Source organism: Chiloscyllium plagiosum, unplaced genomic scaffold, assembly GCF_037043375.1.
Source record: "Chiloscyllium plagiosum isolate Xiang-an unplaced genomic scaffold, Cpla_swu_hap1 HiC_scaffold_4, whole genome shotgun sequence".
NCBI lineage: Eukaryota > Metazoa > Chordata > Chondrichthyes > Orectolobiformes > Hemiscylliidae > Chiloscyllium > Chiloscyllium plagiosum.
In genome coordinates, this window is record NW_028270142.1 from 101,401,739 (window position 1) to 101,545,917 (window position 144,179).

The 144,179-nt window shown below is 41.6% G+C and overlaps 2 protein-coding genes across 4 annotated transcripts in view; one reads left to right on the forward strand and one right to left on the reverse strand.

Annotated features, from left to right (window-relative positions):
• Positions 1–6,118: 6,118 nt before the first annotated feature.
• On the reverse strand, positions 6,119–93,314 carry pip4p2 (phosphatidylinositol-4,5-bisphosphate 4-phosphatase 2). Its single transcript, XM_043688103.2, has 7 exons — positions 93,190–93,314; positions 64,879–65,027; positions 55,420–55,526; positions 52,702–52,825; positions 46,040–46,092; positions 23,371–23,461; positions 6,119–7,165 (listed from the first exon to the last, which is right to left on the reverse strand). Exons 1-7 carry the CDS (start codon positions 93,293–93,295, stop codon positions 7,022–7,024), a joined length of 774 nt encoding a protein of 257 aa, XP_043544038.1. The 5' UTR covers positions 93,296–93,314; the 3' UTR covers positions 6,119–7,021.
• Positions 93,315–139,228: 45,914 nt separating this feature from the next.
• Positions 139,229–144,179, forward strand: part of otud6b (OTU deubiquitinase 6B) — a 23,875-nt gene continuing 18,924 nt past the window's right edge. Inside the window, exons 1-2 of one of the 3 annotated variants that reach the window (XM_043688102.2) lie at positions 139,238–139,382; positions 142,377–142,539. Coding sequence is in view for 2 of the 3 variants with exons in the window: in XM_043688100.2 (XP_043544035.2) it covers positions 139,313–139,382 (70 nt within the window). In the remaining variant the exon portion in view is untranslated. The other 2 variants (XM_043688100.2, XM_043688101.2) reach the window with 2 other exon arrangements.

The following is a 144,179-nucleotide window of genomic DNA, read 5'->3' on the forward strand; positions in this document are numbered from 1 at the left end:
TGGACAGAGCATTCACAATGAAATAGACAGATTAGCAATGCAAATAGATAAAAACAATTATGATATAGTTACATTCATAGATAATGGCTGCAGGGTGGCCAAGGATGGGAATCAAGCATCCAGGCTATTCATTATTTAGGAAGGAGAGAGAAAAAGATGAATGATGATTTTATTGTCACATGCATTTTACAGTGAGAAAAACAATAAGTTACATTGAAAGGTTTCTCCACTGTCACCACTATCCACTGCCATTTTTAATAGTTTTAAGAATAAGAAAAAAGGGAAAGGAAGTGGGTAGCACTGTTATTAAATGATAAATCAGTTCAATATTGAGGGAGGATATTGGCTGATAAAATTATGTAGAATCTGTCTAAGTGGAGATACAAAACACCAAGGAACATATGTTGGGGATTGTCCATAGACTCCCAAAAGGTACTGGAAATGTAAGGGAAGACATTAAACAAGAAATTCCGTGAGGGTGCAACTATAACCACAGATAACTTTAACTTACATATTTGGACAAACCAAATTAACAATGTGTAGAGGAATTATTGCTGGAGCATGTACATTATATTTTTTACACCAGTACACTGAGTAAGAAACCAGACAACAGGCTATTCTAAACTGACCACTTTGCAGTGAGAAAGCATTCATCAACAATCTTTTGGGGGGAAACAACAATAGGAAGTTATAATTCGTAATTAACATGGAGCATGAAGTAGTCAAATCAAACCTGGATCCTGAATGTAAATAAAGGGAACCATCGGGATATGAGATGCAAATTGGCAAGGGTGAATTGGGAAATCTTATCAGAAGTACTAACGGTTAGTTTTAAAAAGCATAAGAGAAGAAACTGAGAATTATAGACCAGTTGGTCTGACTTCAGTATTGGCAGTAACATCCAGGTGACAGGCAGTGACCAGTGAGCACAGACAAGAGTCAGTGCTTGGTACCCAGCTATTCACAATAAATGTAAAATCATTTGGATGAGGGAACCTAATGCAACATTTCTAAATTTGCTGATGACACAAAACTGGGCAGGATTGAGAGTTGTGAGGGGGATGTAAGGAGATTTCAGGTGATTTAGCCCAGCTGAGTGATGCGCAAAAAGGCAGAAGCAGGAAATTGTGGCTAAATATGAATTTGAGCACTTCATTGTGAAAAACAAGCAGAGTATTTATTAAATAGTGAAAGTTGGTAAATGTAGATGTACAAAGGTATCTGGGTGTACTTGTACACCAGTCAAAGTAAACAGGCAGATGCAGCAGGCAATGGAAGGCAGATGGCATATTAGCCTTGATAGCAAGAGGATCAGCGTTCAGAAATAGGAAAATCTTATTGTAGTTATACAGGGCCTTGGTGTGACTAAATGTTAAGTACTGTATAAAATACATATTTGCTATGGAGGAAGTGCAACAGAAGCTCATTAGACTGAATCACAGGCAAGATTGTCCTCTGAGGAGAGACTGGCTTACTGGACAATATTCACTCAAGTTCAGAAGGATGAGCGGGATCTGATTGAAAACTCTCGCAGAACTAGTCAGAATTGATGCAGGGAGAATGTTTTTCCTGGTTGCAGAACCTAGAACCAGGGGTCAGTCTCAGGATAATGCTTTTAGCATGCCTACCTTCATTGCTCAGATCTTAGTATCGGAGTTGAGACATCATGATGAGGTTGGTGAAGTGTGTGCAGTTCCAGTCTCTCTGCTTTGGGAAGGACATTATAAAATTGGAGAGGCTCAGAAAAGATTTACCAGGATGTTGCCAAAAATAGAGGGTTTGAGTTAGGAGGACAGGCGAGATAGGCTGGGACTGCTTTCACTGGAGCAGAAGAGTTTGAACAGTAACCTTACAGAGGTTTATAAAATCATGATGGACATAGATAAGGTCAGTAGCAAGGGTCTTTTCCCTAGTGTTGGGGTGTGGGGGGGTTGAGATTAGATTCCCGACGGTTTGGAAACAGGCACTTCGGCCCAACAAGTCCACACTGACCCTCCGAACAGCAACCCACCCATTCCCATACATTTACCCATGACTAATCCTAACACTATGGACAATTTAGCATGGCCAATTCACCTGACCTGCACGTCTTTTGACTGTGGGAGGAAACTAGAGCACCCAGAGGAAACCCACGCACACACAGGCAGAATGTGCAAACTCCACACAAACAGTTACAGGGGGGGGGTCAGGACTGGCAGTTAAACATCCAAGAGTTTTCAACTTATCGAAAAGACAGGGAGGTGGGCAGAGGGGGCGGGGTTGCCTTGTTAGTTAAGAACAAAATTAAATCTATGGTGCTGAATGACATAGCGTCGGATAATGTGGAGTCTGTGTGGGTGGAATTGAGGAACCACAAAGGCAAAAAAACCATAATGGGAATTATGTACAGACCTCCTAACAGTGGTCAGGACCAGAGGCGCAACATGTACCGGGAAATAGAGAAGGCATATCAGAAAGGCAAGGTCACAGTGATCATGGGAGACTTCAATATGCAGGTGGACTGGGTAAATAATGTTGCCAGTGGATCCAAAGAAAGGGAATTCATGGAATGCTTACGGGATGGCTTTTTGGAACAGCTTGTCATGGAGCCCACAAGGGAGCAGGCTATTCCGGACCTAGTACTATGTAATGAACCAGACTTTATAAAAAATCTTAAAGTAAGGGAACACTTAGGAAGCAGCGATCATAATATGGTAGAGTTCAGTCTGCAGTTTGAAAGAGAGAAGGCAAAATCGGTTGTAATGGTGTTACAGTTAAATAAAGGTAATTATGAGGGCATGAGAGAGGAACTGATGAAAATAGACTGGAAGCAGAGCTTAGCAAGGAAGACAGTAGAGCAAAAATGGCAGGAGTTTGTGGGTAAAATTGAGGACACTGTACAGAGGTTCATCCCCAAGAAGAGAAAGATTATCCGGGGAGGGATTAGACAGCCATGGCTGACAAAGGAAGTCAGGAAATCTATCAAAGAAAAAGAGAGAGCCTATGAAGAGGCCAAGAGCACTGGGAAATCAGAAGATTGGGAAGGCTACAAAAACAAACAGAGGATAACAAAGAGAGAAATAAGGAAGGAGAGGATCAAATATGAAGGTAGGCTAGCCAGTAATATTAGAAATGATAGTAAAAGTTTCTTTCAAAACATAAGAAACAAACGACAGGCAAGAGTAGACATTGGGCCACTTCAAACTGATGCTGGAAGCCTAGTGATGGGAGATAAGGAAATAGCAGGAGAACTTAATAAGTACTTTGCGTCAGTCTTCACAGTGGAAGACATGAGTAATATCCCAACAATTAAAGGGAGTCAGGGGGCTGAGTTGAGTATGGTTGCCATTACAAAAGAAAAAGTGCTAGAAAAGCTAAAAGGTCTTAAAATTGATAAATCTCCTGGCCCTGATGGGTTACATCCTAGGGTTCTGAGGGAGGTGGCTGAGGAAATAGCGGAGGCGTTGGTTGAGATCTTTCAAAAGTCACTGGAGTCAGGGAAAGTCCCAGATGATTGGAAGATCGCTGTTATAACCCCCTTGTTCAAGAAAGGATCAAGGCAAAAGATGGAAAATTATAGGCCAATTAGCCTAACATCGGTTGTTGGTAAAATTCTAGAATCCATCAGTAAGGATGAGGTTTTGAAATTCTTGGAAGAGCAGGGTCGGATTAGAACAAGTCAACATGGATTTAGTAAGGGGAGGTCGTGCCTGACAAACCTGTTGGAGCTCTTTGAAGAGGTGACAAGTAGGTTAGACTGGGGAAACCCAGTGGATGTGGTCTACCTAGACTTCCAAAAGGCCTTTGATAAGGTGCCACACGGGAGGCTGCTGAGCAAGGCGAGGGCCCATGGTATTCGAGGTGAGCTACTGGTATGGATTGAGGATTGGCTGTCTGACAGAAGGCAGAGAGTTGGGAATTCTTTTTCAGAATGGCAGCCGGTGACAAGCGGTGTCCCGCAGGGTTCAGTGTTGGGGCCGCAGCTGTTCACATTATATATTAATGCTCTGGATGAAAGGACTGGGGGCATTCTAGCGAAGTTTGCCGATGATACAAAGTTAGGTGGACAGGCAGGTAGTACTGAGGAAGTGGGGAGGCTGCAGAAGGATCTAGACAGTTTGGAGGAGTGGTCCAGGAAATGGTTGATGGAATTCAATGTGAGAAAATGCGAGGTCTTGCACTTTGGGAAAAAGAATAGAAGCATGGATTACTTTCTAAATGGTGAGAAAATTTGTAAAGCCAAAGTACAGAGGGATCTGGGAGTGCTAGTTGAGGATTCTCTAAACGTAAACATGCAGGTTGAGTCCGTGATTAAGAAAGCGAATGCAATGTTGTCAATTATCTCAAGAGGGTTGGAATATAAAAGCACTGTTGTGCTACTGAGACTTTATAAAGCTCTGGTTAGGCCCCATTTGGAGTACTGTGTCCAGTTTTGGTCCCCACACCTCAGGAAGGACATACTGGCACTGGAGCGTGTCCAGCGGAGATTCACACGGATGATCCCTGGAATGATAGGTCTAACATACGAGGAACTGCTGAGGATCCTGGGATTGTATTCATTGGACTTTAGAAGATTAAGGGGATATCTAATAGAAACTTACAAGTTAATACATGGCTTGGAGAGGGTGGACGCTAGGAAATTGTTTCCGTTAGGCGAGGAGACTAGGACCCGTGGACACAGCCTTAGAATTAGAGGGGGTAAATTCAGAACAGAAATGCAGAGACATTTCTTCAGCCAGAGAGTGGTGGGCCTGTGGAATTCATTGCCACAGAGTGCAGTGGAGGCTGGGACACTAAATGTCTTCAAGGCAGAAATTGATAAATTCTTGATGTCACAAGGAATTAAGGGCTACGGGGAGAATGCGGGTAAGTTGAGTTGAAATGCCCATCAGCCATGATTGAATGGCGGAGTGGACTCGATGGGCCAAATGGCCTTACTTCCGCTCCTATGTCTTATGGTCTTACCCGAGCCGGGAATCGAACTCGGGTCCCTGGCGCTGTGAGGCAGCAGTGCTAACCACTGAGCCACCGTTCAAAGCTAGGGGGCATTTTCTTTTTTAAGATGGGAGGAGAAACTTTTAAAAAGAGCATGAGGGCCAACTTCTTTTTTAAAAAACACAAAGAGTGATTTGTGTGTGGAACGAACTGCCAGAGGAAGCAGTGGATGTAGGTATAGTTACAACATTTAAAAGACATTTGGATAAGTCCATGAGTATGAACTGCTTGGAGAGATAGGAGTCAAATACAGACATGGAACTAGTTTAGTTTAGAAATATGGTCAGCGTGGACTGTTTGGACTAAAGGATGTGTTTCCATGTTTATGACTCTATATGAAGTAAGCCACTTAGCACTGAGATGAGGAAACATTTCTCAACTCAAAGAGTAGTGACCATGAGAATTTGCAAACACAGAAAGCTGTGGATACCAAGAGATTGAATATATTCAAGAAAGAGATTGATTTTGTTTTTAAAGTTATATTTTAATTTTAAAATCAAGGGGTATGGGTATAAATTGGGAACATGGTCTTGAGATAGAGGACCAGCTATGATCATACTGAATGGTGGCACAGGCGTAAAGGGCCAAATGGTCTACTCCTGCTGTAGTTTTTATCTTTGAAAGAATCCGCACGTGGAGTCTTATCGTGGGAAAAGCTGTGGCACAGTGCCTACCATTTAGTTCTGGCTAAGTAGGAACTCTTGCTCTTACAGCTGTGAGTTACAGATCAAAGGTGTACCAGTTTGACACCATTACAACATAGCTTCCAAGGCCATATAATGATACACTTTCTGTAGCCATCAAATCCTAGGGTGGGATTTGAATGCAGGACTCCTGATCAGAGGTAGGAACCCTCTTCCTGCACCACAACACTTCCATTTTTGTGATATACTGGTTAGACAGGGGGAGTGTGCAAGGTTGCATCCATCTTTGTCGCTCCTGGAGTAATTAAATTTCTCTGACATTGAAACTTTGTTCTTCTGTTCTGCCTACACAAGTGTATAACTTCACTTTTATCCACATTTTCCATCTACCAATTCTTTTGCCTGCTTAATGTGTATTCATTTGCAGTTTTAAAGTAAACGCTTGTCTCTTATCATTGAAACTATGTACACTTTTCAGTCATAACATCATAACACTGTAGTGAACAAATGTTTATTTTATTTATAGAGTAATTTTTATCACATTATTAAAAAAAAGACTGCATCCAGTTCAGCAAAAGCAAAGTTGTTAATAGATTGGTGGTTAATTTGGTACAAATTTTGACATCACATTCAACAATTGAGGTTTGTGTTTCTTCTTAAATTACATAATCCTATTACAATATTAGCAAAAACTAACTTCTGATGTTTCCCCAAATAGATGTCTGTCAAATGGTTATATTATAGATTGTTACACAATAAGATTAATATGATCCAATATGTAAAGCATCACTTACTGTTTTCACTATAATGCTTTGACAATCTCATTACAGGCATTTTAAAAAGCTTTATACTCTAAAAAGCAAATACTTAAAATTATGGAAGTATTCAAAATATTACATACAGAACTTATTTTTATTTCTCAACTATGATGCAGTTTTGTCCAGAATGTTCAGAACTACAGGAGCAATTTAAGCATCAAGCCTGTGTAGAAGTGCTTTGAAATGTACAAAGCCAAACTGTTTATTATGATGCTTCTCTGTTGCAGTTTGAAAGATTAAGAGTGGCATCAGTAAACATTAAAAATATCACTGTCACCAGAAAAACCAAAAGCCGTTAAAAGATTTGTTTTAACAAATTTCAACAAAAGTATAACAAAGACAAATTGAGGTGTATACTACAAACAAATTAAATTCAGTATGTATTTTAAAAACATAGCAAGCTGGATGCAACAAACTGTCTACTTGCTAAAATCATAGTGCAATATGCACATGTTCTAACACCATTGCCCTCTTTAGGCCTAGTAAGTTTATGAAGTAGATATACACGAACTCAAAATGTCCATTTGCTTGGAATTAAAGATTTTGTAGACTATTGTATCGTTTGTAATGAGTCATCTGATTGGTCTATGCAAAGGTGTGCTCAGGATAGCTAACTTTTATGGCTCCCCAATAACAAGCTCGGATTAGACAGATCAAACCTAGGAGATAAGCAAAAATCCAGGAAACGTACGTTGCAGTATAACGCCTGGCAAATTCTTGGGTCCCAACCTTTTAAAAAATAAACACAATAGTTAGATCTTCTACAATTACATTGTATTTTCAAGACCAATTCAAGATTCAAGTCAACACAGATGTTAATTATTTATTCTGTTAATTGTCTAGCTAAGAGTCACCATTCAGGATACAAAATGAGCAAACTGCTGAACTGTTCATACCCTTCATAAATTGACAAATTTACTTATAATAGAGAAACACAAGCAAATATCAAATATGAAGGATACAAGATACAGCTGTATAAGAAGATTTTCCAAGCTTAGTTCAGACATTTAAAAAAACACATCTAAACCGCTTCCCAAACCTACTCTCACAAAACCAAACACACAGCAACTGCTTTTGGCAAACAGATTTGAAAGAATTATGGTAAAATTAGGAGCCAAAAAGACAATTTCAATTGGAAGCAAGGACAAATAGCAGATATTATATGAAAACTTGTCATCTTTCCTAACAAAGAAAACACTACCCAGGGCATAGAAAGAGGTGGTAATTCAAACAGTAGAGGGATTTACAAGTGAAAAGGTGGTCAAGGATAAACTGCCTTTATTTAAAGGTGATTAAGCATCAAATGAGATAGATGCAAGCACAGATATGGAGGAAAGTGAGAGGAAATCGTATGGACACTGGCTGTAATTTTCCACACTTCCTTAAACTCAGGGATGGCGTTGAGACAACTGGAGGATTGCAAATGATGCATAGTTCAAAAATCTTCAGATTAGAATTAGAAACAAACCCTTTGGCCTCAAGTCCACATCGATCCTCCGAAGAGTAATCCACCCCTATGCTATACTTACCCTTGACTGATGCACCTAACCTACACATCCCTTAACACTATGGGCAATTTAGCATGGCCAATTCACCTAACTTGCACATCTTTGGATTGTGGGAGGACATGGAGAGAATGCGCAAACTCTACACAGATAGTCGCCAGAGGCTGAAATCGAACCCAGGTCCCTGGGTTTCAGTCAACATAACTTCAGTGGTGGGAAATTTTAAGAAACAATGAATTGGGATAAAATTAACAGTCACATGGATAAAAGCAGGTTGATTAAAGAAAGCCATTGTGGGCATACGTTTATGCATTCTTAGGACGTGAGTTGTGCCAGTGGTTAGCTGCCTTTTTGAACTACTGCAGCCCGTTTGATGTTGATAGACTTACAATGCTGTCTGGAAGGGGGTTACAAGAGTTTGATGCAGCAACGCTGAAGGAATTATGAATTTGCAAGCCAGCATGGTGAATGGCTTGGAAGGGAATTTGCAGGTGGTAATGTTCCCATGTATCTGCTGCCCATGTCCTTCTGTATGGTCGTGGACATCGGCTTGGATGGTGTTGTCTAAGAGGCCTTGGTGATTTGCTGCAATTCATCCTAGACAGTACATTGGTGGAGGACAAACTGGGGGTTGGTTTAGCTCAGTTGGCTGGACGATTAGTTTGCAAAGCAGTCTGATGTCTGGGTTCAATTTCTCCCACCAGCTGAGGTTACCATGAAGGTCTCTCCTTCTTAATCTCTCCCCTCACCTGAAGTATGGTGGCCCTCAAGTTAAATCACCTCAAATGAGAGTAGCTCTATGGTCTGGCAAGACTATGGTGACACATATGTTTGTATATATGGTGCTAAACAATACTTTGCCCTGGATAGGGTCAAGCTTTTTTGAATGATGTTGGAGCTGCACTCATCCAAGCAAGTGGTAAGTACTCTATCTAACTCCTGACTTATGCATTATAGATGATGAACAAGCTTTGGGAGTCAAGAAGTGAGTTGCATGCTGCAGGATTCCGAGCATCTGAGCTGCTCCCGTATGACAGTATTTGTACGGATTGTTCAGTTTCTAGTTAATAGTAATTACCAAGATGTTGGTAATAGGGGATTCATAGTGGCAATGCCACTGAATGTCCAGGGATTATTGCTAGAATCTTTGTTGAAGATGGTCATTGCAGGGCACTTACAGGGAGCAAATGTTACTTGCTACTTGTCAGTCCAAATCTAGATATTGTACAGGTCTTTTGGATATGGATTGCTTCAATGTGCAAGGAGTGGCAAAAGGTATTGAACATCACGTGGACACCCCTACATCTCACTTTATGATGAAGGAAAGGTAATTCATGAAGAAGCTGAAGATGATTAGACATACAACACTGCCTGCTCGGACGTCCTACCTCCAAAATCACCACCATCTTGCTTTTGCCGGGTTTGACTCAAACCTATGGAGAGATTTCCCGATTCTCATTGTTTGCAGTTTTGATATAGCTGCTCGATACCACACTTGGTAAAATGTGGTCTTGATGTCAAGGGCTGTCACACATCTCAAATCTGGAAATCTGTTCTTTTGTCCATTTTTGAAACAAGGTTGTAATGACATTAGGAGCTGATGAACTTGAACAAATCCGGGCTATTCCTGAGAAATGCTGCATGAGGATGACATTTTTCATCACTTTACTGATGATTCAGAGTAGACTGATGGGACAGTAATTGATAGAGTTGGATTTGTCCTACTTTGTGAGCACAGGACTTATCTGGGCAATTTGCCACATTGTCCAGTAGATATCAGTGGTGTAGATACACTGGAACCGCTTGGCTAGGGGCATGCAAAGTTCTAGATTACACACATTCAGTACTATAATGTTATTAGCCTTGGCAGCATCTAATGTCTTCATACATTTCTTGATATCAAGTGGACTGGATGGAATTGGCTGAAGACTGGCATCTGCAATTCTGGTGACTACTGGCAGAGGTGGAGATGGATCATCCACTCAGGATTCTAGCTGAAGATTGTTGCAAATGCAAGGACAGTCACTCTCACTTCACACCTGGAATTCATGCTTGAACAAAGGCTGTAATGAGGTCAGGAGCTGAGTGGACCTGGCAGAAACCAAACTGAGCAGATTATTGCTAAGGGAGTGCTACTTAATAGGATTTTTGAGGATGTCTATCACTTCGCTTGATCATCAGTAGACCAATGGGGGTAATAAATAGCTGGATTGGCTTTGTCCTGCTGTTGATGTACATAACATACTTGAGCATTTTTCCACTGTTGCAGCTAACTGATTGTATTCAAGTTACTTGGAGGTTTCTTTTTCCAAAAGAGATTAGAGAGGGTTGGTGAGGATCATTTTGAGGATATGACTTCCAAAAGACAATTGATTCAACGTTGCACACGGGCAGACCTCCAGCAAATTTATAGTCTATGGTAACAGGAAATAAATGGGAATGGTCATTTGTTACTTTTCAGGCTGGACAAAGGTTTGAAGCAAAACTCGCAAGGTATCAGTATTAGAAGCCTTTGTTTTCCTGGTATATGCAAACAATGGTGAAGACCTTGGTGAACAGGGCATAGTTCCAAAATTTGCAAATGATACAAAACCTGGAAGCATTTTAAACTGTGAGGACAGTACACTTTAAGTGGACAGACAGATTGGTGGAATGGGTATACAAATGCAAGTGAAGTTCAGTGTGGACAAATGTGAAGTGATTAATTTTGGTAGGAAGAATATGTACAGACAATACAAAGTGTACAATTTAAAAAGGGGTTACAGGAGCAGAAGGACCTGCGTGTGGATGTGCAAAGGTTATCCAATACGACAGGAAATGTGGAGAGAGTGATTCATAAACCTTATAGCATCCATAATAAAATTATGACCACTTGCGAAAGCATCAAGATGAGAAGACACAGATTTAAAGTATTTGAAAAAGCAAGCAAAGACAAAATGAGGAAAGTCTCAACAATACAAGGAGTGGTTAAGGTCTGGAATACATTGCCTGAGTGTGTGGTGGAAGCAGGCTCAATCAGGGCATTCAAAACAGATCAAGACTATTCGCTAAAAAAGCAACAAATGTGCGAGGTTAGAGAGAAAGGAGCACAGAGATGTTGGGCCAAATGTCAGTGTAATAATACTGCAATAATCTCACTCTGACATTCCTATTCCGTGTGCCACATTGTTCTGTTAATTCCTTATCCGCTCTAAGAGCATTAGTTGCATGCGTGCTCGTTTGGGTGGGCAGGCGGGTGAAGAGGAGGGTGGAAAGGAGGAAGAGGAAGGTAGGGAGCACTGGTGATGGTGATGGTGCTGGGCTGGTGCCCTCACTGGTCACTTTAAGGGCCAATAGCTCAAGCAGTATCAGAGCTCTGCAGTGATGCAATCGAGACTGGAAGCAGGTTCACAAAAGGAGGTCTGATAGAGACAGGTTGCTTGGGTCAGAGGGTCCTTTAGGCACTTTCGGAAAGCTGTGGTCGCAAAGGGTTATATAGTATAGGCCTTTAGGAATATGGGTAATACCTACTCAAAAGAGCCCAAATGGGCAATCTCCCCTGAAGATAGCAACCCCATTTTTATCTGCTACATCAAACAAAAGAAAAATGGAATGATGGCTCCCATCCATGCTAACTGTTTTATTGTTATGCTCTTAAGATCAATTGACCCTTAATTACGTATGTTCCTTGGGCTGCCTCTGTATTCTAGAGGTAAGGTTTGGATGGATGGGAAGGTAATGGCTAGTCACCTGCTTACATGTCCCCTACCAAAAAACACACCCAGCAGAGCCATGTAATATCTCAGTACATTCAGTATCCTCACTGCCAAATCAGTAGCTTTTCACAAGGAGCTCTGTTCCATGCCTTTTGTAAGTTTAAGTGCATCACGGTTTAGTCGCTTTCCACAGATGACTGGAGATCACTTCCTTTTACAACAACTACGCTGCATCAGTGCTGTAAAACTACTTGTACATGTAGATATTAAGCTTACCATTCTTAAGCATCTGAGCTAGAATAAAACAAAGAAATGAAGATGCTGGAGACCCGAAATAAAAACAGAAATTGCTGGCAAAACTCAGCAGGTTTGGCAGTTTCTAAGAGGAGTTAACATTTCAAATCAAATGACTCTTCTGCCATTCTGAAGAGTTACCAGACTCGGGACACCAGCAATTTTGGTTTTTGAAACAATACATACCAATGAGAGAGGCTCGTGGCTTACTCATTACAGATCAAATTACAAAATATCGCATTAACAAAAAATGCAAATGTTTAAAAACAGTCTCTTCAGCAATGAAAGACATCAAAAATAGAAATGAAAGCATCCGCTATAATTTCAGGAAAGCTATTAAGATAATGGTTTTATTGGCAGGATAAAATACCAAACATGGATGTAATGTGGCTATGAAAAGCACTGCTCAGACCTTTATTCAGCAGTGTTGTGTATCAGTTTAGTCACTTGATCACAGGAAATATTGTACTGCCCTTGAGACTGCAGAGATGATGATTATATGATTCTTTCTCACTCACTCAATCTCCACACCCTGACACAGCTGCACACTGTTCCGCATTCTTAAGCCAATTTCTTATCCCTAACAAGTTACAAGCTCTGAAACAATCTCTAATGAGAAACATTTGAGAGTGTTGATAATATTTTTCTTTGAAAATATGTGTCAGAGAGAGTCATAGAGATGTACAGCATGGAAACAGAGCCTTCGGTCCAACTCATCCATGCCAACCAGATATCCCAATCTAATCTAGTCCCATTTGCCCGCAATTGGTCCATATCGCTCTAAGCCCTTTCTATTCATATACCCATCGAGATGTCTTTCAAATGCTGTAATTATACCAGCCTTCACCACTTCGTCTGGCAGTTTATTCCACACACGTACCACCCTTTGCATGAAACGTTGTCCCTTAGGTCTCTTTTATATTTTTCCCCTCTCACCCTAAACCTATGCCCTCTAGTCTGGACTCCCCCAACCTAGGGAAAAGACCTTGTCTATTTACCTTATCCATGCCCCTCATGATTATATAAACCTCTACAAGGTCACCCCCTCAGCCTCCAACGCTACAGGGAAAACAACCCCAGCCTGTTCAGCCTTTCCCTATAGCTCAAATCCTCCAACCCTGGCAACATGCTTGTAAATCTTTTCTGAACCCTTTCAAATTTCACAAGATCCTTCCAATAGAAGGGAAACCAGATTTGTACACAATATTCCAAAGTGGCCTAACCAATGTCCTGTACAGCTGCACCATGAGATTTGATGATGATATAATTGAGGTTTTCATGAGTACAAAAGAAACCAACAACTTTGCTATTTCTGCTTATATTTCTTACGTTCTTATGACAAGATCACCAGATAACTAAAGTGCATAGTGAATTTTCAGTAAATTACAAATTAAGTTAGAAGTACTAAGAGGAGCGATGCTAAAAAGAAAACTGATGAAAGCACACAGCCCTTTCATAATATATTCCATCGACTTTCTTTCCACTGACTTCAGATACCACCAAAGAGAAAGTCATCTCCAATTTAATGCTCTCAAACTGGTGATTCTTAATGATAAAGAATATCACTATAATTGTTAATTTTTTAATGAAAAAGGCACATATCTGTGGGCATTACAATGTGAATCAGCAAGTAGCAACTCTTTTGGTCAGTAGATAGTCCAATATGGGAAGCCATGCTCCAGGTTTTCTGTATGTTCTGTAGTAAGGAAACTCCAACAAAGCAGTCTCTTGCAGCTCAATTATAAAGAAGCCAGCTATTTGTTGTAAATAAGGTTATCCAGATGTCAAGAAAATGTGTTTCAAAGTGTTTCAATGCAGAGACTGATCTGCATATAAAAGTGGTTTGGTAGTACTCCTTCAAACCAAAAGCACATTTATAAGAAAGCTTTTCTAAGTCCTAGTAGCAAACATTATCAATGATGCATGCTGCTGCATATCAAAGATGGTCATTGATCAAGACGGTTCCTTCCAATTGCAAATATGTTGGCTGTAATATTGGATAAGGGAAATATATCCTTTTACCCATGCTTGATGCAGACATTAGGACCTTGTAAATGCTTGTAACTTGTAGCAATACTTCTAACTTAATTGTTTCTCATTCAGTTTGATTCCATAGCATTTTTGATATAAGCATCACAAATATTAAATGAATATCCATACAATGTTTTCAACTATTAATGCTTCTAATTGCTCAGGACATTTCAAGTAAATCAATCATCTTCTTGCTCAATACTTTTTTTTAAACATTCTATCTATCATCATAGCGATTGGTTCCAAATTAGATTCTAGAGCAACCATGACTGATTAAATGGACTGAGGAACCAATACCGCTCATTCATTTATAAACAAGCTTCAGAAATCTTGGTCAAGTGAAAATATTTCACATAATTTAGCATTTGTAGAGATCCAAGCATTGCAGTAAAGGTAAATAACCAGATCTAAAGCCCTTCCAAACTCTTTCCACACTAACAGCTCCCACCTCGCTCCCCGCACTGCCACTCCATCACTAACTATATTGCCAATCCAAATATCCTCTCTGCTCCAAGCTGAACCAAATATTGAATCCACAGACTGATTCCAAAGATAATGAAGCTTTTTGTCATCTTAATCTCTGGGGATGAGATTTGTGCTAGGAAACCAATATCTGAATAACCTCAGGACATCTTCAGTTACAGGCATCATAAATGTGCAAAAAACATAGCCCACAACCAAGAAGTCCAACCAATCCTAAAGAAGAGATAGGACCTATAACCTAACTGAAAGGTAAATAGGGAAAGGGAAATTATATATCTAATCAAGTAAGACAGGGAGAGTAATTGACAAGAAATGTAAGCAGCCTAAATATAAACCAAAAGGGAAAGGCAGCAGAGGAAAAAATAAAGTAAGGAACAGCATTATGACAAGCAAATAAAGTTTGTAGAACAGGATTCTTAAAAAAAGTGGTTAAATGTGAAGTGAGAGGAAATCAAAATGAGTTAAAGTGCCTGTACAGCAATGTACAATGCCCATAATACACTAGGAGGCACTGGTGCATTGGGAAGAACCATAGATTATAGTATGAATTACTGAGACAGTGACAGAAAATCAGAACTGAGACAGAAACATGACAAGATACAACATATCGAGCAAAGATAAATAGGGAAGTGGAACAGCAGCATCTATTAGGGATAAAACAATGACAGTAGGAAAAATGCCATCAGCAGGAGAAATACAAAACCCAAATGGAGATTAAAAAAAAAAGATTAATCACAACAAAGTGCAGACAACCAACAGCAGCTGGGAAGTTAAGGTCGAAATATGCTAATGTTTTGGGGAATTGAGTCAAGAACATTGAATAATCAACTTTGGGCATTTCAACTACTCTGATATTCATTCAAAAGTATTAGGGAAAAGGCATAAAATGATTGTAGGGATTTCAATGTGTTTAACTTTTTTTAAATGTAATATAAAAAGCCTAAAAACATGGAATTTATTATTGGGATTTTGATTGGTGAACAAACCAGAGTGGCAAGAAGAATTATAAGGTAGGGGAACAGTTAAACAACAGGGGCCATAACACAATATGCTTGAAGATATTACATGATAAAAATCAAGCTAATAGATCAGGGAAAAAAAACTGAGCTTGAGAGATTGGGAAAAAATCTTGGGAAAATAAAAAAAAAGTCAACAATACTGGTGAACAATACAAGACACCATGAAATGTTCAACAGAGTGCAGAAAAATAAATACCCTCAAAGGAAAGAAAAAAAATAAACAAACACCAACATTGCACCACATGTCCATGTTCACAGAGAGACTTACAGCAATACGCAATGTCATGGAGGAGAATTTTAAAACCTTCACAAGAATAAATTAAAGAATGGGCAGAAAACATGCCACAATGAGAACAATTCAAGCAAGAAATGAAGTAGTGGAATTATCACCACTCCAAGGTGAACCTCTGAAAGCAAAATAGCTATAAAAGGTAGTTATAGCAGGGTTATCAAAATTACTTACAAATACTCCTGATAAAATGACATAAATACAATGCTGTTCCTTACTTTATTTTTTTCCTCTGCTGTTTTTCCCTTTTGGTTTATATTTAGGCTGCTTACATTTCTTGTCAATTACTCTCCCTGTCTTACTTGATTAGATATATAATTTCCATTTCCCTATTTACCTTTCAGTTAGGCTATGGGTCCTATCTCTTGTTTAGGATTGGTTGGACTTCCTGATTTGTGGGCAAAAGATCAGCAAGGCGGCCTTTGTGTGGAGCCGCAGAAAATGGGAGAGATACTGTTGGAATATTGTGTGCAATTCTAGTCTCATTTCTATTGGAAAGATGTTGTGAAACTTGAAAGGCTTCAGAAAAGATTTACAGGATGTTGCCAGTGTTGGAGGATTTGAGCTATCGGGAGAGCTGAACAGGCTGGGGCTGTTTTCCCTGGAGGGTTGGACGCTGAGGGATAACTTTATAGAGGTTTACAACATCACGAGGGGCATGGATTGGATAAATAGACAAAGTCTTTTCCCTGGGATCGGGGAGTCCAGAACTACAGGGCATGGGTTTAGGGTGAGAGGGGAAAGATATAAAAGAGACTTACGGGGCAACTGTTTCACACAGAGGGTGATACGTGTATGGAATGAGCTGCCAAAGGAAGTGGTGGAGGCTGGTACAATTGCAACATTTAAGAGGCATTTGGATGGGTATATGACTCTATGATTACCATTTGTAAAAAAATCTTCAGATGGCCTTATTCAAGCAATTTTTTTTGTGAGAGGGTAAAGAGGCGTAGCAGCAGCAGGAGGAGGATGGTCGATATTGGTTCTGTAGATGCAAGTTCAAGGTACTGTGCTTAATGATAAACCTTTGATTGGTCTGTCAACCAGATCTAGGTGTGCGCAAGCGTGTGCATGTGTTCAGGAGTACTCAGCATTGAAACATCCTCTTAATTGGTTCCAGGGCCAGTGACGACATCTTTGTGTCTGGACAGTACAGCAGAAACATTCAACCTGTGAATTGTTTCTCAGAAAACACCTCATTCTCCATTTGGAGAATGCAGAAGGGAAGATCGTTTGAGACAGCTGGTTACTCTTTCTCAGCAAACATTTTTACTGATAGGAAATAAGAAAAATAAAAACATCTTCAGAATACTGAAATGGTTACTCCTCAACCTGTTAATGAAAGGTCGAGAATCAGTGTGTCCACATCCTCAAACTCAGAGTCAAAAAGAACCAGAGACATATTGAAGGTTGGAAGAACTGTGCTTTGCCGATTTCTTTTGGTCCTACCTCACCAATTGTCCCGTCCATGTGTATGTTTGAATGTGTATAGGAATATGTTTTCAAAAGTAAAATTTAAGTTGCAGAGGTGTACAAGTTCCTGCCAGTTTAAAAACAATTGGTTAGCAATAAATGGCCGTTTTGTTTTTAAAGAACTGAAACTTGAGTGTTTTCTTTTAACCTGGTTCATCAGTCGGGTAAATGGGGACTTGGAGGTTTGATTAAATCTTTTCATATTTGTACCAACCCAGGGAAAGATTTTTCATGCCATAATTCACTCTCTCTCTTCAGAACGTTCTCCAGCCACTCAGCAAAAGCTTAGACCCAAACACCAGGAGACAACATTCCATCTGAGTGTCAGGCCTGTAGCTGCAGAAAGCTGATCTGTTTCTCTTATGATAGAATTCTCCCACCACTGTGCTGTCGCACTCTCGATCCTTGATTTGTCCTTCAGATCAAATGCAGCTCATGGAGCCATAGACCTGGATGCTGCTGCGTTCCAAAAGAAACCATTTCCCCAGATGTATCCAAAACAGATAATCTGTTAGAGGGGTGATGGCTCTGGGAAACTCTGCATTACCTGCCTGGTGCTTTTACTTCATCTAGTGGTTACCAATTCCTTTTGCCTGTGTACTCTTGACTCGCAGTGTCACCACCGTGGGCTTTTGAGAATGGCCCACACAGGGTCCAGGTGATACTCCAATTCCAGAATGTGGATTTAATAACAGGTCCATTGAGCATATTGTAATTACCTGTTGCATTATTCATAGTCAGTTGGCAAAATAATAAATAATTAGAGAGTCATCGAGTCATAGAGATCAACAGCATGGAAACAGAACCTTCGGTCCAACTTGTCCATGCCGACCAGATATCCCAACCCAATCTAGCCCCACCTGCTAGCACCTGGCCTATATCCCTCCAAACCCTTCCTATTCATATACCCACCTAAATGCCTCTTAAATGTTGTAATTGTACCAGCCTCCACCACATCCTCTGGCAGCTCATTCCATACACATACCACCCTCTGCATGAAAGAGTTGCCCCTTAGGTCTCTTTTATATCTTTCCCCTCTCTCCCTAAACCTATGCCCTCTAGTTCTGGACTCCCCCACCCCAGGGAAAGGACTTTGTCTATTTATCCTATCCATGCCCCTCATAATTTTGTAAACCTCTATAAGGTCACCCCTCAGCCTCCAACGCTCCAGGGAAAACAGCCCCAGTCTGTTCAGCCTCTCCCTGTAGCTCAAATCCTCCAACCCTGGCAACATCCTTGTAAATCTTTTCTGAACCCTTTCAACTTTCACAACATCTTTCCAATAGGAAGGAGACCAGAAATGCACGCAATATTCCAACAGTGGCTTAACCAATGTCCTGTACAGCCATAACATGACTCCCAACTCCTGTACTCAATACTCTGACCAATAAAGGAAAGCATACCAGACGCCTTCTTCACTATCCTATCTACCTGCGACTCCACTTTCAAGGAGCTATGAACCTGCACTCCAAGGTCTCTTTGTTCAGCAACACTCCCTAGGACCTTGCTTTTCTTTTTAACAGGGACATCACCTTGAACAGTGAGCCATATGATAATTGCATTAAATATAAAACAGGGAACAAATCAAATCAAACTCAAAATAATTAAAATCCTTGGTCCAGCTGAATTATACTGTGCATTTTAAAAGTCTATAAGGGAAAGAGATTTGGCAGAGGAAATTCTACATTTCTTTAATGTGTTAGAAAAAGGTATGTTGGAAGAGAACTGGTGCAGCTAATTTAATTCTTACACTTAACAAGGTGGAAAGAACGCGCCCAAAGAATTATAGATCAGTGAACTTGATATTGGTGCTATGAAAGCTAATGGATTCCTTACTGAAGGAGAGATCAAACATAAAATCTATGAAATAACACACAATAATGAATAATTAACCAGGACTTTAAAAGTGAATAATCTTGGTTGGTCAACATTACTAAATTATTTTGAGGAAACAACAGAATAGCACTGCTACCTCACAGCACCAGGGGCCCGGGTTTGATTCCACTCTCAGGCTGCCGTCTGTGTGGATTTTGCACGTTCTCCCAGTGTCTGTGTTTCCGCTGGGTGCTCCGGTTTCCTCCCACAATCCAAAAGATGTGCAAGTTGCTGGATTGGCCATGCTAAATTGCTCATTCTGTTCAGGAATGTGCAGGATAGTTGCATTAGCCATGGGAAATGTAGGGTTACAGGGACAGGGAAAGGGTAGAGAGATGGATCTGGGTGGGATGCTCTTTGGCAGGTCGGTGTGGACTTCTTGGGTTGAATGGCCTGTTTCCACACTGTAGGGATTCTACAGAAAAGTCTATGGACTGACCTCCAACAACCACAACAATCTTCCTTTCAGCAAGGTTCAGAAAAATTTTCACTTGAATATCATTGACTCCAGCTTTGTACAAATTCCTCGAGGCCAGATTCAGTTAAATGCTACTTTGATGTAATGGGCAGTCACTCCACCTCACTTCTGGAGTCTAGTTATTTTGTTTAAGCTTGGACCAAGACTGTAATGAGATCAGGAGCTGAATAGCCCTGGCAGAATTCAAACTGCGAGTTAGTGAGATTTGTTTCCTTTACAAGTATCATTTAATAGCAATATCAACGACCTCTTCCATTACTGTGCTGATGATCAAGAGTAGACTGATGGGATGACAAGTGGTTGGGTTGGGTTGGGTTTGTCTTGCTTCTAATGAACACAGCATTACTGGATAATTTTCCACATTGTCACGTAGATGTCATTGTTGTAGTATTCATGAACATCAACGCCAGGCAATAACCATCTCCACAAAGAGACAATCTAACTACTGCCCTTTGACATTTAGTGGGGTATTCATCACCGAGTGCCCACTACCAGCATCCTGGGCTTACCATTGACCAGAAACTCAAGTGGATTCACAAAATAAATACAGATTTGAAAGGCTCTTATGGCACAGTGATAGTGTCCCTATCTCTAAACCAGAAGGCATTGGTCCAAGTCCCACCTGCTCCCAAGATGTGTCATAATAGGCCTGAGTAGGTTCATTGAATATATCTAAATACAGATTCGACAATAGCGGTCCAGAGGCTAGGAATCCGTCAGCTGGTAATTCACCTTCTGACTTCTGAAAACCATGGAAATATGAAATACTCTCCACTTGCCTAGATGAATGATGCTCCAACAACACAAGATGCTTGACACCATCCAGGATAAAACAGCTCATTAGATTGGCAGCACATCCACAAACATCCACTCCCTCCATCAGGAGTTGCAACAGTACGTACTACCTACAAAACATTCTGCAGAAATTCATAGAGCCTTACACAGCACCTTCCAAACCCATGATCACTACCATCTAGAAGAACAAGCACAACTATATGGGAACACCAACACCTATAAATCTACTCCCCTTCCAGACTTGGAAATATATTTCCATTCCTTCAGTACCATCAGGTCAAAATCCTGGAATTCCATTTGTAATATCATTGAGAGTCTACTTTCGGTGCACAGATTGCAGAAGGTCAAGAAAGTAGCTCACCACCACCTTCTCAAGGGCATCTTGGGATGGAAAATGAAATACTGGTTCAGCCAGCAACCCATGTGTGAATTACAAAAAAAACCGTATTGGAATAGCTCAGTTGGATGCACAGCAAGTTTCGGAGCACACGTCTTCAGCACTATTGCCGGAATGTTGTCATGGTCCATAGCCTTTGCAGTATCAAGTGCTGTCAGCTGAGTTTTGCTATCACATGGTGTGAATCAAATTGGCTGAAGACTGGTACATGTGATACTGGAAATTTCAGAAAAAAAGCCAAGATGGTTTGTTGACCTTTGGCCGAAAATGGATGCAAATGCTTCAGCTTTGTATTTTACACTCATCTTCTGGAGATTGTCGTTAAGGACAAGAATATTTGTGGAGCCTTCTCCTTAGAAGAGTTGTTTAATTGTCCACCTCCATTCATGACAGCAAAGCTTATTTGATCCATTCGCAAAGGATAACAACACTGCCTACTGCATGTTGCTTTTGTTATTTGACATACAAGTAGTACTTTGTTGTAGCTTCAGCAAGTTGTTACCTCCTTTTCAGGGGGTTTGGTGCTATTTCTGGGACATGCACTGTTGGTTGAACCAAATCAGTAATGGTAGCGTGAAGGAAGGCTGGGCAACTATGTTACATATTCTGTTTGGGCAGGTTCGGAAAGTGCCAATGGTTATTGCAAGAGCACCGGCTGAGCTGGAACCCAGCCAGCTATTCATAATGGAACAGCTATCACAACAAGAACTTTCTGCTTAAATGACAGGTCCATTATCCATTTCAAAGCACAGGCCTTGTTAATAAACAACTAGCTGTCTTTCTTTACAAGAAAATCCCAACTAATCGATATTAAAAACATGACAATAGCAAACCTTTAAAACTTCTCTTTTCACATTTAACTTGATGGCGCTTTTTCCATTACTTAACTAATGTATTACATCTGAATAACAATACTACTGGCCAACTTAAGGGTCGATTCACCTTTGCAAGATGGATTCCTGTGATGAATTATAGACTAAACAGGTTATCGTGATGGCAGCAGTTTGTAAAAGGATTCCTCATAGACAGTGAAAGAAAGCCTCTGAACATCAAATGAGCATGAGCAGATTAGTCAACTTGATTTTACCAATTATATCCTAGGAAGTCAAGTGTGTCTACCATTCCTCCTCCAATTGACAGGTTAGTGTTTTGGTCAGCACCATGAACAATCACATGGCTTGAGAGATGAAAGTCACTGTAAAGGTTATGAGCTAGAATTCCTCTACATGAAGGCAGGTTGGGCCAGCAAAGATAGACACACCAGTTTCTTCAGCCTGAAGATTTCCACAGCAGAGCAAATAGCATGATTTTAAGGATGGTTGAGTGATTATTGCCAGACTGTCTCTACCCAGTTCTGAGGACTCCCAAAAATCCACATTTTGCTTCATCCCCATTCTCTTTAATTCACCATATAAGTGGTTAAGAGACAGTCACACGATGCTTCCATCCTCCCAGGGACAGGGTATGAAGATCCAAGACTTTATTTTTCCATGCCTCTATTCTGCGTGTCATAAATGTTGGGCTGCTTCGTAGAGACACATTTGTGGCATTGCTGAAGTAGTTTTTGCTTTTCATCTTTGACTATGCATAGCAATGATACCCATAGCAAATCGCCATAAGTACAAAAAAATGTGAGCCTATGAGGGTGCACATTAAAATGCCACACCACATAGCGACAGTTGAAGGTGTCAGAATATTGTACTTACCTTAGAGAATGTTCCCAACTGCTCAGCAGATTTTCCTTCTCCTGACACTCCCATCCTGACAAGCCTACTTCTACACAGCTTCTAAAATCCTGCATCATCAGATGAAGATGTGTAGCAGAAGACCCCATTTCATTCCTCCCTCTCTATTTAAAGTGTTGGACCAATCTCTGTATGCTTGTAGTAGCATTTTACACATTTTACATATTCCTGACCCACTACAAACATATATTGCACATGTGCAGGAAAATCAGAATCCCTTCAACAAACAAACATGGCCAATTGCACGCCAAAACTGATTCTGTATCCAGGTGAAAGTTCAGCCCTTGGCCTTTCTGTAAAAGTCCCATTAAAAAGTTACGTGCTGCTCAATGACCTAAGTTGAGTTTTAACAATATATTGTGTTCATACTTATTGCTAAATAACTGTACTTGCCATGAAAGAGCAAACTAGTATCTACTAAAGGGAATTTTCTCCATAATGATAAAACATCAAATATATACAACTTTTTGATATTGCATTCAAACTTAATCTCCTGTACATGTCTCGATCATCTACTTTACTATCCATAAAATTTTAAACTTAAAAGTGAAAGGATTCTCAAAGTTTCATTTCATGGCTTGTTGCCTGTGCAATTAAATCAATATGATTGGCTGCTTGATGGCAGTACTGCTACTGGATGACTGGAATACGCAGTGGCTTGGTATCAGGAACAAATTACCTTTGGGAAAAGATAGTCTGCTTCACCGAGATCTCTAAATCTTTGTAAGTTGATTTCTTTGAGAACAACTGAAAGCACCCTGCATTTTACACTCAGGGTGAAGCAATCTAATGCATAAAAGCTTCCAGAATCAACACTTTTTACACAAGCTCTTCAATAAATTAAATTCTACTTACAGTTAAACCAACTCCAATGAAAACACATATCATTCCAACAGTAACATATGCACAGCAACGCCTTCGAGGCAATGCACTGCCAACAGATGATCTAAAAGGAAACCAAAATAAAGAGCAGATTATGTTGTATCTGCAGTGCTAACCCAGCAGAAAGTTATCACCATGTTGTGGCGGTGAAGTAAAGAAAGAGGAACAATTTGAATACATAATGACTCCTTTTTATAAAATTACAATTCTAACAGTTGAGGTGCCCATTGATAATGCACAGTCAATACACAGTATAGCCCAAATGGCATTTAACAATGTTGTCTTCTGTGAGGATATAACACCATTTAATAGAGTGAATGGTAATTCTTCCTTCCTGGCATCATTACACTGTTGTTGATAATTAAGGACGTACTCAAAGATCACAGTCAGTCAATCTTATAATCAATTGCCAAATGGCACATTAACTCAAGCATGATAGTCACTCAACTTCTCTTTCAAGTGCTTGACCTTTGTAATGAACATAGGTATGTCAACAACACTACAAGTTCAAATTGTAATGCATCACCATCCCACCTAGACTAAATTTTAAATGAAACTGTCAATCCATGCAATTTTGTCTTGGCACGAACACATTATCCAATTTAGCTTCTATTTCTCCAATATTGAGCACAAAACAGAGCCTTAAATCACATACATAACAATACTAAGCTAAGTGCTCTGTTTCACTGTGAAGTAATGCATACAATCTCTAACATGATGAAATTAACATTTCATAATTAGATTCGATTCCCTACAATATGGAAACAGGCCCTTCGGCCGAACAAGTCCACACAACCCTCTGAAGAGTAGCCTACCCAAATCCTTTCCCCCACCTTACATTTACCCCTGACTAATGCACCTAACACTATGGGCAATTTAGCACTGCCAATTCACCTAACCTCCACACCTTTGGATTGTGGGAGGAAACCGGAGCAAACCCACACGGACATGGGGAGAATGTGCAAACTCCACACAGACAGTCACCCAAGGTAGGAATTAAACCTGGATTCCTGGCGCTGCAAGGCAGCAGTGCTAACCACTGAGCCACCGTGACACAACGGTAGTGCAGAGACGAATAGGCTGCAACTCTCTTTCACAAAAAGCACGCAAACAGTCTTTGAATTTTTTTTTTAAAAAGGTAGACGAGATAGATTTTTGAAAATCTAGAAGATGAAAGATTTATAGAAGGTTGGAGTTGATATTACAATTAGATCAGCCATTATTTTACTGAATGTCAAAGCAACTTTGAGGAGCTAAATAGCCTACTCTTGATCCGAATCTGTATGTTCTTATGTTCACTCCCAAGTAGACAGTGATGAATTGCCTTCTTGAACCATTGCAGTGCATTTGAAGTTAATGCACTTATTTAGCTGTTAGGGAGTGTGTTGCAGGATAATTCTGAAACAGACATTATTCTGAACAGAATGCACAGTAAATAATTTCTCTTACACGTTGTAACATAGTTAACCACAACCACTCACATTTGATGGCTGGCAAATATGAAAGTGCTGCTGGCTTCAATGGATGCAAAGAGATGCAACTTCCATCATTTCAGGTTGCTCTTCTCAGAAGAGCAAGCAACTTATTTGGTAATTAGGTACAATGCTGCATCCCACACCTCTGACCATGAAAGACATAGGTAAACAGAGATTGATAACTGCACAGTTATCTAAACCATGCTCACCCTCAGCTCTTTGTGATATGCATACATAGCCTTGTACTGCTACAATCTGTTACCTGCAACTGGTTTCACATTTACTGCATTGGCAATCACAGCCTTTACACACTAATTATTGTTTGATGATACAAAGCTTGAATATTGTTGAAGAGAGAGAAATATATTGTCAAAGCATTTCCAACCATTGCACTTATCAGGTCAAACACAAAAATGCATAATACAGCGGAAAGAGTGTTACCAGGTTGATTGATTTTTTTATTCACAAGATAACCCATTGCTGACTGGACTAGCACTTACTGCACATCTCTACATCCATTACCCTGGAGAAGACAGTGGTGATGAGCTGCCTTCTTGAAGAACTACAGTCCTAAGTTGTAGGTACACCCACAATGCCATTAGGGAAGGAGTTCTAGATTTTAACCCAGTGACAGTGAAGGAACAACACCACACAGGATGGTGTACCTTGTGCTTCTCCCGTGTATCTGTTGCACTTGTACTTCGTGACGATGCTGCTCCTTTAACAAGATTATGCTGTTCTTGCCTTTGTTTTCCCCAGAGACTTCAAAAGAGCAGTGATTCTGAAAGGTCTGGGTTTAACTATTTGAGAATGTATTCAAGGCTTTAAAAAACACTTGTACAATGAAAGGGGAGTGGCCAGTTCTCCCAGTTCAGCTTTTCTCTGGTTTGATTTGGTTTTGGCAGGCTGGCTGTTCACTGAAAGCAGGCAGTCAGTTGTGAAGCTGCTGGACCCAAAGAAGCAGGTCCATGCTGATCCTCCCCATCTCTCTGACATCTCTCTTCCTGTTTGAATCTGTGTTGAATTTTTTCCTTTTTTTGGAAAGGGGTATTTAAGGGGATTATTGCAAGTATTACGTTGGGATAATCTGTGGGGTTTTTGGATAGGTTAAGTTACTTTATATTCTTTTGTTTGTGTTTCATTCAGTAATCTTGTAAATAAATTGTTTTATTTAAAACTAACTGGTACAGTTGAGGACAGAAGCGAGTCAAACAGTCAGTGCAGGCATGGACAAGGTAGGACTAATAAATTAAACTGCATTTGTTTCAATGCAAGGGGCCCAACAGGGAAGGCAGATGAACTCAAGGCATGGTTAAGAACGTGGAACTGGGAGAAATAGCAATTACAGAAACATAGCTCAGGGATGAGTGCATTGGCGCCACCTCGTGCTCCCGCGAGGAGGTTGAGCAATTCATCAACTTCACTAACACCCTGACCTTAAATTTACCTGGACCATCTCTGACACCTCCCTCCCCTTCCTGGACCTCCCCATCTCCATTAATGACGACCGACTTGACACCGACATTTTTTTTTTTTTTTTTTACAAACCCACCGACTCCCACAGCTACCTGGATTACACCTCTTCCCACCCTACCTCCTGCAGAAATGCCATTCCATATTCCCAATTCCTCCACCTCCACCGTATCTGCTCCCGGGAGGACCAGTTCCACCACAGAACACACCACATGGCCTCCTTCTTTAGAGACCGCAATTTCCCTTCCCACGTGGTTAAAGATGCCCTCCAACGCATCTCGTCCACATCCCGCACCTCCACCCTCAGACCACACCCCTCCAACCGTAACAAGGACAGAATGCCCCTAGTGCTCACCTTCCACCCTACCAACCTTCGCATAAACCAAATCATCCGCCGACATTTCCACTACCTCCAAACAGACCCCAGCACCAGGGATATATTTCCCTGCTCACCCCTTTCCGCCTTCCACAAAGACCGTTCCCTCCGTGACTACCTGGTTAGATCCACGCCCCCCCACAACCCATCCTCCCATCCTGGCACCTTCCCCTGCCACCGCAGGAATTGCAAAGCCTGTGCCCACACCTCCTCCCTCACCTCCACCCAAGGCCCTAAAGGAGCCTTCCACATCCAAAGTTTTACCTGCACATCCACCAATATCATTTATTGTATCCATTGCTGTCTCCTCTACATTGGGGAGACTGGACGCCTCCTAGCTGAGCGCTTTAGGGAACATCTCCGGGACATCCACACCAATCAACCACACCGCCCTGCGGCCCAACATTTCAACTCCCCTTCCCACTCTGCCGAGGACATGGAGGTCCTGGGCCTCCTTCACCGCTGCTCCCTCACCACCAGATGCCTGGAGGAAGAACGCCTCATCGTCCGCCTCGGAACACTTCAACCCCAGGGCATCAATGTGGACTTCAACAGTTTCCTCATTTCCCCTTACCCCACCTCACCCCAGTTCCAAACTTCCAGCTCAGCACTGTCCCCATGACTTGTCCTACCTGCCTATCTTCTTTCCCACCTATCTATTCCACCCTCCCCCCCGACCTATCACCTTCATCCCCTCCCCCACTCACCTATTGTACTCTATGCTACTTTCTCCCCACCCCCACCCTCCTCTCATTTATCTCTCCACCCTTCAGGCTCTCTGCCTGTATTCCTGATGAAGGGCTTTTGCCCGAAACGTCGATTTGACTGCTCCTCGGATGCTGCCTGAACTGCTGTGCTCTTCCAGCACCACTAATCCAGAACCATGGCTCAGGGATGGACAGGACTGGCAGCTTAATGTTGCAGGATACAAATGCTACAGGAAGGATAGAAAGGGAAACAAGAGAGGAGATGGAGTGGCGTTTTTGATGAGGGATAGCATTACAGCTGTACTGAGGGAGGATATTCCCAGAAATACATCCAGGGAAGTTATTTGGGTGGAACTAAGAAATAAGAAAGGATGATAACCTTATTGGGATTGTATCATAGATCCCCTAATAGTCAGAGGGAAATTGAGAAACAAACTTGTAAGGAGATCTCGGCTATCTGTAAGAATAATAGGGTGGATATGGTAAGGGATTTTAACTTTCCAAACATAGACTGGGTCTGCCATAGTGTTTAGATGGAGAGGAATTTGTTAAGTGTGTACAAGACAATTTTCTGATTCAGTATGTGGATGTACCTACTAGAGAAAGTGCAAAACTTGACCTACTCTTGGGAAATAAGGCAGGGCAGGTGACTAAGGTGTCAGTGGTGGAGTACTTTGGGGCCAGCGACCATAATTCTATTAGATTTAAAATAGTGATGGAAAAGGATAGGCCAGATCTAAAAGTTGAAGTTCTAAATTGAAGAAAGGTATTAGGCAAGAACTTTCAAAAGCTGACTGAGGGCAGATGTTCGCTGGTAAAGGGACGGCTGGAAAATGGGAAATGAGATAACGAGAATCCAGAGAAAGTATATTCCTGTCAGGATGAAAGGAAAGGCTGGTAGGTATAGGGAATGCTGGATGACTAAAGAAATTGAGGGTTTGGTTAAGGTAAAGAAGGAAGCATATGCCAGGTATAGACAGGATAGATCGAGTGAATCCTTAGAAGAGTGTAAAGGCAGTAGGAGTATACTGAAGAGGGAAATCAGGAGGGCAAAAAGGGGACATGAAGTAGCTTTGGCAAATAGAATTAAAGAGAATCCAAAGGGTTTTTACAAATATATTAAGGACAAAAAGATAACCAGGGCGAGAACAGGGCCCCTCAAAAATCAGCAAGGCAGCCTTTGTGTGGAGCCTCAGAAAATGGGGGAGATACTAAACGAGTATTTTGCATCAGTATTTATTGTGAAAAGGATATGAAAGATATAGAATGTAGGGAAATAGATGGTGACACCTTGCAAAATGTCCATATTACAGAGGAGGAAGTGCTGGATGTCTTGAAACGTATGAAGGTGGATGAAGGTGGATAAAGGTGGATGTGGGGGCAGCACGGTGGCTCAGTGGTTAGCACTGCTGCCTAACAGCGCCAGGGACCCAGGTTCGATTCCAGCCTTGGGCAACTGTCTGTGTGGAGTTTACACATTCTCCCAGTGTCTGCGTGGGTTTCCTCCAGGTGCTCTGGTTTCCTCCTAAAGTCCAAAGATGTGCAGGTTAGGTGAATTGGCCATGCTAAATTGCCCGTAGTGTTAGGTGTATTAGTCAGGGGTGAATGTGAGGGAATGGGTCTGCGTGGGTTGCTCTTTGGAGGGTCAGTGCGGACTTGTTGGGCCGAAGGGCCTGTATCCACACTGCAGGGAATTTAATCTAATCTAATCTAATCTTATCCCCAGAACCTGATCAGGTGTACCCAAGAACTCTGTGGGAAGCTAGAGAAGTGATTGCTGGGCCTCTTGCTGAGATATTTGTATCATTGATAGTCACAGGTGAGGTGCTGGAAGCCTGGAGGTTGGCAAACGGTGACACTGTTTAAGAAGGGTGCTAAGGACAAGCCAGGGAACTATAGACCAATCAGCCTGACGTCGGTGGTGGGCAAGTTGTTGGAGGGAATCCTGAGGGACATGATGTACATGTATTTGGAAAGCCAAGGATTGATTTGGGATAGTCCACATGGCTTTGCGCATGGGAAATCATGTCTCACAAACTTGATTGAGTTTTTTGAAAATGTAACAAAGAGGATTGATGAGGGTAAAGCAGTAGATGTGATCTACATGGAGCTCAGTAAGGCGTTCGACAAGGTTCCCCATGGAAGACTGGTTAGCAAGGTTAGATCTCACGGAATACAGGGAGAACTAACCATTTGGATACAGAACTGACTCAAAGGTAGAAGACAGAGGGTGGTGGTGGAGGGTTGTTTTTCAGACTGGAGGCTTGACCAGTGCAGTGCCACAAGGATCGGTGCTGGGCCCTCTACTTTTTGTCATTTACATAAATGATTTGGATGCAAACATAAGAGGTACAGCTTGTAAGTTTGCAGATAACACCAAAATTGGAGGTGTAGGGGACAGCGAAGAAAGTTACCTCCTATTACAACGGGATCTTGATCAGATAGGCCAATGGGCTGAGAAGTGGCAGAAGGAATTTAATTCAGATAAATGCGAGGTGCTGCATTTTGGGACAACAAATCTTCTCAGGACTTATACACTTAATGGTAAGGTCCTAGGGAGTGTTGCTGAGCAATGTGACCTTGGGAGTGCAGGTTCATAGCTCCTTGAAAGTGGTATTGCAGGTAGATAGGATAGTGAAGGTGGTGTTTGGTATGCTTTCCTTTATTGGTCAGAGTATTGAGTACAGGTGTTGGGAGGTCATGTTGCGGCTGTACAGGACATTTGTTAGGCCACTGTTGGAATATTGCATTCAATTCTGGTCTCCTTCCTATTGGAAAGATGTTGTGAAAGTTGAAAGGGTTCAGAAAAGATTTATAAGGATGCTGCCAGGGTTCGAGGATTTGAGCTATACGGAGAGGCTGAACAGGCTGAGGCTGTTTTTCTGGAGCGCTGGAGGCTGAGGCGTGACTTTATAGAGATTTACAAAATTAAGAGGAGCATGGATAGGATAAATAGACAAAGACTTTTCCCTGGGGTCAGGGAGTCCAGAACTGGAGGGCATAGGTTTAGGGAGAGAGGGAAAAGATATAAAAGAGATCTAAGGAGCAATTTTTTTCCACACAGAGGGTGGTACGTATATGGAATGAGCTGCCAGAGGAGGCTGGTACAATTGCAACATTTAAAAGGCATTTGGATGGGTATATGAATAGGGGAGGGTTTGGAGGGATATGGGCCGGGTGCTGGTAGGTGGGACTAGATTGGGTTGGGATATCTGGTTGGCATGGACAGGTTGGACCGAAGGGTCAGTTTCTATGCTGTATATCTCTATGACTCTGTAACTCTAAGTGTTTGGGCCAGCTGCAACACTCCTGGGATATCCACATTACACCTGCTTAAAACAACCAACAAAATTAAGGTCTGGGCTACTTTCTTGGAATGTTTTGAGGGGGTCTGGCCTGGTCCATAAAGGTTTGGAAATGAAAGCATTTGTGCGTTCAGTTTGCTGACAGCTACAATGACTTATCCACCCTCTGTCAGTCCATGTTGCCTAAAACGTTCACCTCAACCCTTAAATGTGGATGCTTCCTTTGGGCTGGAGGGACACAGTTTGGAGAAATAGTTATTCATTCCTCTATGAGAGCCTCTGATAGAGATGCTACAATCAATGGCACTTGCTCATTTTGACAACTACTGAGCAGGGAATCAAACTTCACATAGTGTGATCCAGTTCTTGTTCCAAAGCCCTTCAATAAACTCCTGGAAAAAAATAATCTTGCTCATTCTAGGAGTCTGCTTTGAAGTTCTCAGTCTGTGGCAGCTATACTGAATGACTAAAAGAGGGCACTAACTGGTATCTCCTCCAAAATGTTCTACACCAATGTCATTGCTTAGTCCAGGTTACTTTGCAGGATCAAGTGGGCTGAGCTTGTCATTGTTGTTTCCAGTGCCTTAGGGTCAATGCCAGGTAGTCCATCAAATTTTGGGACTTTTTAGGAGACATTTTAGTGATTAAGCAAACTAAATGGTCTGCTTGGCCAATTCAGAGAGCGGTTAAGAGTCAATTACATGGTTGTGAAGTCACATGAAGGCTAAACCAGAAAAGGATGACTGATTTTCTTCTCTGAATGACACTTGTGAGCCAGACGGCTTTTCTTTATGACAATGGTTATTAAATTAATTCCAGATTTTTAATGCATATTTCACGATATACCGGGATTTGAACCTGGGTCCTCAGAACATAACTTGGGTATCTAGATTACTAGTCCAGCCACAATATGCCATTGTGCTTCCCTCCCTGACAAACATGTTGGAAGCTTTTGAGGATGTTGTATTAATGGAAGTAATAAATGGAAGACAGTGAAACATGCTATGTCTGGATCTCACAAAGGTTAGAAAGAGACAACAGATCGGAGGTAATGTGTTGACATGGATTAAGGATTGACCAACAAGCAGAAAACAAAGAATAGGAATAATAGGTCAGAGGACCTCCTCGTAGGTCTGCTCCTGGGCCTGGCCAAACTGGTCAGAAACAGTCCAGGCAGCAGCAAGTGGAGGGGGTCGTTAGGGCTGATTGCCTGTCCCTCTTCCGCGGTTATGTCAGGGCCTGGGTATCCCTGGAGAAGGAGTACGTAGTGTCCACCAACACCCTCGAGATTTTCAGGGAAAGATGGGCACCGCAGGGAATGGAATCAAAATCAAATCTATTTTGATTTAATCCCTGCCCTCCCCTTCACTGTTTGATCAAGCAGCATTGCCCTTTGATGAGATGGGCACTGCTTGTCACTGGCCACTCGTGTTTTTCCTTTCTTCCTGGTGTGGAATATAAATAAAGATTTACACATTTGTTGTTTTTCCACTGTGTCTGACACGTGCACACACGCAACATGGGTGCTGGGGAAAAATGAGCACTCCTGTTGTCAGGCGGTAGTGTGGGAATATAAAACAAATAGAAAAAAAACAAAAAAAAATAGGAATAAAAGGATCATTCTTATGAAGGCAGGCATCTCAATTGGTCACAATCTACATCAATTGAGTACCACGAGAGTCAGGGGTTCCCGTCCCATCTGATGGAGAGCTGTGCAAATACCATCACTGAAAAGGTTGATTCAAAAATATCTAGATTTGGGGATCAAATGTAATATTTTTAAGTTTTCAAATGACACAAAGTGGAAATGTGCATTCTGAGGAAGATATTAAGCAGCTTAAAGTAGATCTCATCAGAGTTAGTGATTGAGTAAAAATGTGGTAGATAAAATGTAATGTCGAAAAATGCAAAATTATTCACTTTAATAGGAAGAACAGATGCATAGAGTCTTTCATAAATGAGGATACTGTAAAACATAAATTTACGAAGGGGCCTGGGCATCCAAGTCAATAAATGACTGAAGGCCAGTGTACAGATGCAGCTAGCAATTATCAAGGTCAGTGGTATGTTCATCTTTATTGCAAGAGGATTCCAATACAGCAGTATCAAAGATTACTTCCAAATATGTGCAGATGACATAAAGCTATTCAATTTAGATAGGCTCAGTAACTTAGCAAGAACATGGCAGATGGAATGTACTGTGGAGGCGATCCACTCCAGTAAGAAGAACAGATATGCAGATAATTTATTAAATAGTGAGAGGTTGAAAAGTGTAGTGTACAAAGAGATTTGGGTATTGTTATCAATAGGTCACTGAAGGCAAACGTGCAGGTGCAGCAAGCTATGAGCAAAACTAATGGAATGCCAGTTTTTATTGCAAGTGAAGGGAGCAGTTAAGTATCGCTTTAACTGTATGGAGCCTGGTTAGACCACATTTAGAATAGACAATAGGTGCAGGAGTAGGCCATTCTGCCCTTCTAGCCTGCACCACCATTCAATATGATCATGGCTAATCATCCTTAATCAATATCCTGTTCCTGCCTTATCTCCATAACCCTTGATTCCACTATCCTTGAGAGCTCTATCCAACTCTTTCTTAAATGAATCCAGAGACTGGGCCTCCACTGCCCTCTGGGGCAGTGCATTCCACACAGCCACTACTCTCTAGGTGAAGAAGTTTCTCCTCATCTCTGTCCTAAAGGGTCTACCCCGTATTTTTAAGCTGTGTCCTCTGGTTCGGCACTCACCCATCAGCGGAAACATGTTTCCTGCCTTCAGAGTGTCCAATCCTTTAATAATCTTATACGTCTCAATCAGATCCCCTCTCAGTCTTCTAAACTCAAGGGTATACAAGCCGTCGCTCCAGTCTTTCAGCGTAAGGAAGTCCCACCATTCCAGGAATTGACCTCATGAACCAACGCTGCACTCCCTCAATAGCCAGAATGTCTTTCCTCAAATTTGGAGACCAGAACTGCACACAATCCTCCAGGTGTGGTCTCACCAGGGCCCTGTACAGCTGCAGAAGAACCTCTTTGCTTCTATACTCAATCCCTCTTGTTATGAAGGCCAGCATGCTATTAGCCTTCTTCACTACCTGCTGTACCTTCATGCTTACCTTCATTGACTGGTGTACAAGAACACCCAGATCTCTTTGTACCGTCCCTTTACCTAGTAGTGTGCAGTTTGGCCTCCTTACCTCCGGAAATATAGTATTGCCATAATGGAAATGCAATAAAGGTTCACCTGTCTTGTTGCTAGGATGGCAGGACTATATCTAATAAGCTGTCATTAGGCAAACTGGACTTTTGAGTTTTGAACAATGAAAAGTGATCTCATTGAAACCTACAAAATACTTAAAGGGATAAAAATAGTAGAGGAAGCAACGTTTTCCCTAGTCAGCATGGCAAAGACTAGGTATATTTTCAAAATAATGGAGATGCTATTTCAGACCAAGATGAGGAAAACTCTTTTTCGTCAGTGGGTAGTGAATCTTTGGAATTCTCTGCCCTAGAGAGCTGTAGAAACTTAGTCTTTAAGTATATTAAATTAAAAAGATGACAGATGTTTGATTATCAATGGTATAAAGGGTTATGGGGTTTAAGTGGGTGGAAGTCAGAGAAGTGCTCAATCAACCACGATTGTATTAAATGGCAGAGTGGGCTCAACGGCCTACTGCTGTTCCTGCAAATCTTGGTTGGATCACACCTGGAGTAGTATACAGAGCTTTGGTCACTTTACCTTGTGGCAAACATTACTGACACAGAGGGAGTGCAATGAAGGTCCATGGATTAGCTCTCAGGATCGGTGACTTTTTTTACTCAGTGGGTTGTGACTCATAGGTATTCTCTAACCACCAAGGTTCTGAAACTTCAGTAATCTAGCATATTTAATGACGGATTTTAAAATATCAAATGATGTGTAAAGGAATAGGAGGATAGCGTGGAAAAAGACAATGAAGTGCATGTTCAATTATGATCACATTCAATGCTAGAGCAACCTCTATTGGAGGAGTAGGTCATTCACCTTATGCTTCTGGCAAGAGGGGACAAATACATAATTTCCAAGCTGTAACTTGAGTAGTGAAGTGTCACAGAGATGAATGCTCAGGCTCTCAACTATTTTTAAAATCGGAAATGGCTGCTAAATTTCTGATAATGCAAAGATAGGTAGGACAGTAAGTTGTGAAGAGGAAACAATATCTTGCCTGACTAAGTCAGGATTTGGCAGATGGGGTGCAAGTGGGAAATGTGAACCAGGCCGCTTTAAAGGAAGAATAAAAATACTTCATAAAATTTACCCAGAGAGATAACACAACTCTGTGATATAGAGGGATCTGGGTGTCCCAGTACATGAGTTACACATTTAAAGTGAAAGCACAGTAAGTAATTAAGAAGTCCAATCTATTGCAAGAGGAGGGAAATAAGTATGATGTTTTGGTATAGTTGTACAGGACCGTAGTGAGACCACATGTAGAGTGGTGTGTATAGTTTTGGTCTCCTTAATTAAGAGATATAACTGCATTAGCAGTTTAGATAAGGTACACTTGTTTGATTCTGGGATGAAAGGGTTATCTTATAAGGAAAGGTTGGATGCGTTGGGTCTGTATTCATTAGAGTTTAGAAATATTAGAGGTGATCTTACTGAAACATACAAGATCTTGAGAAGACTAAGTAGGGTGGATGTTGACAATGTTTCTCCTAATCGGAAGGACTAGAACCAGGGGACACAGATTAAAAACAGTTTCCCATTTAAGATGAAGATGAATAGTTTATTTTCCTCTCTCTGTCTGAGTTACAAAACCGTAGAAAGAATCAGAGGAAGGCTCACTAATATTTTTTTTTAAGGCTGGAAGAAAGATTCTTGATTGACAAAGGGGACAAAAGGAAAATGAGTTATGCAAGAAAGCAGAAGTTACAAACAAATCAGGTATTTGGGGCTAAATAGCCCTTCCCACTCTTAATGTCTTTGTTTGTGTTTTATTTTAAATTCTACACCAACATTTATTAGCCATGGCTAATAGCTCTCAAGAAAGGTGGTACTGAGTTGCCTTCTTGTACCATTACAGTATTTGGAGTGTAGAGTGCTGTTTGGAAGCCCCAAGTTTTGACTCTGGACAATACTGGGGAACCTCGATTATCCAAACAAGATGGGCAGGCACTATTTCGTTCGGATAATCAATAATTCGGTTAATCAATTAAATACCTTTCCTCCGGGGCTCGGAGTTTTTAAAAGTCTGCTTCCAGTTCAGGAGACTACAACAGCACACAGCGCGCGCACCTCCCCCCCACCCCCCCCACCCCCCAACACCACCCCACCACTCCCAACCCCATCCAACTCCGCCACCTGCCCCTCCCCGCCCAACACCACCCCAACCCTATCCAACAGCGCCCCCTGACCCCAACACTGTCCCCAACACCGCCCCCTGCCCCAACCTCATCCAACACCACCCCTGACCCCAACACTGTTCCCCCAACCCTAACTCTGTCCCTAACCCCATCCAATACCACCCCCAGACCCCAACACTGCCCCCTGTCCCAACCCCATCCAACACCGCCCCCCTGACCCCAACACCGCCCCCGCCCCAACCCCATCCAACATCGCCCCCTGACCCCAACACCGCCCCCGCCCCAACCCCATCCAACACGGCCCCCGCCCCAACCCCATCCAACACTGTCCCCCCGACCCCAACACCGCCCCCGTCCCCAACCCCATCCAACACCGACCCCTGACCCCACCGCACACGTCCCCAACCCCATCCAACACCGCCCCCGACCCCACCCGCCCCCAACCCCATCCAACACTGCCCGAGCCCAAACCCATCCAACACCGCCACCTGACACGTGCACCCCTCGTCTGCCCCCCCACTCCGCGCAGCCACCCCACGCGTACACACACATACACCCCCACCCCCGTCCACCCCTGCCCCCTCTCCGGGGCAGCTGGACTGTACACCAGCATCAAGACTGCTGCTGCTGCCTTTGTCGGGTAGGTCTCCAAGTAGCGTGCGCATGCGTGCACACAGCCACAGCCACACACACAACATTTTACTGCAACGTTTTGACAGTTTGCCCTGTACAGGACAATGTTGGAGAAATTATCTGGGGAAGAGGGGGGGTTTTAGGGTGCACCCTTCTATAAAACTTCAGGGTAAGTGTGGGAAGAGAGAGAGGGCGGGAGGTCAGTCATTTGGAGACAGTGCCTGTTTAATCACTGTAAACAAGAGATGCGATCACTGTTGGAAACATGTCTTTGATGTAATGTTTCTATTGGGAACTCGAGATCTCCTTCAGATAGTCCGATTTTCGGATAACTGATATTCGGATAATCGAAGTTCCTCTGTAAAGGCATGGTGATTAGTTCCAAGTAAGAATGGCATGTAATGTCATCTCTCTGCCACTCTGTCTTTCTCAGCAGTAGAGGTCATGGATTTGGAAAGTACTATTGAAGTAGGCCTGGTGAGCTGCTTCATTGCCTTTTGTAGACTGTTACCATCATCTGTTTATGGTGAAAAGTTCACAAATTGATAATTAACAGTTTTTTTTAAGAAAGCAAAATGTATTTGAAAATCCTGTTTTTTAAAGTTTGCTTTAAGTTTAAAGCCTACCTTTACTCCTATTAATAATTAGTGTAATCTAAACATATTTAAGACAAATACAGAAAGCAAAATTGCTGGAGAAACTCAGGAAACTGTGGAGAGAGAGAGAGCAGAGTTCTGAAGAAGGGTCACCAGATTCAAAATGTTAATTCTGCTTTCTCTCCACAGATGCTACCCAGTTTCTCCAGCAATTTCTGATGTTGTTCCAGATTTCCAGCATCTGTAGATCTGTGTTATACATTTAAAACTAAGTTTATTTGTGTTTCCCCCTCTCGAGACTTTGACATTTCTTCGATACAATTAGCTGCTTGGATAACTTGATGGCATCACTCCAGTTCCACAGCTGAACTCCTGGTTTAAAAAAAAGACTGCAATTTGCTGCAGAACCACTGTACAGAGATGGAAATTATATACTCAGAGAGATTACAAGGATGAGTGGCAAAGCAAAAATATCTCAGATTTATTTGCTTTGCCAACGACTGTACACTTGAACTGAATAACATCAAATGCTTTGGCATAACATTTTTGAGAGCACATTCCCAGTTTGTTTACATTTGTCCAGATTTGTCCTTGATTAAGAGTTACAGAACTTTTTTGTCTTACTACTGGGTGGCAAATTGGCCCCATTTATCGTTAAAAACATTTATTACACATTTGTTGCTCTCCAGACTTCAAGTACTACCTCCCTTTTCAATAAACCCTTGAATACTGCTGTCAGGCAGTCCTGCCAGGAAGTATTTGTACAGGAGGTAGAAATTTGGTGCAGCAGCAGGATATAAATGTAGTTAGCAAAGATGACAGCCAGAAAGAATAAATGAATAATATTAATTCAGGGAGCTGCAGGTGTACTTTCTCCTTACAGACACACAACAGAATGATTTTGTGGAAGGAGTTGGCAGTGTGCCACTTCCTTACTTTGCAACATAGGAGCTCATTCACTAACCTTATCAGAAGAACCAAGTATATTGCCTGGAATTCTTCCTAGCAGGTTTTTAAATGCACAGCCATTTATTATCCTTTCAAGTATCTGAAAAGTCAAAGTAAGATCTGACAGTGAAGAACAGAATGCCATTGAAATCCTCATCTTCCCAAACCTGTTGCCCAAGGTCTCTGGGGTTTCCTTCTAAATGGAATCTGTTTTGCCAATGATAACCATCTTGGAGAATCAAAGATACAGGTTAGGCATCACAGCATGCTCCTAATCTGTTCTCACTAATCAACAAACTTCAATCAATCAAATTACAGCACAATGTGAAACAACTAAAAGCACCAGGAACACTTACACACATCCCATCCGCAACTGCGAGATAACATGACGAGACTGCAACCACCTTCTGGCATGCCATTTTATGAAGATGTGGGTGTAATATACCTTTAAGACAGTAAAAGCTAGCAGTGACAGCACCTAGTGTTCTCAATAAGATACAATGCAACATGTGCTCCAGCTACTGGGGTAGCTGGTTGCCTGGAAACGACAGAACTTGATTGGAGTTTGGTATTTTTTCGGGGTATCATTTAAACTGATTGCCTTAATTCGAATCTGTTTTGTCATAGAGTCATAGAGATGTACAGCATGGACACAGACCCTTCGGTCCAACCTGTCCATGCCAACCAAATATGCCAACCCAATCTAGTCCCACCTGCGAACATCCGGCTGATATCTCTCCAAACCCTTCCTATTCATATACGCATCCAAATGTCTTTTAGATGTTGCAATTGAACCAGCCTCCTCCACTTCCTCTGGCAGCTCATTCCATACACATACCACCCTCTGTGTGAAAGAGTTGCCCCTTAGGTCTCTTTTATATCTTTCCCCTCTCACCCTAAACCTATGCCCTCTAGTTCTGGACTCCCCGATCCCAGGGAAAAGACTTTGTCTATTTACCCTATCCATGCCCCTCATAATTTTGTAAACCTCTATAAGGTCACCCCTCAGCCTCCGAAGCTCCAGGGAGAACAGCCCCAGCCTGTTCAGCCTCTCCCTGTAGCTCAAATCCTCCAACATCCTTGTAAATCTTTTCTGAACTCTTTCAAGTTTCACAACATCTTTCCTATAAGAAGGAGACCAGAACTGCATAGAAAAATAGATTTTAAAAAAACCAAGAAGCTGTCCCAAAAATCTGAAGCCTTCTGTCTTACACTAACCCTAGGAGCACTCCTAAAAAGAATGACGCCCTTCAACAGGAATTTAGAGAGTTAGATTGTAAATGAAAGAGGAAGACCACCAAGGAATGTAATCTCTGGATTACTTCTAGTGCTACGTGCTGCAAAGTTGAGAGATAGGAATGGAGGTGCTGGTGTCGGACTGGGGTGGGCAAAGGTGAAGGTCACACAACACCAGGTTGTGGTTTAGCAGGTCTGTGTGGAGATACTAGATTTCGGAGCGAGCCGATGAAGGAGTACTCCGAGGGTTGGTACTTCCAGGTGGATCCGTTGGACTGAGGCCTGGTGTTGTGAGACTTTAAACTAGAGATAGGAAGATAGGTCAGATGGACACGTGGCTGAAGGGATGGTGTAGGATAGAAGGCTTTAGATTTTTGGGACAGCTTCTTGGTTTTTTTTTTAATCTATTTTTCTGCACAGTTCTGGTCTCCTTCCTATCGGAAACATGTTGTGAAACTTGAAAGAGTTCAGAAAGATTTACAAGGATGTTGCCAGGATTGGAGGATTTGAGCTACAGGGAGAGGCTGAACAGACTGGGGCTGTTTTCCCTGGAGCAGAGTCTGAGTGATGACCTTATAGAGGTTTACAAAATTATGAGGGGCATGGATAGGATAAATAGACAAAGTCTTTTCCCTGGGGTGGGTGAGTCCAGAACTAGAGGGCATAGGTTTACGGTGAGAGGGGAAAGATACAAAAGAGACCTAAGGGACAACCTTTTTACGCAGAGGGCGGTACGTGCATGGAATGAGCTGCCAGAGGAAGTGGAGGAGGCTGGTTCAATTGCAACATTTAAAAGACATTTGGATGGGTATATGAATAGGAACGATTTGGAGGGATATCGGCCGGTTGCTGGCATGTGGAACTCGACTGGGCTGGGATATTTGGTCGGCATGGACGGATTGGAACAAAGCATCTGTTTCCGTGATGTACATCTCTATGATTCTATGACAAAACAGATTCGAATTAAGGCAATCAGTTTAAATGATACCCCCAAAAAATACCAAACTCCAATCAAGTATCGAATTGAGTATATTGATAATCTTAAAAGCCAATGACACAATCCGATGCTTTGGGCTACAAGACAAGGGAAAATTGAACAGTTGGGAGGAGAACTGCCACCAGACCAACAGTTGTAGACTGCCAGTCACAACTCTGAGAGGTGCCTGTCTAGAGAAGGAGTTTGCACAGAGAAAAACCTCAACACTGACCTGGGGAACAAATCGACAGACGAAGATAAAGAGAAGATTCGACCGCTGGCTGGTTTTAAGATTTGAATTTTCTGTAAATCTTAATTGGGAGTGTTATTGGACTAGTATTATAGAAGGCAAGGTAAAGGATAGGTTAGAGGAAGGAATTGTAAATAGCTGTTAGTTAATTATTCTGTTACACATTAAGAAATAAAGTAGTTAATTTTTACTTCAAATAGTTCTTGGCCACTCTAATGTTTACAGATTACTGCATGGTATAAATCTTTTCTGTGCTACTGGTTTTAAATTAAGCAGGAGGGTTTACCCCATGTCGTAACACCATCCCTTTCAGTTTGTAGCATCTGACTAACAACCCAGGAGGTACTCACTCAGATTGTAGATACATTTAGACATGAATTTAACACAATGTGCTGAAAAAATTGAGACTCTGACCCCCTAAGTTGTAAGACATACTCGCTCCCAAAACATGTAATAGCAGAGTGCAGTCAACACTACTTGAGTATCACATCACAATGTATCCACAATTAGTTTAAGAACAACAGAAAAACACAAATGGTTAAGTGTGAAATTTAAGCATTTGCTCTACAGGAAGTTTATTTTAGTGTCACTGTAAAAGAACACCATTCTAACCACTGCATGCAGTTTAACCATATTCAATGGCATTACTGTTACTGAATCCACCACTATCAACATCATTGGTCCATTGACCAAAAACTAGACTGGACTCACTATAAACACTAAATATCTTGGGTACAAGAGGAGGTCAGAGGCACAGAATCTGTAATGAGCAACTCATCCCCTCATTCTCCAAAGCCTATTCACCATCATTCTGAAGGACGGTCACTGAACCTGAACTGTTAACCCTACTTTTTTCTCCACCACTGCTACCAGACCTGAGTTTTTTCCAGCAATATTTCCACATTTCATTGTTTTGGTTTTTCCTATTCACCATTGTCAAGGCACAAGTCAGGAGTGTGTTGCAATACTGTCCACTTGCCTAGATGGGCAAGTACTCATTGAACACTCAGGAAGCTTGACATCATCCAGGTCCCTTGATTGTCACCATATCCACCGTCGTCAATATTTACTATAGGGGCAGTAGTGTGTACAATTTACAAAATGCACTGCCATAAATTACCCAAACTCATGTACATGCAATCACTACCATCTAGAAGGACAAGGCCAGCAGAAACAATGGAAACATTTGCAAATTCCCCTTCAAGCCACTCACCAACCGGACTCGGAAATTCCTTCAACGTTGCTGGATCAAATCCTGCAACTTCCTCCCTAAAGCACAGTGTCTCTACACTCCAAGACCTGATGAAGTTCAACAAGGCAGCTCGTCACCAGGTCCCCCCACGGTAAAAAGAATGGGCAATAATAGAAGCCAAGTCAGCAACAGTCACATCTCATGAACAATTTGTTTTTTAATTTTTAATAGCATGAACAATTTGATTGGTACTCACCCCTTCACTTCCAACACCCAAATCAAATGTCTCAAAAAACCTCAAGGGAATAGAAACTGAGTTATCAACTAGCCATCATAATTTACTCTTATAGATCCCAGTATTATTCTGGTGAACCTCTGCTGTTATTCCCGCCAAGACCAACTTTCATTTCCTGAGGTGTCGTTCCCAAAGTGAACGCAATACTCATATGGAGTTTGTACAATAGACACCACGATAGAGGTTAAAATTCTACTGAAGTGTAGTTATTTTTCATTGCTATACACACAAGTTTTGTAATTTGTTTACACATTCGAATTAATTCCTTTCCTCCTCCCCACTTCATTATTTCAGAAAGTCTTCAGTATAAGTTCCCAGGCAGTGGCAATATGAAAGATGTTGAACAGAAAAATGAAGAATCCAATGAACTGTACTGAAATACAGGATTCCCCAAGTCACCAACATATTTTTCAGAGTATCTGTATAGTGTACTTTTATCTTTGTGGCTACTTGCACTTCATTGTAGTTTTGCTACTCTGGAAATCAATGTGACATTCCAAGTTTGTGAGAAGATTTGTAGCACGGGTGCTCGTTGCTGTGGTTCTGTTTGCCGAGCTGGAAGTTTTTGTTGCAAACGTTTCGTCCCCTGTCTAGGTGACATCCTCAGTGCTTGGGAGCCTCCTGTGAAGCGCTTCTGTGGTGTTTCCTCCGGCATTTATAGTGGCCTGTCCCTGCCGCTTCCGGTTGTCAGTTTCAGCTGTCCGCTGTAGTGGCCGGTATATTGGGTCCAGGTCTATGTGTTTGTTGATGGAGTTTGTGGATGAGTGCCATGCTTCTAGGAATTCCCTGGCTGTTCTTTGTTTCGCTTGCCCTATAATGGTAGTGTTGTCCCAGTCAAAGTCATGTTGCTTGTCGTCTGCGTGTGTGGCTACTAGGGATAGCTGGTCGTGTCGTTTCGTGGCTAGTTGATGTTCGTGGATATCACGAACATCAACGAGCCACGAAACGACACGACCAGCTATCCCTAGTAGCCACACACGCAGACGACAAGCAACATGAATTTGACTGGGACAACACTACCATTATAGGGCAAGCGAAACAAAGAACAGCCAGGGAATTCCTAGAAGCATGGCACTCATCCACAAACTCCATCAACAAACACATCGACCTGGACCCAATATACCAGCCACTACAGCGGACAGCTGAAACTGACAACCGGAAGCGGCAGGGACAGGCCACTATAAATGCCGGAGGAAACGCCACAGAAGCGCTTCACAGGAGGCTCCCAAGCACTGAGGATGTCACCTAGACAGGGGACAAAACGTTTGCAACAAAAACTTCCAGCTCGGCGAACAGAACCACAGCATCAATGTGACATGGAACATCTAATGGCCTCCAAAACCTAATACATGCTGGAGACAAGTGCAAAAATGACAAGATAGATAAGCTTAGCAGCATTAACAGTAACATCCTTAGACTTGTGGGTTAGGGCATTATAAGTGCATAACCAAATACTTTTAAAATGTGATTAAGGTTTATGTTTCTAACATTTAACCTACTACATACTTGGTAAAGAAAAATCCTTTTCTTCCTCTATTCTCACCTGGAATTGTGGAAAATTCTGCCAGTGTATGTGTTCATTTTCTGTTTGTTCAGTTGTCCAGTACATTAACAACCCAATGGCCCTTTCACACTGAGGGGAGAGATGTTTTGCTAGCGGGGCTTAGCTATATTAACACCTTGGACAGGGTAAGTTGGCTCTAAAGGCTGGCGTGCTTAACAGATCTCAACCAAATTAGAGAGGGGTAGACATGGTGGTGGAACTCTTCCTTCCCTCTGCTGAAGATGATTAAACATTTGACATGTTATGGGGCTGGCTAGCTCAACAACAACAACAGATATACTAGTGTTGTAGGGCTGCCAACTCTAGTTGAAAGCATTCCTGAGGGCTTGACCATGTCATGTTTTGACCACATGACCTTTTTGAATGTTGCTGATTTACTGCCCCTTTCATGCTTGAGAATTTTTGACTTGCGGTTTCACAACATAAGAAATAAAGAGCTGGAATAGACCATTCAACTATTCAAGCCCACTACATCATTTCGATGAGAACCCAGCTCATGATCTATCATTTCCCTGCACCATCCCTGTATCCATTAAAGTTTGAAGAAATCATACTGACTCTGCATTCCAAGTGTCCTTTTATTGCACTCTATATTATGTTTTCTGGCATTCTTCCTATGTCTGATGTTAGATTCACTGGTCTGTTATTTCTCATTTTCTGTCTTTCTCCTTTTACATTTGACATCTTCCAATCTGCAGGAACCATTCACCAATACATCTACCATCTTTTCTAATTCACATCTTTAACTTTTGTGGAAAGTTGCAAGGATCAGTAAGCCACCAAGTGACATGTAAAGAGGAGAATGCGGAGGACTAAAGAAAAGAAATATAGCAAAAAAGGGAAAACACGTTATCCCTCTCTTTCTCTCTGAACCTGACCACCCACATTTCAATTTTCCCCTCTCCAGAACTCAAATATCATGCACACAGTTTCAGACAACCCATTCATGAAATCTGTGTGTGAAGGTTATCTTTTACCCAGCAGTCAGTGGCACAGAGCCCCCTCAGAGCTTTATAAGCAAAGAAAGTCCTCTGATCTATGCATGCTTAAGACACATGCATTGCAAAAATATATCTTTATATCACCACTCCTTATTGTTTCATACTTACCTTCCTGTCAAATGTTTTATTTTGGAAACATATTTGGAACATTGAAGGCTGTTCACAGTTTGGAAATCTAAGTGTTTGTCATTTCAATGGTAGTTTGTATGTGTGCAATGCAAGTTATTTGAGATTCACAGTGACTGTGCACATTTTTGGGCCATCGGCTTGTACAGTATTGCTGTAATGTCTAACTCAGGAAACTACCAAGAATAAAAACCAACAGAATTGTGGATGCTAGCTATCAAGTATAGTCCAATTTAGCGAATGTGAAAATATTCAAAATGCAGTATCAAGATGATCAGACCAGAAACCTTGCTTTAGATAATAAAGGGACATGTTGCATAGGTGAGAAGAACAGGACAGGCTTTGGGTGAAAATCCCTCAAGTCTGTTTTCTCACATGCTGTTAATTCCAGATGTGTTTTTTTTTGGTCCTGAGAGATTTAATGCCTGGAGGTCAGTCAGTTGGATGGAGTACAACCCAAAACAGTCCACAAAACTAGGTCAGGTCAATCCACAACCCTGACGGGAGGAGGGAAGAGGTCCTTGTTCCTAACTGTGATTGTTTTTACACTTGTGTACCTGTGGGGCAGCCAGGAGGTGGAAAAGAAGCAGGACTTCCATCCATCCTGGTCCAAAAGCAGTTCTGTGAAAGCACCTACCTACTGTGAAGTTGTACTTGCCACACGTCAACTACCAGGTTGACTGAAGCCCAAGAAACCAAACTAAATCAGAGTCTTGCAGATTTATTAACCAAACTGTCTCAGGATGACTGTTGTGAAACCAAAAAAAAAGAGACTGGATTCAGAATTTCTAGCAAGAATAAAATTATACACAATTTTGAAAAATGACATAGCTCAATAATGTCAGAACTCAGCAAGTTAGTGAACAAAATATTACCCCAATGATTCCAAATGGGCAGAAATGCAGCACTCACCTTTTCAATCATTAAAGCTAAATTCCATTACAAAAAAAAATTCACATAATTTTTCTAGTCAGCAAATAGCCATGGTCAGTGAGCAATGAAAATCATTCACATCCTTTCAACACATTGTTTTTTTTGTAAATTGATCTTTAGACATAGAAAGCAAATAATAATGGTTTGAGTAAAATGACTGTCGTTGATAAGAAATCAGATTCACATTTGCCATAAAATGATTTTAACTTACATTCTTTTGCAGTGTGGGCATTTTGCCAGAGTGTTGAACCTAACTTCCATCCACTGTAAATAAACAGAACAAAACCAGATCAGAGATTATTTTTCTATAACGTCTCCAAAGGTCACCTAGAGCTTTCCATTTCTCAAGCCTTAAATCTTCCTGTTCCTCCATTCCCTTTTAAGGGAAAATGCTTGATACTTTTTTTTTTAAAAATGCAGCATCATTCATTTGACTTGGGCATTCACAGAAATTTTCCCATGATATAGCAAAACTGGTTTCAGTGCCAATAAATGGAATAGTTCAACGTAATGACTCAGATTATGAATGGGTTGCAAGACTCAGACAGAAATGAACTGTTTTTGAAGATTTTCAGAGGTAGAGACCAAATACTGACCCTTGCTGGTGTCTGGCTGGCTGGCTCCACAATCTTAGCGGGAGGCAGCCTCTGGGAGCTGTGTCCAACCAAGGACGGTGCAGCAGAGCATGCAGCAGGGTGGGCTATCGGGACGGCCTGCAACACTGTCCTCTAAGCAGCCCCATTAGCAGACAGAAAAATGTTAACATATCTCCTGAAAATGAGGCAGATTTTATCAAAAAAGAAAACTTGCAAGTGACATGTAACAGTCCAACTCATCCTCTCTCTCACAAATGGAATGCCAGTACATTCATTTCCAAGTATTACTGCTGCCTGACAAATATTGGCAAACTGTGCTAAAAGTGTATCAGTAGTGGTGAGGAAGGGTAAAGGTGCTTTGGCTGCCTCCTGACTCCAGGGATCGGCCAGAGACTCGGGGATTCATTCACTCCCAGCAGCATTCCCAATTGGGTCCTAATTGATCCTTTTGGTACTACTCAGTTCCCACTGCTGCCAGGTAACTCCATTGCTCACTAGCCTAAAGTAAGATTGACCATGGATCGAAAACAAGGGGTTCTGACCCAGCCTACAACTATGAAACTTTACACAGCCCCAACACCACCAAAAGCAGCTGGCATTGTTGTTGTTAAAGAACTAAATCAAATCAAGGGAGTGCACCACAGATCACGTGCCTTTCTTACATGCAGTCAGGCTCTTATCTAAGATATTATCTCTAATCCTTAATCTGACACAGAGAAATCTGAATTTTGTTTCATAGAATCGGTCACAGAATGGCACAGCACAGAAGATCATTCATCCCCTTTGAAACAGTTCTTTAATTAGACATAATCCTCTTCTCTTTACTCAAAGCCCAAATATTCTCTCTCAAGTGTTCACCCAGCCACCTTTGAAAGCAGTCACCGAACTTATCTTCCCTGTCCCTTTCAGACAGTGCACTCAAAATCACCATGTACCAAGTACATTTTTTTTCATGTCATCTCCCTGCTCTTTTATCAATTATTTTTAAAATGTTCACTGGTTACTAATTCTTCAGCCAATGTAAACAGTTTCTCTAGCAAAACACTTCACAAATTTGAACACATCTAAATTCTCATCTGCTCCAATTTCTCTAGTCCTGCTGTACATTTTAAGTCTTTCATTCCCAGACACCATTACGATAAATCTCCTCTGTAACCTCTCCAAGAAGGTGGCATCCTTCAGTTTGGAAGATGCTAAAGCCTTCTCAACTTGTAGTACCATCTTCAAAGGTTTTATTTTTAAATACATCATTACCTCTCTAGATCATTGAATATTTGAAACACAGGAGGCAGCCATTCTCTCTGCCTTGCCCATGTTAGCTCTCCACAAGAACAACTCAGCTACTCAGACTTCCCTACAGCCCTGTACCTCTACAGTTAATTACCCAACATCCTCTTGAAAGCCACAAACAACTCTGCTCCTGCTACACACACAGGCAGTGCACTAAAGATCTTAATCACTGGTGGTAATAAAAAACTTTCCCAACATCGCCTTTGAGCTTTTGCCAATCACCTTACTTCTCAGCCATTCTGGCCTTGATAACAAATGCACAGTTTTTAGTCTATTCCTGTACCTCATTTAAAACTGCTCCATTCTTTTCAAATTGTCTCTCATTCTTCCAAAATAATTCACTTCAGCTTTCCACATTAGGTTTAAATGTGCCATTGCCACTAGTTTATCTACACCATCCTTTTCAGTGTCTTGTTAAAATAAACGTCTTTCCCCTTTCCTTAACCTATGCAGTTAGTTTTTTGTTCATTTGAGAGAAGTGAACAACTTTCAAAATGTAGGCTCAAACTGAAATAATAAAAAGCCACAAAAGTAATCTTTCAGTCAAAAGACTGGCCATTAGACCAATGCCTGATAGTAGAACTGTTTTTAAAGGTTGTTCCATAGGTCAAACCAAGGATGTGCAAGTTTTCTCATCTACAAAGCTCCAAGTGAGACCACTTTAAAAGTTTCCTGGAAAATGTAACTAAAATTTATTTTGTTGATTTACTATTTTCACAAACATACAGGTTTCATATTGCTTTCATGTTCATTTTTAGAATGACACAAAACTGTACAGACTGGCAAGGAAATGTTGAATTAACATTACCTACTCAAACAGAGATTCTCTCATACAGTCTGAGAACAGCAGTTGTGTGGGGATTCTGCATCTCTCCTTCCCACTATTTATCTTCTTGCATGCACTTCCTATGCCTGTGTTTATTGATACCTTTTGGTCAGGCATATTGATATAATGATTAGGTCCCTGATGAGTTTACTTAATGTTCAGTTCAAAAAGGAACAATTTCTTCATACTTGCAGTAAATCAGATCCATTGGGGCTGGGATAGCTTCCCATGGTGCACTTTTGCAGATGGCTGAAGAGACAGCTTCACCACACAGAAAACAAAGAAGGCTCACATTGTTCACAAGCAACAGGTCATTTGTGAAAAGTACCTAACCAATCACCAGATATCGAGGTCACATTAACATTGAGAATTTGATTGCTGATCTAACAAGGAAGTCACAAATCAAGACAAGCAGTAAGGATATAGAAGGAGGAAAAATGGCAAAAGAAAAGTTTCTGGAGTTTTCAAGCCAGATGATGGACTAAAGCTAACCTTCTGCGTTAAAGCAGCATATTCATGATTTTGTGACAGTAAATCAATAGTAGTCAAATTGACTGTACTATGTTATCTTTTATGCATGTTGTCTATTGCCTTATTTTTGACAAAGAACTTCCCAAAACAAACAATACCTTACCTAATAATGAACAGTATATAAGACAGTGTACATATTAAATATGACAGAGATTCCATCCAGATCACAATGTACTATCATAGCAGCTACAGGTTATGAAGTACTGTGTTAGACTGACCCAAATACAATGATGGACTGTTCAACCAAGGTTAATTCAAAGTCATCTTAATTCAAACCAACTGTTGTGAATTCCATGTGATGTATCACTGACAAAAAAAGCCTGCATGTGAACTGAAATAAGGCAAAGCAACAAGAAAATAGATGTGTTCTTGAAGATGTTATGTAAAAGGAAGTTTGTTTCTCAAAATAAAACTTCAAAAATCAGATGATTTGGACAAAAAAAAAAGGAAAATTAAAAGCATGCTTTGCAAAGGACTGAGTTTTGTGTAGAACACATGAGACAGAGGAAAAGTCAAGTCTGCTATCAAAGATGAAACACAAATGTAGAGAAAACACAATCAGTCCAATAATGAAGGAGTCTTATCACTGGTTAGTAACAGCCAGAGGGAGTAATAATTGATTGTGGGGCAATGTAACATGTACAAAGGCCAAAGTTTGATGAGCTTGTAGCCATCAAAAGCTTCAAATGTTCATTAACTAGCTGAATTGTTTCAAAAGAATGAATTTCAAATCTAACCAGTCGCAAAATACGGGGATTAAGACCGAGGTGACAGTTGGGCAGGGGTTTTGTTTAGGAAGTGGATAAACAACATTTATAATGTTGACAAAATCAACCATTTTTAAAATAAAATTAACTCCCTCCTAAAGCACAGGACTAGCTTTTCCTTGACTGATGGATTATAACTGATATCTGCACTGGCTCTGTGAATGAACAATTAATTCAGTGCCATTCTCCAGCCTTATCGCCATAACCCTGCACATTCTTACTTTTCAAATGACACTCCAATTCCCTTTCATTTATTTCAATTAAACCTGCCTCTGCTAGACACTCAGGCAGAGTATTTCAGACCTCAGCCACTTAATGAATATATCTTGACTGTGCCCAAAATAGGCTAAGATAAAAGGTAGGGAGGAGGGACTTGGGGGAGGGTCGTTGGAAATGCGATAGTTGGACCTGGGGTGTGCAGTGAGAGAGGGACTCACTGAAATCCTTGTAGAGGAAGGAAGAGAGCTTCTTCAAGGAGGGCATCCTTGCAAGAAGATTCACAGTAGATTAAAATCTTCGAGGAGAAAGTGAGGACTGCAGATGCTGGAGATCAGAGCTGAAAATGTGTTGCTGGAAAAGCGCAGCAGGTCAGGCAGCATCCAAGGAACAGGAGAATCGACGTTTCGGGCATAAGCCCTTCTTCAGGAATGAGGAAAGTGTTTCCACCGCCCCTCCCCCAAGTCCCTCCTCCTTTTATCTTAGCCTGCTGGACACACTTTCCTCCTTCCTGAAGAAGGGCTTATGCCCGAAACGTTGATTCTCCTGTTCCTTGGATGCTGCCTGACCTGCTGTGCTTTTCCAGCAACACATTTTCAGCTGTGTCCAAAATAGTACTACTTTTCTCAACTACAGTTTTATCAACCAACCTTTGCCTCCAATTTAACAAGTACAGATCTTACCCCCAGGTTATTATATGCTTCCTCTACACTATTCATTGTCCTTTCCTGTAGTCAGCCTAAACCTCATGATACAACGATCACAATTGCCTAAACATTCCCCTACCGACATTTGGCCCACCTGATTTTTAAAACTATGCCTTGCAAAGCCTGCTTTCTCACTGGATTGGAAACCTACTACTGTTAAGAGTTTTCTGAACACACTCCAGGCACTTTAGCTCCTCCAATTAGCTTAATGTCTGTTATCGGGAAAATATTAAAAGTATATCATAAAATTATGTAACAGCAGAGAATTTAAAAAATGAGCGAAAGTCAGCATGACTTCATGAAGGGAAAATCATGCCTGACAAATTAATAATTCAAATTCTTTAAGGCAGTAACAAGCATGGTACATGATGGGGAAGCAGTTAATGTAGCGTACTTAAGATTTTCAGAAGAAATGTAATAAGGCTACTTAATACAGTAAGATCCTGAAGAGTTGGAAATTGCACATCAGAATGGATGAAGGATCAGCTAACTAATCGAAAGCAGACAGCTGGATCAGAGGGCATTTTCAGGACGGGACCTGTAACTAGTTGTGTGCCACAGGGAGCAGTGCTGGGGCCACAATTATTTACAATATATGTTAATGACTCAGATGACAATGTGAATGTTCTATACCCAAATTTGCAGATGACACAAAAATAGGTGGAAAGGCAAGTGCTGAAGATGACACAGAGTCTGCAGAGGGATACAGATAGGTTATGAGTGTGTGGAGAAATTTGGCAGATAAAATATAATGTTGAAAAATCTAAGTTGATGCACTCTTTCAATATTCAGAAGCTGAATATTATTTAAATGGAGAAAGACTGCAGAAAGCTACAAAAGAGAAATTTGGAAGTCTTTGGCCTTGAATCAAAGTACCATCCAATTTCAGTGGGTAACAGGGAAGGCCTTTATTTCAAAAGAAATGGAGTGTAAAAGCAGGGTGGCTTTTCTATAGCTATACAAGATGAGAATACAGATGGAACACTGAACAGTTTTGGGACTCCACTATCCACAAAGATCATCCCTGATCAAATAACATTCAATTTCACTTGCTTGCAATCCCCCACCCCCCACCCATGAATATGAATTTCCTTACTGATGGAAAATTTATGACAGCCACAGATGCATTACCTTCAGAGAAGAAATTCCTCCTCATCTCATTCTTAAATGTATAACCTTTTGCCCTCTCGTCCTAGACTCTTCCCAAAGTGGTAAACAAACTTTCTACACCTAACTAGTCAAGTCCTCTAAGAACCATGTATGTTTCAATAAGGTCACTTTATTGCATGAACCCTGCCAGGATCTCATGCGTCAATAAAATTACAGAGGAACCTCGATTATTTGAATTTCAGATTATCCAAACAAGATTGCAAGGTCCTGATGCTTGGCTAAACTGTGTTATCCGGCAGTCGATTATCTGAACAAAATACTCCCCGCCCAAGTCGTTCAGATAATTGAGGTTCTTCTTTATACATTATTCTTCTAAACTTTTGAAGATAATGCCCCAGGCTCTATCTAACCTTTCCTTATAAAAAGCCCCACAACTACACTCCTGCTGCCATATCCCCAATCTCCATGTACCAACTGAGTGAACAGACTCTACTGCTTCTAATAGATTTGTATACTTTCTTAAACAAGGAGACCAAAACTATACACAGCTCTCCCAGATGCTATCTCAACAGCACCCTATACAACCACAGCAAACAGTGTTCCTTTTATCTTCCATTTCTCTTGTAATAAACAACATTCCATTGTCACTCAGTTTGATGTGCAGTGAACGTGTACTAATCAAAGCGAGTAAATGTAATGGAAAGGAAGTTACTGCATACATATCATGTAATTCATGCTTAAGTCTTTCCTAATTGCTACTAGATCCGGCAGATCTCTCTTATTCATTGCTATCAACTATCTTACTCCTCACTTAGGAGCTACATACATACCAGAAAGGTATTCCCACAATGTCCACACACTACACGTGTACCTTCCGGTTGTACTGGTAAGGCAGGCTGAGCAGGTTGTTCCTCTGGGATCAGCATCACTGGACCCAAATTAATTATGCGTCTACTGTGGGAAAACAAAATCTGCATTAGAGTTGATATTTATACTAATCTTTAAGATTAACCACTGAAAACATTTCTCATTGTTTATCAGCATTTTCTGAAGTTAGTTCCACTGGTGATGTAAAGAATGAGGTTCTTCCAGATAAAATCTCAAACCCCAACCTGATGTCATTCAGTTCAATAATAAATAAATTGTTAAAATTTGCTTCAATATGGATTTCCTTACTGGTGAAAAATCTATGTCAGCCACAGATTCACTACCCTCTGAAAAGAAATTCTTCCTCATCTCGCTCTTTAAATGCGCAACCTCTTGCTTGGAGATTATGCCCTCTGGTCCTTGACTCTTCCCAAAGTAGAAAACAACCTTTCTGCACCTACCTAGTCAAGTCCCCTAAGAATCTGTATTCTAATGCTATATTTATAATTAAACATTAAGTTTTTCCAGCTTAACGCAGAACATTACAGTGCTGTACAGGCCCTTCGGCCTTCAATGTTGCGCTGACAAGATTAATACTTAAAATCATCTCTTTTGCATATGGAATAGGCACAGTATCACCTGCAGTACCTTCTGTGGAATACAGGCATCTCACTGCTAATATTGAAACGTTAGCAAAGAACAAGGAATATACAAGGAGAAGGCCACTCAGCCTGTCAAGTTTGCTCCACCGTTCAATATGATCACGAATGATCATCCACTTCACTACTTTTCTCCCCCACTCTATCCCCATAACCCTTGATGTCATTAGTATTTAGAAAATCTGTCAAACTCCATCTTAAAAAGGTGTCTTGTAAGGCAAAGTTAGATAGTCTAGGAGGAATGGATGTATAGATTATTTCTTAAATGATAAGAAATTAGTAAGTCTAGATATACAAATGGACCATACAGTTCTCGCTAATAAATCATGAAGGCCAACCCACAGGTGCAATTAGGAAGGCTAGTGGTATGTCAGCCTTTGTCACAAGGAGAAAGTGAGGATTGCAGATGCTAGAGATCAGAGTTGAAAAGCATGGCGCTGGAAAAACCAGCAGGTCAGGCAGCATCTGAGGAGCAGGAGAATCAACATATCGGGCAGACTAGGCTCAAGTGTGCTGGAATTAGAAGAGTAAAAATGCCACTTAATAGAAATAGGAGATCCTGAGGGACTTTGACAGAGTAGATTCAAACATAAGGTTTCATCTTATGGAAGAATCTACTACTAGAGTCACTATTTAAAAATCAGGGACTGCCTATTTAAAACAGAGATTAGGCTTTTTGTTTTTTTGAGTGTAGAGTGTTTGAAACTGAAAGGTTGGTGGAAACAGAATCCCCGAATATTTTAAAGACAGAAGTAGATAGATTTTTGCTAAGCCAGGAGGCTGAACAGTTATCAGAAATAGGCTGGAATGGGGATTGGAGATTGGAGATTACAGGCAGATCTGCCATGATCTCAGTAAGTGATGGAGGAGGCTCAAAGTGTTTAAAGGCCTACGCCTGCTACTAATTTGCATATTTGTAGGTTAGCAGCACACCATCCTGACTTAGAACTTTATTGCTGTTCCATCAGCATCACTGGGTCAAAGATCTTGGATCTCTCTTCCTAATAGCACTGAAAGCGTAGCCACATCAAATGGATCGCAGTGGTTCAGAAAGTTGGTTCAACACTTTCTCCAGTGCAATTTGCAAAGATGAACAAATGTTGGCCTTGTAGGCAATGCTTGCACACCATGAAAGAATAATTAAATAAAAAGTTAATTTCTGCTCAACACCTTTCCCCAGAATACGTATGGGAAATTCCCCTGTCATTTCCTATTGCTTAATTGACGTTCCACGAGTATTCAAAATTAATTAGCCGGTTGAAATACTTCTACTAGCATAACTTCTAACAGCTCATTCTGGCAATGATATTTTCTGTAAAGGACATTTTGAAATATGGTACTATTATACAAGTACAAGATAGTGAAACAATGGGCAGTTTAAAGATCGTAGACAGCTGCAAATGTCAGTAATCTCATGGGAGGATACCTGCATATTCCAATAGGTGTGCTGGAAGCATATTCTAATAACTGCGCTGGAAATTTCCTCAGCTATTCCCCATATCACATAAAGCAGCATGGTGGCTCAGTGGTTAGCACTGTTGCCTCACAGCGCCAGGCACCCTGGTTTGATTCCAGCCTTGGGCGACTGTCTGTGTGGAGTTTGCACATTCTCCCCGTGTCTGCGTGGGTTTCCTCTGGATGCTCCAGTTTCCTCCCACAGTCCAAAGATGTGCAGGTCAGGTGAACTGGCAATGCTAAATTGTCTATAGTGTTCAGGGCCGTGCAGGTTAGGTGCATTAGTCAGGGGTAAAATGTAGAGTAACAGGGTAGGGGAATGAGTCTGGGTGGGTTACTCTTCGGAGGGTCCGTGTGACTTGTTGGGCCGAAGGGTCGGTTTCCACACTCTAGGAATTCTATGATATTATGAACTTGACCAGAAAACCCCAGAGCGATACATAAATAGAAATGACAATAGCCTTTGATCTAAGTCATAGATTGTCAAAATGGGTTAATGAAGAGTACATAAAGCCCTAATGACAGAATTAAATTCCTGAAACTAAAATACAACAAATTCATACCAACCAGTTAGGCCTTGGACACCCAATGCGTCGTGATGTGTCCTTACAAATAAGGAGACAATTGCAAGGACATCGTACGTACTTCTTTCCTGCTGGAGGATTTTTGATTGGCTGAAATAAAATATCATTTGATTACAAGACATATTTTCCAAAAATTAACATTTCTTCTTTGCAGGTACCTTCCACAAATATCTTAAAATACAAATGATGCAAGTTACGAATTTTACAAAGCTGGTTTAGGTTCAAGTAATGCTGTACAAAATGTAAAATACATAATTCATCAGAATCCTGAAAAACACGGTAGTTATTCCTATGGAAATACTGGCAATCTAAACATTGTGTTGGTCATTTCCTTAGGAACACAGAAACTGTCTATCCATTACTTAGTTTGCGACCTAATTTGATTTTGGTTCCCTTTATGTTGTACCCTTAAATAACTGGGTAATAGTCATCGAAACTAAAAATTTATAGTCAATCTAGCATCGAATACTTTGTGAAGAAGAGGCCCACATTTTTATCACACCATGTACAAACATTTCATTCCTGGAAAGTCTGTTTTAAATAGACTATGTCCTTTTTTCCTTATTCTCCCAACTCACAAAAAAAGCCTCTAACTGTTCTCTTAACATCTTAAACTTTGATCAAATCATCCCAGAACCGCTAAATTCCAAGCACAATTTCCATTCCCTTTCTTTGTAATCCTCTTGCTATCAAGGCCAATTTTCATTAACTTTTTTTGTACTTTGCTGTACCTGTTCCTGGCATTTTAATGAAATGAATACTTGGATCCCAAGTACTTAGGGCGGCACGGTGGCTCAGTGGTTAGCACTGCAGCCTCACAGCACTAGGGACCTGGGTTTGATTCCAGCCTCAGGCAACTGTTTGTGTGGGTTTCCTCCCACTTTCCAAAGATGTGCAGATCATGAAGATTGGCCACGCTAAAATGCCCATAGTGTTAAGTGTATTAGTCAGAGGGAAATGGACCTGGGTGAGTTACTCTTCAGAGGGTTGGTGTGAACTTGTTGGGCTGAAATGCCCGTTTTCACACTGTAGGGAATCTAATCTACTTTTGAACCTCTTGTTTCTATTTAGGAAGTTCTTTGGTTCAGCTTTTGAATATGCAAAATCAATATTCTCATTTGTCTACAATGAAATCCATTACCATAGTTTTGCGATCTACTTGATTTAGTGATATCTATTTATATCTTTATGCCTTCATAAACATTGCTTGCATACTGCCTTTGTGGCATTGACACATCTGTGGCTTTCTATTCCCTTGTGTTACTCATTAGTAAATGCATGGTGAAGGCCTCAGCAGACCTTCATACAACATCACAAGTGACATCCTGCTAACTGATGACTTGGTGAGGCCAAATTATTCAAAAAATTTAAGAAATGGCTCAAACCAGCCAGGATCATAAAAGTGAACAACGTTTCCCTCCAAAATTCTGATATTTTACTCAATACTTTTCACTAAACATACAAAATGGTTTAATAATAACTGCTGACCAACTGAGAACTGCAATTGGACTACACTGTTGAGTGAAGCAAAGGGAAAAATAGCAGGAACACTGGCAATAATTTGAAATTCCTCCCGGCCACAGCAAAGGTACCAGGTAACTGGAGGACAATCAATGTGATACTGTCATTCAAGAAGGGAGAAAGAGATAAAGCCGAAAACTACAGGCCAGTCAGTCTAACTTTAACAGTTGGAAAACTAATGGAAACAAGTCTAAGGGGCATAATTAATTTGCACTTGGAACAGGCAGGAATTAATCAAGAACAATCAGCATAGTTTTGTTAAGGGAAGGTCATGTTTGAAAAATTCAGATTGGTCAAAGTGGCAATCAGGTATGTAGGTGAGGGTAACACATTTGATGAAGTCTACATGGAATTCAGCAGGACTTTTGATAAGATCTCACATGGGAGACTGGTAATGAAGGTAAGAGCTCGTGGGATCCAAGGAAATTTGATTAATTGGATCCAGAATTGGCTGAGTGACAGGAAGCAGAGCGTGATTTTTGTGACAGGAAGCCAGCATCCAGTGGGGTTCCGCAGGAATCAGTGCTGGAACCCTTGCTGTTTTTGGTATACTTAGTCTTTAGAAAATTGTTTAGACTTGAACGTAGGAGGTTTGATCAATAAATTTACAGATGATACAAACATTAGTGGGATGGTAAACAGTGAGAAGATGGCCTTTGATTATAGGAGGATATAGGTGAGTTGATGACAGTGACAAAATATCAAACTTGATAAGTCAGAGTTGCAAAGTCGATATTCTCATATCTGTCTATGACAAAATCCATTTTCCTGGGTAGGCCAACATATATGATGAATAGTAGGACCCTATAGTGTAGTGTTCAACACTGTACACAGTATTCCATCTGTGGTCTCACCAATGTTTTATCAAGTTGTAATAAGACTTCCTTTCTTTTATATTCTATCCTCCAGATAATGAAGGCAAGCATAATGACAAACACAGACTCAATAAGCCAAAGGACCTTTCTCTGTGATGTAGACCACTATGACTGAGTAATTGCCAGAAGAAATAACTCTGCAAGTTTTTTTGTTTCTAAACAGATAGACAAGAACAGGTGATGGACACCTAAAAAAATGTCTATATTCTTGCATCCTAACTGTAGATTATCCTGATCGGTTAATTCTAATTACTTTCATGACTTAAAAAAAGTTCTATGCTGAGAAAATGTAACAATTTAGAAGATTAAATTTATTATTTCATACCATGCTAACGAAGTACATAAATCTACTGTGTTTCCAAGGCAGAGATTAAATACCCAGTAAATTGACTATTTTCTACATCACAGACCAGGTCAAGAAACCAGAGAATTAATCCATGAATAAGCAAAGTTTTGAGTAATTATTGGTGTGGAATTTTAAAGAAATAAGATGAATGCAACGTTGACTGCAAAAAGCACAGGAAAGCATGGAGTACAAACACAACACATACTGCACTTTTCAAAAGTCATAGAATGTGGGCATCACCAGCTGGAGCAGCTTTTACTGCTTCTACCTAATTGTCTTTGTGATGGTGCTGGGATACCTTTATGAATTGCTGCAATCCCATGTGATGAAATTTCACCCACAGTACTGCAAGAGTTCCAGGATTTTGACCCAGCGAAGAAATGGCAATATACAGAGGAACCTCAATTTATCCTGCATTCGAATATCGGATTATCCGGCAAAATCGCAAGGTCCCAATGCTCGGCTAAACTATATTATTCAGCATTCGTTTATCCAAAATTCGATTCACCAAATGAAATACTCCCCGCTTGCGTACTTCGGATAATCGAGGTTCCTTTGTATTTCCAAGTCAGGATGGTTCGTGTCTTGGAGGGGAACTTACAGGTCATAATGTACCTGCTGCCTTTGCCCTAGATGGTACAAAAGTAGATTCAGATGGCGATTTGAGAAGCCATGGTGAATTATTGCAGTGCGTCTTGTAAATACTGTCACTATGCATCTGTGATGAAAAATTCGAATGTCAGAAGTAGTGGAGGTGGTGCCAATCAAGCAGGATATTTGTCCTGATATGTGTAAAGTTTCTCAAGTATTGTCAGGGTCGCATTGACTCAGGCAAACGAGGAGTGCTCCCTTAAATAACTGACTTGTGCTCTGTATGTACATGTAGGCAAGCTTTGGGGAGACAGAAGGCGAGTTCCTCACTGTCGAATTCCTGTCGTCTGACTGCTGTGTTTATTTGCTGATCCAATTCTGCATCTGGCCAATCTTCCTGATCAAGATTTTAAGTGTGGCAGATTCATTCAACAGCAAGATGCAATAGATTAGATTCTTTCATATTGAAGATGGGCATTGCTTGGTGTGAATGTTACTTGCCATTTTTCTGTCCCATTTGTCCAGATCTTCCAACATATGGGCATAATTGTTTCAGCATCTCCATCCCTTGGAAGTACAGAATTCCAAAGAGTCACCACACTGAGTGAAGAAATTCCTCCTCATATCAGTCTTAAATGGCCACCCTTATTCTGTGATGTTGTCCCCTGGTTCTAAACTCACATTGAAACATCTTAATTATAACCATCTGTCCTGCCCTGCAACAGCTCTCTAAGTTTCAAATAGATAAATTTTCACTGTTTGGAACCCTAGAGAATACGAACCGACCAGTTACTCATTCTTTCCTCATGAGACACTCTGCTATTACAGAAATTAGCTGAGTGAAACTCCGTTGCAGTCTCTCTAAGGCAAATATATGTTTCTTCAGATGAGGAGACCAAAACTGTACACAATACTCAAGGTGAAATCTCTGCTAGGATCTATTCAACTGCAGCAAGACATGCTTACTCCTGTACTCAAAACCCTTTACAATAAAGGCCAAGGTACCATTTGCCTTCCTAATTTCTTGCAACAGCTTTGTGATTGTTTTTAATGACTCACAAACAATGGCACGCTGCCCCTTTAGACAACAGAACTTCCCAAACTCTCTGTTACAACACGGGAACAGGTCCTTCAGCCCACAGTTACTGGTACCAACTAAAACAATGAGAAGAATGCATTATCTTGAGCAAGGTACAGTTTATTCCATGAAATCAATCAGGTAAATGTTACATTACTAAGGTAAACATTGTTTTGAAGGCTGCAGAGAGACCTGTGGATATTGGTCTTCACTCCTTGAGATCAGAACATGTTTTTACCTTATTCCTACTCAAGCCAATGTGACATCATTAGAATGGGTGGAGCTCAAATAAAAATAAAATACCACAGATACTGGAGATCTGAAATAAAAACAAAGTGCTAGAGAGACTCAGTAGATCTGTCAGCATCTGTGGAGAGAGAGAAGCAGAATTAACATTTTGAGTCCGAAATAAATTTTCTTCAGAACGAGACAGTAATCGTGACTAGTTCTGCTCATGTTTAGCCTGGTGCCATGAGACTTCATAGGGTCTGGAGTCAACGTTGCCAACAATTAACATTAACAGCTGTATATAGAGAAACGGCAATTTGCAAGGGAGAGGAGCGGCAAAGCCAGACCCCAAATCCTACCGTTTAACCAGTTTTCAGGGAATGAGGACAAACCTCAAATCCCACTTTCAGGCATTGCAGAAAAAGCATTAACAAATACATACAATCTAGTCCAGTTAGATAAGAAACAGAGCATAAAATATAGATCTCCCCCAGCAACCCACCCATCCATCCCACCTTCAGGCTACTTTAAGACAGCCCACCCTTACGCCCCTTCCAGCTCTCAGTCCGCCCATGCCCCTTCTGGCTCTCGATCCAACCTAATACACCTTGAAGACAGCCCGCCCCAGTACCTGTCCGGGGTGATAGCGCTGAGAATGGCCTACCCACCATCCAGCTCTCGGTCTGCCCCTACATACCAATCGGGCTTTCACCCCCCATGCTCCATTTGGCCCGTGGACTGCCCTGACACATCTTCTAGCTAGCTCTAGGACAGCCTGCCCCCTTCCCTGGGATGACAGCGCACAGGGCAGCCCACAAGCCTTCCGGATCTCGGCCTGCCCCATGCAGCTTCTGGCTCTCAGCCACTCCAACACACCTTCTGACCACCTCTAGGACAGCCCGTCCTGATTGCCCCTTCTCAAGACGACAGTGTTCAGAACAGCCTACCCACCCACTGGCTGTCAGGGTGACAGCTTTCAGGATGACCTATGTGCCTCCCAGCTCAGGTGAGGCCTGCCAAACCCTGGGACACACAAGACAGTGCAGGTGATAAACCTAACAAGCAACAAGACAGAGTCAATTATCAACAAACAGAGTCACTTCTGGTACAGAGTTCATTAGCATAAACAGTTCTCTTCAAAATGTAGAGTCCATTCCCAGAAACAGAATCCACTCCAAACTGCAGAATCCATTTCCAAAAATAGAGAGCACAACCAAGGGCAGAGTCCACTCCTGAAGGCAGCAAATGCACACCCAACAGCGCTTGCACACGCACGCACGCGCACACACACACAGTTCAATCTCCATAGAGGCCTGGCCCATCCATAAAGAACCAGGACTACGCTCAGGAGCGCAGTACATTGTAAAAGTGTAGTTAGCTCACAGGGGTTTGGTCCACTCCCAAACTCCAGGACACAGCAAATGCTCACTTCCCAGCATACACACAGGTGTTAGTCTTTACAGAGGCTTAGTCCACCGACAAAGGGCCAGGCCTATCCACAGAAACAGCTCATCTGAAAAGATGCATTTTCTCAGTGGCTCAGTCCAAACACCAAAAAAGTGAAAATACATTCAAGAACAAAGAAAACCAAAATCAAGTGCTAAGCCTTGCCACAAAATCAACATTGTCCTTTTCTCAAAGTAAAAGAGAAAAGAGTAACATACAGGCTGTAACCAGTCAGTGAAACAACAGTTCCCTAATGAAAAACGAGTTACACCTGAAACACTGACTGGGTAGATCAGGCAGTTTCGAAATCAGTCCTCACTAAAAAAGGAATACCAGTTAACAAACTGGCTACATAATTCAGCCAGTTCAGGAATCAGATGTCTCCCAAAAAAAGCAGAAACCAACTGCGACAAGAATACACTGACTGTGACCCAGCCAGCATACAGTCAGTACCTAAACTGAAGAGACTCTAGATCTCCTGGTAATATTTTTTATTTTATTAAACAATACAGTTTACAAAACAGTTAACATTAACAGCTATATACAAAGAAACAGCAATTTTACAATGGATTAGAGCAGCAAATCCAGGCCCCAAACCCGACCATTGAACCAGTTTTCAGGGAAATGAGGACATATCTCAAATGCCAGTTTCAGTCATCGCAAAACAGTAACAATGATAATACATATAAAACAGTCCAATTACAACAAAAACAACGCATAAAATACAGACCCTACCAAAAACCCACCTGTCCCTTCCACCTTCTGGCCACTAAGGCAGCCTGCCTCTATGTCCCATCCGGCTCACACCAAGACATCGTAGGTGATAAACCCAACAAGCAACAAGACAGAATCAATTACCAACAAACAGCGACCTTTCTAGTACACAGAGACCATAACCATAAATAGTTCTCTTCCAAATGTAGAGTCCATTTCCAGAAACAGAGTCCACTCCAAATATACAAAGTACATTGTCAGAAATAGAGTCCACTCCAAACTGCAGAGTCCATTGCTAAAAACAGAGTCCACAACTGACAGCAGAGTCCATTCCTAAAGGCAGCAAATGCACACCCCACAGCACACAGATGTTCAGTCTCCATAGAGACCTGGCCCATGCATAGAGAACCAGGCCCAAAAACAGGAACACTACATTGTAAAGGTGTATTTAACTCCCAGGGATTTGGTCCACTCCCGAAGGCAGGGTCTACTCACAAACTCCAAATAACATCACTAAATCTTTTACATTAATTTAAGGGTTGACTGTGCATCGGTTTAACATCTATTTCAACGTGTAGTGTACCGTTCTTTCAGTACTCAATTCAAGTGTTAATTTAGGTGATGTGCTCAGATCTTCTTACCCAGCAGTGAGAATGTGAATACTGCAACTGACAACTTGGAAATATTCTCGGAGCTTTGATCCGCTAACATGGGATTTCCATTGTCCTTCTATTTTAAGTGGTTTCTGTTCAATAGTTTAACAGTAATTTTAGGGTTTACCCTCTTGTTCTGCGCATCCTCTTCAAATGCAATGGTTTGTGTTTATTTCCACTAACAAATATTGTAATTACCCTATACATCTGAATCTTCTTCACTCAACAGAATGGAAGACTTGTCTGTGCATCCTGTGATCAATTTTTCACCTTAAACACACCTGTATTGATGTACTTTTAAACAAAAATCTGTATTGCACCCACTCCAAAATAACCATATCCTGTCTGAGATGCCTTGCCTAGAAACTGAAAGCAGTACATCAGATACTGGTCAACCAACGTATTAGGTCCTTACAATTTCTTCCTGTATTCCAATCCCCCAGAAATAAAGAACAGCAGTTCATTAGGAACTTCACATTTTTTGTACCAGTCTCCTATATATTTACATCGCCCTTTAAATCTCTCCATTCTTTCACAGTTTCTAATATTCTCTAGGTTAGAAAAAATACTCAGACACATCTTTATTACACCCAAAGTAATTTGTACCTTCCTGTTCCTACCTACATTACTTGGTAGACCACCAAAATGAAAGCCATGAACCAACTTGAACAAACAATTCTCTATTTCTTCATGAAATGGCTAACTTCAATATTACTCCTTGGAAAGAATCAGTCAGGCCCAAGAGTAAATTGAAGAAAGTAGTGATAAAGAGGGAAAGAGGCTGTGTATATTCGTGTGTGTTTTTATCCAAGCCATGTAGGTACAACTTAAATTCAATTTGTAACTAACTAATAACTGCAGATGAAAATATTGCTCCATAAACAGTATTTTCTTAATTGTGTCAATGTGGTAAAATGATCACAAATCAAAAGAAATTGAATAATCAGTACATTTATCCTAACTTCAAAAAGCTTGCTGGTGTACATAATCTTACAAGGACACTAGATGTGCGTTACTAGTTACTCTCAGATTCAGCTGTCAAATTTTATAAGAGTTCAAACAAAATGGGAACTGATAGACAAGAGAAAATGTTTGTGTTGACAGATGGTACTTTGATTCATCCATGCAATTCTTTGCCATTTCGGAACTCTCACGTTCCAAACTGAAATCATGTCTTTGCTTGAAAGAAATGCAAAAAACAAACAGCAAATAAAACTTCTCGATGGTTCAAAGTAAACTGGGTGTTCAGCTGTATCCACCTTGTATCCAGAACATCTCTTTTCTAAAGGGAGAGCTGACATGCAGAAATAAACTGTGGGTTCATTTCAGTATGAATCCTAAGGAATTGCAGCAACAATTCTTTTGTACAATAAAACGCTGTAACCTTGAATCATGATTTGTAGTCATGGGATCCAAACAACGGAAATGATGAATTGATTGGATTATGGGCGTTAAAGTTTTTTATATACACTTAATGACAGGCCATTAGAAAATCAATGGGAATACCCGGGTACAGAGAATTCGAGCTGAAAATGTGTTGCTGGAAAAGCGCAGGTCAGACAGCATCCAAGGAGCAGGAGAATCGACGTTTTGGGCATGAGCCCTTCTTCAGCCCTTCGGGCTCATGCCTGAAACGTCGATTCTCCTGCTCCTTGGATGCTGCCTGACCTGCTGCGCTTTTCCAGCAACACATTTTCAACTCTGATCTCCAGCATCTGCAGTCCTCACTTTCTCCTACAGAGAATGCGAGTGTAGAATTGTACAGCATTACTTCAACACCAATTTACTCAATATTGCTAAAACAAGAATATTAATCTTAATATTTTTCATGGTGTACAGGAAAAAAAATCACTTTTGAATGTGCAAATGTAAATTATGTTCAGTACCTTTACAAAAGAAAAATGAAGAACTATACATATACAAGGGAAGCTACTCTTTATTATGTGCTACCTGTGAGTCATTGATTTATATAATATTTACATATTCTTACCGTGGCTTCATTACAAATGGTGCATTTAACAACATGCTGGTGGAGCTTGCCCTCCAAGTTAATCAGGGATTGGCACACACGACAGTTTATTACTGGCACTCCTCCAACGTCAGGACTAGCCACTGGGCTGTAAGGAGGTGGGAGCTCTCCTGTGAAGAAAACCACCAACCACAAAATTTTACGAAGCTTCAAAATAAATATCATTTAACAACAGTTACAGGTTCACACAATGGATCAGTGGATAAATGTTAATTAAATTGTGCACCAGGTTAAAAAAAAAGTACAATGTTTGATCCCTAGGCTGATCAAATGTTGGGATAACAGCGTCGCAGTACATTCTTGAGCTAAGGAGAGAAATTCATGCTCATCAGATTAGATTAGATTAGATTAGATTACTTACAGTGTGGAAACAGGCCCTTCGGCTCAACAAGTCCACACCAACCCGCCGAAGCGTAACCCACCCAGACCCATTCTCCTACATTTACCCCTTCACCTAACACTACGGGCAATTTAGCATGGCCAATTCACCTAATCCCTGCACATTTTTGGATTGTGGGAGGAAACCGGAGCACCCGGAGGAAACCCACGCAGACACGGGGAGAATGTGCAAACTCCACACAGAGAGTCGCCTGAGGCGGGAATTGAACCCGGGTCTCTGGCGCTGTGAGGCAGCAGTGCTAACCACTGTGCTACCGTGCCGCCCTCATCGTGTCAACTTATCCATTTCTCAAAGTGTGTTTATGGATGCTGTTAAGAACAACAACAGACTTAGGTCAGCACCCTCATTCTCCATGGTATAGGCAGTCTGCCAGTGCTCTTCCTATATGATTATTATCCCATTAGGAGACTTTGGAAATTATGCGAAATCATTTCTGTGAAGAACTTTTCTTTTATTTTTGGACCAGCAAAGAGACATATAAACTTTCTGATAAATTAGCAGCTATTCATTCCCCCAGACGGGCCTTTAACCACTCCTGTATCTGTCCAACTGTTTCAAAGAATTCCTACAGTGTGGAAACAGACCTTTGGCCCAACAAGCCCATACCAACCCTCCGAAGAGTAATCCACCCAGACCCATTCCTCTACATTTACCCCAGACTAATGCACCTCACCTACACATCCCTGAACACTTTGGGCAATTTAGCATGGCCAAGTCACCTGACCTGCACATCTCGGATTGTGGGAGGAAACCAGACATCTGGAGGAAACCCAAGCAGACATGGGGAGAATGTGCAAACTCCACACAATTGCCCGAGGCTGGAGTCGAACCCCGGTACCTGGCGCTGTGAGGCAACAGTGCTAACCACTGAGCCACCGTGCCGTTCTCTCTCTCTTTGGGTTCTATCTCCACCTATCATTTACTCTCCCCCCCAACCCCATCTTCTGTATAAAACCCACCCTTTTCCAAGCTACGTTCAGAAGGATCACTGGACACAAAACATTAATTCTGCTTTCCCTCCACTGGTACTGCCTAATCTGCTGAGATTTTCCAGCAATTTCTGTTTTTGTTTCAAACTTTATGACTTACTTTGTAATAATTCGGCAGGATCCATATTGTTAAGATTGAAATATTGTTAGATTGCAGCAAAGCTATCAGAAGAGAAACATAGTCTCCTCAAATTTTGGTGAGCACAATGATAGAAGACAGTACTTTCCTAGGAGCAGTTGTTTATATGTCCTCAATTTTGCTAAGAAGATACCCATAAGTTTGATTCAACACACAATGTCAGCACTTACTGATAATCAACTTCTTGCAATAGGGGACATTGGGAGGATGAACCTTGCCACAGAAAGAACTGTGTCAGATAGTATAATGAAAGCATTTATATGCAGAAGGTTGAAAGATTGCACAGAGATGGGAGCCCAAACAGAAGGAAAAAAATCCAGTGGAACAAAACAGTGCCAGAAACTCAAAACCAGGTTCTCAACAGATGGGTAAACTCTTAAGAATATCAGTAATTAAAGAAAAAAAAACCAGGAAATTGAAATTATAATGAAAAACTTATAGCAGGTAGAAATCTCTAGCCCAATGTGATATACCTTGGTATAGATCTTCCTTCCTGTCCTATGTCATGTTTACTTTGAGACTAGGAAACCTGGAATTTTTATGCATGCTCCCAGACGGGTTCTACTCTCTTGCCTTCATTGGCCCTGTAACTTATCAGTAAACGATTCACGATGCAATGCTGAAAAACTTTGCAATTAACAGTGATACAGCATAACTGGTTTGCTGACTTCTTCAGGTTGAACCCAAGGATACTCAGGAACAAGGTAATTCTAACGAGATGACTTAATGGTTTAATTTAATTTGTATTTGATAACATCTTGCCAAATGGGTTTAAATTAAGAACCTGAAGACTACTTCTGTCAAGTGTACTGATTTCATACGCACAACTATAAAATTCCACTAACGTGCACGGAAAGTCCTTTCAAACCAGGATGGACTATCCCAGATAACTTATTTCACAAACAAATAGAGTTGTTAACAAAGAAAGAAGAGACAAAGCGAGGTGATAAAAAGGGGTGTCTTGTAAGTGGTTGATTTCCCTGCAGAACAAAGGAGGCTTTGAAGAAGATTATACTATTTATTCAAAGTAAGGTTTAGGAATGCATTTCAAGTTAATCAGTATACCAATTTAACTGTCTTCTAAACAAACCAGGTTGTCAGGAGATTCTTACAAGATTGACATTGGTTCTGATAACATGCAAAACAAAAAGTTTGTGAATGCCATCTGAACTCTCACTTTCTTCTTGGTCTTTATTCTGCAAAGTATATTTATACCATCTTCCTTTCTTTACTTTGTTAAAACTGGTGATTAACAATTTAATGTGTCACGTGATGGTTACAATAATTCAGTTAAAAGCTTGACAATAGTGTATGAAGGTAATTAAGGGTTACAGCCAAAATCAGCACTCCACATCTGATCACTGGACTGCTATTCACAGTACAGGAAGTACAGCTAAATATTAGATTGATAATCTGCAAAATATATGCCCAAATGCCTTCAGAGTTAGATCAGAATTACAAGACTTTTCCTCTCAAAGTGTAATGATCAATATAAGTTGAGAAAACTAGGGTGCTCTATTTTCTTTTGTATCATGTTAGCATCACCAGCAAGGCCACAGCTGCTTGTGCTGAATTGCCCTCAAGAAGGTGGTAGTGAGCTACTTTCATGAACTATGTTAAAAAAAATCACACAATACAGGTTCTCGTCCAACAGGTTTACTTGGAAGCCCTAGCTTTTTGAGACCTGCTCCTTCATGAACCACTTTCTGGTCCAAATTCTGAAGAAAGATCCACAAGGCCATTAGCGAGGGAGTTCCAGGATTTTGATGTAGTAACAGCAAAGGAATTTAAGAACATCAGATCACACACAGTCCTTCCAGCCTGCTCCACCATTCGATAAAATCATGGCTGATCATCTACTTCAGCACCATTTCCTGCACTCTGTATTTCTTCATATTTTGAGTATTTAGAAATCTTCAACATATTCAATGATTGAAGCTTATAGAGACCTCTGAGGCAGAGAACTGCAAAGATTCATCCTTTACCTTGAAAAACATTTTTCTTCATCTCAGTTCAAAAATGGCCTCTTATTCTAAAACAGTGTCCCTTGGTTACCCTGTTCTGAAGGAGGGTCACTGGGCCTGCAACTTTAACTCTGCTTTCTCTCCACACATACTACCAGATATGTTGAGTTTCTCTAGCAATTTCTGTTTTTGTTTCAGATTTCCAGCATCCACAGTTCTTGATTTTATTTCATGGCTTTAGCCTAGCTAACAAGAGAAAATATCCTTCCTGCTTGTACTCAGTCAATCCCTGTAAGAATGTTGTACATTTGAGTGAGGTCACTCATTCTTCTAAACTTCACAGAATATAGGCACAGTCCAGTTAAACTTTCCTCATTTGACAATCTCTCCATTCAGGAATTAGCTTGGCAACCCTTTGCTGCACTCTCTCTATAGCAAGTATATTTTTCCTTAGCTAAGAAGACCTAAGCTACCCACAGTACTCCAAGTGCGGTCTTACCAAAGTTCAGTGTAATTACAAAGGTAACCCCACTTATATGGAAGAAGAGAAAGAGAAAGTGGGGAAATTAAAGATCCATAAACATAATATCAGTAGTAAAAAATATGGTACAAACTATACTAAAACAAGGTGATAACAGCACACTTAATGACAGAACTAAGCATCATACAACCTCCTTCATTTCCAAAGTAATCTTTGGATTTGAAACATTAACTTGATTTCTGTCTTCACAAGTGCTGCCTGACCTCCTGAGTTCCTTCTTTTTTGTGTTTTTATTTGGGCAGAATCAGATATAAATATTTGACAAACCTGGAGGATATAACGAGCAAAATAGATAAAGGGGAACATGTAGTATATTTAGACAACACACAATAAGTTTAAAGAAGTCAGTAAACAAAATTAGAGCATATGGAGTTTTGGGGGTGGGGGGGGCAGGGAATAATAGATTAGAAGCAAGTTAAGCTGGTAACAAGAATAAGGAAAGCTCTGAGGTAGATGAGAGACAGGAGAAAAAAAAGGGATGAGCTTAGAATGCCTAAAAAGAGGAATTATGTCAAAAAGACAAAAGTTAGGGGCACTCTATCCAAATGCTCCCAGCACTTACAATAAAATGAATGATCTAAAGTCACCAGTAGAATTAAATGGTTACGATATAATTGCCTTTACAGAAACATAGCAGCATGGCAACCAGGTTTGCAGAGTGAATATTCAACATATAGGAAGGACAGATAAGGAGGTGGAATTGCACTAATCTTCAGGGATCGGATCAGTGCATAAGTAAAGGAGGGTCTCAGATTGGAACAATATGTAGAATTTGTTTAGGTGGAGCTCAGAAACAGCAAGGGACAGCAGGCATTGGATGGAATTATGTCTAGAGTGGTAGAGTGGGCATTGTATACATCAAAAGAGTAGAGAAACATATATCATGAGGACTTCAAAATGTACAGGGACTGGGGAAACTAAAGCTGTGGTGGACAAGTTTCAGGAGTGTCTGAGGGATGGTTTTCTTCAGCTGGATGGTGTTGAGCTGAATAGGGGATAGGCTATTTTAAATCCAGTATCAGAGATGAAAAGAAGACTATGAATAAAATTGTAAAAGAATCTTTAGGGATGAGTGACCACAATATGATAAAGCATCACGTTATGTTTGAAAGTGACATAGCTCAATCTAAAGCAGGGCTGTTAAATTTGAATGAGGGAAATTGTGAAGGTATGAGGCATAAATTGGCTGAGCTGGATTAGGAAAATACATTAAAAGACATGATTGTATACAGGCAATGGACAGTCTTTAAATTAGGATTATTTCAAGGCCTCCAGCAACTAAACATTTCTTCAAGGTTCAAAATGGCAAAAGAATGCAATTTCCCAAAAAGCAAAAATGGACTGTAAAAACTTTTACAGTTACCTAAAAAGGAAATGTTTGGCTAAGACAAATGCCGGTCCATTAAAATCTCAGTTAGGAGAATTTACAATTCGAAAATAGACAAATGGCAGAGAAGCTAAATTATTATTTTATCTGTTTTCACAAAGGAAATGTGAGAAATCTCCCACAATTAGAGATCTAAGTGAATAGAGAGAATGACGAGTTGAAGGAAATTAGAAGGAGGCTGTACTAGAGAAATTAATGGAGCTAAAAGTTGACAAGTCCCCAGGACCTACTACTCTACATCCCAGGGCTTTGAAGGAACTGTCTATAGAGATCATCGATGCATTGGTAATTGCCTACCAAAATTCCTCAATTCTGGAACAATTACTGCAAATTAGAAGCTTGCAATTGTCACTCTACTATTTAATAAAAGAGCAAGGGATAAGAAAAGGGATGTGCAGACCCATCAGTAGTAGGGAAAGTTCTAAAAGCAATCTGAAAGGATATCATAAATGGATTTCGATAAAAATGATCTGATTTGGTGTACACAGCATGGATTGGCACATGGAAAATTGTCTTTGAAAATCTTGCTGGGCGTTGTTTTTTTGAGAATGTTACTAATAACTTTGATAAAGTAAATGTTATGGATGTAGTACTTTTGGACTTTCAGAAGGGTTTTGACAAGTTCCTCACAGGAGGCTGTTTAGAAAAAACCTAAAGCGTATGGGATAGAAAACAGTGTACTGGTTGGGATTAATGATTTGCGAACAGACAGAAAACAGTATGAATCTATGGGTCACTCTTATATTGACAGGCTGTGACGAGGGGGACACCGCAACAATCAATCCTTGGAACCAAGCTGTTCACACTATATACGATGATTCTTGGGGGGGGGGGGGGGTGGTGGTGGTTCAAAGAGGGTAATGTAATATTTCCAAATTTGTAAATGATACAAAACTAAGCAGCAAATGTGAATGCTGAGGAAGGTACAAAATATTTTGAGAAGGCCATGAACAGACTTAGTGAAAGGACAAGAACATAAGAGATAAAATAAAATGTGGAAAAATGTGAGGTTATCCATTTTGATAGCTAAAACAGATTTGCAGAGTATTTCTTAAATGGAGAGAAGTTGGAAAGCGTAGATGTACAAAAGGACGTCAATGTCTTTGTCAATGAGCAGGTAGGTTCAGGAGCTATGAGGAAGACGAACGGAATGTTAGCCTTTATTGCTTGAGGAAGAGAGTGCGAGAGTGGTGAAATCTTGCTTCAATGGATAGGAGCTATAGGAATTGGACCTATAGTTTTGGCCTCCTTATCCCAAGAAGGATATTATCGCCATAAAGGGTCTGAAACCAAGGTTCACCAGACATGTTCCCAGGATGGGAGGCTTACCTTATGAAGAGGTTGGACAAACTAAGCATGTGTTGTCTGAAGTTTAGAATGATGAGAGGCGAAATTTACTAAAATCCCTCAGAATTTGCTATGTTTCAAGAAGATCATCTCTGATTCTTTGAAATTCCAGCGGATGCAGACCCAATCTGGTCAACCCTTCTTTCTAAGGTATACTATACTCTTCAAGCCAAGAGTAAGTTGTGGGAGCCTCCTCTGAACTGCTCCTAATACAATTATATCCTTGCTTCAGGAAACCAAAGTTGTACACTGTAAACCAGATACAGTCTCACCAACACCCTGCACAAGTCAAGCAAAATGTCTGAACGCTTATACTCCTTTCCCCTTGCAATAATGCCAATGTTCCATCTAGTTTCCTAACCACTTGCTGTACCAGTGGAGTTACTTTATGTTCTGCAGTCTTTCCCCATTAAATTGTATATTGCTTTCCTATTTTTCTGCCAAAGTGGAAAAGTTCACATTTTCTCACATCACATTCCATCTGTCAAATTTTTCCTCATTCACTTCAACAATCTGTATCCTTTTGTACCCACTTTATCTCTCTTGGCGTCATTGGCAAAATTTGCTTTCATTCATTCAGATCCTTCAACTAAGTCATTCATATTGGTCAGCTAAGTCCAAGAGGTGGGCCACAGGCCAGCATGTGGGATGGCAAAGAGTCCTGGTGTTTCAAAGATTTCTATCTCGCAGTTACAATCATCTTCTTCATGTCAAGTTGGATTTTAGTCACTGTAAGGTCTTTCCTTAGCCAGCAATGGCCTCGGAGGCATTCTTGATAAACTATGTTTCTCATTTTAACTTGAGCTCATGGTCAGATCTAAGTTATGGCCAACACCTTAAATCTAGGGCAGAATAGGTCAGTGTTACCTGAACGGCCATCCAAAGATAATTGGTGATTGCTTCTCAGCACAATTTAGAATCATACAGTCAAAGAGATGTACAGCACGTCCAGCTCAGCACGTCACTCCATGCCGAACAGATATCCCCATCATAATCTAGTACCATTTTCCAACACTTGGCCCACATCCGTCCAAACCCTTCCTATTCATATACCCATCCAGATACCTTATAAAATGTTGTAAATGTACCAGCCTCCACCACATCCTCTGGAAACTCATTCCACACACGCACCATCCTCTGCGTGAAAAAGTTGCCCCCAGGTCTCTTTTATATCTTTCCTCTCTCACCCTAAACCTATGCCCTCTAGATCTGGACTCCCCCAACCCAGGGAGAAAAGTCTTTGTCTACTTACCCTATCCATGCCCCACATGATTTTGTAAACCTCTATAAGGTCACTCATCAGCCTACGATCCTCCAGGGAAAACAGCCCCAGCCTGTTCAGCCTCTCCCTTTAGCTCAAATCCTCCAATCCTGGCAAAATCCTTGTAAATCCTTTCTGAACCCTTTCATGTTTCACAATATCCTTCCGAACTGCAAGCAATATTCCATAAGCGGCCTAACCAATGTCATGTACAGCCACGACATGATCTCCCAACTCCTGTACTCAATACTCTGACCAATAAAGGAAAGCATACCAAACGCCTTCTTCACTATCCTACCTACCTGTGACTCTACTTTCAAGGAGCTATGAACCTTCACTCCAAGGTCTCTTTGTTGATCAACAGTCCCTAGGATCTTACGATTAAATGTATAAGTTCTGCTAAGATTTGTTTTTCCAAAATGTAGCGCCTCGCATTTATTTAAATTAAACTCCATCTGCTACTCCTCAGCCTATTGGTCCATCTGAACAAGATCCCATTGTAATCGGAGGTAACCTTCTTCGCTGTCCACTACACCTCCAATTTTGGTGTCACCTGTAGACTTACTAACGATGTCTCCTACGTTCACATCCAAATCATTTAGATAAATGACAAAAAGTAGTGAACCCAGCACTGATCCTTGTGGCACTCCACTGGTCACAGACCTCCAGTCTGAAAAAGAACCCTCCACCACCCTCTGTCTTCTAACTTTGAACCAGTTCTGTTTTCAAATGGCTAATTCTTCCTTTATTCCATGAGCTTGAACCTTGCTAACCAGTGTCCCACGGGGAACCTTATCGAACACCTTACTGAAATCCATACAGATCATGTCCACTGCTCTGCCTTCATTAATCTTTTTTGTTACTACTTCTAAAAACTCAATCACGTTCGTGAGACATGATTTCCCATGCACAAAACCAATACTGACTATCCCTAATCAGTCCTTGCCTTTCCAAATATGTGTAAACCCTGTCCCTCAGGATTCCCTCCAACAACTTGTCCACCACTGACATCAGGCTCAACTCTCTATAGTTCCCTGGCTTTCCCTTACCGTCTTTCTTAAGCAGTGGCACCATGTTAGCCAAACTCCAGACTTCCAGCTCCTCACCTGTGACAATCGTTGATACATATATCTCAGCAAGGGCCCCAGCAATCACTTCCATAGCTTCCCATGGAGTTCTCTGGTACACCTGATCAGTTCCTGGGGAGTTATCGACTTTTAGCGTTTCAAGACATCCAGCACTTCCTCCTCTGTAATATGGACATTTTCAAGATGTCACCATCTATTTCCCTACACTCTATATCTTCAATGTCTTTCTTCACAGTAAACACTGATGCAAAATACTCGTTTAGTATCTCCCCCATTTTCTGCGGCTCCACACAAAGGCCGCCTTGCTGATCTTTGAGGGACCCTATTCTCTCCTTAGTTACCTTTTTGTCCTTAATGTGATGATAAAACCCCTTTGGATTCTCCTTAATTCTATTTGCCAAAGCTATGTCCCTTTTTTGCCCTCCTGATTTCCCTCTTAAGTATATCATCAAAATTAGCTTTCCTCCAATTTAGAACCTCAACTGTTAGATCTGGTCTATCCTTTTCCATCACTATTTTAAAACTAACAGAATTATGGTCGCTGGCCCCAAAGTGTTCCCCCACTGACACCTCAGTCCCTTACTCTGCCTTATTTCCCAAGAGTAGGTCAAGTTTTGCACCTTCTTGAGTCGGTGCATCCACATACCGAACAAGAAAATTTTCTTGTACACTTTTAAATTCCTCTCCATCAAAACCCTTAACATCATGGCTGTCCCAGCCTATGCTTCGAAAGTTAAAATCCCCTACCATAACCACCCCATTATTCTTACAGATAACTAAAGTCTCCTTCAAAATTGTTTCTCAATTTCCCACTGACTATTAGGGGTCTTTAATACAATTCCAATAAGGTGATAATCTCTTTCTTATTTCTCAGCTCCCCCCAAATAACATCCCTGGATGTATTTCCGGGAATATCCTCCCTCAGTACAGCTGTAATGCAATCGCTCATCAAAAATGCCACTCCCCTCCTCTCTTGCCTCCCTATCCTTCCTGTAGTATTTGTATCCTGGAACATTAAGCTGCCAATCCTGTCCATCCCGGAGCCATGTTTCTGTAACTGCTATGATAGCTCAGTCCCATGTTCCTAACCATGCCCTGAGTTCCCGGTTAGGCCTCTTGCATTGAAATAAATGCAGTTTGATTTATCAGTCCTATCTTCTTCTCTGCTTTGTCCCTGCCTGCCCTGACTGTTTGACTCGCTTCTGTTCTCAACTGTACTAGTTTTAAATTTATCTCTTTCCTCACTACCTCCCGAGCAGCTCTAGCAAATCTCCCTGCCAGTGTATTAGCCCCCTTCCAATTCAGATGCAATCCATCCTTCATGTACAGGTCACTTCTACCCCAAAAGAGATTCCAATGATCCACAAATGTGAATCCTTCTCTCATACACCAGCTTCTCAGCCATGCATTCATCTGCTCTATCCTCCTATTCCTACCCTCACTAGCTTGTAGCTCCAGGAGTAATGCAGGTATTACTATCCTCAATGACCTCCTTTTTAAATTCCTGCCTAACTTCTATATTCTCCCTACAGAATCTCATCCTTTTCCCTTCCTATGTCTTTGGTACCAATGTACAATCATCTCCTATTGGTCCCCTCCCATTTGAAAACATTCTTTGATTACTCCTTCTGTTGTTTTGCAGATTAATGAACAATATCTACAGCATTATTGTCAGGATATGATCAAGATCCATTTTCTTTAACTGTCGAGTGTATTCATTCACTTCTTGTCATATTAAAGGAGTTGATCTAGCTGAACAATGGCACTCAGCATAGTAAGGATCTCAGGAGAAGCATCAAACTATTTAACACTTTGGGGTATTTACCAACACTGCACCTTTATCTTCTGTATTGATATCTGTTCCCCAAAGTTCAGAATCAAAAAGTTTATCAATCTAACTCTTTTCATGAATTGCCTGATTATCCATCAACATGTAAAACTTGAAGATAAGGAGATAGAGCTAGAGAACCTTAACCCACTGGCTGACGGAGCTCGGGCTGTGCAGAAAACCTGTTGCTTTTGGCATTCAGAATAAACCCAACATTGTGATGTAGTCTCAACAGACTTGTGCCTCATTTTAACATACGTCTGATGTTGTTTCTGACGTACTGTTTCATATACTCTCTTGAACTGAATCAACCACATTGGCATGGAAATGATCACACATATATTTTTGTTTATTTAGCAAATGCCAATCTCCAGAGTCCAGCATTTGCTTCCGCACTGCACCAACTCTTGGGAGGTCAAAGAAGGCAATGACAGATGTTACATCGAGTCTACTAAGCCTGATGAAGGCTCCTCTCACAAGATACCCAAATTAGCAACTGAGGTACAAATTGCACGTTCATTGCAAACAGAGAAGAATGGAACAACAAGGCATGAAAGTGTAGCTACAGAGCATCTTTCCTGTATCACAACATGAGAGATGTTCAACCAGTACAGATCAAATGCAGATTTGTCAATCCAATGTTATGCAAGAAAGTGCATTTTTAACAAAATGACTAATGCTCTTAATGGGGCAAAATCTATGCTCACAATGGGAACTCTTCATCTGAAGGGTGTTCATTTTATACTGGAAACACCCGGTTATCTGAACCGGAGGCCAGCTTTCAGGCTCAAAAAGAAATCATGTCTCTATGATAATATCAGTCTCATTGGAAAGCTGTTCATTCCCTGGATAGGAAAAATCCTGTTTCCAGTATCTAACCCTTTCATTCATTAATTTCATGAAAATTGTAGGTGGAAGAGGTGGAATTGTAGGTGAAACATTATCCATGTAATGACATATTGCCACAGAATATGGAACTTTCAGCCAATGAAACCATACGTTTAGTACTGTACGACCTAACTTTCAGACACCCAGTTAGTGAACATGTCAAAAAGCAAATTGCTCCAGAGCAGGCAGCATGATTTCAGAAAAGGAAGGTCATGTTTAACTAGCCTGCTGGAAATGGTCCAGAAACCACTAACTATAACTTGCCGCTGCTTTGTTAGAGTCTGGGTTTTTACAGGGGGGGGAAGAGGCCCTTCAGTCCATTTTGTCCTTCCCAGTCATCAAACATCCATCTACTCGAATCCAACTTTCCAGCATTTGGCCCATAGTATGCTACAGCATTCCAACTGCTCATCTAAATACTTTCTTTAAATGGCTTGAGGGTTCCTGTCTCTACCACTATTTCAGGCAGTGAGATCCAGACACTTATGACTCTCTGGGTGAAAAGAATTTTCTTCAAATCCCCTGTAAGTGTCCTGCTGCTTAACTTAAAACCGTGCCCTTATGTATTGACCTGTCTATTGATGGGAAAACTCTCTCCCTATCTCCCCTATTGATGCCCGTCAGAACTGTGCACATCTCAATCTGAACTCCCCTTAACCTTCTCTGCTTGAAGGAAAACAACACCAGCCTCTCCAGTCTCTATTCATTGCTGGAATGCTCCAGCCCAGGCAACATCCCCTGGTGAACCCTTTCTGCACTCTTCTCACGCAATCACATCCTTCCTGTACTGTGATGACCAGAACTTTTTTTAGTACTCCAGCTGTGGTCTTAATAATGTTGCGTTCCATCATAAACTCCCTGCTCTTGCATTCAATATCTTGACTATTAAAGATAGTACACCTCACATTCCTTGACCACCTTATCTACCGGTCCTGCTGCCTTCAAGGATCTATGGACCTGCACACACCAGTCTCTCTGATCATTTGTACTTTCTAGGGTCTTACATTCAACATGTACTCCATTAGCTTGTTATATCACACCTTTCAGGATGAAATTCCATTTGCACTGATCTATGTCATCCTTTATTCTAAGGCTTTCTTCCTCACTATTTACCACATCACCAATTTTTGTGTTGTCAGTGACCTTGCTGATCATAGCTGACATCATTAATGTACACAAAACACAGCAAGGGACCCTGTACAAAAGCAAGCAGCAATGGATCATTTGTAACCTCAAAACATCAGGAGAACACCTCTGGAATTCTGCCTCTACCTTTTGTTCACTATGAAATCACATTAACTGCTCCAGCTGGAATGGTGAAGCATTGCTATGTCAATTTCTTCACCCCTTCCACTTTCCAATCAGGTTAAGTAAAAGGAGAAACTGAGCTTTCAGGCAGCCCTCCTGATCCTGTAAACTGTCTCTGTATTGAGAGTTTTAAGTGCTGCAGTTAGCTTTAACCTTTTCCCACACCAAGCAGGTTTGGTATAAGAGGATTGGCCTTTTTTTTAAAAAAAAAAGAGTTGCACTGGTTCACTAAGAAATATTGGCCAGGACACTGGGAAATTTCTCAGCTGTTCACGCAATCTTGGCAAAGGGTATTTTAATCTGAATAGGCTTACAAGACCTCAGTTTAAAACCTCATCCAAACAAAACAGCTGCAGTGGGAATGCAGCACTTCCCTGATCGTACATGAATGTCAGCCAGGTAATATGCAGAAATACTGGGCTTCCCATACAGTCGATTATAACCTCTAATAGGATTGGCAGCCATTAATGTTTTGAACATAAGCTCAGATACAGCAATGGCAACTTTGAAGCTCCAACCAAAAGCTAATAGATATAAAGCTTTCTAAATCTCAGCTTTTTACTTAGCAGTGGGTGTGGCCCAAGCACCTGATGGCGTAGGCCCTAATGCTATTCTCAAAAATCTAATAGGAAGGTAAAATCTACACAGATTAGACAGTTTTCCTGTCACTGCTCTTACCCTCTCTCCTTAATCTCCTCCTCTCTCGGGTATTTCCAACCTCCTCTGCCAAGGCTACTCCCTTCCCTGTCGTCTCTCAGATATTCCTCCATACACTGCTCTCACAAGTCTGGTCTGTCGACACTACTAAGAACCAAAATGGGGTCACCTTGAGAAAAAGGCTGGGAAGCACTGCGCTAGTTATATTACACGACCTTGTTTTAGTCAGCTACATTTTTGTGGCCTAAGGGCATTTACTTACCTAAACTGGATATCTAGATAACTACATAGCATGTGCAGGAGTAAAAAACACAGCACTGGTTTCACATCACACTTCCACATGATCTTCAATGATCTTGGAATACACAGTACATTACATCATGGCTGAGGGTTCAATGGCTAATCAAATAAATTTGGCAATAGAAGAGTCAGCAAATAGCATCAATAACATAACATGGACTTTAAAATACTACAGAATCAATAAATTGCTTGAAAATGATGTAATACATAAAGGACCCTTCACTTAGTATAACCACTTATGTCATCAACATATCCAAAAGCACTTCACAACCGAAAATTGAATTGAATTTATTGTCACGTGTACGGAGGCACAGTGAAAAGCTTTGTCTTGCGAGCAATACAGGCAGATCACAGAGTTAAAGAGCATAGATAAGTAAATAATTGGTAAACAATGGCAAAATAAAATACAGATACAGGCAAATGTTAAGCGTTTGAGTGTCCATTCAGTACTCTAACAACAAGAAGGTAGAAACTGTTTCGAAACTGGCTGGTGCGTGTGTTCTGGCTTCTGTACCTTCTCCCCGATGGTAGAGATTGTAGAAAAACATTGCCAGGGTGGGATGGATCTTTGAGAATGCTGGCGGCTTTCCTTGACAGTGGGCCTGTTAGATGGATTCTATAGATGGGAGGTTGGCCTTTGTGATTGTCCAGGCCGCGTTCACCACTCTCTGTAACCGTCTCCGATCTTGAATGATACAGTTGCCATACCAGGCAGTGATACATCCAGGCAGAATGCTCGCAATAGCACACTATAAAGGTTGGCAAGGGTATTCACCATCATGCCAAATTTTCTCAGCTGCCTGAGGAGGAAGAGACAGTGCATCCACATGAAGAGACCAAGGAATCTTGTTGTGGATGACCACTCCCAGGAGCTTGACATTCTCCCCTTGTTCCACCTCTGTGCTGTTAATGTGTAGAGGCATAAGGAATATATTGCCAAAAGTCAACAATGATTTCCTTGGTTTTTCTGGCATTGAGAGCTAGGTTGTTCTCAGTGCACCATTTTTCCAAGTCTTTCACCCCCTGTGTGTAGTTTGTTTTGTCGCCATCTGATTACTTTACCAAAACAATTACTTTTGAGGTCTAATCACTGTTATTACAGAAGTTATATACTTATATAGATATCTCCCTTTGCCACTATCTACAGAAGGTATCCTAGGCGAAAGTGAGGACTGCAGATTCTGAAGATCAGAGTCAAAATTAGAGTGGTGCTGGCAAAGTACAGCAGGTCAGGCAGCATCCGAGGAGCAGGAGCTCTTTTCCCCAATTGGGCAGGCCCGATTTTCCTGCTCCTCGGATGCTGCCTGACCTGCTATTCCAGCACCAGTTTAGAAGGTATCCTGCTTGTCTATATTGCCTGGCAGACTTTAGACTGATTTGAAAATTTACAGCCTGGTAAATACCATTCAAAAAGACTGTGAATAAAATGAATATGAGAGTTATTTAGTTCTAAAATGTTGCAGAACTCCTTTGAAAAAATATTAAGAAATATTTGTACCAGGATGAATAAGTTTGATGTTCCTGTGGCCACTTGGTCCAGTCAAATTAATTGTTCAAGTTAAGCTGGTTTATGACCTCCGAATATAAATCCATGATAAATTTAAAACTAAATCTTGAACAAAGATCTTTCATTTTTGTTACAATCACCAGACAATGACCTCAACCTCATTGACAAGTAAAAAACTAAGTCAATTGCGAGCAAATGCTACTCAATATTTCTGGTTGTAAAAACACTTGCTTATGGCAAGGGCAGCAAGAGAAATATTCTTCCTACTTTAAGCACAACAACAATACAGCATGACTGATGGAGACAAATATTCTAATTACAATTTCCAGCATAGGTTGATTTAACAAGATAAAAACAATGACTGCAGATGCTGGAAACCAGATTCTGATTTAGTGGTGCTGGAAGAGCACAGCAGTTCAGGCAGCATCCAAGGAGCAGCGAAATCGACGTTTCGGGCAAAAGCCCTTCATCAGGATTTAACAAGAGACAGATACAAGGTACAACTGTCATCAACAGTCTTTGTTGGACCCCATATGGAATAATGTTGCAATTATGGTTGTCAAATCATAAAGATACCTGTAAAACACATGAAAAAGTATACAGGTGGGCAATGGAAATGTTTTAGGCTTCTGGAATTTAATTTATAAAAAGGAACAATTAAGTAAGTTACTGAACAAAAAAAAAGTTCATTGAAAGGAGTGATCATAAGGAGGTAAAAGGTTACAACATAACTGCAACTGAATTTGAGCAAGATTTGATGATGACCTTAGAACCACTTTAATAACTTTTTATAGAACACTGACATATGGGATGTTTATATAATACACATGCTAACAGCAGCTGTTAACATACTTCAAGTTGATATGCAGTAATTTTCAAGTCAACAGATTCACAATTGTGGCATTACCACTTACAAGCTTCTTACCAGAAATTCAATGACTGACTTAGAAAGGCAGTAACAGGAAGGAAATCTCAAAGGAATGTGGTTTACCAGATAGGGCTACAATATTGCAATACTGGTTAATATCCAACCCATACTCCTATCAAGACTAACTCTGCTGTAGGAGAACAGAGCACTGAAATTACTCACTCAGGTTCTGAAATTCCCTCCCTGAATCTTTCCACCTCACCATCTCCCTGTCCTCTTTTGGGTTCTGTTAACTTTTTTTTGGACAACACTGTTATCTCCCTCTTTGGCTGACTGTCCATATTTGTCTCAGAACTCCTCTGTTGAGTACCTTTTGATGCTTGTTAAAGGCACAACATAAACAGAGTGTTTAACATATACTTTGTTTGACTGAAATCAATTCAATATCAATACTCAAAAATCAGATCACCATTTGCAAAACGTAATCAGCAAAAATAGTACAATTTTCATATATTGCCTTAATTGGGTGGATTAATTAGTTGCTTTTGTCTGACCAAACAGGTTGCTTTAAGACCCTGAGCTATTTCAATATCAGGCCTCATAAAAATTAAGATGCTGACTGCCTGCATAAAACATTCCATTGTTCTGATCTGGGAACATAAAATCCTTCAAGGCAGCTGATTCTGAAGGGCTTGGAGCAGTGACATTAAAAGGGAGGATAGCAAACATTCGACACAAAGAAATTGGGCAGTTCCTACTACTGGAGCCTTTTGTATAAGAGATATGGTAACATGAAGATGAAATTGGAAAGCTTTCGTACCCAAATTTACAAGCAACTATTGTGAAAATGAATACCAAAACCAGCTTCACTCATAGCAAAATCCTGCAGAAATGTCTGGAAACACAGAAGACTAGGCATGACTAATGTTAGACAAAATGACCTTCCATCAGAAACCACATGCAAAATATAACTTTTGAAGAAGGATCGGAGGTTCTAAGCAAAGGTCACTGGACCTGAAACGTTAACTCAGCTTTCTCTCCACAAATGCTGAGTTTATCCAGCAATTTCTGTTTTGGCTTTAGATTTCCAGCATCCACAGTTCTTTCAGTTCTTTGAAAATTTTTTGGACTGGAAATGTTAACTCTATTCTTATTTCCTCCAGATACCAACTGATGACTTTCACCAGATTATTTTTTTGTTTTGATTTCAAATCAGCAGTATTTTCTGTGATAAAATGGGAGCAATATTTAGCATTATTTGGACTTTGAATTTTAAAGAGAAATAGATCGGTGCTTTTCTGTTTTAAAAAGAAAAACCAGGCAGTAACAGGTACAACTGAAGTAAAGAGTTTCCAAGGCAATGTAACTTCAGTTAAGTGACTTGCTGGATATCTGTGGGGTTAATAGATTGAAAATTTACTGCTGCATTTAGGAAAAACAGATCTTAGGTAACTAGGTTTTGCTTTAGACATAACTTCAAAAATATCAGAAATTCAGTTCAGAAAGGACTACAGCTTACTCCTTGCAGGAGTTCAGGTTTTATTTCAGAAGAGAAAGGTTATTTTGTTTCTTTAAATTTGTGAAGCTTCCAAGCTGAAGGAGTTGGTATAGAAGTCTTCAAGTTGTCAGACCTGAAGACATGTTTAGGCCAACTGACTTAGAAAGAAAACTGTTCACACCAGGAAAGAAATTGTTAATCTGCCTCAACCAGAGAAGGAGACCTGAAAAGAGTCAATTAAGAAAGAAATTAAACAGTCGAGATAAGATGATAGTTCTCTGGAAGCTATGCATCTGTAATGGATATTGGCTCAAATTTTATTTTCTACTTGCATGGAGCTCTTTCTCAACTACCATTTATACAACATTTTTCCCCTTTCTGAGATAAACTAATGTTCTCTTGCCAAAGGACAGTTTCAGCCTTATGTGAAAGTATCTGTGCATGACCCACATTAACCAACTACAAAAGTTAAACTTATGATCTATCAAGCCAGATTTCATTCTGGGATCTGTGCCCAGTGTTACAATCAGCTGGAATCACATTTCTTTTTGTGTTTTGCTTAATTCACTGTCAATTCTTCCTCTTGCATAACCTCCTTGAAAAAAGTGTGCACTATTTTCTGTCTTACCTTGTTGATGTTCATTGCTGCTCATCTCCTATGCTGTATTCACTAAAATGTTTTCTCACAAATACCTTTCTTTTCAAAGCAAGTGTTTCAGTCTTCAGACCATCACAGGTTTTTCTTATTATAAATTAAGGATCAATTCAATAATATAAATTCCCATTTCTCAATATTTATTTTCCATATTTGGTAGGTAGAATGAAGAACTTGTAACAGTAACAACAGCAAAAATGAGAATGCTTTGAAGTTAGTTACTATGCCATCTGACTCCAGTGTGCATATAATCCTACTTACTTCCAACAGGAACTCCGGCTACCTATCCAAAATCTGAACAGGTGTTAAGTTCCAAGTCAGTGCAACTAATTTATTCGTGAGCAGTGTGTCCAGCTTTGGTTCCACACTTTAGGAAGGATTTGAAAGTATTGGAGAGAATGCACAAAAGATACACAAGAATTGTCCCAGGGATGAGATTTTTAATTATATAGTAGATTAGAGGGGTTGGAACTGTTCCTTTCGGAGAAGTGAAGGTTGAGAAGAGATTTGATAGAGGGGTTCAAGATTATGAGGGCTCTTGATGGAGTGGATTGAGAGGAACTGTTTCCGTTGCTATCAGGATTGAGAACAAGAGGAAATAGATTTAAGGTAATTGACAAAACAGCAATGGTGACACAAAGGAAATGTTTTCAGACAGCAAGTGGTTAGGATCTGAAACTGCCTGACATTGTGATGGAAGCAGTTTCAATTGAGGCGTTCAAGAGGGAATTGGATTGTTATCTAAGAGGGCAGGAAGTAAACTGCTTCCGAGACTGGTGCACACAAAGGGCTGAATAGCTTCCTTCTGTTGGGATAATTCTGAGAGTCTGTGATGAGGTTTATCTCAATGCTGCTCTAACCTCCGATACAAACTGGATGCAACTCGATGGATAGAAATGTCTGATGAAACTCTTATAAAAAAGTTATAGCTGTATAACAATGAATGAGTTATAAAATTGAATGGAAATTGACTTTCTTTAAAGATCTACATAACTTAATAGTATTTCCCATCTGTTTTTAATTACTTGAAAATATTTTGCAATAAGACATGCACTTATACTATGTCTGGTCCCCTTTGAAGACATTTACTCTAACTCAATTTAGTTCACAGTTTGGTCTGTCAAAATTTAAGAGAATCTTTTTGTTGCGGAGGTACATTCGGAGCACTTGCCTAACTAGGGAAGATTTACTACTGGATCTAGAAATGAGGAATAAGCCAGGTCACATAAAAGTGAGGGAACATCTCAGTAAAACAAAAACACCTCAATTAATTTGTTTTATCACAATAGATTTGTCGGAAATGAGCACACAAAGACAATCAGGGTAATCAATGGGAGAAAGCAGATGTTGAGGAGCTAAAACAATAAGAAAAATGAAATCAATAACAAATATTATCAAACCAACAATGCAAAGTTGCAGCAAAATAAAATTAAGCTGTATTCAATAAAGGCCATGAAAATATATTCTGCTTAAAATAGAAACAAACACTTTAAGAAACCAACATGATGGAATAAAGACATTCGGAATAAACGAAGGTAAAGAATGATGCTGAAGGTGGATAGCAGGGGAGACAATGATAAATGAGAAAGTAGAGAGATTTGGGAGCAAAGACAAAAAGAATTAAGAACGGCAAAGAATAACAAAAGAGTAAAATATTCCACTGCCACAAAGTCAAAGAAAGGGAAGCTGGGACGGGAATAAGGACACCAGATGATAGATAGGATAACCTGCTGCAAAGATGTAACATCTCTGAACAAGTTGATTAGAAAAATAGGATAAAAATCATGACAGTGAAATGACAGGAAAGTGAATAAGTACTCAGCTTCAGTATTTATCTGTGAAACAGATCAGGTAGATGAAAAATGGGAAGATGAGAGTCGTAATAATATTATTTAAAAGGTAAAGAGAAAATGTTTTAAAAACATATCCCTCCCACTCACCCCAGTATTCTTAGAGCCTGTTCCTTTCTTTGTAAAGCAATAAGAAAGCTGACTGCTAATATGTACCTATTGCCATTTGGAGATTTCTCCATCTGTTTTTAAAATGCAATAATCGAACCTCAGTCTTTTTTCATTCACACATTTTGTTGAATGTACATTATCCAATTGTTATCCATGATTGATGTAGCACTCAATAGCTATCAGTGTTAGAATCCCTCCGATTCTTTTGCTGAGAAAAAAGAAGTGCCATATCTACCGCCTCGATAAGAGCAAGAGTTTCTACTGCCTAACTTCTTACTATTTTCTGATCTTTTTAGCTTGCTAAGCTGAAAACTAACATTACTCTCCCTCTCTCAAAAGGAACATTATAGACACTTCTTCACTTGAGAACCCATCATAGAGATTTGTATAATAGCACCACCAAAACCAATAAATTTCATGATCATGGAATCTACTCATGATGACAATTTCAAACAATATTGGTTTAATCTTTTCAATATTTTGTTCACATGAATAATATTTTCCAAGTTGGGGTTCTCTTATTGTGCTCAGCCCAAAAGCCTCAAAATTAGCATCTGACATCAGCTTTGAGCGCCCAACCAATTCCAATGTCCAATGAGGCTTTGTAATTCTTTCATCTCAGTTTTGAAATCATTGCCACTTTTCATGAGGCCATTCTTTGGCTAACTGGAAAGGAGCTAACGTTTTATAAATAAAATTGCTGATACAAAGCAGAACTCAGTCCATTCTGCCAAAATTTCCAATCTCATGTACTTAAAAAGCTCAGAAGAAGCCTGACTTCCAATTTTGAATACTCCTTTAAGCCAATTCATGATAATGGTTTCACCCTACACAAAACAAATCATTTACATGCACCATAAAAGCACCTACAAGCTGCCGCTCATTACACCAGTAAAATCTCTGCTTTCAACTGGAAATACTCCAGCTTTAATAAATCAGCCTTTTCTGAGAAATACCAAACTCATTTAGGCCACATACACATTTATTTAATTTCCAGGTATCTCCACTGCACTTGGCAGCTTTTTTGGCGGACAAAGAGGTGCTTCCCTTGAAAGGGGATTCTCCTGTCTAAATGAAGCTGTAATACCAACGGGTTTATATTCCTAAGTATTTGTTGCTCACAAAGGCAAAAACATCTTAACTGGCTTTTTCTGCCTAGGCAAACTGACTAATATCTCAATCCCGCAATTTTTCTTCGAAATCTTGTGCCACTAACCTAGCTTTGGCCTCACAAGTCCCATCAGGAGACACATTCTTTCAATGCATATCCATCTGTGAGACAGGGTTGATTGTCCCTATCTGGCACCTCTGTGTAAACTCAAACTCTATCCAGCTTTGGAACTGTTGTTGTTATTAATTTGTCTAATTTTTCCATTGCCACTAAAAACTTCCCAATCCCACTGGCTTACATTTCTGGTGATATTCTAGTTATGTAGTATGTTTCCTGACCTCGTTTAGCTATGCCCTTTATCTCATTCTGTTCTGTTACCCTCTCCTGGCAATGGGATATTTTTGGCTCTTGCCTTACCATTAGCCAAGCTGTTCCAGAACATCAACATTGGCACCTAACCAAACAAGTGGAAAACTGTGGGTACATTCTGATTGTCCAAATAGAAAGCTTTGTCATTTTCATATCCCATTTTATTTACACTTTTTCCCATTGTTGTCCAACTTAATAAGTCTTTCACTGGATAATACATTGCTCCTATTAAAGTGATTTATGAAGAATTACTACTCTTTTTTAAAGATTTTAGTGGCATAATTTGCAAATCTGAAACATTTGATGAATTTGAGCACTCCACTTTGTGCTAACCCTTATTACTTAGAGTCTGGGTATCACTTTGGGCTGTCCATTCCACACACTGTAGACATACATCCACTGTACAACACTGCACAATGAAAGTTTCTGCCACCATGACATTCTTCACTGGACTGAAACTTCTTGTGATCAATACAACTCCCTCTCTTCAAAGTTTGTCTCTATCTTCTGTTATATGTTTAGTTTCAAATTACTTTATTGTACTAATTGGTACAGTTTGTGGTATAATGATATTTTGAATCACACAAAACGTCGAATTGACTATGTCCTAGGCGTTATTAGGGGGTCATTCTTTTATTCTAAGTGCCACATTCTTGTTTCTCAAAACTGTCTTTGTTTCTCTTTGCTAAAATTCTTCAATACTGTTGACCACAACCTGTATTTAACCTGTTAACAACGCGTCCTCTGTTTTCAGTCATGTAGCCAATTGCCACATTTGCTCAACGAACACTTCTATATAGGAATACTCCATGTAGAGCTACTGACATTTGCTCTAGCAGTCTGCGCTTATCTGGGAGTATAACTCATGCCAAAATGTGATGTATCTCTAAGCATGATACTTTAACAAAGTGTAATAACCTAAGTGCCAGCAGCTTGAGGAATATCCAAATAGTATTTCTGCAGTCTTCATATACTGAAAAATCAACTGAACTCAATCAAGTACACTTCCAAGGAACTTTATTCACTCTTTCCAAATTTGCAAAAAATCTGACCGTGCTAAAATCTAGTCAACATGCCTTTGTGCATGGGAAATCATGTCTCACAAACTTGATTAAGTTTTTTGAAGAAGTAGCAAAGAGGATTGATGAGGGCAGAGTGGTAGACATGATCTATATGGACTTCAATAAGGCATTCGACAAGATTCCCCATGGTAGACTAGTAGCAAGGTTAGAGCTCATGGAATACAGGGAGAACTAGCCATTTGGATACAGAAGTGGCTCAAAGATGGAAGACAGAGGGTGGTGGTGGACGGTTGTTTTTCAGACTGGAGGCCTGTGACCAATGGAGTGCTACAAGGATCGGCGCTGGGTGCACTACTTTTCATCATTTACGTAAATGATTTGGATATGAATATAGGACGTTCAGTTAGTAAGTTTGCAAATGATGCCAAAATTAGAGGTGGATGTGGACAGCGAAGAAGGTTTCCTCAGATTACATAGGGATCTTGATCAGATGGTCCAATGGGCTGAGAAGTGGCAGATGGAGTTTAATTCAGGTATATGCAAGCTGCTGCATTTTGGGAAAGCAATTCTTAGCAGGACTTATACACTTAATGGTAAAGTCCTAGGGAGTGCAGCTGAACAAAGAGACCTTGGAGTGCAGGTTCATAGCTCTGTGAAAGTGGAGTCGCACGTAGATAGGATAGTGAAGGCGGCGTTTGGTATGCTTTCCTTTGTTGTTAAAGTATGAAGTACAGGAGTTGGGAGGTCATGTTGCGACTGTGCAGGACATTGGTTAGGCCACTGTTGGAATATTGCGTCTCCTTCCTATTGAAAAGATATTGTGAAACTTGAAAGGGTTCAGAAAGGATTTACAAGGATGTTACCAGGGTTGGAGGATTTGAGAACTTGTCAAAAGCCTTACTGAAGTCCACAGATGACATCAACTGCACTACCCTCATCTACAAAACGTAGTCACCTCCTTGAAAAATTCAGAGCTGAAAATGTGTTGCTGGAAAAGCGCAGGTCAGGCAGCATCCAAGGTGCAGGAGAATCGATGTTTCGGGCAAGAGCCCTTCTTCAGGAATTCAGCATCCTTGGATGCTGCCTGACCTGCTGCGCTTTTCCAGCAACACATTTTCAGCTCTGATCTCTAGCATCTGCAGTCCTCACTTTCTCCTCCTTGAAAAATTCAATCAAATTTGTGAGAAATGATTTCTCCATTACAAAGCTAACCTTGATTAATCCTCACCTCCACAGAGGAAGATATATAAAACTCGCAAGAATACCAAGGGGCTAGCAAGAAAGCTGAACTAAAAGAAATTAGTACCATGAAGAAAGCAGTACTGGCTAAAAAAAAACCAGGCTGAAAGTCGATGAATCTTTTGCACCTGCTGTTATGCACCCGTGTACTGAAAGAGTTAGCTGTAGAAATAATAAGTTGATCATCATCTTCCAAAATCTTTGGTACTTATACATTGGAAGGCAGCCAATATGACATCACTGCTTAAGAGGAGGAGGAGAGAAAATGGGAACAACAGAACTGTCAGCCTTAAAATAAAAAAGGGGGGAACTACCAGAATCTATTATAAAGGATGTGATTACAGGACGCTTGGAACATCACAGTAGGATTGGGCAGAGTCAACATGAACATATGACGGAGGCATCATGTTTGATTTACCTCAGTTTTTGAAAATGTAAATAGCAAAACAGACAAGAGGCAAAAAGAAGTTCAGGTGGCATATTTTAATTTACAGAAGGCTTTTGAAACGATCCCATCCAGTGGTTAGCGAGCACAAATTAGAGTACACATGGGATTGGGGGTAATACACCAGCACAAGTAAGTTGACAGACAGCAAACAGATTAGGAATAAACAGGTAATTCTCAGGTTGGCAGGCTCTGACTATTAGAGTATCATACCTACCCAATAATTCACAATCTATATCCACGATTTAGACACAGGGACAAGGTGTTACATTTCTGATGATAAAAACTATAGGGTAATGAGTGTTTGAGGATGCAAAACAGCATCGAGAAGAATGGGCAAGAACATAGCTAATGGAATCCAATGAGGTAAAATGTAAGAAAAACAGAAACGTAAAATATGGTGAGAGTTAGAAAATGTTGATGCCTAAAGTGACTGATGTCATTGTTGAAGAGTCACTGCAAACCAACTCACAGGTGCAACAAGTAATTAGGAAGGCAAAAAGTGTGCTGGCCTTTATTGCAAGAGGTTGAGGCTCAAGGAAGAAAGAAACCTTGCAACAATTACAGTATCTAGAATCCTGGTGACCCCATACCTAGAGTGCTCTGTACACTTTGGATTCCTTACTTAAGGAAGGGTGTGCTTGCCATAAAGGAAGTGCATCAAGGTTCACCAAAGTGATTCCTGGGAAGGCAGAAAAGATTTCGGAGGCTGGGTCTATATTCCTTAGAGCTTAGGACAATGAGAACTGCTCTCTTTGCAGCATACAATATTTTTACAGGTGTGACAAGGTAGATGCACGAAGGCTATCTCTCAATGGAGTGTCTAGAACCAGCAGACAGACTCGAAATGAAAAGTAGGTCATTTAGGACTGAGATGAAGAGGAATTTCTTCAGAGAAGATGACAAGTCTTTGGGTTCTCTATATCAGCAGACTGTGGAGGTTCAGCAGCCAAGTACATTGAAGGCAGAACAATAGATTTCTGTACATTTCTGAGAACAGGGATTGGAATGCCATTCAAACTTAAGGCTAAGTTCCCCTTCCCATTACAATCTTGATTTATTTAAAAATGTGTCCATACTATTTTTTACATATTTAAAAACACTGGAAGCATAATAATTATTGAAAGAACAAATTTAAAATGAGAATGTCAGCAAAATAATTGACATTTCATTTTGGAAATTTATCTCCAATGCAGGGCAAAAATGAAGAGAAACACATTAATAAGCTTTAACATGGATAAGAATAATCTCAATACATTTGCAGCTTCTCCTTAGTACTGACGCAAACAGAATGGATTATTTGCTGTTAACCCTCATGTACCTACGTGTGGAAGACAATAGTGCAGGAAAAAAAGACTAAGACATGACTCCAGCCATTTTGCATTCAACATCCATTAGTGAGCGAACAGTTGAAGGAAGCTCACACCTGAATAAAAGGTTTATTTTTAAAGACAAAGTAACAACAATGCAGAAGCAATGCAGTAACATTTTTCTGCTCACTACACTAGGCTCACTTCCATCACTTCTCGATATCGTCAATGTAAGTGAACACCTAGGGTTGCTAGTTATGGAGCAACAAACAGAAGAAAGTTCAAAAGGTCAGGAAGAAGATTTGTAGTATAATTTATAGGCCATATTTGTTCTTTCATATACTTACAGGATTCCATGGACACTTCTGCTATTGTCTTTATTTATTTTTGCACCCACACAATTGGAAATTCATTATTAGAGGGATTTGAAAGCAAAGCATAAATAAAGGAATACCAAATACATGAAACTGCACAAGAAGCACTCTATCCCCAGCACAAACACATCAACATTTACAGGTTACAGGAGAATACTTAGTTTCAGTAGATATGTACAGCACCCCAACTCCAAAGGCAAATTGTGACAAGATATGTAGGGGAGCCTGTGTTACCATTATGCTAAGTAGCACTTCCAATGTATCCTAATGACAAGGTATCATACTTTCCACAACATTATATTGAAGAAAACATGCCAGAGTGATCAAACAAAATATGATGCACAAACAATATTTGCAGGTATTATAATGGCTGCCTGTCAGCAACTGAAAAATGAGAGATTAGTCAGCAGAAAGACAGACTCAGCTGTTGCACCTCTTCTACAGTTAACTGAAGGTAGTCATCTGTGACCTTTATGCATGCCTTCCCTTGTTGGCTAACAGTGTTGTGATGAATCTAATGGGAGTGGTGTTGTGGGTAATTAGAGAACAACCCACTCGGCTTTGGCATCTGTCAAGATACAATCCGTCAGGGAAGGATCACGTCCGAGACAGCTTTCATTCATGCACATATGGGACTTCCTTTCACTATGTTGTTCATCAATTTTAATCTCAATTTTTCACTTGGGTCCCAAAGTCTTGCGCACTGTACAACTGTGTTCGGCTTTGCAACCATGCCAATGTCATTTACAGCTCTGATTTCAAGTATCTACCTTTCAGTGAACTCTTTCCAATATCTCCTTTCTTGCACTCCTACTTTCTTTATAAATGAAGAACGTGGAGTTATTTTGCTACATTAAAAAGGCGCTATGTAAATGCACGTTTTTTTAAAAAGAAAGATTCTGACAAGGTTTGTAACGATTCTTACCCATTTTGAGTTGGCTCACCACAGTTTAAGCCTCTAAATGAACAGTGCAATTTCAAGTCAAGAGGAAGCGTTGCACACTGAAGAAACAGCTAAACATTTCTAATGCACCGTTAGATTGTATGCATAAAAATAAAAGGACGCTATTTATGGATGCAACCCACCCCAGCCTGTGTTGTCTTATTCAGCGCACGATTTCACAAGCAAGGTCGCTCTCCAGAAAATATCTCATGACTATGCTTGAAAATCTCAGCACGATCTAAAATCGCCTTTAATCTGTAACCCTGGGAGGGCGGGCACAGCATAAACGTTTCAGACGCTGCTTTGTAAGATTGTAATTTTTTTTTTGGGGGGGGGGGGGGGAGAGAAGAGAGAGAAAGACCTGTTATTCATGTGCTAAATCCATCACGAACGTATTCACAATGGAAAGAAAGAAGTTCTGGAAGAGCCCTGCCTCAGTCGTTAGCACAACAACGTTTATGCAAAAACCAGAAAGCATTGGCTGACATCGATAACGCTGACTTGCATTTCTGGTTTTGTCCCCCAACGTCCTGCAGATTGGCTCGGTACAGGACATCTGCAGTGAGCGCTGTACGCAGCAACGCAACGCTGGGGTTAACTGCTGCACAACGATATCGAGCGGGTATTCCCCTCCTGCAGTTCTGCCATGGAAAGCTTTCCCATTTTAAAGAACGGTTTTGCTTATTGCTGACATTGTTGCAGTCTGATGCAGACGAGCCACAGCCGGCCTTGCAGACAACTGAAAGCTTCCTCACCCCACAAGCTTTCATTATGAGTGCTTTTTTTTGGTTTCAACAGTACCAACAAAAAAGGCTTCTTTATTCTCAAATGTGTATTTTTAAAGATTTGTGCAATAAAGGCAGACGCACTCACCCCGAGGACTAGGTTCCTCGACGTACAGAGGCGTTGTAGGAGTGACATTGCCAGAGTTATTTCCTGAGAGCAGCGGAGAGCGTTCATCCAGCCCTTTATCAGCCATGACTGCAGCCCCGGGCCGCAGAGCAGAGAATGAAATCAGAGAGGGAGAGAGAGGAACTCTTCACCAAGCGGGGAGGAGCTTGGTTAAGTCACGAGGAGAAAAGAACAGGATTTGCAGAGATCAGAGGAATGGACAGGGGGAAAGAGTGTAGCTTGGAACAAAAGGGAAGCTCACATATTTGTTGCAGGAAGAGACCATTCGGCCCATTCTGTCTATCAGCGCTGCGCAAGCCTTTCCTTTTCATAATGATCCACATCCGTCATGAATACCTCCAGGGAACCTGCCCCCACCACACACTCAGGCAACATATTCCACATTTTGAACACTTATGCCAATGATTCTCTCCCTGTCTCCATTACTTCTTTTGTCAATTACATTAAATCTGCATCTCCTCACTCTCAATTGTTCTGCCTGTCGAAACAGTCTTTCCCAATCTGCTCTGTCCGCCCTGTTTAATATTTCTGTTTAATGGCCTCTCAACCTTCCCTTCTCCAAAGAAAATACTCAATTTCTCTGATCTATCCACATAACTGAAGTTCCTTACCTGGAGATTCGGGGAAGCGATTTCTCCAAGCCATGATTTCAGTTCATTTCTCAGAAATGGACAACAGAACGTGCAATCTTATGCCGTCCATCACAATATGATTTCCTGAATAATTTTGGTTTTGTTAGCACCACTTTCCACTTCAACTTTAACAGTTTATATTGTGATAACAATACAATGCAAAGACAACATACTGATGTTGTAAATCTGAAATAAAAACAGAAAAACCTGCGAACAGCAATTCGGGGCAGCATCAGTGGAGAGGGAGAGAGCCATGTGCTAGCTTTCAAAAGAGAACACTCATGTTTACTGTGAGAGGTAATTTCGGTTTAAACTTTAAGATGTGCCTGGACCACAGACTGATCTATAATAAAAGACAAAACTTTTGTTTCTTTTCTAGAACATTTTATATACTCAAAAGTAGAATAGTTTAAATTGTGCAGAATGCTGACAATTTGTGAGCAGAGTAAAAACAAACAGGCTAGTTTAAATTGTGCAGAATGCTGACAATTTGTGAGCAGAGTAAAAACAAACAGGCCCTTGATTGATGAAACCATTAACACAGGCAGGGAAGGATGAGTCCTTGACTGATAAGACTCCAGGATAGGGAAACGACTCGAGAGACATCTGTTACAGATTGCACAGACAGAGAAGAATAAGTCTTTGACTGATAAGACTACAGGGTGAGAAAAACAACAACTTTAGAGACTCTGGAGACATTTGTTGCAGACTTTGTGATAAGAATAATGATGTTTTTAAGAATGTGAACCTCATGGCTTGTTAGAGCCAAGGAGAGGAGGGACTTGTACTGTATATAATGGGAGACTTTGTAAGCCTCAGCGCGCCTTTTCTTCAAGGGTGCCCAACTCTGCAGACTTGACTTGTTAATAAAACTTTGTTTTCCTGAATTTGTCTAGAGCGATTATTGAGAAGCGATTTTCGTTTCTAACAACTTGGGGGCTCGTCATCCGGGATCAACACTCCGGCTGCAAGGGGAGTTGAGGAAGGATATCGGAGAAGGTGCACCCTGCCGAGTTCGGCAGTCCCTGATTCCTTGCTTGTTGCCCCGCGCGGCTTGAGCGAGTGATATCCGGGAGGCTCAGGAAAACAAAGGAGGGGTGTACCCGAGGCAGTGGGGACGGTTAACGATCGAGTAATTTCGGTGCACCGAACCCAGGTAAGAAAAAACTTGCGGGGACCGTGTTTCCGGAGGACTGGGGACCTGCGGGGTGCCTGTGGATTTTTTTTCTACAGAGACGTGGGACTCAGGAATCTAGAGACCGGGGCTCGCCTGTGAGGGATTTTGCAGAGACCGTGTTTGAGGAGGAACGTGTACCTACGGGGTGCCTGTGATTTGTGTCACAGAGACGTAGGACACAGGAATCCAAAGACCGGGGGTGCCTGCAAAGGAACCTGGGCGATCACGGGACTGAAGGTCCAGGAATTGGCTACATTGTGATAGATTATCACGGGAAAAATACGAAGTCCTCGGAAATGGGAAATAAGGGATCTAAGGCGATTAAGGGAAAGGTAGGCTTAAACAGGGACAATGACACATATCCCGGGGTACCTGACGATAGTCCGTTAGGGAGAATGCTAAATAATTGGGATCAGGGTGGAAGAAAGGGAAAATCTAAAAGGAAGATGGTAAAATACTGTCAAAAGTGGTCCCAGAAACCTATTCAGGGCGACTCAGTGTGGTGGCCTAGATTCGGTACTGAAGAAGACTGGGTCCGGCAAGCCCTCATTTTATATGTCAATTCAAAACCTGATGTTAATCTGGAAGAAAGTGATTATGCCCTTTGTTGGCTACCGGTTACGATATCTTGCCAAATGCAGGTAACTAATAAAGACTCGAAAGGGCAGAAAGAATGGGACCCTTTAGATCACTTACCGCCGCCCTACGTGACCCCGTCTGCCCCACAAAATGTTCCTTCGGGTGACGACGATTCAGGGGAAGGGGAAGAAAATGGGGAGGAATCACAAACTACCTCAGGGGTACAGACCAGATCTCAAGCTGGAAAGGGTCACAGACAAAACCCTGTCTCGATTGCAAGAATGAATCCACTCCGGGAAGTGCCCATGGGGGGCGAGGAGGGAAGGACGGGATATGTGAACGTTCCCTTGACGAGTACTGAAGTACGGAATTTCAGGAGGGAGATGAAGGGTCTACTAGAGGACCCCATGGGACTTGCTGAACAATTGGATCAGTTCCTGGGTCCGAATACTTACACGTGGGAAGAGATGTGTTCCATCATGAAAACATTGTTCTCTAGCCAGGAGCGTCAGATGATACGACAAGCTGCGCTCTTGGTCTGGGAGAGAGAGGGGGGAGAAGGAGGGGAGCAGAAGTTTCCCCTCACCGACCCCGAGTGGGATAAGAACACGGAGGGAGGACGGCGCAACATGAGAGACATGCGGGAATATTGGATAAAAGGAATAAGACACGCAGCCCCGAAGGGGCACAATTTTACCAAGGCCTTTGGTAATCATCAAAACCCGGAGGAAACCCCTACGGACTTCCTAGACAGGATTAGGAAGAATTTGCAGCAGTTTGCTGGGGTGGACCCTGAGACGGACGTGGGGCAACAACTCATACGGGTAGAGTTTGTATCAAAAGCCTGGCGGAAAAACGAAATAAGTTAGAGAAAATGGATGATTGGGATAGTAAATCTTTAAGTGAACTACTACGGGAGGCGCAAAAGGTGTTTGTGAGAAGGGACGATGAGAAGCAAAGGAAGGCGACAAAGATAATGATGCAAACGGTGCAACAAATGACAGCTGGAAGAAAGGAAAAGGGAGAGCCGTGGCAGAAACAGGAAAGGGGAGAGTCGTGGCAAGAGCAGAGGAAAAGAGAACCATGGCCGGAACAAAGGAAGAGTGGAGGAACGCGAGACCGCGACAGGGAAACGAAGAGGACACTCAGATGTTACTATTGTAATGAAGAGGGACATTTTAAACGGGAGTGCTCCCGCTACAAGCGGGAGGTGAGGTCGTACGCCCTGATGGAGGAAGATTAGGGAGTTCGGGGGTTCCTACCCTTGGGGCAAAAGGACTATCGACAGGAACCCCTGGTAAACTTGAAAGTAGGGCCCCAAGGATCGGAGATCACATTTATGGTGGACTCGGGAGCCGAAAGATCAAGTATAATCCAAATACCCCCGGCACCCGAGCAGGAGGAAAAGTTATGGGGGTATCTGGAATTGGAGGACAGAAATTACAAGTCCCAGTGGTGGAGGACGTGGAAATTGGGTATGAAAACAGAACTACTAAACGAGACCTCCTTCTACTGCCATCGGCGGGGTTTAATTTGTTAGGAAGAGACTTGCAGGTCAAACTAGGGATTGGAACGGTACCAAATAACGGGGAAATGGTGGTAAGGTTGTTCGCCCTCACCGAAGAAGATGATCAACAAATAGACCCGGAAGTATGGTACCGAGAGGGGAACAGAGGGGGTCTAAACATCAAACCTCTCCAAATCACCATGTTACCAGGAAGAGGCCCGGTAAGAAGGAAACAATACCCGATTGCTATGGAAGGACGGGAGGGGTTACAACCTGTGATAGAAAGATTAATCACAGATGGACTACTGGAGGAATGCATGTCCCCTTTCAATACTCCAATACTCCCTGTGAGGAAGCCGGACGGGACATATAGGCTGGTGCAAGACTTGCGGGGGTTGAATGAAGTAGTCCAGGCTAGATACCCGGTGGTACCTAATCCCTACACGTTAATGAGTAAAATTCCCCCCGAACATGAATGGTTCAGCGTAATAGATCTGAAGGATGCTTTCTGGAGTTGCCCCCTTGACGAAGAAAGTCGGAACCTTTTTGCCTTTGAATGGGAGAATCCCTTCACAGGACGAAAGCGACAGTTAAGATGGACGGTCTTGCCGCAGGGATTCACGGAGTCACCCAATTTGTTTGGACAAATACTGGAGCAGATCTTAGGAGGATTTCAGTGTAACGCGGAGAATCAATTGCTCCAATATGTCGATGATCTCTTACTCTCAGGACCAAGAGAAGAGGAGGTACGAGCAGACACCGTTGCCCTGCTGAACTTCCTGGGGAAACAGGGTCTACACGTCTCCAGGACAAAACTCCAGTTTGTGGAGCGAGAAGTAAGATATCTGGGCCATCAAGTCAGTAAGGGGCACCGCCGTATCACGCCAGAACGAATATCAGGAATTACGGGTATGCCAATACCCAGGACGAAGAAGGAAGTCAGACAATTCCTGGGACTAGTAGGGTATTGCCGGATATGGATTGAAAGTTACACCACTTTAGTAAAATTTTTGTACGACAAACTGGGACAAGAAGGACAAAAGGTGGACTGGTCAGATGAGGAGGAGCAGCGATTTAATATTATTAAAAATAAACTGATTCGAGCTCCGGTATTGGCTTTACCCACCCTGAAGGAACCGTTCCAGTTATATGTCAATAGCGCCGGCGGAATTGCCCAGGGTGTGCTTACTCAGCTGCGGGCAGGGAAACGTCAGCCGGTTGCATTTTTGTCAAAAATGTTAGACCCTGTGTCATGTGGATGGCCGACCTGTATACAGGCAGTGGCAGCTACGGCAATGTTAGTAGAAGAGGCCCGAAAACTTACCTTTGGAGGAAGGATCACAGTATACTCCCCACATTCGGTTAGTACCATACTGGCTCAAAAGGCTCACCGCTGGTTAACAGACTCTCGCATCCTGAAGTATGAGACGATTTTGATGACCGGGAACGATCTCAATTTTGCAAAAGATCTCAGTTGCAACCCAGCCCAGTTTCTGTACGGACGTCCTGCAGACGGGGAACAGGAGCATGATTGTGTGGAATTTGTGGACTTGCAGACCAAGAGCCGAGAGGACCTGCAAGAAGCCCCGCTGGGTGAGGGACAGGAACTGTATATCGACGGGTCCTCCCGGTGCATCAGTGGAGTACGATACAGTGGCTATGCTGTCATAGATGGTGCAACGAAATGGGCGATTGAGTCCGGACGACTGCCCGGGAAGTGGTCAGCCCAATCCTGTGAGTTGTACGCCCTCCAGAGGGCCCTGAAGTTGTTGGAAGGGAAAGTGGGAACCATATATACTGACTCAAAGTATGCATACGGAGTCGTTCATACTTTCGGGAAAATCTGGAAAGAGCGAGGATTGATAACTTCCCGGGGAAAAGAATTAGCTCACGAACAAATGATCAGCCTAACGTTGGAAGCCCTGGCGTTACCTACGGAACTTGCAGTAGTCCATGTACCCGGTCACCAGAAGGGGTCGACATCGGAAGTGGTGGGAAACCGGCTGGCAGACGAGGAAGCCAAGCGGGCAGCGGTCGAAAAATCCGTCTAATTGTTAACGTTAATACCATTGAGGGAAGGGCTCGCTAAACAACCCGTCTTCACCCAGGGGGAGATTGATAAAATGGATCAATTGGGTGCCCGGCTAGATACTAACGGGAAGTGGACGGTTCCTGATGGGAGACAAGTACTGAACAAACAGATTACCCGGGGTATTCTGCACCGATTACACCATCAGACCCACTGGGGGGTGCAAGCCATGTGTGATACAATCCTGAGAGACTATGTATGCAGGGGGATATACACATTAGCCCAACAAGAGGTAGTCGGATGCCCCACTTGCCGGCGTATTAATCAGAAGGCCATGCGTTCTATGCCAGCCGGTGGTCAGCCCCTCGCGATTAGGCCATTTCAGAGGATCCAAGTCGACTTTACAGAATTACCCCCAGTACAGAGATGGAAATATCTGCTAGTAATAGTAGACCATTTCACTCACTGGGTAGAGGCTTTCCCAACTGCCAAAGACGATGCACCAACCGTGGCCCGACTGTTGTTAGAGAACATAATCCCGAGATATGGCATAATGGAATCTATCGACTCCGACTGCGGGACGCATTTTATTTCTAAGCTACACCATTTGATCTGTAGTGCCCTGGGTATCCAATGGAAATTCCACGCACCCTGGCATCCTCAGAGTTCGGGTCGAGTTGAGAGAATGAATGGCACGCTCAAGACCCAATTGACTAAGCTGATGTTAGAAACTAAGTTAACCTGGCCAAAGTGCCTGCCCATTGCCCTATTGAGGATACGTACGGCACCTCGCCGAGATGTCGGGGTTTCCCCCTATGAAATGCTGTTCGGATTACCGTATTGGAGTAAGGTTGATGGATGTCCCACTCTACAAGGGGGGGATGTATTTATCCGAACCTATTTACTGGCCTTATCCCGTTCTTTTGCAGAACTCCGGAGGAAAGGTCTCCTGGCTCAGACTCCGCCGCTCGACTTCCTCCTGCATAAGGTGGAGCCCGGAGATTGGATACTTGTTAAGACCTGGAAGGCCGAAAAGCACCAGCCGCGGTGGGAAGGACCGTTCCTGGTTCTATTAACAACTGAAGCAGCTGTTCGGACGAAAGAAAAAGGGTGGGTCCATGCATCAAGGATAAAGGGGCCTGTTCCGCCTGAAGAAGAAAGCACCTGGACATGCGAGCAAGGGGACAAGCCGTTGTCGGTAAAACTGAAAAGACAGCAATAATGAACTCTACTTGGACTGTATTGGTGGGGATATTGATCAGTTTACTCCTGTATGTGGGGGAGGGTGAGGGGAGATGTGACAAATGTCGAACTACAGTAAGACTTGGGATTCAAATCTATTCGGGATCATTTGTGTCCCATTCCTATGTGGACGATAGGTGTTACGATGTGAGTGCACGCCATGAATGTTGGGAGGATGGGAGACCCTATTATCAGATATATAATAAAGGATACGGTGGCAAAATCCATGGATGCCCTATAAATGACCGCTGGGTGTGTATTAGCAAAACTGGGAGGTGGGACCTATCCTCCGTGTTGCTCAGGGAGCAGGTTGACAGAGTCAAGGAGACCAAGATACAGATCACTGATCGGGGGTTGGGGATAGAGCAAGACCGTCAGGGAACGGTCGTGCTCCCTAAAGTGCCATCTGTATACGCAGAGGTAGAAGGAAAGATTGAACTCCCTGATGTTACACAAAACCTGTTTATTGATCTCACCTCTAGAATAGCCACTGTTTTAAATGTTAGCAATTGCTGGGTCTGTGGGGGGCCGCATATGTCGGAACAATGGCCGTGGACTAGTCAAAGCTTAGACATAGGGGAATTGCTGCAAACCACTTGGACTCATGACAACGACAGAAAAAGCCAGGGGTGGAGACTGACAAACAGCCCTGAGGGCCAGTTCTGTATTGAAGGCAAGGGGACCGTGAAGGTAGGGATTAGCCCCTGTCAGAATATATTGGATGCAACCACGCGAGTATGGTGGCCTGAGAATATTGCTAGGTACATTGCACACCGAGATCATCAAAATTGCATTCGGTTACGTTCTGATTCCTCCTCTTACGAGCTAAGTGCGGACCCTTCCGATGGCATGAAAAGAGTGTGGAGCGGTGGTTGTCAGGGGAATCAATGCTGGAATAATCCTGTCCAGACTCTGCCACGGGGTCAACAATCCGAATACTGGAATTGCAGTGGTCCTGGTCCTTATGAGGGCGTCCCTGGGGTAAAGGCGTTGTGGGATGACGTTGTGAGGCAGGGAGGGCCTGCTCCAGATGGCCTATTTTGGATATGCGGTAATCAGGCATATTCCAAACTGCCCATGGGATGGGCTGGAGTATGCTTCCTGGGTCTAATAAGACCTGAATTCTTCCTATTACCCCGGGAGGAAGGCGATGATTTGGGAGTTAAACTCTTTGACTCCCTGCGTAGGTCGCCAAGGGATATCCAAGTCGGTGATTGGGGGGATGAGTGGCCACCGGCCCGGATTATTGAATACTACGGGCCGGCTACGTGGGCACAGGACGGATCATGGGGATATCGTACTCCTATCTATATGTTAAATCGAATTATCAGGCTCCAAGCAGTCGTAGAGGTCATTACTAACCGGACTGCCCTGGCCCTAGAGTTGTTGGCTCAGCAGCAAGATCAGATGAGGGTTGCTATATATCAAAACCGACTTGCCTTGGATTATCTGTTGGCCTCGGAGGGGGGTGTGTGCGGGAAATTTAACCTGACAAACTGCTGTCTAGAAATTGACGATAATGGTAAAGCGGTTTTGACAATTTCCGATGAAATTCGGAAATTGGCCCATGTGCCAGTACAATCTTGGCGTCCTCTTAGTGGCATCGGATGGTGGGATGGTCTCCTAGGTGGGAGCTGGTGGCGCACGGCGTTGCTGGTGGTTGGGGGAGGCATGATTCTTCTTCTCGTATTACCCTGCCTAACTCCCTGTATTCAGTTTTTAATTCAGAAAAATATTTCCCGACTCCAGGCAGTGGTGGTTCCACAACATGGGACGCGGGAACTTAAAGTGATGTTGCTGCGAAAGACCAAGGATTTCCCGGGCCCTTGAGGGAGGGGGGGCTTATCTTGGTCAGGCACATCTTAAAGAAAGAAAAGGGTGGAATTGTGAGAGGTAATTTCGGTTTAAACTTTAAGATGTGCCTGGACCATAGACTGATCTATAATAAAAGACAAAACTTTTGTTTCTTTTCTAGAACATTTTATATACTCAAAAGTAGAATAGTTTAAATTGTGCAGAATGCTGACAATTTGTGAGCAGAGTAAAAACAAACAGGCTAGTTTAAATTGTGCAGAATGCTGACAATTTGTGAGCAGAGTAAAAATAAACAGGCCCTTGATTGATGAAACCATTAACACAGGCAGGGAAGGATGAGTCCTTGACTGATAAGACTCCAGGATAGGGAAACGACTCGAGAGACATCTGTTACAGATTGCACAGACAGAGAAGAATAAGTCTTTGACTGATAAGACTACAGGGTGAGAAAAACAACAACTTTAGAGACTCTGGAGACATTTGTTGCAGACTTTGTGATAAGAATAATGATGTTTTTAAGAATGTGAACCTCATGGCTTGTTAGAGCCAAGGAGAGGAGGGACTTGTACTGTATATAATGGGAGACTTTGTAAGCCTCAGCGCGCCTTTTCTTCAAGGGTGCCCAACTCTGCAGACTTGACTTGTTAATAAAACTTTGTTTTCCTGAATTTGTCTAGAGCGATTATTGAGAAGCGATTTTCGTTTCTAACATTTACCTTGTTGCACCAGGTACAGAGATCCTAGTGTGGTAAGCTTCTCCCACTTGAAGTCAATATCAAAACTCAGAGATGAAATTTCCATAATTTTTTTTTTGTCGAGCTTCCTATAACAACCATGAGAGTGCATCCCAGACCTGTATTCTCATTGGAGGTTTGTTTGATAATTAAACATGTATCAGACATTCTGGTTGTATGGTCAGCCCAACTCAGCTTCCAAAGTCCGTTCATGTGAAAGCTGTTAAATGTCTTGGAAAATTGCTGGTACACAGTCTAAGTCTGACATGAGAAGAGAGCATGGTAGGTAGAATCCTCGGTGGACTTACTCCTCTCACCACAGACAAATGTTTAAAGTTTGCTGATGGCTACACTTACATTGGTAATTCCTGTATTTGTCACTATCAATATATACAGCTTGTGAGAGCATGTTTGAGATGTGAACATGTCTACTGCATATATGTTCTATCCATGAATGAAACCTTGAGCCAGAGATATTGCTTTCCTGGATTAGGTTGGTAAAAGATCAACTAGGAGAAAGTGAGGACTGCAGATGTTGGAGTACCAGAGTTGAAAAATGTGGTGCTGGAAAACACAGCACCTCCTGCTCCTCGGATGCTGCCTGGCCTGCTGTGTTTTTCCAGCACCACATTTTTCAACTTAGGTTGGTAAAAGACTACACTTTTCTTCATAATTATCATAAGACTGAAACTATTGCATGCTTTGGAAAACATATGCATGCTACATTGCATTCTCAGCTCTGAATCTTCAACTTGTGCATAAACATGGGCAAACAGGAAATTGTGAAGCATAACCTTGTCAGCTTTGCCTGGTGTGATCTCAAAGTGAGCAGATTTCCATCCATGCAATACTAAATGTCTGGACCACGACTATGAATGGCATCAGAGAGCATCAGAGATGGTTAATGTTAGCCCTATTTAACTCCATTAGTGGCTGGGAATTGGTCAGAAGATTCACTGTGATCTAGGACATGTATGAGCATGCCTTCATGGAACTGTTAACAATTATGATGATGACAATTAGAATTGTTAGGTGGTTCGTTTTGACTGGTGTGGACATGATGGGCTGAAGTGCCTTTTTCAGTTTTGTGGATTTCTATGACTCTATGATTTTCATAGAGGAACCGTCTGTTTTCATTAGCTTCCAGGTGAATCACCACAAGTCACCTTTAATTCAGCTACATATGAAGAAATCTCACAGACAATCAAATGCTGAAGCAATAATTTAAACTTTATTCAGACCCCTCAAGTAAGCAAGTATAAACCTGTGACCCAACTTAGCTATTACCTGATTAATGGTGAAATCTGGCCAATTTTCAACTAACAGTCATCTGTCCCTGGAAGTTTCCAGGGTTCAGTCCTTCTGCAGTGTTGTTCTTTGAAGTTCTACTGTTAAGTTGTTCTGGCGTTGGATTCTTATACAATTTTCTCTCTTTCAAGTTTGCAATGTGACCTTATAACTATCCTTTAGATTCTTTCATTCACAACATTGATTATGCTTTTCGTGAATTCAAGTCTGCAGCTTGCCTTCTTATCAAAAAAAACTCCTTTGATCCTTGTTACATTCAGAGTTAGCTATCTGTTTAAACACAGCTTTCTTCTACAATTAACCCCTTTGCCTCAGAACTTTACTTCTGCAGGCAGGTCTAATTGCCCATTTGTCATGAAGCATCAGATTATCAAATAAGTCTTATCTTCCCTATCCCAGGAAACAGCTTGTTTATGTTGTTTTTGTAGCACCTTTTTCCCAGGGATGTTTAATTCACGTCTTGTTATAACTCATTTTATAACAGTTCCTCATTGTTCCTTTCATCTCAAGAAGCACTTTATTCCAGAAAAAGAGTTATCTTTGTTGTTTTTTTCCAATCCATGAACAGTTATTAAAATTCTGAAATTGACATTATCACATCCTCAGAAATAACTGTGTCAAAGTTCTTGGTTAGGTAAACAAATGTGGTGCAAAAGTCCATATTCTGTTCTTGACATTTCTCCTGTAGCTGACTATCTACAAACATATCAATGGTTATTCACCCTTTTCTGAAACTGCACTGAACCTCCGGCAGCAGATGATGTTGAGTTCTTGCGCTGAGTGGTTCAGAAGGATTTGGGTGAATATTTTGCCAGTCAATGAAGGTGAATGATTTCATTGGAGAGATTCCACCACGTTTGTTATAAGATTGCTCAGTTGCTTTTCTTTTTGTACAGATGGACAATGGAGACATTGTCATATTATTGAGGGATCGTTTATTACTTTCTCATAGACCGAAATAGTTCAGTGAGCTTCCTAACCAGATATTGATCTCCAGCCTTGTAGACCTCAACTGGGATAGCATGATAACCTCCAGTTTTTTCCACAATAGAATTTTATTTTGCATTCATCATATCTAACAGCATGGAAGGGTTATCTGGAGAACATTTAATGATAACCTATGGCAGCCTGATGATTGCTGCTACATTGATGAATGAAGGTCAGTAGAGGATGTGGTTAAAGTGCTCTGCCCATCTTTCTTTTTCTGTGAGCAGTGTTGATCCTTGGCAACAGATTGATAAGGAACAAGAAGACTAGGGCCCATAGACCAGAGCATTACAAAATCTGTTCCAGTCTCAGCGCTATCTATATGAATGAAGTTCTTCTGCTTTTTGATTGAATAAAATGTCTTGCATGTCCCTGAGCTTCCATTGAACAATCCTCAATTTCTTGGACTCAAGATATCTAGAACAATGGAGTACAATATATCGCTGAAGGCCTCCCAGTCATCCTCAATTCAATGCACATGAATGAGTCTCAGGTTTCTCTGTAACAGAATCCTTCATGACTATCTGCTTGAACCTTGAGTCATTGAGGTGTGTCTGGACACTCAGGCTCTGAAGGCAGCCAAGAAGATGGAATTCGATAACCATAATTTAAATGTCAAGATGGCAGCCAGTCAGCAGTGCTCATGGTTTCCATTCTTGCCTGTCTGTATATCCAGTAATTACATAGTTGCTTAAAGGATAATGTATAAAATTGGATGCATTCATAGAGTCATAAAGCTGTACAGCATGAGTAGAGTAGCTTTTATTTGTTATTTCTACCATATACAATTGATACATTAAAACAAGACAGCGTTCCTCCAGGACTGAGGATGCTACATGGACAGCACAAACTACACACTCATACATGGCACAAAGTGCGTAAGAAGTGCAAAACACGCAAGTTACGGTAAAATAGAAGAATGATAAATAGCAGCGATTTATAGAACATAGAACATAGAAGAATACAGCGCAGTACAGGCCCTTGGGCCCTCGATGTTGCGCCGATCCAAGCCCACCTAAACTACACTAACCCACTATCCTCCATATACCTATCCAATGCCCTCTTAAATGCCCATAAAGAGGGAGAGTCCACCACTGTTACTGGCAGGGCATTCCATGAACTAACGACTCGCTGAGTGAAGAACCTACCCCTAACATCAGTCCTATATCTACCCCCCCTTAATTTAAAGCTATGCCCCCTTGTAATACCCGACTCAATACGCGGGAAAAGGTTCATACTGTCGACCCTATCTAACCCCCTAATCATCTTGTACACCTCAATCAAGTCACCCCTAAACCTTCTTTTCTCTAGTGAAAACAGCCCCAAGTGCCTCAGTCTTTCCTCATACGATTTTCCTTCCATACCAGGCAACATCCTGGTAAACCTCCTCTGCACACGTTCCAATGCCTCCACATCCTTCCTATAGTATGGCGACCAAAACTGCACACAATATTCCAGATGCGGCCGTACCAGAGTCTTATACAACTGCATCATGACCTCAGGACTCCGGAACTCAATTCCTCTACCAATAAAAGCCAGTACGCCATATGCCTTCCTCACCGCACTATTTACCTGGGTGGCAACTTTCAGAGATCTGTGTACATGGACACCAAGATCCCTCTGCTCATCCACACTACCAAGTATCCGACCATTAGCCCAGTACCCCATCTTTTTGTTATTCTTCCCAAAGTGAATCACCTCGCACTTAGCTACATTGAATTCCATCTGCCACCTTTCTGCCCAGCTCTGCAGCTTCTCTATATCCTGCTGTAACCTGCCACATCCTTCCTCACTGTCAACAACTCCTCCGACTTTCGTGTCATCCGCAAACTTGCTCACCCAACCTTCTAACCCCTCTTCCAGGTCATTTATAAAAATGACAAACAGCAATGGTCCCAAAACAGATCCTTGCGGAACACCGCTAGTGACGGCACTCCATGAAGAAACTTTGCCATCAACTACTACCCTCTGTCTTCTTCCATCCAGCCAATTCCTAATCCAAATCTCCAACTCACCCTCAATGCCATATCTCCGTATTTTCTGCAGTAGCCTACCATGGGGAACCTTATCAAACGCCTTACTAAAATCCATTTGAAGTCGTGCAAAGAATTTCAGATGGGAAAGAGTCCGAACATACTGTGTTAAGGAGCCTGATGGCTTGGGGGACAAAATTGTTGCACAATCTGGCCGTGAGAGACCAAACGCCCTGGTATCTTCTGCCAGATGGCAGGAGGAAGAAGAGTTTGAGTGAGGGGTGTGTGGGGTTTTCCACAATGCCCTGAGCCTTTCGGATGCAGTGTGTGGTGTAAATGTCTGTAATGGAGGGAAGAGAGACCATGATGATCTTCTCAGCTGTCCTCACTATCCGTTGTGGGGTTTTACCATCCGAGACAGCGCAATTCCCGAACAAGGCAGTGATGCAGCAGCTCAGAGTACTCTCAATGAACCCTCTGTAGAATGTGGTGAGGATGGAGGGGAGACATTGATGTCCAGCAGAGAGTGATCGCTCCGTGCCTTCCTGAAGTCAACAACCGTCTCTTTCATCTTATCCATGTTCAGTGACAGGTTGGTGGCTCTGCACCAGTCCGTTAACCGCTGCATCTCCTCTCCGTATGCTGACTTGGCATTCGCGCTGATGAGACCCACTACAGTCATATCATCAGCGAACCTGATGATATGATTCGACTGGATATCCTAGATTAATCTAGTCCCATTTGGCCCATATCCAGGTTAACCTTTCCTATTCATACACCCATTTAGATGGCTTTTAAATGTTATAACTGTGTCTTTTTTTTTGTATCCAAAGTTCCAAAACAATGCAACAGCTTGTAAAACAGTAATTACAGCTCCTAGAATTTGAGGAAATCAGCTCCAACACAGAAATTACATCAAAAAAGGAGCAGCTCTTACAGTCCCAATTTTTTTCCCATCCTCCATCTTTGATTACGTAGAATCCTCCATTCAAGGTGACTTGTTATAACTAAAAAGGTGGAATATCATGTTGTTGGTTAAGAGATTCCTCTTAGCACACATCTTTAGCAAATGGAAACATTGCTCTTACAACTGCTAAACTTGTTTTTTAAAAACTCTTAACGTTCCCTTCTCCAAGGAAAACGCTTAAAATTTCTCCAAACTATCTAGGTAACTGAAGTTCCTCATCCCTGGAATCAACTTCATGAAACACCACAATATTTGGATGTGAATATAGGAGGAACGTTTACTAAGTTTGCAAATGACACCAGAATCGGTGGATAATGAAAAAGGTTATCTCAAAGAAGAACAGAACTTTGATAAAGTGGGCATTTTGGTAAGGCAAATCAGGGCAGGACGTAATGGTACAGTCCTCGGGAATGTTGCTGAACAAAGAGACTTTGGGCTGCAGGCTCATAGTTCCTTGAAGGTTGAGTCACAAGAAGACAGGATGTTGAAGAAAATGTTTGGTATGCTTGCCTTTATTGGTCAGTGCATTAAGTTGAGATGTCATGTGGCGGCTGCACAGGACATTGGTTAGGCCACTTTTGGAATACTGCATTAAGTTTTGGTCTCCTTGCTATAGAAAAGATGTTATTGAACTTGAAACGGTGTAGAAAAGATTTATAAAGGTGTTGCCAGGGTTGGAGGTTTTGACATATAGGGAGAGGCTGAATAGGCTGGAGCTATTTTCACTGGAGTGTCTGAGGCTGATGGGTGATCTGATTGAAGTTTGAACTAATGAGGGGGTAAATAGACAAGACCATTGGAGAGGGTAAATAAAGAAGGTCTTTTTCTGAGGGTTGGGGAGTCCTAAACTAGAGGATGTAGGTTTAATTTGTGAGGGGAAAAATATAAAAGGGACCTAAGGGATACATTTTTCACGCAGACGGTGTTGTATGTATGGAATGAGCTGCCAGAGGAAATGGTGAGGCTGGTACAATTACAACATGTAAAAGGCATCAGGATGCCTATATGAATAGGAAGAGTTTAGAGGGATATGGGCCAAATGCTGGCAATTGATTAGATTAGATTCCCCACAGTGTGGAAACAGGCCCTTCGGCCCAACCAGTCCATACCAACCCTCCGAAGACTAACCCACCCACACCCATTTCCCTCTGACTAATGCACCTAACACTATGGGCATTTAGCACGACCAATTCACCTGACCTGCACATCTTTGGACTATGGGAGGAAACCCACGCAGACACACAGAGAACGTGCAAACTCCACACAGACAGTAATCCAAGGCTTGGTTCAAACCTGAGACCCTGATGCTGTGAGGCATCAGTGCTGTGAGGCAGCAGTGCTAACCACTGAGCCACCATGCCGCCCCTTGGCACAAGATGAATTTAGAATGTCTGGTTGGCATGGACAAGTTGAACCGATGGGTCTGTTTGACTCTATGACTCTCATAGAACATGCAATTGAATAGCATCCAGCTCAGCATCCAATGAACAATTTCATTATTGTTACTATCGCTTTCCACTCCAACTTTAACAAGTCTTAATGTGATAGCAACATAATACAGAAGCAAAATACTGGTGTTGTAAATCTGAAATTTAAAAAAAGGAAACACTACAAACAGCAGAGAGAGAGAAAAAAAAAACATGTGCTAGCTTTGAAAAGAGAACACACCCATCTTTATCTAGTTGCACTAGGAGCAGAGGTCCTCGTGCGATGAGCTTAGAGTCACAGCACAGAAACAGACCCTTCGATCGCAGAGACATACAGCACAGAAACAGAATCTTTAGTCATAGAGTCATTGGGATGTGCAGCACAGAAACAGACCCTTTGCTCATAAAGTCATAGAGATGTATAGCACAGAAATAGATCCTTTGGTCAAAGAGTCATAGAGATGTATAGCACAGAAATAGACCCTTTGGTCAAAGAGTCATAGAAATGTACAGCACAGAAACAGACCCTTTGGTCATAGAGTCAGAGAGATGTACTGCACACAAACAGATCCTTCAGTCATAGAGTCATAGAGATGTACAACCCAGAAAGAGATCCTTTGGTCATAGAATCATGGAGATGTACAGCATAGAAAGAGATCCTTTCGTCATAGAATCATGGAGATGTACAGAATGGAAACAGACCCTTTCGTCATAGAGTAACAGAGATGTACAGCACAGAAACAGACCTTTCAGTCATAGAGTCAGAGAGATGTACAGCTGGAAACAGAACCTTTGATCATAGAGTCATAGGGATGTACAGCGCAGAAACAAATCCTTCAGTCAGAATCGTAGAGATGTACAGCACAGAAACAAATCCTTCGGTCAAAGAGTCATAGAGAAGTACAGCACAGAAACAGACCCTCTGGTCATAGAGTCAGAGAGATGTACCGCACAGAAACAGACCCTCTGGTCATAGAGTCAGAGAGATGTACTGCACAGAAACAGATCTTTCAGTCATAGAGATGTACAACACAGAAAGAGATCCTTTGGTCATAGAATCATGGAGATATACAGCATAGAAACAGACCCTTTCATCATAGAGTCACAGAGACGTACAGTACAGAAACAGACCCTTTGGTCATAGAGTCATAGAGATGTACAGCACAGAAATAAACCCTTTGCTCATAGAGTCATAGGGATGTACAGCACAGAAACAAATTGCACGGTCAAATGCAAGGGGCCTAACAGGGAAGGCAGATGAACTCAGGGCATGGTTAGGAACATGGGACTGAGATATCATAGCAATTACGGAAACGTGTCTCAGGGATGGACAGGGCTGGCAGCTTAATGTTCCAGGATACAAATGCTACAGGAAGGATAGAAAGGGAGGCAAGAGAGGAGGGGAGTGGCGTTTTTGATAAGCGATAGCATTACTGCTGTACTGAGGGAGGATATTCCCAGAAATACATCCAGGGAAGTTATTTGGGTGGAACTGAGAAATAAGAAAGGCATGATAACCTTATTGGGATTGTATTATAGACCCCCTAACAGTCAGAGGGAAATTGTGAAGCAAATTTGTAAAGAGATCTCAGTTATCTGTAAGAATAATAGGATGGTTATGGTAGGGGATTTTAACTTTCCAAACATAGACTGGGACTACCATAGTGTTACGGGTTTAAATGGAGACGAATTTGTTAAGTGTGCACAAGAACATTTTCTGATTCAGTATGTCGATGTAGCTACTAGAGAAGGTGCAAAACCTGACCTACTCTTGGGAAATAAGGCATGCAGGGTGACTGAGGTGTCAGTGGGGGAGCATTTTGGGGCCAGAGACCATAATTGTATTAGTTTTAAAATAGTGCTGGAAAAGGATAGACCAGATCAAAAAGTTGAAGTTCTAAATTGGAGAAAGGCCAATTTTGACGGTATTAGGCAAGAACTGTCGAAAGCTGATTGGAGGCAGATGTTCGCAGGTAAAGGGACGGCTGGAAAATGGGAAGCCTTCAGAAATTAGATAACGAGAGTACAGAGAAAGTATATTCCTGCCAGGGTGAATGGAAAGGCTGGTAGGTGTAGGGAATGCTGGATGACTAAAGAAATTGAGGGTTTGGTTAAGAAAAAGAAGGAAGCATATGTCAGGTATAGACAGGATAGGTTGAGTGAATCCTTAGAAGAGTATAAAGGCAGTAGGACTATAATTAAGAAGGAAATCAGGAGGGCAAAAAAGGGGACATGAGATAGCTTTCGCAAATAGGGTTAAGGAGAATCCAAAGGGTTTTATAAATACATTAAGGACAAAAGGGCAAAGCAGTGAGAACTCGCCATTTGGCAACAGAATTGGCTGTAAAGGTGGAAGACAGAGGGCGGTGGTGGAGGGTTGTTTTTCAGACTAGAGGCCTGTGACCAGTGGAGTGCCACAAGGTTCGGTGCTGCGTCCATTATTTTTCATCATTTATATAAATGATTTGGATGTGAGCATAGAGGTATAATTAGTAAGTTTGTAGATGACACCAAAATTGGAAGTGGATGTGGACAGTGAAGAAAGTTACCTCAGATTATAATGGGATGTTGATCATATGGGCCAATGGGCTGAGAAGTAGCAGATGGAGTTTAATTTAGATAAATGTGAGGTGTTGCATTTTGGGAAAGCAAATCTTAGCAGGACTTGTACACTTAATAGTAAGGTCTTGAACAAAGAGACTTTGAAGTGCAGGTTCATAGTTCTTTGAAAGTAGTGTCACAGGTAGATAGGATAGTGAAGAAGGCATTTGGTATGCTTTCCTTTATTGGTCAGAGTATTGAGTACAGGAGTTGGGAGATCATGTTGCACTGTATAGGACATTGGTTAGGCCACTGTTGGAATATTGCTTGCAATTCTATTGGAAAGATGTTGTGAAACTTGAAAGGGTTCAGAAAAGATTTACAAGGATGTTGCCAGGATTAGAGGGCCTCTACCCCGCCTGCCATCTCTGCTCTGTGAGGGCCTCTACTGTGCTGCCATCTCTGCTCAGTGAAGGCCTCTACCCCACTGCCACCTCTGCTCTGTGAGGGCCTCTACCCCGCTGCCATCTCTGCTCAGTGAGGGCCTCTACCCTGCTGCCATCTCTGCTCAGTGAGGGCCTCTACCCTGCTGCCATCTCTGCTCTGTGAGGGCCTCTACCCTGCTGCCATCTCTGCTCAGTGAGGGCCTCTACCCTACTGCCATCTCTGCTCTGTGAGTGCCTCTACCCTGCTGCCATCTCTGCTCAGTGAAGGCCTCTACCCCGCCCTCCATCTCTGCTCGGTGAGGGCCTCTACCCCACTGACCATCTCTGCTCCATGAGGGCCTCAGGCCACTAGTCATCCCTGCTCCGCAGGGGCCTCCTGGCTGCTGACCATCCCTGCACCGCTTGGGCCTCTAGACTGCTCTTCTCCATTCCTCCTGCCCTGGAGAGAAAACCAAGGGGGTAAAAGAGGGGTAAAAAGAGAAGAAAATGAGAAATAAACGGAAGGAGCTGAGGAGCTCCAGTTGGAGTGTTCTACTCCGCTGCCATCTTGACCAGATATTCTGCAGGAGAAATGTCAAGACCAGAACGTGTGCCTCTGCACCATTTTTGTGGACCTGACCAAGACATTTGACATAGTCAGCTGTGAGGAATTTGCAAGCAAGTACAAAAAAATAGATTTCTTAAGAAAGTCATCATCGTTGTTGGCCAGGTTCATGATAGCATGATCACACATGTCCTTGATGATAGTCTGGTAAAAGCAATGAAGTCTTAGTAAGTTGTGAGGTTTTTTGTAGTTGAATTGTCAGGAAATTCCAGGTAAACATAAAGTGGAACAGTTGGGGGATAATCCTTCTGGGTACAATTACCTTGTTGGCATAAGGCTATTTCAGGCTCTTCCAGTGGTCCCCAGCATCACAGTTACCAGTCTCTAGCCAATTTGATTCACTCCATGTGATATCAAGAAATGGCTGGAGGCACTGGATACTGCAAAGGCAATGGGCCCTGATAACATTCCGGCAAAAGTACTGAAGATGTGTGCTCCAGGACATGCTGCTTCCCTAGCCAAGCTCTTCCAATACAGTTACAACACTGGCATCTATCTGACAATGTGGAAAATTGCCCAGGTATGTCCTGTACACAAACAGCAGAACAAGTCCAAAACCACCAATCACCGCCCAATCAGTCAACTCTCCATCATCAGTAAAGTGATGGAAGGGTCATCAACAGTGCTATCAAGTAACACCTGCTCAGCAACAATTTGCTCAGTGACACCCAGTGTGGGTTTCGCCAGGGTCACTCAGCTCCTTATCTCATTACAGCCTTGGTTCAAACATGGACAAAAGAGCTGAATTCCAGAGGTGAGGTGAGAGTAACAGCCCTTGACATCAAGACCACATTTGACTGCGTATGGCATCAAGGAGCCCTGGCAAAACTGGAATCAATGGGTATCAGGGGCAAACACTCCACTGGTTAGAGTCATACCTGGCCCAAAGGAAGATCGCTATGGTTGTGAAGGGTCAGTCATCTGAGCTCCAGGACATCTCAGGGTAGTATCCTAGGCCCAACAATCTTCAGCTGCTTCATCAATGACCTTCCCTCTGTCATAAGGTCAGAAGTGGGGATGATTGCACAGTGTTCAGCACCATTCGTGACTCCTCAGATACTGAGGAGTCCATGCTCAAATGCAACAAGATCTGGTCAATATCCAGGCTTGGGCCGACAAGTAACACACAAATGTGAGCTAATGACCATCAACAATAAAAGACACTCGAACCAACGCCCCTTGATATTCAACGGTATTACCATCCCCATTGTCACCATCCTTGGGGTTACCATTGACCAGAAACTCAACTCGACTCACTACATAAATACTGTGGATACAAGACCATGTCAGAGACTATGGATACTGTGGTGAGTAACTCATCTCTTGACACCCTAAGTCTATCCACCATCTACAAGGCTCAAGTCAGGAGTGTGATGGAATACTCCCCACTTACCTGAATGGGTGCAGCTCCAACAACACTCAAGCAGCTTGATACCATCCAGGACAAAACAACCTGCTTTATTGACACCACATATACAAACATTTAATCCCTCTACCACCGGTGCTCAGTAGTAGCAGAGTGTACTATCTACAAGATGCACCGCAGAAAGTCACCAAAGATCCTTAGACAGCATCTTCCCAACCGATGACCACTCCCATCTAGAAGGACAAGGACAGCAGATATTTGGGAACACCACCACCTACAAGCTCCCGTCCAAGCCACTACCACCTTGAGTTGGAAACAAACAGCTGTTCCTTCACAGTCGTTGGGCTAAAATCCTGGAATTCCCTTTCTATTGGCATTGTGGGTCAACCCACAGCAAGTGGACTGCAACGATTCAAGAAGGCAGCTCACCACCACTTCTCAGGGGCAAATAGGGTTGGGCTTTCAATGCTGGCCAGCCAGCAATGCCCAAGGCCCACAAATAAATAATTTTTAAAAGTGGCTTGAAGCTGGTTTGATGGTTTATTGGATAATGTCTCAGGTACTATTAGAGTATTTATCACCAGATTAACTTCTGCTGCTCTTTTTAAAAGATAGATCAGAATCACGTGGCCTAGTCAGTGAGCACGAAATCCTAACCAAAGTGTTAGGCAGGAAACTTCCTTCCCATCCAGTGAGAATGCTCACTGGATCAATCACAAATTAAGTATTTAGTTAAAAATCACACAACACCAGGTTATAGTCAGCACAACAATCCTGATGAAGGAGCGGCACTCTGAAAGCTAGTGCTTCCAATTAAACCTGTTGGACTATAACCTGGTGTTGTGTGATTTTTAACTTTGTACACCCCAGTCCAACACCGGCACCTCCAAATCATAAGTATTTAGTGTTTATCTAGCTGGCTGCATCTGAGGACAGCAATGAGTCTTCAGAGGCCTAGCCTGTGCAGCTCTGATGGTGAATTCAAAGATCTTCTTCCAAAGGAAGGTTGGGCTGTGTGTTGAAGCTTTCCACAATCTTAGAGTTTTTGAGACAGCAACAGCCTTTGTAAACAAGTGAGCCATTCAAGTCTAACAATACTATGATTTACTTTCAGCAAAGGAAATCAACTTTCAAGTCACTATAGCCAAGTTAAAGTGGAAGGCAAGTCGGCTAATGTAAAATAGTCTTGTTTTATTGTCACTTCATCTTTAACAAAGGGAATTCTGAATTTCACAAGTAGCTGTGATTGTTCGTATTTTAACTGAGAATTTGCTTGAGCTCATAATCTGCCTGGAGCTGATACAGCTAAAGTCACGCCTTTTATGCAGCCAGCCATCTGAAAAGCTGTTGTCTCAATTTATTAAAATAGTTATGATTTCTATACTTTTATGTCTGGACCCTGATCATTAATTCCTAGTTTTCTTTGTTCTGCATCTGTTTTTACTCATTTGCAGGATGTTGGCTTCATTAGCTGGATCAACTTTTATTGCCATCTGTAGCTGCCCTTGAAAAGGTGATGGAGAGCTGCCATCTTGAATTACCACAGTCCATTTTCTGTAGGTAGATCCACAATGCCATTAGAGAAGAAGCTCCAGGAATTTAACCCAGTGATTTTGAAGCAAGATACTACCGAGTCAGATAAAATTAGTAGCTTGGAAAGGAATTTGTAGAGCCTGCTCCCTTATTCTAAATTCTTGTTATTCCCTCTATTGTTCATTCTTATTTGATGTCCCGTTAACTCGGTGCATCCTTTATATTATGCCTAAATGATTTTAATTTCAGTTCAATATTATTATAACAAGCAAAAGAAAATAATAACTCATTGAAATTGGGGGGAATGAAAGACAACTTGATTGAAACATGCGAGAGTCTTAAGGGACTTGACAGGGTAGATGCAGAAAGATTGTTTGCCCTTGTAAAACAGTCTAGGAATTGATTTTATAATTTCAGAATAAGAGGTCACATTTAAAACAGAGGTGAGGGAGATTTTACTCTTTCAGAGTGTACTGAATCTGTGAAATTCTTTACCCAAGAGGACTGTTGAGACCGGTTATTAAGAATATTAAAGGCTGAGATTGACAGATTTTTAATTACTAAGGGAATCAAGGGGTGTGGAGATAAAGCAGGAAAATGGAGTTCAGGATTATCAGATCAGCTACTATCTTGTTGAATGGCGGTGCAGAGTCGATGGGCTGAATGGCCAACTTCTGTACCTATGTCATAATTCAGCATCTGTGTACTTACTAATGTCATTGCAAAAATAATTTTACGAACACGGAGAAAAGTTATTTATTGTATTGTCAACATCAATACAAAATAAAAACTTAGCATGAACTTTTTATAAATTTGCTGTTTCCTTCCTTACTGTCTACAACTTTCAGAGCTCGATCTTTAATATTTTCAGAATTTTCTCAGCTGATATGAAGTTATTTTTGTCTGATCAATCTTCCAAATTGTTTATGTATATTATGGCTTCTAGACTCTATCTTCTAAATGATGCGTCACCCAACCCTCAGCTATTTGTTAATGTTTCCCCACAATTACTGTTCACAACAGAATTAATACAATATATTGCCATATATATCCCACAAAAAATAAGTGCTCGATAATTTCTTGACATTGGTTTTTTGAGAGTACTAAGTACAAATTATATTGATATGATAAATATAATGAGAGACCATGATGAACATCTGATTGGTAAATTTTATTCATTTGAGATCCTAAGCTATTCTCTCACAAGATCCATATGATGTCATCATAATAGGTGGTGCCTATTGTCCCTGCTCAGTATTAGCCTACGCTTATACGCTGTACAACACTCGCCGGGCATCCATCCTCCCAAGACTGAAGTACATTTCTGTGCCAAATCTGGATTCAATGGTGACCTCCAAATGCAGCATTGTTCTTTTTTTTGTTTTGCCCTGGATCCAATTCTGACCACCTCCTAGACTTTCCCATTGACCTAGGTCTATCATTGCATCCTCCCAAACTCTAAATTTCAAAGAGCTTTTGGAATTAAGATACCCACAACATTTCCTCTCTCTCTTTCTCTCTCTCTCAATGCATCAACTTTTCATTCTCAGTAATTTAACCTGCATCTCAGTTTGTATTCTTTTTCATCTAAGTTCACAGCTATTCCATCCTGCCTTACTCTCTCCCTCCATATAAACTTCCCAATCCATTCTGGCCCATTCAGGGGAGGGGTTGTGGTGGTGGTTATGTCACTGGAGTAGTAATCTCAAACTCCTGTATAATGATCCAGGGACATAGGTTTGAGTACCGCCATAGCAGATGGTGAAATTTGAATTCAACAAAAGTTTGGATTAAAAGCTAGCCTAATGGTGACACTATTGATTGACATAAAAATTCATCTGCTTTATCAAAGTCGTTTAGGAAAGGAAATCTGGCGTTCTTGCCTATATATGACTCCAGACACAGAGTCATGTGCTTAACTCTTAACAGCCCTCTGGGCAATTAGGAATCAGCAATAAATGCTGGCCTAGTCAGTGAGCACTAAATCCTAATCAAAGTATTAGGCAGGCAACTTCCTTCCCCCTCCAGTAAGAATGCTCGCTGATCAATCATAAATTAAGTATTTAGTGATTATCTAGCCAGCTCCATCTGAGGAGAGCAGTGAGTCTTCAGAGGCTTAGCCTGTGCAGCTATGAACAGCTGCACCAACAATTAGGTCTTTTCACCAAGTGGAAATCAGGGAATTCTGTGGTGTGGATCATGGTGGCGAGTGTCTGAAATATTGGCAAGGATTGGCTTTCAGTAGTCACCCTTCTGCCCAACTTCCTCCAACCTGAGAATGGCTGCCAAACCCACCCAATCTGCCAGGCAGATTGTCTTTGGGGAGGCAGCCTTTTTTTTAATCATCTGTCAAGAATCAGCCAAGTGGTGGCTTGAGACCCTTAAGCAGTTGTTTCTTGACCATTTAAGGGTCTTAAATGGTCATGAGTTGACAATGTGGCCCATCTTCTTTATCAAAATTTAATTGCTGGAGTGACCAAAGTTCATGTTCCCCACTGGGAAGTTTGCCTTATCTACCACCTTCCTCACTACCTCCAAGGAGAGGAAAATCACATCCATCATATGAGGTGGGACATGGACAACATGAACTTAATGTGCACTAGTTTATATAAGGTGGAAACTTGGCCCAAAACACAATGGAACAAATGCTAACAAAGACATGGATGAGGGTTTGAGAACCAGATGTAGGGGCCAGTTGGCTCATATAAATGATGTGAAAATAATGGTGGAGTGATGTGATTAGAAGCACAATTTGGAAACAAATAGGATCAAACTCTCATTAAAAAAAAGGCCTGGAAGAAGGTCATTCAGTCCATTGAGTCTATTCCACCATTCAATAAGCTCATATTGACCTGATTGTGGCCTTAATCCATTTTCCTGTTATTCCCGATAATGCTTGACTAGGTATCAATCAAATTCTGACTAACTGACTAACTCATCCTTAAATCTATTCATCGACCCACACTTGATTGCTCTCTATGGAATAGAATTCTAAAACTTAATGAAGCTCTGAGTGAAAAACATTCTTCCTCAATTCCATGTTAAATGGGAGAATTCCTTATTTTTAAGCATTCCATTTACCTTCCTAATTAAATGCTGTACCTAAGGCTATTGTTTTGTGATTTCTGTGCACCCAGATATTGTTTTAATGTTGCAGGTCACAATCTCTCTCCATTTAAATAATCTGCTTTTCCATTCTTCCTGCCAAAATGGTCAACGTCACATTTTCCTCATTATACTCCATCTGTCAAATAACCATTCACCCAATAATCTATTTATATCCCTTTGGAGACTCAATAACTTGTTTTTCTTTCCTTTTTGTATGATCAGCACATACAGTTGGAAACTATACATCAGCCCTTTCTTCCAAGATCTTAAAAAGTTGAGGCCACAGCACTGATCCCTGTGGCACTTCATTAGATATGATTTGCCAACCTGAAATGATCCATTTATCCTGACTCTGTTTCCTATTAGTTAGCTAATCCTTTATTCATGCTAATAGATCAACACCAATACACCATGACCTTTCACCCAATGCAGGAATTTTCTTTGTGACACTTTAGTGACATCTCTGCTGGAGTTACTTAATGTGTCCCAGGGCCCACCATCTTCAGCTGCTTCATCAATGACTTTTCCCTCCATCATACGGTCAGAAGTGGGGATGTTAGCCGATGATTGCATTATGTTCAGCACCATTTGCAACTCCTCAGATACTGAAGCAATCCATACCTAAATGCAGCAAGACCTGGTGTGGACTGAAAGGAAACAAGTAACATCCTTGCCACACAAGTGCCAGGCAATAGCCATCTCCAATAAGAGACATTCTAACTACCATCCTTTGACATTGCCATCATTACATCCCCAATGATCAACCTCCTGGGTGTTACCATTGACCAGAAATGAAACTAGACTTGTCATAAAAATACAATGACCACAACAGCAGGTCAGAGGCTGGGAATACTGCAAGGATTAATCCACCTTTGACTTCTCAAAGCCTGTCTAACACCTACAAGATACAAGTCAGGAGTGTGATAGAATACTCCCCACTGGCCTGGATGGGTGCAGCTTCAGCAACACTCAAGAAGCTTGACACCATCCAGGCAAAAGCAGCCCAACTGATTGGCTCACATCCACAAATATTCACCCCCTACACTTCTGATATTCAGTCACAGCATTGTGTGCCATCTACAAGATGCACTGTAGAAATTTATCAAAGATCCTGAGACAGTACCTTCCAAACCCATGACCACTTCCATCTAGAAGGACAAGAGCAATAAATCTTGGGAATACCACCACCTGCAAATTTCACTCCAAGCCACTCACCATCCTGACTTGGAAATATATGGTCATTCCTTCAATGTCATTGGGTCAAAGTCCTGGAATTTCCACCCCAAAAGCATTGTGGGTCTATCTACAGCACAATGGACAATAGCAGTTTAAGAAGGCAACTCAACACCACCTTCTAAAGGGCAACGGTGTGGACAATAGATACTGGCCCAGCCATCCGTACCCATATCCGACAGATGAATTTAAAAAAACTTTCCTGAATGTGTTTTAAGAATCCAAATGCACTACTCCTACTTTATCCATTCAACTTGTTACTTTCCCAGGAATTATAACAAAATGTCAAACACAATTTCCTTTAACAAAACCATCTATGCCTAATTGTATTTTGATATTTTAAATGTCTCACAACTACCTCATTTTAATGGATTATAGAGTTTTCCCACTGACAGATTTTAGACTAGCTAGACTATTGGGTGGAATTTTCCCCTCGCTGCTGTGGTGTGAGCAATGGCAAGAAAATTAGTAAATCTGAAGGGTGTGAGAAAACTCGATATTCAGAAAGTTTTTTGTGACTGTCCCCTTAAACTCTAAATAACGACTTCAGAATTTTGCCATTGTGCATCCACTGTCTTATTTCTCGTGTATCTGTTTCTCTTTATGAGTCAACTTGCCTTATTTTTGCACCATTTTGAATTTTCCTCTCCTTCCCTGAGAAAATAAGTGGAACAAATTCCCAACATGCAAGTCAGAGTGAGTATCTCATGGCTGCTGCTTGTCAGTTGCTTGTCCCAGTCATCATCCTGTGTCTTCAGCACAACGTTGCTGCACGCTCCATGAACATCTTCCTTTTGGACCCTACATCATTACAAGTCAGCAGTGGTAAACCACCATCATTATCCCTGCTCTTGCACCAATGTAATGGATTTCCTTTCAGGTCAGCCACATTTAATAACTGATTTTTCAATCCAAATCTCAAATTTGTTTTACTGTTGTAGGGATTGTGCTTTAATAAAAATATAAAAGGTCATAGTCATGATTTTTCTGACTGGTCTGTGGATGTAAAATTATACGAATGGAATTACTATAAACACATATAACACTTTCTGTCCTATAAACGGCTAGAACAGCCACTTTGTATTTGCTCTGACATCAATCCATCTGTGAATCACTTTGTTCTATGTCAATTGCCTTTGAATCTCTGCAATAAGTAGTTTTAATGGCTTAGAGTGGTAAATGTAAAATTCCTGTGGTCATGGCCTTGCCTAATTTCTCATAGTAGTTGAGAACTTTCTGCAAATCTGAAGCAAAAATTCATTGAAAATTCAATATACCTAAAGCTGATTGTCAGGCATTGCGTTTTTTGGGAAAGCTATTTATTTTTAGTTGTTCACGGGATGTACACATCACTGGTATTTATTGCCCATTCCTAATTGCCCTGCAAAAGGTGGTGGTGAGTTGTCTTTTGGAATCATTGCAGACCTTGTGGTGTAGGGAATACATTATTTATAGTGCTGCTATGAAGTGAGTTCCAGGATTTTGTCCTAGAGATGGTGAAGGAACAATTATACATTTCTAAGTCACGAACATATGATTCTTGAAGGTAAATTTGCAGATGGAAGCCTTCCCAAGGTTCTTTTACCACTGTCCCTCTTGTGGTCAAGGCTGTGGGTTTGGAACGTGCTGAGTGACTGCAGTTCACCTTGTAGATTGGACACAAAGCTGACACTGTGTGTTGGTGAGGGTAGTGAATGTTGAACATGGTGAATGAGTGTCAGTAAAATGGCTTGTTTCAAGCTCTCTGATTGGTGTTAGACTGCCACTTATCCAGGCAGGTTGACATTATACCATCACAGTCCTGACTTGAGTCTTGTAGATTGTGGACAGACACTGGAGAGATAAAAGATGAGTCTCTCACTGCAGAATTCCTAGCTTTTGAACTGCTATTACAACTACAGTATTTATGTGGCTGGTCCAATACAGTTTTGGGTCAATGATAATGGGGAAAATTCAGTGATGGTAACATCATTGAATATCAAGGGGCAGTGGTTAGATTGTCTCTTACTGAAGACAGTCATTGCCTGGCATTTGCGTAGCACAAATGTTACTTGCCACTTTTCAGCCCAAGCCTGCATATTATCTAGGTCTTGTTGCATTTGAACATGGACTGCTTCAGTATTTGAGGATTTGCAAATGGTGCTGAACATTGTGTAATCATTGGCTAACATCCCCACTTCTGACCATATGGTGGAGAGAAGATCATTGATGAAGCAGCAGAAGATGGTTGGACCTAGGGCACAACATTAAGGAACTCCTGCAGAGATGTCCTCGAGATGAGATGACTGATCTCCCCACAAACATCCATCTTCCTATGTGCCAGGCATCACTCCAACCAGTGGATAATGTGTTTCCTCATTCCCATTGATTTCAACTTGTTCAAAACTCTCAAGTAATGGCAATCACTTTGCATTGCCTTCTCTGTTCTTTTGCTATGTTCCATGCGCTGTTCAATTGCTTGAATTTTTCACCTGCTGCCACCATCTGCCATGTGCTTTGGTTGGATTGCAGGAGAGGGTTTGCAAGAGTGAAGTCTGCAAACATTACTATCTGTTTAAACATGGTAAGTACTAACTATGTCCAAGTCAAGACATCACCTCTTCTCCACCATGAAGGTAATTATATGATCTTACATCCTAACGATCACGTGGGCTGTCTTATTCACATGCTCCCAGTAACTGATAAAATGAAATTTTCTGTATTTCTACACAATTTTGAATACGTAAAGTTGCCTTGCCTTAAATCAAGTTTTAAATGCTAGCTTAGCTATCAACACCATTAATTAAGCAAAATAATTTGCAAGTTAGATGGCTGGCTCTTTAAATAGCACCAGTGGGTGAGGACATTTCCTGTTTCAGTTCAATGCATGTTCAGCCTTGAGTGACAAGGAATACATTCAGTGAACCTTCACAGTTGAAGTTTCAATTATATGCATCAAATTTGCTCAACAGCTGTTTAATATCATGATATGGCCAGTTTGGAAGCTTCCATTACACACACAGGATGCCCTTTCCAGTATGGAGCGCTGTGCATCCCACTTGGAGACTCCAGTTTCCGAAGTGCCACTGTTTTTAACCACAGCAGTATGACTGAAATTTCCCAGGTTGACATCAATGAAAATTAGAAGATGCTGTTCATAATGATTCACCTGATGAAGGAGCAGCGCTCAAAAAGCTAGTGCTTCCAAATAAACCTGTTGGACTATAACATGGTGTTAGGAGAAAGTGAGGACTGCAGATGCTGAAGATCAGAGCTTAAAAATGTGTTGCTGGAAAAACGCAGCAGGTCAGGCGCCATCAAAGGAACAGGACAATCGACGTTTCAGACATAAGGGCTTATGCCCGAAACGTCGATTCTCCTGTTCCTTTGATGCTGCCTGACCTGCTGCACTTTTCCAGCAACATATTTTTAAGCTATAACCTGGTGTTGTGTGATTTCTAATGCTGTTCATAATGTACACACTGTTGCTGTTCAAATTCATGGCTGTTGTAAAACATAAAGCATTCCACATCCAAATTTGTTTTCTTTTGGTCAGGTTACTGCTTGAGTTGCTGTAATTGGACTGAGAGATTCACTTTGCAGAATTGAGTTTCTTTTTGCATTGCAAACATAGAAACATATAAAAGTAGGAACAAGAGAAGGCCACTTGACCTTTCAAGCCTGCTCTGCCATTCGATATGATTATGGTTGGTCATCTTACTTTGTAATTTTTCCCTGAACTTTGTCCCATACCTTTTGATCCCTTTAGCTCTAAGAACTGTATCCATCTCCTTCTTGAAAATATTCATTGTTTTGTCTCAAAATCATCAAAATCATTTATTGCTCATTTGTTGTCAGAGCAGCTCATGTTTAGAAGCAAATTATATCTGGCAATGAATACATTTATATGCTGTTTTCTTTCTCTCCCACCATACTTAATTATTTCAGTGTAATATATCTAAAACAAAATGAGTTAATACCAAGTCCAGCCAAGTTATAGAGTCATAGAGTCATAGAGATGTACAGCATGGAAACAGACCCTTCGATCCAACCCGTCCATGCCGACCAGATATCCCAACCCAATCTAGTCCCACCTGCCAGCACTTGGCCCATATCCCTCCAAACCCTTCCTATTCATATATCCATCCAAATGCCTCTTAAATGTTACAATTGTACCAGCCTCCACCACTTCCTCTAGCAGCTCATTCCATACACGTTCCACCCTCTGCATGAAAACGTTGCCCCTTAGGTCTCTTTTATATCTTTCCCCTCTCACCCTAAACCTATGCCCTCTAGTTCTGGACTCCCCGACCCCAGGGAAAAGACTTTGCCTATTTATCCTATCCATGCCCCTCATAATTTTGTAAACCTCTATAAGTCACCCCTCAGCCTCCAATGCTCCAGGGAAAACAGCCCCAGCCTGTTCAGCCTCTCCCTGTAGCTCAGATCCTCCAACCCTGGCAACATCCTTGTAAATCTTTTCTGAACCCTTTCAAGTTTCACAACATCTTTCCGATAGGAAGGGTCCCAGAATTGCATGCAATATTCCAACAGTAGCCTAACCAATGTCCTGTACAGCCGCAACATGACCTCCCAACTCCTGTACTCAATACTCTGACCAATAAAGGAAAGCATACCAAACGCCTTCTTCACTATCCTATCTACCTGCGACTCCACTTTCAAGGAGCTATGAACCTGCACTCTAAGGTCTCTTTGTTCAGCAACACTCCCTAGGACCTTACCATTAAGTGTATAAGTACTGCTAAGATTTGCTTTCCCAAAATGCAGCACCTCGCATTTATCTGAATTAAACTCCATCTGCCACTTCTCAGCCCATTGGCCCATCTGGTGAAGATCCTGTTGTAATCTGAGGTAACCCTCTTCGCTGTCTACTACACCTCCAATTTTGGTATCACCTGTAAGCTTACTAACTGTACCTCTTATGTTTGCATCCAAATCATTTATGTAAATGACAAAAAGTAGAGGGGCTAGCACCGATCCTTGTGACACTCCACTGGTCACAGCCTCCAGTCTGAAAAACAACCCTCCACCACCACCCTCTGTCTTCTACCTTTGAGTCAGTTTAGGGTGTAGGTTTGCTTGCTGAGCTGTAGGTTTGATATCCAGATGTTTCATTACCTGGCTAGGTAACATCATCAGTGGCGACCTTCCAAGTGAAGCGAAGCTGTTGGCTCCTGCTATCTATTTATATCTTTCTCCTGGATGGGGTCCTGGGGTTTGTGGTGATGTCATTTCCTGTTCGTTTTCTGAGGGGTTGATCGATGGCATCTAGATCTATGTGCTTGTTTATGGCGTTGTGGTTGGAGTGCCAGGCCTCTAGGAATTCTCTGGCATGTCTTTGCTTGGCCTGTTCCAGGATAGATGTGTTGTCCCAGTCGAAATGGTGTTTTTTTTCATCCGTGTGTAGGGCTATGACGGAGAGGGGGTCGTGTCTTTTTGTGGCTAGCTGGTGTTCATGTATCCTGGTGGCTAACATTCTTCCTGTTTGTCCTACGTAGTGTTTGTGGCAGTCCTTGCATGGAATTTTATAGATGACGTTGGTTTTGTCCATAGGTTGTACTGGGTCTTTTAAGTTTGTTAGTTTTTGTTTGAGAGTGTTGGTGGGTTTGTGTGCTACTAGGATTCCGAGAGGTCTCAGTAGTCTGGCTGTCTTTTCTGAAACTTCTTTGATGTATGGTAAGGTGGTTAGGGTTTCTGGCTGTGTTTGGTCTGCTTGTCGTGGTTTGTTCTTGAGGAATCTGCGCACTGTGTTTTTTGAGTATCCGTTCTTCTTGAATACGTTGTATAGGTGGTTCTCCTCTGTTTTTCGAAGTTCGCCTGTGCTGCAGTGTGTGGTGGCTCGTTGGAATAGTGTTCTGATACAGCTTCGTTTGTGTGTGTTGGGATGGTTGCTGGTGTAGTTGAGTATTTGGTCAGTGTTTGTCGGTTTTCTGTATACGCAGGTTTGTAATTCTCCCTTGTCCTTTCTTTCTACTGTGACGTCCAGAAATGCGAGTTCTGTATCCAAATGGCTAGTTCTCCCTGTATTCCATGAGATCTAACCTTGCTAATCAGTCTCCCATGGGGAACCTTGTCGAACACCTTACTGAAGCCCATATAGATCACATCTACTGTTCTGCCCTCATCAATTTTCTTTGTTACTTCATCAAAAAACTCAATAAAGTTTATGAGACATGATTTCCCACGCACAAAGCCATGTTGACTATCCCGAATCAGTCCTTGCCTTTCCAAACACATGTTATTTGGAATCTCAAGAGATTTGTGCGTACAAAATCTACTGGGCTGTGCAGTGCAATGATATAATCAAGGAACAATTAGGTCATATATGCACAGAAACCAAATCATAATGTTATCTAACATTCACTATGTTAATCCAAGCCAAACAGATATATGACAATTCAGTTGACATTTATAGAATTTCCCAACTTGTTATGTGTTTGTTATGTCATAGATTTTATTATTAGTGTGATATGGCAGGCAAGGTGGCGAAGCCATGTGACCAACACAAAAGAGTTGGCTTGGTTTTCAAATTATTGTTGAGACAAAGAACCATAGAATCTTAGAGCACAAAAAGAGGAGTATGGCTGGTTCATTGTTGCACCGATTTAATACAAACCTCACTGCTCACTGTCGCTCTGGAGCCCTGTATCTTTCTGTGATTGAAACTTTTTGTCTTTCCTCCTTTGAAAGGTTAAAATCAACTAATTCCTGTAGCAAAGCATTCATTATTCTGAACAATTGTCTGTGTATAGAAATATCTCCCCACCTTTTCATTTTCTTATAGTCAGCTTAAACTTGTTAAAGTACATAATTATTCCCAATTCCCTCTATTAAAACCCTTCACAACTCATTTATTTTAGAGACATTACACTGAAAATTATTAAAATATCTCAAATTATTTCCCCACTATATCACTTTTGATACTCTACTGGTGAATCCATTGCTTGAATGTATTTTATGTAATGCAAGTCTGTTTCTGTCTGCATTGACGTTTTTTGATTGCAAGCTACATTTAAGAGAAACTGTCTATATGGTGTAAATTATGTCAGTTTATTTGTAAGCTGGGATTGGCAATCACAGAAAAAAACACATTGCAATATTAGTGGTTCAGAATCCCAAGCCATTAACTGTGTTATTTTCCATCCACAGATGCTGGCTGGCACGCTGAGAATTTCCCGAATTTTCTATTATTATTCCATGACATTAGTTAGTCTTCTTTCTGCACGTTACAGCTCCAAAATATTTTGCAGAGAAAATTTATGGAACAGTGAGTTTAAAATAGCATTGGAGGGAAACAGGCTATTTGGTAAACAAAAAGCACAAACAGTGTATACCCTTAACCAATGAAATTAAAAGATCAGGAAATAAAGGTCTGAAAAAGGGTGAATTTAAGCAAGTGAATTCAATGTCAATTCAGACTCGGAAATTGATATCAAGAGAGGAAAATAATGACTGGAATGGCCAACAAGTTACAACTGAAGGAATGAGAAACTACACTTACATTTGTTCACTTTTGGGAGAAGAGGTTGAGTGAGGTTGCTAACAATTGCCATGTAGTTAAAAAAGCAATAGATTACTCAGCATAATTCCTCAGATGAGTTTAATTGACAATAAAATTGCAAATGAAACAGTCTTGTGAAAATCACAGAGAAGTTAGTGCAATATGGCATTTGATAAAACAATAATGTTTGCATTCTGGTCAGTCAAAATTCAAAGAATATTTCTTCTACACCATCATTTGTTGTGGCCAATTTGCATATTCAAGCTATTGACATTTTTTTAATGTGCCAGGATAATGCACAAAGATTAATATATGTTAGTGTGAATAACATATAGAATTATGTTAATGTGAATAACATATAGAATTATGTCAATAAAGAACAAAGACATTTACTTATATAAATGCAGATAGTTACCGGCATCTAATTCTAATTATGGTATAATATTCTTTGTGTGAATGATCAAGGAGGGGCTGAGTTTTGTCGTGTTCCAATTCCTTGCCTTATTGCAGCTGAGATATTAGGATGAGCCAGCCAAAGAAGTTACATTTTTTCTTTTTTTTCTTTTTCTTTGTTTTAAATTACATAGTGAAAGACACAAGGTGCACAAACCTTTATTCAAATTTCCACCACCAGGAAGAAAGGAAACACCTGAGTGGCCAGTGACACCAAAGAAGTTACTAGCTGTTAAGAGCCATTTCATGGCCAGTTAGATGCTAACAGGCTGGAGGCTGGATTTCCACCCTGCAGCAACAGGTAGCGATTGGAATAAGGTCTGCCAGGTGGACCTCATAGAATATGAGTTCCCCAATTGGGGCTTTTAATCCAGTCCTGTCAAGGAGCCTGGGCTAAGAGGTTCTGTTGACTCTGAGAGCTGACTTTGAGGAAGACCAGGGTGAAGTACTGTGCATGTGCAAATAAAGACTGATGTGGTGACGGGATTACAACCTCTGTGGAGTTATTTCAAAACAGAGAGTCCTCGCTCAGCCACTTATCAGCCAGTCAGAGCCTGGCAGCTTTCCAGAATGGTGCAGTAGGGAGCAGAATGAATTTAAATTTGAGTAAAGATATTGGAGGTCTATTTGGGTCCCAAGCTGAAAGTCTCTGGGAAGGAGGATCATTGTGTAGGGGCTGAGTTTTGAGAGGCCACAAGCTGGTGGAGACAACAAACTGGAGAGAGAAATTAATGGGACGGGGGGGGGGGACGGACGGGGGGGGGGGGGGGGGGGACGGGGGGGTGGGGGTGGGTGGGTCCCCTCCGATGTATGTGGGAACTTGTAAAAGTGGGGCCAACTCCTGCCCACCACCAGCCCACACAGACAACTTTATGGTGATACCACTTCCCATCACAAGGTAAACACTGGCAGCATCACGTTGAAGCCCTCAAGTGGAAATAAATTGCCAAATTAATGGACTCAGTTGGCTCATTTGGGGGTTGGGGATTGGTGTGTGAGTGGCAGCCAATGTGGATTTACCAAGAACTGTCCACCTTATCAACCCCATTGATGAGCAGTATAAAATCCCAAGGTTCCTACCATAATTCCAGGAAACTCACAAAAAGGGAATTCCAATGAAACTCCTGACCACACTCAGACTTGTTTCAGTTATGGCACATGGGGAAACAATACAGCTAGCCATTATCAAAGATCAGTAGTCCATTTGACGTTGATAAAGGAAAAATATAACTTCAATTTTTTTTTCAAGGATGAGCCTGGATAAAGTGATCCTCTCAAATCATGTCAGTACAAAAACATGATTCTTAGCCTTAGATAATGAACAACTCCCACTTGAAAATGTCACAAATTCTGCCTCCATTTATTGCATGAATTCTATATTCTGGTAATACTACAAAAAATTAAATTATCATTTCTCTAATAGCAGAATCAGTCTGTGCAATGGCATCACTCACCGAAATATAGAAAATAGAAGCAAGAGTAGGCCACTCAGCCCTCTGAGCCTGCTGCACCATTCTATATGATCATGGCTGATCATTCAAATCAGTACCCGGTTCCTGCTTTCTCACATACTCTTTGATCCCTTTTGTCCTTCTTGAAAAGATTCAATGTTTTGCCCTCAATCATTTTCTGCAGCAGAGAATTCCACAGGGTTTCCACTCTCTGGGTAAAGAAATTTCTCCTCCTCAGGTCCTAAATGGCCTACCCTGTATCCTTAGGCTGATGCTGCCCACGGGGATGCTCCCAGACATGCTGAGTCTTTCCAGCAATTTCTGTTTTTGTTGTGGTCCTTAGGCTGATCCCTGATTCTGGAAGGCAATTGAGTGAATACTTGGAGATGTAAAGATTTAATGTAAAAATAATTCAGGTACACTAATTTTCCATTTCAAGTAGCAGCTCTCAACATATATGCTTATATCTAGTGTCTTCATGAAATACATAAATGTAATGAATGCTATTAAAATATCAAGTTGAAAATTCCATATCAAAGAATCTATTCATGTTCACCTGTCAGTTTTTAAATTTTTGCAGGACAGTTGAAACACACTGTGTAAGATGTTGGTATGTCAATGGAAATCTCCAAGGCTGCACTGATTGTCATCATACAAAATAGCTTTGTGTAGGTCGAATCTTCCAACAGATACATATGTTTACCATTTCCGTACAAGTAAGGACAACTTTTGTTATGAAAACAGCTCTCTGGAATGCTGAGCTGATGTAAATTATAAGTGAGAATGAAGGTCATGTCACAGGTTTGATGGAATGGCTTTTTATCTGAATTTAAACAGCGGGATACTCGTAAAAATGTTAGGGAAAGACCTAGAGAACAAATTACTTCACGACTGAACCCAACAGTTCAATATTTCTCTGGTAGCCTTCAGATTGTAGTGTGTGTTGTCTCTGAATATTATTTTCAAAATAAAATCTATATAACTTAGACTCTTACACTCAGAACCATCACAGTTGGCACAGCAGCAACCAGAGCCAAACTGTTTTCTTCATCTGTATTAGTTTACAAGCATATTACATTTTTAAGATTACCTAAGAAAATAGTACTTAATAATGTTGGAAAAGTAGCTTTGCAAAACACGAACATAATCCCTTTATCCAGGCTCATCCTCATAATAGCAAAATGCAAAATACAAAAACTCAGGGTATTTTTTTTCTAAGGATAAAAATGCTGACATTTGTTTTTGGTTGAGAAAAGGAAGATTGAAACTGCATACAAAATTTTTTAAAAATATGTCCATCAGTTCTAGGCCCCATTGCAGCCTTGATCCAAACATGGAAAGGGGATCTAAATTCAGGACATTAGGTGAGAAAGACTGTCCTTGACACCAAGGCAGTATTTTACTGAATACGCATCAAACAGCTCTAGAAAAACTGGCATCAATGACAGTCAGAAGAAAACTCTCCATTGATAAGAATCATTTCTAACAGAAAGGAAGCTGGCAGTCATTATTGGAGTCCAACCATCTCAGACTGAAGATCTCACTGCAGAAGTCCCTCCGAGTAGTATCCTAAACCCAACAATCTTCAGCTACTTTCATCAATGACCATCTCTCCAGCTTTGTTTCAGAAAAGAGATGTTCACTAATAGTTACATAATGTTCAGCATTATTTGTGACTTCTCAGTTCATGCTCGTTTGCGATAAGACCATGTATAGGCCATTAAGTGGCACCACTCTTGTGTCAGGCAATGACATCTCTAACAGGAGAGAATCTAAGCATTTTCTCATAATATTCAATGGTTCTAGCATCACTGAAACCACACTATCAACGTCCCGAGGTCATCATTGACCAGAAACTGTTCCTGTTGTTCAATTTTATGGAATAGTCTTAAATACTAAACAGTTTACTTCTGTTCTTACGTCCTATTTTCCTACATGAGCTATTGGTGGTAAACATTTTCGCACACCTACCTGCATTGAGTTGCCTTAGTAAGTTCCACATTTTAAAAAAATTATCTGTTATGTACTTAATTTGATACAATATATTTTAATTTAAGTGATCAATGTATTCAAAAGGAAATTCTGATGCATATATTTAATTGTTATTAAAAAAAATCATCTGTTCCACTTATAAACATCCATAAGTTAATTTCATTTTATGCAACTATGTTCAGCATCCCATATACAATTAATAATAAAAGGAGCAACAGAGATAGGTTACTAGTCTTACATGGTAAATCACTGATACAATCATATAAGCTAGGAAACTTCTAATATCTTCATAAACCATTTAATTGATTGTTAAATGCCAAATGAAAAACACCTCTTTCAAATCCTCCACCAGTTCTTCTGTTCTTACTCCAACAACAAGGAGCTCATAAACATGTTATTTCTAAGATTAAGAGGATCTGATCTTCAGCCACCTCCCCATTTTCCAAGCCCAATGGCCAATCTTCCTATAAAGCAATTCTGCAACATAGCTCTGACTCACATTCACCTTTCCTTTCTCCCCTTTTCAACTCACACTCTGTCTCAGCTTGTTTTGTCCATGAAATCCAGCTCCTAGTCCCTCAGTCCTCTGTGGTTCCTATGTTGGCTGATATTGTTAATTGTTTTCAAATTTAAATCTGTCATCATTGCTGCTCTGCACAAAAATCCAACAGTTGAGTATTCAGTTCTTGCAAACTACAGCCGAATCTGCAATTTCTTTTTTTACCCAAAGTCCTTGAAAGTGTTGTCACCTCCTAAATGCGTGTCCAAGTTTCCTAGAACTCCATATTTCAATCCCTGCAAAAATGTTTCTGCTTCTAACACAATATTGAAACAGGTATTGTCGAAGTCTTAAATGACTTTCTATGTAACTGTGATAAAATCAGACCATTCCTCCTCCTCCTTTTATCTCATCTGCAGCATTTGACACACTTGACCATACTATCATCTTCCAATGTTTGCCAAAATCCAGTTTGGTGGGGCTGTACACACTGGTTACATTCTCCATTATTGGCAAAGATCTGCATTACAGGGTATATTAGCAACTAACATGGAAAGGCTGCCACAAGGACAATTTGCTCATGGTCAACTATCCGCCACATAGATTGGACCAGACTGCATCTCAGACTGCTCACTTGCTGTCTTAGCTCTTGTTTTCTCAGTGTTTACCTGTAGGCTCATAGTATCATGTTTGACCTTGCCTGTTAAATCTGTTAGCGTGTTGGCACTTTAGCCAGAGCCAAAAATTATCAGTGCTGCTGTATTGAGATATCCTTTTCTTGCAGACACACAGCACAGATAGGCTGCTTATCATGCTTGACAGTAGGGATCTGTCTGCAGGTGGTGAAATCTTGTTGTATGACACACCAGAGTATCAACTAGGAGAAAGTGAGGACTGCAGATGCTGGGGATCAGAGCTTAAAAATGTGTTGCTGGAAAAGTGCAGCAGGTCAGGCACCATCAAAGGAGAAGGAGAATCAATGTTTCGGGCATAAGCCCTTCTTCAGAGAATGAGGAGGGTGTGCCAAGCAGGCTAAGAAAAAAGGTAGGGAGGAGGGACTTGGGGGAGGGGCGTTGGGAATGCGATAGGTGGAAGGAGGTTAAGGTGAGGGTGATAGGCCGGAGAGGGGGTGGGAGCGGAGAGGTCGGAAAGAAGATTGCAGGTCAAGAAGGCGGTGCTGAGTCTGAGGGCTGGGACTGAGAAAAGGTGGGGGGAGGGAAAATGAGGAAGCTGGAGAAATCCGCATTCATTACCTGTGGCTGGAGGGTTCTTAGGCGGAAGATGAGTCGCTCTTCCTCCAGGCGTCGTGTTGCCATGGTCTGGCGATGGAGGAAGCCAAGGATCTGCATGTCAGCCACGGTGCGGTTGGGTTGGTTGGTGCGGGTATCCCAGAGGTGTTCTCTGAAACATTCTGCAAGTAGGCGGCCTGTCTCCCCAAAGTATAGGAGGCCACATTGGGTGCAGCAGATGCAGTAAATGATGTGTGTGGAGGTGCAGGTGAATTTCTGATGGATATGGAAGGATCCCTTGGGGCCTTGGAGGGAAGTGAGGGGGGAGGTGTGGGCGCAAGTTTTGCATTTTTTGCGGTTGCAGGGGAAGGTGTCGGGAGTGGAGGTTGGGTTGGTGGGGGGTGTGGATCTGACAAGGGAGTCGTGGAGGGAGTGGTCTTTCCGGAAAGCTGATAGGGGTGGGGAGGGAAATATATCCCTGGTGGTGAGGTCCGTTTGGAGGTGGTGGAAATGACGAAGGATGATCCAATGTACCTGGAGGTTGGTGGGGTGGTAGGTGAGAACTAGTGGGGTTCTGTCCTGGTGGCGATTGGAGGGGACCCTCACCTTAACCTCCTTCCACCTATCGCATTCCCAACGCCCCTCCCCCAAGTCCCTCCTCCCTACCTTTTATCTTAGCCTGCTTGGCACACCCTCCTCATTCCTGAAGAAGGGCTTATGCCCGAAACGTCGATTCTCCTTCTCCTTTGATGCTGCCTGACCTGCTGTGCTTTTCCAGCAACACATTTTTAAACACCAGAATATCACCTAAAATCTGCAGCATGCAGCACCTACCTGTGTAGCAAACATACTGCATGTTTATTCAACCAAATAGCCATGTCAGAAACCTGGTATGGGATAATCCTTAGTTAAGGTGGAGGTTGGTGTTCGTTAGGGGGTCCCAATACTGTCAGTCATGGGCACAGTCTGCACACAGCCCAAGGCGTGGCCTTGGTTGATTGTTGAATTGGTCATGTGTTATATCTGATGACAGCTCAATGGTCAGTTCTGTAGCAAAGGCATCTACAGACAGGAAAATCATATATCAGTAGGGAACTGCAAACATAACATTCAGGGTTTGGTCAATCATGTCTAAGGAATGCTTGTCAAAGGTGGTCAGATATCTGGGTGATCACAGTCCTGTGGATCATGATGTTGAGAAGTGTGCAAGAGGGAGGGGCCTGTAGGGGCAGCAGGATCGGCTGCCAAAAAAGGGTGGAAGAGTCAAGGTTAATGCAGGGAAAGGGCTACAGAGAAAGTGTAAGAGGTATTCAAGCTGTATGTGTGGACATGTAAGTGAAAAAGCATGGGGTGGTATGGTAGGCTATAGAACGGGTGATTTTTGGCAATTTCCACCATGACGTCCTCCACAGCAGTAGCATAGAGCATCACAGTAGGCATCATTAAAATGCAATGCGTTCAGCGAGGACAGTTAGAGGCGAGGTCTCCACATGGATAGGGTTGGTGGAAATGGGTTAGAGATGCTCACTTAAAACTAAGATTAGTTGACTTTTGTTTCTGTTAGAGTGTTGTTGTAAGCCTTTGAAACTCTCTTCCTCAAAATGGTGGTGAAATCAGAGTCCTTGAATATTTTTAAGGCAGTGGCAGGAAGATTCTTGCTAAGCAAGACTATGTAAGGTAATCGAGGTGGTAGAAATGTCAATTCAAAGCTCCATTCAGATCAGCCATGATTTTACTGAATGGTGGAACAAACTCAGAGCTGAATGGCCTACACATACTGCTAATACTTATGTTTATATGGAACATCTAGCTCAACCTCATTGTCACCTCTCTTGAATCCTCAACTATTACAAACCTGCCAGGTTTTTTCTCAGGGTGAAGGGATCAAATACATGGGGACACAGGATCAAGGTGCCGGGTGTTAGAGGGACTTTAAAAGAGATTTGTGAAACACGTTTTTCACACAAAGGATAGTGAGTGCCTGGAACGCGCTGTCAGAGGAGTTGGTTGAAGCAGACATAATAGCAGCATTCAAGAAGTACCTGGATGAATACCTGAATAGGAAGGGAATAGAGGAATATGGATCCTGTAAGTGAAGACAGTTTTAGAATGGAAGAGCAAAATGTGTTGGGCTCAGGCTTGAAGGGCCGATGGGCCTAGTCCTGTGCTGTGTTGTTCTTTGTTCTAGCAAACTGCTTATCCAGTACTGGATGAGCAAAAGGTTTCTCCAATTAAATATCTGGAAACACAAAATTTATACACATAAGCTCCATTGCCCAGAGACTGATTGTATCCCTCTCTCTGGTACTCAGGCTGTTTCCATTGCTGGTGTTATTTTTGATCTTATTGACGATCTTCTGGTTATATATTCACACCATCACGAAGACAATTTATTTCCATGTCTGTATCATACAAAACTTCATTCCTGGCTTAGTTTATCTGCTATTGAAACCCTTTCCCATGCCTTCATTACCACTAGACCCAACTATTCCAATTCACACCTGAAAAACTCACATATCTTTTTACTTGTACCAAGCTCTATTCATCTATCACTCTCATGCTTGCTGAGCTATATTGACTCTTGGTTAAACAATGCTTTAATTAAAAAAAAAACTCATCCTTGTTTTTACACCTCCCCACTTCAGTAATCTCCTTCAGCCACACTGAAGTCACAGGGTAGAGTCAGAGCATCATAGAGATGTACAGCATGGAAACAGACCTTTTAGTCCACCTTGTCCATGCTGACCAGATATCATAAACTAATCTGATCCCATTTGCCAGCATTTGGCCCATATCCCTCTAAACTCTTCCTATTCATATACCCCTCTAGATGCCTTTGTACCAGCTTCCACCATTTCCTCTGGCAGCTCATTCCATACACTTACCATCCACTGCATGAAAAAATTGTCCCTTAGGTCTCTTTTATATCGTTCCCCTCTCACCCTAAACCTATGCCCTCTAGTTCTGGACTCCCCCACTCTGGGGAAGAGACTTTGTTTATTTATCCTATCCATGTCCCTCATGAGTTTATAAACCTCTATAAGGTCACCCTTAAGCCTCCAACGCTCTGGAGAAAGTAGCCCCAGCCTATTCAACCTCTGGCTTTGGCTCAAACCCTGCAACCCTGGCCACAACCTTGTAAATATTTTGTGAACCCTTTCAAGTCTCACAACATCCTTCCTATAATAGGGAGACCAGAACCACACCAAAATTGGTCTAACCAACATCCTGTACAGCTGCAACATGCCCTCCCAACTTCTAAATTCAATGTACTAACTAATAAAGGCAAATATATTAAATGCCTTCTTCAGTATCATATCTAACTATGACTCCACTCCTGTCATAGAGTCATAGAGCATAGAAACAAACCTTTCGATGCAACTAGTCCATGCTGACCATGTTCCCAAACTAAACTAGTCCCATCTGCTTGTGTTGGCCCATATCACTCCAAACATTCCCTATTCATGCACTTATCACACCCTTTATCAGGTCCCTGGGTATTTTAAATGTTGTAACTGTCCTGTGGTTCCTCTGGCAATTCATTCCACACACTAACCACTCTCTGTGTAACAAAGTTGTCTGTCGTGTCCTTTTTAAATGTTTTTCCTCTCACCTCAAAGGTACGCCCCGAATTTTGAACTTGCCCACCTTAGGAAAAAGACCTTTGCTATTCACCTTATTTATGCCCCTCATGATATTATAAACCTCCTATGCTCCAGTGAAAAAAGTCCCAGCCTATCCTTATAACACAAAAACTTCCATTCCCGGTAACATCTTGGTAAATCTTTTCTGAAGTCACAGAAATTTCTGCTCCTGGAACTGTAATCCTGGTGTCTTGAACATCCCCAATTTAATCTGCACAATAAGATTTTTAATGTTCTCGCTAAATCACTCCATCCTTCTACCTCTTTAAAACGTACCTTTAATTGATTCAGGCTTGCAATTACCGCCCAGGGTGACTACTTCTGAAGAAATAAAGTTAAGAGGTACTTTGATTGTGGAAGGGTGGGTGTTGGTGAAACAGAAGGCAGGGATATTGGCAGGAAGGGGGGCTTGGGTACTGGTGACGTTGCAGAGAAGATGGACATGGATTGTTGGTGACAATGAAGCAGTTGGGGGACCATGTGCCAGGGATGGGGGGACAGCTGTTGTGAGACAATGGGAGAAGGATTAGTGAAAAGGTCCAGGCGCCCAGGTGAGATTTGAGCTCCAGATATTGATCTTGGACATTCATCCCTCCCCCCTCACCCAGTCTCTTGACTGAATACTCCTAGAGCTTCGCGTTTTCCTTTACTCCTTAGTGAGCTTCAGGCCTGAACCCCTCAGCGAGTCTTGATTGTGTTGTGTTGTTACTCTGCAGCTCACTTGGCTCCAGGTTGTAGGTTCCTGATCCAGAACCCCGGCAAAGTTCTACTGCTGCAAATTGCAAATTTCCAGAATCTGCCCAGGCTCCACTCTAGCACTCTTCTACCAACCTCCTTATTCCTTCTTGGCTCCAGTCTCTAATAACATTTACAATCTTTTGAGCAAACAATAACAACAAGCTTGATTGAACAGAGGAGTGTAAGAAAGGACATCTTACTTGGAGCTCTATAGAGCCAGCTTTCAATTCCATGCAATCTAATGTCACAATGTTAAAAATCGCATGATACCAGGTTTTAGTACAACAGATTTATTTGTAAGTACAAGGTTTTGAAGCGAAGCTCCTTCGTCAGGTAGCTACGTGTAATTTTTAACTTTGTCAACCCAATCCTATACCAGCACCTCCCCATCATAATGTCACAATGACATAACTCTGTGTGCAATAAATGCTCTGCAGCTATACCTATAGCAAATGTATAATTCCCTTTATGTTGTACAGTTCAACCTTGGAGAGGCACTGACCTAAAGGTATTATTACTAGACTATTAATCCAGAAATTCAGTGAATGTTCTGGTAACCTGGGTTTCAATTCTGCCACTGCAGATGGTGAAAGTTGAATTCAATAAGAAAAACAATGGAATTCAGAATTTACTGATGACTGTGAAACTATTGTTGATTAATGGAAAAAACCATCTTGTTCACTAATGTTGATCAGAGTTGATAATCTGTCATCATCACCTGGTCTGGCCTGCATGTGACTCCAGACCACGTCAATGTGGTTCACTCTCAACTGCCCTCTGGAATGACCAAGCAAGTTATTCAGTTCAAGGGCAGCTCGGGACGGGCAATAAATGCTGGCTGGCCAGACAGCAATGCTCATGTCCCATGAGTGAACCAAAAAAAAAGTATGGGACAATCTCACTGTGGCATGTGTGCAAAAAGCACTATAGACACCGGAATTACAGGACAAATGGGAAGAAACATGACAAAACTACAGGTGATAATTTGCTAAATTGCGGCAAATACAGACATGGTTCATCACCCCATCCCAGCCTCATGTAACGAGGGGTCAAATGTTATTCTACAATGTTTTTTCATATGCTGTGAGTTGAATCAATGCAAATTGTTAACTGAATTTGTATTTAAGCATGCTTATTTAAAATATGGTTGCAGTTTGGTCCAATAATTGATAATTGAATTTATCATTTCCATGAAAGTAGAGTGAATTAGTGATGTAGTGTGTTTAATTTTGACTGAAGGTAGCCTCAGTGGAGTGCAGCTTTAATGAGGGCTGGGGTTAGAGGTGAAAGGTGAAAGGGGGGATGTTCTTTCTGCACAAGGAAAGTCTCTCTCTCTCTCGGTGTTCACAGGCTGCGGCGCAGTTAAAGGATGGAGGAAAGAGAAACGGAGGAGGAGAAGCTTTTCAAAAAGCACCGTAAGGAGAGGAAAGAATTACAGGGTAGGTGAAGCCCGGGGAGGTTGTGAAGGAGGAAGAGAGCGGCTCCTGGCCCTGGGGGAGGCCGCTGCTGCTGAGTGGAGGCCTGGAGCCACCGCCACCGCCAGCTGCTGTTTACCCGGTTTGAGAGGGACCGGGACCGGGACCGGGACCAGCCTGGCTCCTCCAGCCCGTGGTCAGGACCTCTCTTGCACAGTTGGCCTGTGATCATAGCTGCCCCTTTCTGCTGCAAACAGCGCCCTTCGGTTCTCAACAGCCCCCTGTCTGCATCTGGATTGTTCTTTGCACACACAAAAAAAATCAATGCTTCTGTCGCGAAAAGTTATGCACGTCTTTTCCCTCTACCCTTCACTCACTTTGCACAGAAACATGCTTGTCACCCACCACTGGGCGTTCACATTGACATTTGCAGTTGGCAACTCCCACATTAATTGTGGGGTTGGTTAGCTCAATTGGCGGGGCAGCTGGTTTGTGATGTATCAAATTACTGGATTTGTAGAGTGATAGAGATGTACAGGGCAGAAACAGACCCTTCAGTCCAACTCATCTATGCTGACCATATAGCCTAGCTTAGCCTGACCTAACGCAACCTAGCCCCATTTGCCAGGCCTTGACCAATATCCCTCTAACTCTTTCCTATTCATATACCCATCCAGATGCCTTTTAAATATTGTAATTATATCAGGCTCCACTATTTCCTGTGATGGCTTATTCCATACACACACCATCCTCTGTGTGAAAAAGTTACTCCTTAGGTCTCTTATATTTTTCCCCTCTCACCCTAAACCTATGCCCTCTAGTTCTGGACTCACCCACCCCGAGAAAAAGATCTTGTCTATTTATCCTATCCATGCCCCTCATATGTTTATAAACCTCTATAAGGTCACCCCTCAGCCTCCAATGCTCCAGGGAAAACTAGCTCCAACCTATTCAGCCGCTCGCTATAGATCAACTCCTCCAACCCTGGCAACATCCTTGTAAATCTTTACTTAACTTAAAAATGTGTTGCTGGAAAAATGCAGCAGGTCAGCATCAAAGGAGAATCGACGTTTTGGGCATAAGCCCTTCTTCAGGAATGAGGAGGGTGTGCCAAGCAGGCTAAGATAAAAGGTAGGGAGGAGGGACTTGGGGGAGGGGCGTTGGGAATGCGATAGGTGGAAGGAGGTTAAGGTGAGGGTGATAGGCCGGAGAGGGGGTGGAGGCGGAGAGGTCAGGAAGAAGATTGCAGGTCAAGAAGGCGGTGCTGAGTCTGAGGGCTGGGACTGAGAAAAGGTGGGGGGAGGGGAAATGAGGAAGCTGGAGAAATCCGCATTCATCCCCTGTGGCTGGAGGGTTCCGAGGCGGAAGATGAGTCGCTCTTTCTCCAGGCGTCGTGTTGCCATGGTCTGACGATGGAGGAGGCCAAGGACCTGCATGCCCTTGGCGGAGTGGGAGGGGGAGTTAAAGTGTTCAGCCACGGGGCGGTTGGGTTGGTTGGTGCGGGTGTCCCAAAGGTGTTCTTTGAAACGTTCTGCAAGTAGGCGGCCTGTCTCCCCAATGTATAGGAGGCCACCTCGGGTGCAGCGGATGCAGTAAATGATGTGTGTGGAGGTGCAGGTGAATTTCTGATGGATATAGAAGGATCCCTTGGGGCCTTGGAGGGAAGTGAGGGGGGAGGTGTGGGCGCAAGTTTTGCATTTTTTGCGGTTGCAAGTGGAGGTTGGGTTGGTGGGGGGGGTGTGGATCTGACAAGGGAGTCGCGGAGGGAGTGGTCTTTCTGGAACGCTGATAGGGGTGGGGAGGGAAATATGGTGGTGGGATCCGATGTATCTGGAGTTTGGTGGGGTGGTAGGTGAGGACTAGTTGGGTTGTGTCCTGGTGGCGATTGGAGGGGCGGGGTTCAAGGGCAGAGGAGCTGGAAGTGGAGGAGATGCGATGGAGAGCATCGTCAACCACGTCTGAGGGGAAATTGCGGTTTTTGAAGAAGGAGGCCATTTGGGATGTTCGGTAGTGGAATTGGTCCTCCTGGGAGCAGATGCGGCGAAGGCGAAGGAATTGGGAATATGGGATGGCGTTTTTACAGGGGGCAGGGTGGGAAGAGGTGTAATCTAGGTAGCTGTGGGAGTCAGTCGGTTTATAGTATACGTCCGTGTTGAGTCGGTCGTCCGAGATAGAGATGGAGAGGTCTAGGAAGGGGAGGGAGGAGTCTGAGACGGTCCAGGTAAATTTTTGGTCGGGTTGGAAGGTGTTAGTAAAGTGGATGAACTGTTCAACCTCCTCATGGGAGCACGAGGTAGCGCCGATACAGTCATCAATGTAGCGGAGGAAAAAGTGGGGGGTGGTGCCAGTGTAGCTGCGGAAGATGGACTGTTCCACATATCCAACGAAGAGGCAGGCATAGCTAGGGCCCATGCGGGTGCCCATGGCTTCTCCTTTGGTTTGGAGGAAGTGGGAGGATTGGAACGAGAAGTTGTTAATAGTGAGGACCAGTTCAGTCAGTCGAAGGAGAGTGTCAGTGGAAGGGTACTGGTTCGTTCGGCAGGAAAGGAAGAAGCGGAGGGCTTTGAGGCCTTCGTGATGGGGGATGGAGGTGTATAGGGACTGGATGTCCCTGGTGAAGATAAGGTGTTGGGGATCGGGGAAGCGAAAATCATGGAGGAGGTGGAGGGCGTGGATGGTGTCCCGAACATAGGTGGGGAATTCTTGGACTAAACCTTTTCTTTTCTTAAACCTTCCAAGTTTCACAATATTCTTCTGGATTGTGATCCAAAAACATTCAATGACCCTGAACTTTTCCCAACCAGACTTTACAAATAGCAGAGCTTGTACACCAAGTTTGTAATTAAACAAAAATAACCTGGTTAATATCTACTATCTAAGCCAACCCCTTCTTTGAACAGAAGCCCGCACTCTGTATCCAAGGGATAAGTTTAATAAAAAGAAAAATAATTTGCGGGTTTGATAACAGTTTCAACAATGAATACCAGGCCTTTGTGAAATTCTTTGGTTATATTACAGGAATGGATCACTTCGTCTTGCTTGAATTTCAAAGTCACCAATCAATATAAACAACTTCTGCAAACCTTCTGGAGACTTACTTATTTCTTACAACTGGGATTCTTTTCTCAGAACCTTCAACAAGTTAACAACTAGAGAGAACAAAACCAGAAAACAAAATCAGGTAGCTGCTAGTACCAAAACCCAGTCAGAGCAAGTTGACTCTTTGGTTTCTCTTTCCTTTTAACACACTCTGTGATTGGCTGGCCAGCAGCAGGCCTCCCTTGATTGATCAGTTCAACATCATAACATCTTTGTGGCAAATCATCGACTGTGTTCTTTGAGCAGTATTTAACCTACAGTATCTTTCCAGGCCAGTTCTTAACAGTGAATATCTGTCTTTTTTTTATATTAAAAAAAAACAAGCTGCTGTGCATAGTTCAGGTCTCAACTACAACTCACACAGTTCCAGACCAAAAATGAGAAAAAAGCAAAATACAGATAGTCTGAACAGACTGTGTTATTGATTTGGAATGGAACAGTACAACAGTTATTTTGGGACTTATGTAGATTCTGACGGAATGTGTTTAATTGGAAAAAAGTGTTGTATGAAAGCAAAGGAGAAAAGAGTAATTATATATAAGTAATTCTCTGTTATCCTTCCTTTCTTCATTTGTTGTATGTGCAATACTGAGGTTTCTCAGATTCAGTGGAAGAACCTGCTAAACATTTGCTACTGTCCTTCTTGAAGTCAGCTCTGCAAATTCAGATAAACACTCACTATTCCTTACAATGAACTTGACACTGTGGCTGGATCTTCCTGCAAATAAGAATAAAACACCTCTTCCTGCAAGTTCATATTGTCTCAACTCTCAATTGTCTAGTGCTTCAAACAAGGACAAAAAGAACATTACAGATATTCTGAAGCTCCCCTGAAGTACAGCAGTAATGACATCAGTAACTGGAATTATTATCAATTGTTCAAAATGGCAACTACTTGTCCATCAAGCTGTGTTATACTTTGAGTCCAAAAACCTTGATGATGTGGCTGAGAAGAAAGAAAAGGAAGCAAACCCTGCTCTCCTTATCTCGCTACCTCATGGGACAATCTGCCCCATTTACCCAAATATTTATGGGTCAAGATTTGGCCTGTTGAGTCCCATGAAGACCTACAACCAAAACCAAGGGAAAGACTGTGATAGAGACTTTGTTTTTGTTCAACCATTTGGTCTAAATAGGGAAATAAAATGAGTATGTACTGAGTTTACATCATGAACACAGTTAAAACATTTGAACTATTTGTGATTTAGTAGTGCAAGGAAAAACCTAACATTGTTGAAATAGGTGTTAAGGGCTCCAAGCCGTTTAAAACACTGTGAAGTTGATGAAAATAGATAATGCTGTTAAAGTAGTAAGCATTTGTGTTCTTTATATTTTAAGTTTTGGCAGAAAGCCCTTTTTAAGAACAAATTCCCTTACTGCAATGTTCTGTGAGACAGATTAGTAAGCAGGTTGTTATTATTATAATAATTAAGAGTAAAGGAGTTATAGATTTATGAAAATTTAACCATGCAAACTTGCTTCTTGTGTCTACTCTTTTAAGAAATCTTAAAGTTGTTTATAACACTTTGTGAATGCTGAGCTATATCAATTTTGTTTGTTCATTTGCCTGAGAAATGTACAGTAGTTAGAATTATTACTGAATTAATCTTGAGATTTTATTTTCACTTCTTATGGTTTGGTTGGATCTTGATGTAAATGAGGAAGCCAAATTTGTTACTCATCCCAAATTGCCTTTGAGAAGGTGGTATTGAGCCATTGCCT

What these genes read in the sequence shown, in the direction of transcription:
- pip4p2 (XM_043688103.2), bottom strand. Translation starts at nt 93,295, where the DNA reads ATGGCTGATAAAGGGCTGGATGAACGCTCTCCGCTGCTCTCAGGAAAT. An exon ending in CCATTTGTAATGAAGCCACG is followed by an intron (nt 55,527 to 64,878) that starts GTAAGAATATGT and finishes ATTTTATTTCAG; the next exon opens with CCAATCAAAAATCCTCCAGC. An exon ending in TGCCCACACTGCAAAAGAAT is followed by an intron (nt 23,462 to 46,039) that starts GTAAGTTAAAAT and finishes GTTTCCTTTTAG; the next exon opens with ATCATCTGTTGGCAGTGCAT.